At 39.5% G+C, this 144,179-nt stretch overlaps 3 protein-coding genes and 1 long non-coding RNA gene across 16 annotated transcripts; 2 read left to right on the forward strand and 2 right to left on the reverse strand.

Annotated features, from left to right (window-relative positions):
- Positions 1–12,169: 12,169 nt before the first annotated feature.
- On the reverse strand, positions 12,170–21,704 carry MAIP1 (matrix AAA peptidase interacting protein 1). Of its 5 annotated transcripts, none has more exons than XR_007920323.3 (5): positions 20,975–21,427; positions 17,194–17,265; positions 16,656–16,782; positions 14,661–14,804; positions 12,170–12,574 (listed from the first exon to the last, which is right to left on the reverse strand). XR_007920323.3 is itself a non-coding variant. In XM_089329020.1 (5 exons), exons 1-5 carry the CDS (start codon positions 21,702–21,704, stop codon positions 12,546–12,548), a joined length of 543 nt encoding a protein of 180 aa, XP_089185146.1. In that variant the 3' UTR covers positions 12,170–12,545. The 5 variants fall into 5 exon arrangements, 4 of the variants coding, with proteins under 4 accessions (XP_089185146.1, XP_089185145.1, XP_051704287.1 ...); XM_089329020.1 differs by lacking the exon at positions 20,975–21,427 and adding an exon at positions 21,492–21,704 and having other exon boundaries at positions 14,661–14,762; XM_089329019.1 differs by lacking the exon at positions 20,975–21,427 and adding an exon at positions 21,492–21,704 and having other exon boundaries at positions 14,661–14,808.
- On the forward strand, positions 21,641–47,205 carry TYW5 (tRNA-yW synthesizing protein 5). 5 transcript variants are annotated; one of them, XM_051848323.3, is made up of 8 exons: positions 21,641–21,780; positions 28,148–28,302; positions 34,241–34,310; positions 37,740–37,784; positions 41,889–42,026; positions 44,094–44,181; positions 44,568–44,684; positions 46,793–47,205. In XM_051848323.3, exons 1-8 carry the CDS (start codon positions 21,703–21,705, stop codon positions 47,047–47,049), a joined length of 948 nt encoding a protein of 315 aa, XP_051704283.3. In that variant the 5' UTR covers positions 21,641–21,702; the 3' UTR covers positions 47,050–47,205. The 5 variants fall into 5 exon arrangements, with proteins under 5 accessions (XP_051704283.3, XP_089185143.1, XP_051704285.3 ...); XM_089329017.1 differs by having other exon boundaries at positions 44,568–44,640; XM_051848325.3 differs by lacking the exon at positions 37,740–37,784.
- Positions 47,206–51,650: 4,445 nt separating this feature from the next.
- Positions 51,651–65,388, reverse strand: C3H2orf69 (chromosome 3 C2orf69 homolog). The gene is made up of 2 exons (XM_002712374.6): positions 64,905–65,388; positions 51,651–54,988 (listed from the first exon to the last, which is right to left on the reverse strand). Exons 1-2 carry the CDS (start codon positions 65,241–65,243, stop codon positions 54,167–54,169), a joined length of 1,161 nt encoding a protein of 386 aa, XP_002712420.3. The 5' UTR covers positions 65,244–65,388; the 3' UTR covers positions 51,651–54,166.
- A 106-nt stretch (positions 65,389–65,494) lies between these two features.
- Positions 65,495–112,886, forward strand: LOC103348812 (uncharacterized). Of its 5 annotated transcripts, XR_016231467.1 has the most exons (5): positions 65,524–65,701; positions 86,234–86,323; positions 91,838–91,929; positions 94,645–94,746; positions 112,521–112,879. It is a non-coding gene; the product is annotated as an uncharacterized LOC103348812 (long non-coding RNA). The 5 variants fall into 5 exon arrangements; XR_016231470.1 differs by lacking the exon at positions 91,838–91,929 and having other exon boundaries at positions 112,521–112,886; XR_016231471.1 differs by lacking the exons at positions 91,838–91,929; positions 94,645–94,746 and having other exon boundaries at positions 65,495–65,701; positions 112,521–112,876.
- Positions 112,887–144,179: the final 31,293 nt, after the last annotated feature.

A 144,179-nucleotide genomic window follows, 5' to 3' on the forward strand; every position in this document is an offset into this window, starting at 1 on the left:
GAGGGCCACCCTATTCCGGGATGATCTCTTCTTAATCCTTAAGTAACTACTTCTGCAAAGGCCCAAATCAAGTCAAAGTTTGAGGATCCAAGTAGGTGTGTGGACATTATCAACCCACAATAGCTGGTTAAGGGGGTTAAATAAGAAGGTACAGTGAGAGTGCCTCACACAGGACATGCACATTACATGTCTTAAATACAGAGGCTATTTTTTTTAAATTATTGCTGCTGCAAGGGTCAGTGTTGTTCTTCTAGAGAATGGAAGAAAAAGATTTGAGTGAGGAATGGAAGGGTAGGCCTGAGGAGTCACGGGGGAGGGTAGCACAATGACACAGCAGAGAAGGGAGGAGGTTCCAAATAGGGAAGAGAAAGAAGTGCTATGGTGACAATCTGAGCTTGCTGGGCTCCTGTGTGCTCAGATGCCAAGGCCTGGGATAAGCCGGCAGGGTGAGTGAGCAAAACTAGACACCCCAGTCTGTCCTTGTCACCCCAGGGTGGCCTCACTCCCCTGGGGCAAAGCTAGTGCCCACTTCTTCCCCTCCTTCTGTATTTCACAACTGTTCTTGCAGGGATGGCAGGAGATTGGACGTGGAGGCAGCACTCCGGCACTGCTGAGGCCTTCCTGCTGAAAAGTGAGCAAACCTCGTTGCTGAGCGTGGAGCCAAACTCCTCTGATTTCAGAAAATTCCTGAGCCCTGGAAATGAATCAAGCATAACAGAAAGGCGAAAGCAGCTGGAAAAGCAAGGCCTCCTCTTTCCCAAGGCCCGACGCCAGGCGTGCTGGAGGCTCTGAAATGTAGTCAGGCAACACAGTTGTGAATGCACCAAATTTCGTCCTGATGTAGACTGTGTACGCTCAAGCATTGTGGCTAATGGTTTTTATATAAGAGTGGCACATGTTCACATCACCAGAAAAGGAGGAAGGGCCAAGAGCTAAGCCGTGACTAAAATCACTGAGCACAAAGACTCCCTTTACTGCTCGCTGCTTCTGTCCAGAGACCATCCTGGCAGCCTTTCTGCCAGATGTTCTAAATGCTTTTTTGGTGTTGTGAACCCTTTTGACAATCTGGTGAGGGACATAGGCTCCTTCCCAGAATAACATTGTCAAGTGAAATATGGAAATTACAAAGAAAACCAATGATATCAATAGTTATTAAACATCAACAACAAAAAAATTTGGTATGTCTTTCTACATACTTCCTTATGAACATTTTAAATAACAAGATCCTGTCACAGGCCTTATAGTGCAATTTTTTTAAAAGATTTATTTATTTTAGAGGTAGAGTTATAGACAGTAAGAAGGAGAAACAGAAAGAGAGGTCTTCCTTCTGTTGGTTCACTCCCCAAATGGCTGCAATGGCCGGAGCTGCGCCGATCCGAAGCCAGGACTCCCATGCGGGTGCAGGGGCCCAAGCACTCGGGCCATCTTCTACTGCTTTCCCAGGCCATAGCAGAGAGCTGGATTTGAAGAGGGGCAGCCGGGACTAGAACCAGTGCCCATATGGGATGCTGGTGCTGCAGGCAGAGGATTAACCTATTGCACCATGGCCCGGCCCCATTATAATATAATTTTTAAAAAAGTTATTTGAGCACAGAGGGACAGAGAGCGAGCTCCCATCTACTGGTTCATTCCCCAAATGCCTACAATGACCAGGATGGGTCAGGCCTAAGCCTGGAGCCAGAAACTCAATCCAGGACTCCCATGTGGGTAGCACAAACCCAATCACTTGGGCCATCACCATCCTCCTAGGGTTTTCATTAGCCAAAAGCTGAAGTTAGGAGCCAGATCCAAGAGCTGAACCCACATCCTTGGATGTGGGACACATCTTAAGCAGTACACCAGATGCCTGTCTCAGCTACTGTAAATTCTTTCTTTCTTTTTTTTTTTTATTTGACAGATAGATAGTGAGAGAGACAGAGAGAAAGGTCTTCCTTCCGTTGGTTCACCCCCCAAATGGCCGCTATAGCCGGAGCTACGCCGATCCGAAGCCAGGAGCCAGGTGCTTCCTCCTGGTCTCCCATGCGGGTGCAAGGACCCAAGCACTTGGGCCATCTTCCACTACCCTCCGGGGCCACAGCAGAGAGCTGGACTGGAAGAGGAGCAACCGGGACTAGAACCTGGCGCCCATATGGAATGTCAGTGCCGCAGGTGGAGGATTAACTAAGTCAGCCACGGCGACGGCTCCCCAGCTACTGTAATTTCCAATTAGTGAAGGATGTGAATGATATGTCTAGATTCCTACAGCCAGTGTACTGGGATCTGCAAATACCTGCTTTTTGTTGTCTGTATTCATAGTTGAAGAAAACACAACATTTCAGTGGGAGGTAGTGAAAACGAGCACATTATTTTCTCCATCCAAGTCCACAGAATTCTATCCACGGAGATTTGTGGCCCACAGATTTAGAATCCATTTTCTAAGCAAACTTTCTGAAGGTACCCAATTTTTGGTGGGGCACTGCCAGTTACCCTGAGCACCCACTCAGTTATGTTTGCAAAGGCTGCCCCCTGCTGGTCAAAAGACTCATGCTCTTCTCCAAACTCATTTAATTGTCAGTGTTAGAAAACAATAGGTCAGGCAATTAATTCACTGACTCGCATCAAGAAATGGAGCAGGAGGCTACTTGTCAAGCCGGCCCTTTGGCACCTAATCAGTAAGATTTAAAAGGCCCTCTTGGCTTAATGGGAAAATGCTGATGGCTGGTGCTGTTGGTCATTAGCAAAGGAGGAGCAAGTGCCAGTCTGGCAGGCAGTTTCTTCTTCTTTTTAAAAAGATTTATTTATTTATTTGAAAGTCAGAGTTACATAAAGGAGAGGTCTTCCATCTGAAACTTCCCTAGTCTGAGGCTGAGAAACCCTGCCCTGAACTGAACACCCATGAAGAAGAGATTAGCTTTGCAGACATGACGAGGTGCCACAGTGAAACTCTACTGGGAGTGTAGGGCAGACAATAAACAAGAAATAGCTTGATTATAACAACAACTTGGAGACAAATGAAATCAGATGGTGGGATGCACCAGGAAGCTGGGTGGCCAGGAAAGTGTCCTTGTGGAAGTGGATCTTACACGGAAACCTGATTCACAGGAAGTGACCAGCGCTAGGGGCTTAGAGGGAAGAGCGTAGGTGGCGGAGAGAAGGGTTTCTATAAGAAGCCAAGACAGGGGCAACTTTGAAGTGATCGAGGAAGCAAACGCAATGGGAGGTGAGAGCGTAGGAGGACGGAAGGAGATGGGGAGTCAACTACAACTCCAAGGAGGCCCCCAGACGGCTTCCTCTGCACGAATGCTGCTTCTTAACAAAACCGCCTCAGAGTGCTCGACAATGAGTGAAATATGTGACTTGTGTGGGACAGTTTTAAATTGATTTTAGGGGTGTGGGTTTATTTATTTATTTATTTATTTTTTGACAGGCAGAGTTAGACAGTGAGAGAGAGAGACAGAGAGAGAGAGTTATAGACAGTGAGAGAGAGACAGAGAGAAAGGTCTTCCATTGGTTCACTCCCCAAATGGCCCACTACGACTGGTGCTTCGCCGATCCGAAGCCAGGAGCCAGGTTCTTTTTCCTGGTCTCCCATGTGGGTTGCAGGGCCCAAGCACTTGGGCCATCCTCCACTGCACTCCTGGGCCACAGCAGAGAGCTAGACTGGAAGAGGGGCAACCAGGACTAGTATCCGGCGCCCCAACCGGGACTAGAACCTGGGGTGCCGGCACCGCAGTGGAGGATTAGCCAAGTGAGCCATGGCACTGGCCTATTTATTTATTTTTAAAGATTTTTTTAAAATTTTTATTTATTTGAAAGACAGAGTTGCAGAGAGAGGTAGAGACAGAGAGAAGGGCAGGGGGGTCTTCCATCCTCTGATTCACATCCCAAATGGTTGCAATGGTTGGAGCTGGGCTGATCCGAAGCCAGGAGCCTAGCACTTCATCGGAGTCTACCACACGGGTGCAGGGGCCCAAGCACTTGGGCCATCTTCCACTGTTTTCCAAGGTGCATTGGCAGACAGCTGGATCGGAAGTAGCGCAGACGGTACTCAAACCAGCGCCTATATTGGATGTCAGTATGCCAGGACAGGGCTTTAACCCGCTGTACCACAGTGCCAGCTCCTATTTTTTTTTTTTTAAATCTTTTGTGATTTCTGCTTGTTTTCTTGAAGAAGCCACAACAAGGAGTCTCTTTCCTACCAGTGAATAGTTCACGAGGTCAATTATTGGATTTGGCTACGTGGATCTGAGATAAAACCACACTGTGACTTCCTGTGCTCTGGAGGACAGTGGGTCATTCTGATGTGGAGCTGTAAGAAGGAAGTTAAAAACAAAGGAGAGCAGAGCACACGCCGATTTTGCACTGTTGAAGCATTTTAGCTGCCCTGCGCATCATAAAACCAGGTTGCAGTGTGCTGGGGAGGGCAGGCAAGGTGTTCTCTTAAACCCACACTGCTCTGCCCGTAGCTAGCCTGCAGCCGCAAAGTCGGAGCAAAGGAACGAGTCATAAAAGAAACTGATTATCTAATTCTTTCACTGTTCCTAGTGGATTTCTCTACACTACACAAAGGTAAAAAGAATCACAGGCTACGTTGCCTACTTCTCCTGTAAGATAGCAGTCGTGAGATAGGAGGTAAACAGAGGATAACCACGCCTACATCCCACATAAAAGAGAGCTGGAGATGCAATTTATTAAGGAAGTAAATTTTTATGGAATGTCCAGTAGATTTACTGGTTTATAAAAGAGGAGGAGGTGGAGGAGGAGGCTTCTTATACACATGGCCCTCCAGGAAGGAACCTGTACATGGTATAAATAAGCCACAGGCTATGAACCTCAGGGTTCTGGACAATACCATTTAAAAAAAATCCTTAAATAGTTCTGGAGTCAAAAATTTTCTCTGGGTTCTCTATTCCACTTGAATTTTAAAAATTAGCTGTGCAGGGGCCAGCATTCTGGTGCAGCAGGTAATGCCACTGCAATGCCGGCATCCCATATGGGCACTGGTTCAAGTCTCAGCTGCTCCACTTCTGATCCAGCTCTCTGCTAATGTGCCTGGGAAAGCAGCGGAAGATGGCCCAACTGCTTGGGCCCCTGTACCCACCTGAGAGATCCAGGCTCCTGGCTTTGGATCGGCTCAGCTTCAGCCATTGCAGTCATTTGGGGAGTGAACCAATAGATAGAAGACATTTCTCTTTCTGCCTCTGCCTCTCTGTAATCTGCCTTTCAAATAAATAAACAAATCCTTTAAAAAACTAGCTGTGCAATATTGAGAACTATTGCCAGATTCCAGTTACAAACCAGCATGTGGTCTCTGAAAGTTGGTACTCAGTCCAGCGAGGAAAAGCAGGTCTGTTTATCAAGGCCACACCGGCTCAGGACTCAAGAAACCAGCCCACTGAGGGAAATTGCTGGTTTCCTGTTCACTTCTCCTTAGTTTTATATCCTCTAGTTTTATTTGAGGGCAACAGAATGTACCCAGCTATAAGAGTGACTCCAAGTCCCCCTTGCAGTTATGTGTGGTTATATGATGGATTCGAGGCCAATAAAATTAAGTGGATGTATGTTGTATGATTTCTAAGAAATCCTCTTAACAGACAGTTGATGTATACACCCTTTGCCCACCCTTCCCTTCCATCTGTTCTGATGCCTGGAGTATGGATATGATGGCTGGCATTCCGTCAACCACTTTGTACTATGAGAACAAGGGTCATACCCTAAGAAAAGCAGTTATGACTAGAAGGAGCCTGGATCCCTGGGATTCTGTAGAATGGGTATACCAGCCCAATACATTGTCTCTCTGGACTTGTGTTAGTGTAATTCAATAATCTACATTATCTAAGCCACTATTTTTTAAGGTTTCTGTTTCATGCAGTCAGAACTAATCCTACTTGATACATATTTGCATAATTAAAGTCTGATTTTATCTAAGTTTCTGAAAATTATTTTGAGGGTGCTGGTGCTGTGGCTCAGTGGGTTAAAGCTGTGGCCTGCAGTGCCAGCAACTGTTATGGGCAACCAGTTCAAATCCAGGCTCCTCCACTTTTGATCCAGCTCCCTGTTACTGGCCTAGGAAAGTAGTGGGGGATGGCCCAAATCCTTGGGCCTTTGCACCCACATGGGAGACCCAGATCAAGCTCCTGGCTCCTGGCTTCCACCTGCCCCAGCCTGGGCCTTTGCATCCATTTGGGGAGTTAACCAGCAGATGAAAGACCTCTTTCTGTTTCTTCCTCTCTCTCTTTGTGACTCTGCATTTCAAATTTAAAAAAATTATCTTAAAGATGAACAGGTTATAATAAGGCTGATATTACATAAGGTTTTAGTTAACCAATGTTGACTTTATATAGTGTCCCCATTAATCTAAGGAATGTTTTAATTCACATTGGTATATCTCATCAAATGAAGACGGTGGAACTCAAGTTTTTCATTTAAAGTGAGTTTAAGACATCTGCAATCATTGGCATACAGTAAGAATCACATCTTCAGGGTACTGTAGTAACAGAGTCAATCATTCTCAGCTGGGGCTGGCACTGTGGTATAGTGGGTAAAGCCACCGCCTGCAGTACTGGAATTCCATATGGGCACCAGTTCAAGTCCCTGCTGCTCCTCTTCTGATCTGGGTCTTTGCTATGGCCTGACAAAGCAGTAGAAGATGGCCCAAGTCCTTGGGCTCCTGTTCCCATTCGGGAGACCCACAAGATGCTCCTGGCTCCTGGCTCCTGGCTTCAGACCAGCCCAGCTCCGGCCGTTTAGGCCATTTGGGGAACGACCCACAGCATGGAAGATCTTACTCTCTGTCTTTCCCCCTTGCTCTGTAACTCTTTCAAATAAAGAAATAAATAATAATTCTTAAAAAATATTCTCAGCCAGTAAAATAGAACCAAAAAGTCTAGAAAGTTCTTCCTTCTGCCGAGTTTCCTGTAGCACATTCAGCCTGGCTCTAATGCAGCAGTTCCTAAGGTTAAAACAAGAGAAATGGTTACTCTTTATATGTGGTAATTGGTATTGCTATTAACCAAATACTTTTCACTGTGCTTTCCAGAAACATGGTAGAATCATTCTTCCTGGATTCTTGTGGTTAAGTAGGGATTCTGGCCAACAGGTTGTCTTCTAAATTCAGCAATAGTCACTCCCAGGAGACCCTTCGGAGTTGCATTTCCCATTCGCTCTAGTTTCCTGTAGTGTCTTTCCATCTCCTGTGCCTAGGGAGGAAGATGAGCCACCACTGAGCTGAGGCTTCATGCGTCCTTCATGTAGGATTAAAAAAATAAAAGCCATTTTGTTTTAATCTAGTGAAACTCAGAGGTTGTTCATTAGTGCAGCATAAACTGTATTTTTTTTTATTTGACAGGTAGAGATATAGACAGAGAGAGAGACAGAGAGAAAGGTCTTCCCTCTGCCGGTTCACTCCCCAAATGGCCGCCATGGCCAGTGCTGTACCTATCCGAAGCCAGGAGCCAGGTGCCTCCTCCTGGTCTCCATGCGAGTGCAGGAGCCCAAACACCTGGCCATCCTCCACTGCCTTCCTGGGCCACAGCAGAGAGCTGGCCTGGAAGAGGAGCACCAGGACCAGATCCCAGAGCCCACATTGGATGCCGGCACCACAGGTGGAAGATTAACCAAGTGAGCCATGGTGCTGGCCCGCAGCATAAACTGTATTAACCTGAGTAATGCGCCACACAATCCAGGAAAAAAAAAAAAAAACCTGTGAACAAAAAACCTATGGTTCCAGCAACAAAGGAGATATGGGCAAAAGTCTCTCCCAATTTGCCCTTTGCACATAAACCTTTAGTACCAGCCAATTATATTCCTAAAAACTTTTGTGGAGCAATTCCCATCAGCTACTTGCCTCTATGCAGGAAAATCTGTCAGTAAGCAAAGCCATCCTCCCATTCCTTAGTGACTTCATACCCTATCAAACTCACTGCCATGTCTGGTATTCAGATTCCACGCACAATAGCGCCACCGTGTGGTACTTAGAATAAATGACATTTATTATAGGACCAAAGAAGCATGATTACATAACCAATAACACCATACCTTGAGAGGAGGACTGTACGTGATAAAAATCACATCCAGCTTGCTAGAGTGTCAAGCCAAAAGCAAGAGAAAGAAACCTTTCTATCATGTGAACTAGAAAATTCAAGAGCAACGAGGCTCTCTGATTTATTTATACATTCAATTAATATTTACTGAGTTCCACTGTATATCAGACATTGTTTTAGACCTTGGGAATACAGCAGTGAACAAGAAAGACAAATTTCTATCTTAATTGAAAATATAGACAATGGGACAAATAAACAAAATGATATACATTAATATCAGGTGGTGGTAAGTGCTATAAAACACAATAGATGAGGACTGTGGCACACAGAGTGATGGAGGAGGGGTTATTTTAAACAGAATGGACAGAAGTAAAGGCAAAGAGCCCACACTGAACTCTCCCAAAATTCCTGTGGATAAATTTCCAAAATTCTCAAATACTCATAATCTAAAACATGAATACCCTCCTACAGACATGCAATGTGAAAACACCTCAAGATGCTCATATTGTGGTCTCTAAACTACTTTGCCCTGAGAAGAAATCAAGATGCCTTGGAGAAATGACTGATTCCAGGTGTGAGACATGAAGTGGACCAAGATCCTGGGATGAATTCTTACACTGGAAAATACAGAAGCAATCAAAGACCAACATCAGTTTGACACATGTCTGTAAGGTGTCTGGCGTGTAACAGATCTTCCCAGGCAGATGAATCAGTTAATTCACAGGCTTTTATTGGGGTTCCGCTTCCGGGCGAGGTTCCCGGGTCCCAACAGAGCAACAGAGCGGGGGCTGGGGAAGTCGCACGTCAGAGATTGGGAGAGCCCCTTTTATAGATTCAGGGCATGGGGGTTAAAGGTTGAGGCGGGTCTGATCCTCATTGGTTGACCTTTAGGCACCCGCAGGGACCTTGACAAGGACTTTTCTTCCCCGGAAGTAGGCCTCTCCATTCCCGGAAGTGTAGGTCTTCCCTCCTTGCGGATCCCAAAGCTACCAATGTCAAAGACCCTTGCTTATTGCTTCAGAATTAGTGTAGCCTCAGCTAATTTAGTTAAAAGCTCTTCAGATCGGGTACTAGGAACATCTTTAAATATGATAGTATTAGATGCAATACTGTTAAAATAGTTAATTAATTAGTTTGAGAGGCAGTAAGATAGAAAGCTCCCATTTGCTGATTCACTCTCCAAATGCCCAAGGGTTGTCGGCTGGTACTGAAGCAGGGAGCCTGGAATTTAATCCAGGTCTCTGCTGTGGGCAGCAGGAACTCAAACCCTTGAGTCATCAATACCTACTGTCTCCCAATCCCTTTCTGGATTACCAGGAAGTTGGAGTCAGGAAATGCAGTTCAATTCTTATTCTGAACTGAAAATACCCAATGTTTTTCTACCAATTAATTAATCACAACACTGTTATTTTTTCTTTATTAGTTTAAAAGAAACTCTATTACCCTTACCAGACATAAAAGAAATTCGTGATAATCATTTCTGTAGTTCAAGAAGTGCCTATACTTATAATAGATCCTTTTTCTTTTTTGAATATTTATTTTATTTGAAAAGCAGAGTTACAGAGAAAGATGGAGAGACAAGAGATCTTCCATCTGCTAGTTCACTTCTCAAATGGCTGTAGTGGCTAGGGCTGGGCCAGGCCAAAGTCAGGAGCCAGGAGCTTTCTCTGAGTCTCCCACGTGGGTGCAGGGGCTCAAGGACTTTGGGCCATCTCCTGCTGCTTCCCCAGGCACACTAGCAAGGAGCTGGATGGGAAGTGGTGCCCATAAGGGATGCCTGCCCTACAGACGGTGGCTTTACCTGCCACACCACAGCACTGGCCCCATAATAATAGGTCTTTTAAATACCCCAAACCAAAGTCAGACTTAATATAGTTTGCTGAAATGTTTTATATTAATAATGAATAGGGAAAACATAAGGCCAGCTTTGCAAGTTGCAGTTACAGAGTTCAACTTCCTCCCAGATTCCATATAACAAAATGTTCCCATTTTAAATTGTTTGATGAGTCACAACTGAATAAATCCATAAATCCATATAACCACTACTGCAATCGACACTTATACAATTTGTCACCTCCCCAAACCTCCTTCATATAGCCTTGTAGTCCATGTCCGACCCCTCAACCCACCCTCTGCCTCAACTACAGGCACTTTGCTTCCTGATAGTTTTAGATTTCTAGAATTACACAGAAATAGAATTATGGATTAAGTAAAGTAAGTGCTCTTATATCTAGCTTCCTTGTTACTTGTATATCCACTCATTGACTGAACATTTGGGTCTTCCAAGTGGGAGTTGTTAAGAAAAAAAAATTGCTAGTAGTATCCAAGAACAAGGCTTTATGTGAATGTTTTCACTTCTTTTGGGCAAATACTTCGGAACAGAACTGCTGAGTCTTCTGGTACGTTTATAACTTTATAACAAACTGCACAACCATCTCCAAATGGCTGTAGCATTTTGCATGCCTACCAGCAATGTATGAATTCCAGTTGTTCAATATCTTCATCAACAGTTGCTATTGGCAGTTCTCAGTGTTATTTAAACCATCCTAGTGGTCCTGTATCTTGTTGTTTTTGTTTTCCTAATGACTAATGGTGTTGATTGTCCTTGGTAATTCAAATGCTAAATAAAAATCTATTCAAATCTTCTGCCCGGTTGAGCTATTTGACTTCTCACTATTGAGCTGTAAGAATTATTTATATGTTCTGGATATAAGTGCTTTGCAGATACACGAATTGCCAATATTTTCTCCCAATATATAAACTGTCTTTCAATTCTCACACTGGTTTCTATGAAAGGGCAGTTTTAATAAATGCCAGTTTACAAGTTATTTCTTTCAAAGTTCACACTGTTAACATCCTAAAAAATCTTTTACTATCCCAAGCTAGCAAAGACTTTCTCTTTTAAGAATTTCTAGGTTTCACTTTTGGGTAAGTCTATGTCCCAATTCACAATCTAAATTTGTATTGACATTGTGCATGGTGTAAACAGTTGAGGTGCACTTCCCAGATTAATGAAGTTAATCCATTTGTTCAAAAGACTATCTTCCTCATCGCATTACTTTGGGACCTTTGTTAAAAATATTGTCTACATATGCACAGGCCCATTTTTAAACTCTATACTGTCCATCAGTTAAAAAGCATGTCCTTTGGTAACAAATTCTCATTTATTCCCTGTTTGAAAAAGTTTTTTCCATCTTCACACCTGAAGGGTATTTTCTATGGAATATAGAATTCTAGGTCAACAGGTCATTTTTTTTTTTTTTTTAATCTTTCAACACTCTAAAAATGCCATTCTATAGATTAAGAAAGAAAAAAAAGGTCATCCATAGCTTGGTTCCTGTATACAGAATGTCTTTTTCTTTTTCTCCAGTTGCTTTTACATCTTGCTCCGGTTTTCAACAGTTCCATTATGATGTACCTTGATGAGATTTTGAAAAAATTTATCACTTTGCTTGTTGGATTACTTGCATTTGTGGGTTTATAGTTTTCATCAATCAGGAAAAATTTCAGCCATTATTTCTTAACATATTGTTTTTGTCCCAACCCCAACTTCCAGGACTCCAAATAAAAGTATCTTAGAATAGTTGTGGTTACCCTTCAGGTGTCAAGCATTGCTATATTTTTTTCCCTCTGTGCTTAAGTTTAAGTTCACTGATCTTTAGTTCTGCAGAGACCAGTCTGCTATAACTGTCCACTCCTTCTCACCTGGGTAGAAACCAAAGAGGATCAAACAGCAGTAGTGAAATAAATCTTACATTAATGTTACAGATGCATTGAATACAAATAAAATAATTAAATATTGGTAACTCAGAAATGTGTAAGAGCTGGCATTGTGGTGTAGCAGTTAAGCTGCCACCTGCAATGCCAGCATCCGCTACGGGCGCCAGTTTGTGTCTCAGCTGCCCCATTTCCAATCCAGCTCCGTGCTAATGCACCTGGGAAAGCAGTGAAAGATGGCCCAAGTTCTTCGGCCTCTGCACCCAAGTGGGAGGCCTGGATAAAGCTCCTGGCTTTAGCCTGGATCAGCCCTGGCTGTTGTGGTCATTTGGGGAGTGAATCAGAGGATGGAAGATCTCTTTGTCTCTCTCTTTCTCTAACTCTGCCTTTCAAATAAATAAATAAATCATTTTTTTGAAGAAACGTGCAAGTAGCTTTTAAAATATCATCTTTATTATGACTATAAAAGTACAGATTGTGTGTGTTGTGTACATAATACTAGAAATGATATTAAAAATGACACCAACAATGTGTTGTTACTGTTTCTTTTACTTTGATCTCTTTTAAAGAAGGTAGTAACAGTATGTGGAAAATGCTTTACTGTATCATATCAATATACTGCAAGAAAGTATTTCACAATAATATAAAAGTAACCCACAGACTTAATTAAGTGAAGATCAAATGACCCAAATACTTTTCTTTCTCAGTTTTTCACAGCAATTGCTCAAAGTCCATTAGCTGGTTTTTCCAAGAAAGATTATTCCAATAATTTTGGGTGTTCAATCCGTGCAATGGTCCAGTTGGGCTTTACTCCTTGTGTAAATTCTCTCTGAAATCTAGGAGAAATATTATAAAGAAAACTTTACATCAGCCCAAATACTTCTTGATAACTATATAATTTGTAAGGTTAAAAGCAGCTTTTAGCAACAAACTAATGGTTAATGGCATATCAAAACAAAATAAAGTTTAACCAACCAATTCAATCACAAAAAATGTATCCACGAAATTGAAGTGCATTTTTAACTTAAATGAGTATTTTAATAAACTGATCTACATTCGATGTCTTCAAGCTTCTGGGAGAAACTTGAACATTATTTTGTTATTAAATACTGGGAATAGGGGCCGGTACTGTGGCATTGTGGCTAAATCTGCCGCCTGCGGTGCTGGCATCCTATTTGGGCACCGGTTTGATTCCTGGCTGCTCCACTTCCGAACCAGCTCTCTGCTATGGCCTGGGAAAGCAGTAGAAGATGGGTGAAGTCCCTGGGCCCCTGCACCAACATGGGGGACCCAGAAGAAGCCTCTGTCTCCTGGCTTCGGATCAACGCAGCTCTGGCCATTGCAGCCAGTTGCGGAATGAACCAGTGGATGGAAGACCTCTCTCTTTGTCTCTCTCTCTCTCGGCCTCTCCTTCTCTCTCTGTGTAACTCTTTCAAATAAATAAATACATCTTCAAAATAAATAAATAAATAAATACTGGGAATAACACATGCTTTATATGAGGAACAGTAAGTTGGACTATTGATGTAAACAGAACTTCAAATATATAATTTATAGAAGATACTGTTTTTCAAATAATACCAACTTAAGACTAAATAGTGGAATTTGATTTATATATACTTATTAATCTTGAAAAAATGTTTACGAGCTATCTATGGTCTTACTGGAAGATCAGAAGAGACTTAGTATTACTGATAGTATTCATTAATTATGAACAAAGTACTAAAAAAAGAGAATTCAGGAATTTAAATTAAGTAAGTATTTATACAGACTATTTTGAGTAATTACAAATGAGGCAAAATTTTAAAAACACCCATACTTCTTTCAAGAAAACTGAAAAAAAAATGAAGACATAATTCCCTTTTACTTTAGTGAGAATATATTTTCTTTTTTAGGTTATAAGGTTTTTTTCTTATAACCTAAGAAAGAAAATGGAATTTATTATTTTATAGAAAATCTATATAACCGGCATCATAACAATGGTATTGTCTTTTAAATAAATATTAATTACTTATCCACTGACTTTTCCAGTTGTTCACTTTTCCAAACTTTAATAGCACAAAAAATACAGCACAATGTCTTTTCTAAATAACCTGCTAACCTTCTACTAGACAGCATCTCCTCAAAGGCCATGTCCCTTCAGTTTTGTAACTGAACCTCGACTGGTATAAGGGAAATGTGTCTAAAGAATGAATGATCTACACGGTCATCACAGTAGACTGTAGTTTCCAAAGAAGGCCACGACCACATCTCCCATCCCAGGTGCTCTTAGGCAATGTGGCCTTGCCATATGTTGACCCAGAAGGTGGTGGAACCTCTCCACAGACTTTAAACTGTACAAGGCCTGTGACTACTTTGACCAATAGATCCCGGCAGAAATGAGGTTACTCTCATTCTGGGCAAAGCCCTTTACTGGTCTAGGAGCTTTCATTTTCTGCTTGTTGGAATCCAACCATGTAAAAGATGCGACTAGTCTGAAACCACCAGGAGCCAAGCCAGAGAAACCCTGGAGAATGAGAGGTTGTGCAGAACCCTGTGGGCACCAAGGTGCCACACAGGAACGCACCATCACGGAAATGAATCCTCCAGCTGATACCAGGTGGAGCAAAGCAAACCGCACAGCAGAGCCTTTCCAAAGCCCCTGAGCACTGCAACAGCAGGAAACACAATGGGTGTTTGAAGCCTCTGAGTTTTGGGGTAGCCTGTGATGGACAGCTGACAAACCATTTAAACTCAGCAATATTACCTCTTTCTAACTTCCCAATACTCCTGTTCATTTCCACTGTGTCTTTATGACCTTTTCTCTTTACAAATAATGTGTGCAGTTTCAATTCTTTTCTTCCTAAAGCTCCCTTTAATGATGAGCTCACACTATCTTCCATTTTCTAGACAGAGGAAGTAAGGAAGTATAATTACACTTACTCATAGCTTGCACTAAGAAGTTGTTTAGTTTCCACATTCTGATCCCCCAACTTAACTTGGAATACACTGGCTCCACGTATAGTTTCATTGGGGACGTTGGCACTGGTTAGATACCAAAAGCACATCAGGATGTTAACAAACTTCCTTCCTTAGAGAAAAAACACACAGACACATGTACAAAGACAAATCATATTAGTCTATCATTCATATATACAAAATGAAATTGGTAATTGGTAGTGGCTATACAGTTATTACAGATAAAATTCTGTACTTATTCTGGTGTAACTTAAGATATCTGTAAATTTTTTACTTTTAGAAAATTCTCTTAGGGTTTATGGCATCAGTAATAAAGTTACTATTTACTAAGTACAGACTTTAACAAATTTTAATTTGTGGCATTTTCTAAAGTTACAATAATATAACTGGTATCTATTGTCAAACCAAAAATGAGGAGGAAAAAAAATCTATTTTTTGCTGCTAAGTAATTAACTTAATCCAAGGGCCAGAAGGAAGAACTGCTCCTATTCTATTCTAATTCTTTTTGCTATGCCTGGTGATTCTGATGCTATCCTGTGAAAAAATCAGTTTGTGTGACCATGGTGTGGTCATGCAAATAAACATATTAGAGGAGGGGGCAGGAGGTTGGCCCACCAGGTAAGATGCCGCTTAGGAAGGCTGTCTGCGCCCTCTAATGGAAGGCCTTGGTTGAGTCCCAGCACTGGCTCCTGATATCCTGATATCAGTTGACTGCTAATCTAGACTCTGATGGCTGAGGTCCTCAGGTTCCTGCCACCCCTGTGGGGGACCTGGACTCAGTTCCTGGCTCCCAGCTTCAGCCTGGGCCAGTCGTAGATGCCATGGGCATTTTGGGAATGAACCTGTAGGTGGGGGCTTTCTAACTGTCTCTTTCTTTCTGTCTCTCTGCTTATCAAGTAAAAATAAATAAATGAAACATTAGAGGAAAAGAAACTATTTATTACTAAAAATATCTTTACAAATATTTCAAACTGATGTGTATAAATAATTTTTGGGGAGGATTTAAAAGCAGAAGTTTGATTTCTCCTGTATCTGGCACAGAAAACATTTGCAAATATGTATAGAAGGAACAAGTCAAGGAATTTTTAGGAATGCTATAGGGAAATGTATGCACTGGACAACAGAACCAATTCCTTCCAACTTTTTTCATTATCTCCAAATAAGTTCAGCTTGGGAGTTCTGCAATTAGTCTAATTTTCATACCACTCTCTAGCTGATATAATCTTATTTCCTTTTACTCCCACTCTTTCCATCTAACAGGTAGCTGGTAATTTAAAATGCTCAATTGTTTCTTTCAAGTTAGAAAATATGAAACATTAACATTTTCAGTTTAAGACATAGGAACAACTAGTCCTAAACAGACTCTATTATTATCATTTTTAAGTAATGATGTTCTCTCTTGTGAATTACATAGTAGTAGGAAAAAGTTCTCGATATCGAGGTATTAGAGGAATGGGAGTTTGACAAGCCATTACTGCATTCCTTATTGGAGTTCCTGGGTTTGAATCCCAACTCTGCTTCTGCTTCTAACTTTCTGCCAGTGTTGCCCCTGGGAGGCAGTGGATGATGGCTCAAGTACTTGGGTCCTTGCTACCCAATCAGGAAATCCAGACCAGTTCTGGGTTCCTGGTTGTAGCCTGGCCCAACTCCTGCTGTTGTAGCAATTTGGAGAGTAAACCAGTAGATGGGAGATTTTTCTCTCTCTGCCTTTCAAATAATAAATTAATTTGAAACTTAAAAAAATTTTTTTAAACAGGGAGGCATAAAAAACTATTTCCATATCTTAACTCTTTTGGACTTAGGTCTTTAAAGAATTACTATATAATTTATTCTAAATTCTCTAAGTATCAACTATATACTTGTAAGTACATACTTAGAGAACCTAACTATTTTGTGACTATCCTCTACTTTAGCTACACCAGCTAACTGTGGATCTTCTACAGAATGCTCCAGCATTACCTTTCTCATCATAGTAAATGGAGATGTCTCCTGTTGATGTATATACAATTTCATCTATGTCAGCAGCAAGGGCACTTTTATGGTTATCAGGTAGAGAAGTAACCTTTTCTTTCAATACATGTAGCACCTATATTTGGAAAAAGCAACCCATTAGTTCACCAATTCAATTCTTAAAATCTTTTCTAAAAGTGATCTTTATCATGAAATAAATTTTTCTAAGTATTTTAAAATTTACTACTGAATTTATTCATCGTCAGAAGCAAGGCTGACAGGCATCTAATCATTCAACTAGATGACTCCTAACAGAACATTCTATGTAAGAGGAACAGAAAAACATCACTTTTACTTACTTATATGCTAAGCAGCAGGAGTCATTTCACGGTTTTGTATGAACCAAGTTACCCATTGGACAGATACACTAAACAGACTACTTTGGCTGCTGGCACACAATTTTTAAGCACAAATATGGAAAATGCTTATTATTCTACTGCAAGAGTAATGCCTTTATTTTTAAAGGAAAATTAAAGTAATACTTTACCTCTTTGGCCACAAGTTCTTCCAAAAGATCAAATTTACACTGTGACAGCAACTTGGATACATAAGCAAAAGCCTTGAAAAAAAATAGTGGGAGGATGGTGGCAATTATTATTTCAAAATACCACAGGATACTCATACTTAAATGGTCAGGTTTCTCAGACTATTTTGTAGTATAGATGATAAACATCAAGTACTAGTATACCAATGTCAGGCATTCTTTCAAAATTGGCTAACTTTCCTTTTATGGCCTTCCCACATAGTAATAATTGAGCTGACTGCTAATTATTTATCTACTCTTAGAACCTGGGGAAGGGCTGGTGCTGTGGAATAGTGGGTAAAACTGCCGCCTGCAGTGCTGGCATCTTATGTGGGTGCTGGTTTGAGTCCTGGCTAATCCATTTCCAATCCAGCTCTCTGTTGATGCATCTGGAAAAGCAGTGGAAGATGGCGCAAGTGCTTGGGACCCTCACCCACATGGGAGACCCAGAATAAGCTCTTGTATCCTGGCTTCAGTCTGGCCCAGCTCTGGCCATTGCAGCCATTTGGGAGAGTGAACAAATGCATGGAGGATCTCTCTCTCTCTCTCTGTAACTCTGGCATTCAAACAAAAAGAAATAAATCTTAAAAAAAAAAAAAAAAGAAACTGAGAAACCTGGTTGTAAACATGAGATGCCTCAATAAAACCCTCCTATAAAATAATGGTAAGCAGCTGACTGTTACATAACCCATGCGTAGATCGCAGTTGGGCAGCAGGACAGTCTAGACTGTACTGGAAATCTGGAGATGTGGGTTGTAGTCTGAGACTCATTAAGAGAGATAGGAGGGGCCGGTGACGTGGCTCACTTGGTTAATTCTCCACCTGCAGTGCCGGCATCCCATGTGGGCGCTGGGTTCTAGTCCCGGTTGCTCCTCTTCCAGTCCAGCTCTTTGCTGTGGCCCAGGAGGGCAGTGGAGGATGGCCCAGGTGCTTGGGCCCCTGCACCCGCATGGGAGACCAGGAAGAAGCACCTGGCTCCTGGCTTCGGATCAGCGCAGCGCCGGCCGTGGCGGCCATTTGGGGAGTGAACCAATGGAAGAAAGACCTTACTCTCTGTCTCTATAATTCTACCTGTCAAATTAAAAAAAAAAAAAGAGAGAGAGAGATAGGGAAAGTGGGAGGCAAGAGAAAAAAGTTTTTAGTCTAAAACTCTGTGGATCCCAACTTTGAAATATCAGTCTCATCTTAAGTTGGAGGGAGGACTAAACTACAATTCTCCACATTCCTAGCAATGGGAAATGAAAGTGTGAATTAAGAGATAACTGAAGTTTAACACTTCGAATGGGGAGGAATGCGATGATTCGCAGGTACACAGAAGAAGCCTCTTCACCTGATCTGGGAGGACCACAGAGGACTTCCCAAAGGAAGGACTGGCAGGAGAAAGGAGATGCCGAGGCACAGCAGTCATGTGTGTGTAACTGTTACAAGCTGAAGTGTGCTCTCCCGTTCACACGCAGAAGCCTTAGCCCCCAGCACCTCAGACTGTATTTGGAAACAGAGCTGTCAAAGAAATGATTAAATTGAAATGAGGTGGTGGGCTTTAGTCCAATCTGACTTGTGTCCGATAAAAGGAGGAAGTTTGGGCACACAAAAATAAACCAGGGGCAAGACTGTGCAGGGACACGGCAAGATGGCATTGGCAAGACATGGAGAGAGCTTCAGGAAAAACAGCCCTCTTGGCAACCTGACATTGAAATTTCTGTTGTTCAAGCCACTGAGTCTGTAGTCCTTTAATATGGCAGCTCTAACTAATAGAATTATGGAGTTGAGTTTTAAGAAAATGCACAAATCCGAATGGATTCAAGGATCCTTTGTACAAACACTTCAGAGCATTCAGGATTCAGATATGATGTTTTGGTAAGGCTTCATATATGGAAGATGGATGAATATTTGCACAAAAGAAACAAAGACGGTTAGATTCTCCTTTGCAGGGCCAACAAAGATTAACACCAAGTAAATTAGCCTAAAAGATGATTATGAATCATGAAGGGGCTGTCCCAGTAAGGCCTTGATGACTTAGGGGTGTCCAACTTCCAAAGACTTCCAAGAAGCAGCCTTCTTTTTGGTGGAAAAGGTTAAAATGTGCAAGGAAGATAAAAGAAAACAAATAGAATATGGTTTGATGGTTACAGGGAAAATCTCACGTCATACACACCTATTACTTTCTGTAGCTAATAAACACCTGTAAACATTAAATCACCCACTCCCCTCTCACATAACGAACAGAAGCTTGCCTGGAGTGCATTTAACTGTCTCAATCTCCGGTAATCTGGAGGACCAAGACTGCTCGTGGTGTGAATCACTAAACAGATCACTTCACCTGTCTGAAACGGATTCATTTGTAATCGAGGACTAAGCTATAGGTGTCTTTTCGGTTTTCAGGTGCAATGGCTAAAAATAAAAAATCTTGATGGATATGATCTAATTGATATTCACAGTCCAAGGTAACATCTGATGGCTGAGAGTAGCCTAAGGAGAAAGGGGAAGTGGAGTCGAATGAGAATAAACTAGTTGATGTTTTTACATGAGATTATTCCCAAGTCCTAGAATTATACCCACATGGGGGAAGGTACAGTTGTATCATGACAGGGAAGTTTTTGGCTGTGTCCTTTAATAAGGACATAGGTGTTTAAGAACTGATCTGCCTGATCTGAATGGCACATTCAAGTAACCGCTGTTTTAAGGGAATTGCTCAATATTTGCCATAGCTGACGTCATACAGAAGTCAGAATAGTTAACTGACCAAAAGTTGCCTTAGACAAGCAGAAGTGCATATAGATTGGCAGATGGAATGGAGGCACTGCTTAATATCAAAGAGAGAGGCTAAAATAGGCAATAGCTGGAGAACCACTAGAATCAGAGAGTGACCTCCCAAAAGTCCCATGCTCCTCTGTTCAGAGCAAACAGGGAATGCGGTCTTCCTCCTGCTCAAGGTGTTGAGGTGATTTCCATTCCTTACTGACACAGAAATGAGCTGGTACAGTCACTTATGTGTTACGGGGTAGACAAACTCAAATGTCATCAGTGGACACTGGAGAACGGTAGGACCCCACCAATTTCCCTCCGCATGGATGAAAGATTTTGAGAACTGACATGAGTGGAAGTTTACCCCTTCGTTATGATGTTGGGTTGGACATTTTAACCAAGCTTGCCCTTTGCTTTTAAATTTTTTTGTATAAAGTCATACAGGCGTCAACAGTCAACTCAAGGAAGCAGGAAGGTAACACCGATTACATCAAGTTGAAAACATTTCATTTACAACCAATAGGTCACATAAATACTCAGGGCTGTGATTACAAAAATAACCTGAAGTAACTTAAGAGTGAAAATATCAATGCTAGCATTGTAAAACGATCCCACAGATGGCATGCTCTTAGTGTAGGTGGAGGTATGAACTGGAAAATGCACAGTGGCTTCTACTGTTTATCAATAGCTCTGCAAAGTTTGGGAATGGCAAACTCTCTTAAGAACGTCCAAAGAGATGGCCCCTCATGCTAGCCGAAATGCATGTACACGGCAAATAATATCAGGACCCACAGCGACCATTAACCTGGCACGAGGAAGACAGAGCAGCTGGCCATTCGGAAACAAGGACATAACTGGCAAAAGTCAGGGCTGCGAATTACCAAAGCCTGAGCTCTAGTTTGGTGACTCGGGGTCTCAGGAAGAAACCTCGGTGCTACACACGTCTGCACGTGAGGCTGCAAGCGCATGCGGCGGGCGGGGCAACCACGGACATACCAACCTGCTTCGCCCCCTCCGAAAACTCTGCGATGCTGAACTCCTTGTCGAAATACGCCCAGATAAGGAAGGAGTAAATTCGAGTCCGAACCCAGTTGATGGGGTTGGAAAAGCCCAGAATGATCATCTTGGTCTTCTGGCGCGGCTGCGGCTGCTGCTCGGTGCTGTAGCTTCGCCCCGCGCGGGCAGGGAAAGCAGCCAGGGCTGCAGGGAGTCCCGGGGAGCTCGGGCAGGGCCGCCGGGGGCCCCGCGCGGGCAGGGCCGAGGCCAGCGAGGCCCGGGCGCTGCGAGGAAAGCGGGCCGCTCCCGTGCCGAGGCGGCGGCAGCAGAAGCAGCAGAGTCCGGGCAACGGCCACCTCACCTCGGCAGCGCCGGGAGTCCGGGAGCCGGCGGCCGCGCCCGGGAGCGAGCGCGAGACCAGCAAGCGGGGGAGGACGAGGCGAGCGGCCAGCGCCATGTTTCCGACCTCTCACCCCTCGGCCGGCCTGTGCTGGCTGGAAAGAAGGCCGGCTAGAACCCACCTCAGCCGAAGCAGACGGAGAGCGCCTGGAGACCCACGTGAGGCTGTTGCTGCCACTCCTGGTGAGTCCGCCCCATCCCGCGCCGCGGCACACAGCCCATGCGCCGGGCCCTTTTCTCCCCGGGTCGTGTTTCCGGGCGGAGCGCGCGCCGGGGAACGCGTTGGAGCATGGGAACTTCCCAAGTTTTGAAAGAGGGCAGGCGTGAGCGACCATGGCGGGCCAGCGAGTCCCGGTACCTCGGCTCGAGGGTGTCTCCGAGGAGCAGTTCTTGCGAGATCTCTACCCACAGGTGAGGCCCTCGCGCGAGGCCCGGGGAGACCCCATCCTTCCTTTGCGGGTGGGGGTGGGGGGACTTCGAGACCTCTCAGGGTAGGGAAGAGGCGATGGGCCGCAGACGATGGATGGTTGTCGATTGAAAAATTCCAGAGGCAACATCTCCGGAGGAGAAGGAGGAGGATGGCCGTGGAGAGCTGAGTGCGCGAGGCCTTTTTGCCCAGACTCTCTGCACGCTGCGGAGAGCCGTGCTGGGGAGGCTGTGCCGTAACTGCGGCAGCGATGCCCAAGTGTCCCCTTTGGCTCGCGTCCGCAGCTTCTGCCGGGTTTCTTGACATTTCGTTCAGGATTCGCGAACGTTACCTGTCGGTTTCCGGATCTGGAGACGCAACTTTGGACTTCGCCGAGCCAGCAGGGAAGACAATGGGAATCCCGCACCACCCCCACCCCCCCCCGCCCCGGAAACTTCCACTGGTCTTGGATTTTCAGCTAACCTGGGTTCACGTGTCGGAAACTTTTATGTGCAGTTCGAGTCAGGTGGAAAAGGGAATTTTTATTTACATCGCTTTGCAAGGGAGGAAAACAGACCTGCGGAAAACAGGAGGAGGCCAGCAGGTTTAAAGCAAAAAAAACCAAAACCAAAAACAAAAAACTACAGGACTACAGTTTATGGTAGAGAAAAAACCAGCAATTTTCTTACGTGGTGTTTTTCCATCTGGGAGGGTGATCTGAGTGTTACGGAAGTCAAGGATGCAGTTTCTCTTTCTTTCAGTAATTAGCAGCCTACAGAAGATTCAGACCTTCTCTTATTTGCGGGTCTAGCGCTGAATGGGGTGTGCTTGACCGTCAGAGCCCCTGTCTCATGAGATGTTAGTCATGGGCAGTTTTGTGAAGGTGGAGTGATACATGTGAAAGTGTTCAGCAAAAATATTTTCTGATTTAATCTTCCCAAAGCATCACCAAGTTTCATAAAGTAGAGACTTACAAAACAATAGTCTTTGATCATAGTGCAATAAAATTAGAAATTAATAACAAAATGGTTTGAAAAAAAATGCCTTCTACCTGGAAACATTAAAAAGAAAAGTGTGAAGGGGATAGGCCTATCAGATTTTTTTTTAACATGTTCTAATAACATAGTTAACTCTATATGTGGTAAAGATTATGAATAGACCTAGAGAATAAAATAGAAGATCCATAAAAATGTCTCACAATTGTATATGTGTGCATATCCAGAAACACATATATATGCATATCCAGAAATAAATTTCACACTATTTCGTATATAATGAACTTGACTTCAAAAACCACTGGGTCAGATATTGACCTTTTTAAGTAGACTGCTTTCAGAGCAGTTTTAGATCCACAGCTAAATTGAGCAGAAGATATAGAGACCTCTCATATACTTCCTGCCCTCACACATGCCTCCCCTACTGTGTTCTCAGTGTCACCCACGGGAGTGCTACCTTTGTTACAGTTGAAGAACCTACGTTGACACATGATTTTCACACAAAGCCTATAATTCATGTTAGCTTTTACTCTTGGTTTTGTGCATTCTGTGGGTTCAGAGACATTTATAATGGTATGTATCCACCAGTATAGTATATAGAGTAGTTTCACATTCCTAATGGTGCTGGGGCAACTGGATAGTCATTTTTGAAAATTATAAAATTAGATTTGTATGTCACACTATACATGAGAATAAACTCCAGTGGACCAGAAGTATGATAAGAAGCTATACAAGTACTAGAAGAAAATAATGGGTAAATTCCTCAATAATCTAGGTCTAAGGAAGTCCTCTTTTTTTTAAAGATTTATTTATTTACTTGAAAGGTGGTTTTACGGGGTGGGGGAGGGGAGAAGGACAGAGATCTTCCATCCACTGGCTCACTGTCCAGATGGTCCCAACAGCTGGAGCTGGACCTGTGGGAAGCCAGGAGCCAAGAGTTTTCCAGGCCTCCCACATGGGTGGCAGGGGCCCAAACACTTGGGCCATCCTCTGTTGCTTTCCCGGGAGCATTAGCAGGGAGCTGGATTGGAAGTGGAGCAACCGGGACTTGAACCAAGCACCCATATGGGATGCCAGTGGCACAGGTGGCAGCTTTATGGGTTGCACCACGACTCTGGCCCTGGAATTTCTTTCTAATTGTGACTCAAATTCAGATATAATAGAAGATTTGCATGACAAAAACTGTCAACAAATTGGAAAGAAAAACAGAAATTGGAAAATATTCACAATATATATACAGAGAAGTAGAAATTCGCATACAAGAGTACATAGAACAAAAGGGTATCCTTTTAAGATTTTTTTAAAAGATTTTATTTATTCATTTGAGAAGTAGATTTACAGACAGTGAGAGGGAGAGACAGAGAGAAAGGTCCTCCCTTTTTGGTCACTCCCCAAATGGCCACAACAGCCGGCGCTGTGCCAATCCAAAGCCAGGAGCCCGGTGCTTCTTCCTAGTTTCCCACGTGGGTGCAGGGGCCCAAGCACTTGGGCCATCCTCTACTGCCCTCCCAGGCCACAGCAGAGGGCTGAATTGGAAGAGGAGCAGCCGGGACCAGAACCGGCATCCATATGATGCCGGCGCTGTAGGCGGAGGATTAACCTGTGCCATGGCACAGACCCCAAGATTTTTCAAAAATAAGGAAAGAAAAAAAGAACAAGCCGATTCAGGACTGTAGAGAGGGTGTTTGATGATTTCCTATTCACTAGCAAAATTGCTTTTGTTTAATGAGCAGAATGAGTAGGAATATTGCTGTAATGAATGTTTGCTGAAGCTTTCTTTGGTATTCTACTAAAATTTTAGATAACTTTCTGAAAACCTTCTCAGAAACAAGCAGATTGTTATTTTCTTTCTCTCCCCTCCTCTGCTGTGTCTTTCTTCAGTCCTCCAGAAAATCAGACAAAATAGTTTTCTCCCCCCTCCCCTGCTGTGTCTTTCTTTAGTCTTCCAGAAAATCATCCCAAAAAACTGTTGCATACCACTTCTACCTCTTGGTAGCGATAGCTTTGGTTGTGCTTTGTCATAAGGATTATAATGATAAAGCCATGTTTCATCTTCTCTTCCAGCTCTTCCAAGAAATGTTTCAGGATCTTGATCCTACTCGTTAAAGATTTCTCTGCTTTTGTCTATAGCTGATTGGGATTCAACAGTGTAGGCACCTGTCAAGAATAAAGTTGTCTGAACCTTAATTTTTCAGTCAGAATTGTGTAAACTGAACCAATGGAGATTGTTAGCAGAAAAAACAAAGGCCCAGGCTACTTGTTACTTGAAAGTCAATACTCAAGAAATAAGCGTTCATGCAAAGAAATCAGTTTTATTCAAGAGGGTAGCAGGTGGGGCAGGTGGACTTTCATTCCAAATTCTGAAATTAGTAGGAGGGCTTTTTCAAGAAAAGGGGAGTTGAAGGTTAGGGAAGACAATGGGCTTAGTAGGCTATGGGCAGATTTCAATGGTCAGTTGAGGTAATTATTCGGAATTTTGCCAGGTAGTAATCTGTTATGGGCCTGATATTTACAGCTGGTGGTCATAAATCCTTTCCATATTTAAGGTCCTGCAACTTTAGGTGACTTCCCTGACATCAGTCTCTGGAATTCTTAAGCAGTATTATTTACCTGTGAAGTTAAACATTTAAATCTGATTAAATAGCAAAGTCAACTGTTAGATTTTGTTAAGCAGAAAATGGAGTCACTGGAATTCTGGATGCATCTTGTCTGTGGTATTGACTGTTTCTAGTTTGATCACCAGTCCTTTTCATTTGTGGCATGAAGATTTTTTTTTTTCAAACAATTTGATGTAGATGGTTCGCTGCTTTGACCTTTACCTTCAAAATTATCTCATCCTTCGTCCCTTCTTGAAGTGAATTTTCCTTTTGTGAACTGCTGAGTTATTGGGGGCCTTGACCTCATAAACTTTTCATGAAGTATTAGTGATTTCACCATTCTTCCAACCAAGTTTTAATATAAAATTAATGTTTGCTCTTGCTTCAATTTTAGCAGAATTCATGGTGTTCTGAGAGGGACTATTTTCAAACTGATGTTTTATCCTTAATGCTTCAAACTATATCCTATTCAGACATGTTATTATGACTTAGTATGAATTTGTTTTGGTGCAAAAAAACCTTGACATCCATGTATAGTTTTTTTCATAATTTTCATTTTCCATTACCTTTTATAAAGACCCCCCTCATAATATAAAGATATATATATAATTTATCAATTCATATATAAATTTATAAAGGATGTGTGAGTGTGTACTCATATTTGGGGGGAGGTTGTGGACACATGCTTTCATATATTTCCCAGTTCTGCCCACGAGAAGACAGAAATAATGATGTCCCTTTAATCCTTGCGAGAAGGAGGTAGTGCTACTTGAATAAATGACTAAATGCACGGCTGGGAAAGACAAAGTATAAAATGAAAGCACTGGATTGTGTTTTTTTACCTTAAAGTAAGGAAGTACTCAGGTTACAAAGCCACAGGAACCAGGTTCTACGGGCCAAATATGGGATAATTTAAATATCAAAGTATTATTGCCTGATTATTACTCGGGGAATAAAATAAATTGTCTAGAAGTAGAGTTCACTTTGACATTATGATACCATATAGGCATCAGTTTGTGTCCTGCTGTTTCTCTTCTGATCCAGCTCTCTGCTAATGGCCTAGGAAAGCAGTAGAAGGCGGCTCAAGAACTTGGGCCCCTGAACCCGTATGGGAGACCTGAGGAAGCTCCTGGCTCCTGGCTTCAGATTGGTTTAGCTCCAGCTGTTGTGGCCATTTGGGAAATGAAGCAGCATATAGAAGACCTTTCTCTCTTGTCTTTCCCTCTCTGTTTGTAAATCTACCTCAACATTTTTTAAAGATTTACTTATTTATTTAAAAGGCAGAGATACAGAGAGGCAGAGAGAGAGAGAGATTCTTCCCATTTGCTGGTTCACTCTCCAAATTGCTGCAACAGCTGTAGTTGTGCCGATGCAAAACCAGAAGCTTCCTCCAGGTCTCCCATGTAGGTGCAGAGGCCCAGGGACTTGGGCCATCTTCCACTGGTTTCCCAGGCCACAGCAGAGAGCCAGATCAGAAGTAGAGCAACTGGGTCTTGACTGGCACCCATATGGGATGCCAGCATTGCAGGTGATGGCTTTACCCACTATGCCACAATACTGGCCCCTCAAATAAATAATTTAAAATATAAAAAAATTAATAATATGTTTCTCTATATTCACATAGTAAGAGTGACAGCAAGTGATAAAACAAATAGGCAAAATGTTAAATTAACAGTTGATGGATCAAGTTAAAGTGTATATGGGGGGCTGATGCTGTGGCATAGCAGGTAAAGCCACCACAGCAGTGCCGGCATCCCACATGGGTGCCGGTTTGAGTCCTGGCAACTCCACTTCTGATCCAGCTCTCTGCTCTGGCCTGGGAAAGCAGTAGAAGATAACCCAAGTCCTTGGGCCCCTGCGCCCATGTGGGAGACCTGGGAGAAGCTCCTGGCTTCTGGCTTTGGATCGGTGCAGCTCTGGCCATTGTAACCAACTGGGGAGTGAACCAGTGGATGGAAGACCTCTCTCTGTATCTGCCTCTCCTCCTCTCTCTGTGTAACTCTGACTTTCAAATAAATAAGTAAATCTTTTTTTTAAGGGTATATGGAAATTCTTTGTAATTTTTAAGAAACTTTTTATGAGTTTGAAATAGTATCAGAATAAAAAGTTATAAGAAGTAATTGACTATAAAATACAAATTTAAGTTGTATCTACTTTTTTGAAAAGATTTATTTATTTGAAAGGCGAAGTTACAGAGAGGCAGAGGCAGAGACAGAGAGAAAGGTCTTGCGTCTGCTGGCTCACTCCCCAAATGGCCTGAATGGCTAGAGCTAGGCCAATCTGAAGCCAGGAGCCAGAAGATTCTTCCAGGTCTCCCACGTGGGTGCAGGGGCCCAAGGACTTGGACCATCTTCTGCTGCTTTCTGAGGCACATGAGCAGGGAGCTGGTTTGGAAGTAAGACACCTGGGACTCTAACCTGCACCTATGTGGGATGCTAGTACTGCAGATGGCTGCTTTGCTCACCATGCCACAGCGCCAGCCCCAATTGTTTCCATTTTAGTCATGAAAATACTTTAGTATTCAGATTTCTCTTTTGTATTATTTATTGATGATACTGCTATTCTGTTTTATTTTCCTAACCTTAGAATTTTGTTCTCTGTATAATACGTAGGTCCTCTTCCTGTGTTAGTGACAGCATAAGCTATCAGAAGCTTTGAGTCTGATCATTTTGTAATCTAGACTCAAATCCTTTTATTTTCGTCCTTCTGTTGCAGAATGCAGCTCCTGATGTATTACTGGTTTTGATGAAATGTTTTCATTGTGTTTCCCCTACTTACAGAGAAAGCCCCTGGTGTTGGAAGGAATCGATCTGGGGCCCTGTACAAGCAAATGGACAGTGGATTACCTAAGCCAAATCGGAGGGAAAAAAGATGTAAAGGTTCACGTTGCCGCAGTTGCACAGATGGACTTCATTAGTAAGAACTTTGTGTATAGGTATTTTCTTCTGAGGTTTATTCTGGGGATACAAATATTAAAAAAATTTTTTTTTGTATTATATAAAAACCATGAGGCATTTCTTCTTTTGGCTAGCTTGTGATATAATCAAGGAATAGCTTACTGATGTTTAGAGTAGCTTTTTTTTTTTTTTTTTTTTTTTTTTTAAGGATTTATTTTATTTATTTGAAAGAGTTACAGAGAGAGGTAGAGACAGAGGGAGAGGTCTTCCATCTGCTGGTTCACTCCCCAGATGGCCGCAATGGCCGGAGCTGTGCTGATCCTAAGCCAGGAGCCAGGAGCTTCTTCTGGGTCTCCCACATGGGTATAGGGGCCCACAGACTTGGGCCATCTTCTACTGCTTTCCCAGGCCACAACAGAGAGCTGGATTGGAAGAGGAGCAGCTGGGACTAGAACCAGTGCCCATATGGGATGCCGGTGCTTCAGGCCAGGGCTTTAACCCACTGTGCCACAGCGCTGGCCCTTAGAATGGCTTTTAAAAAATAAGAATTCTAAGTTTACATAATTATGCAAATGCAAAGACATTTCCAAGGACTATTCTTATTATTTATTTTTATTTTTATTTGAAAGGCAGAGAAACAGAGACAAAGATCTTCCATCTGCTGGTTCATTCCCAAAATGCCACAGTAGCCAGGGCTGAGCTCAGCCAAAGCCAGGAGCCTGGAACTCCATCCAGTTCTTCGATATGTTGGCAGGGACCAGCATTTGAGCCAGCACTGCTGCCTTCTAGGTGTCCATTAGCAGGAAGCCGGAATTGGAAGTGATCTGGGATGCAAACTCAGGTGCTGTGATAGGAAATGCTGGTAATCCCAAGTGGAGGTCTGACCTCTTACCACACACCTGACCCTTTGGGTTTAAATTTATTTATTTATTTTTTCATTTTCACTTGAAAGCAGACAGGGAAGAAAGTTAGTACCTTCTGAATTCATGAAAAGAAGACAACTTCTGTAGTGACTTAGATTATATCTGAAGTCAGGTATTCATTCAGTGCTTGATTAATTGAACATATCACATTAGTAACTTGCCTAGTGTAGGAAATTGTAAAAATCTCATGTTTTCTTTTTCTTCCTTCAGAAATTTAGGACAGATCTGGTTTGTCAAGCTTTTATCAACTTGAATAACTTTGAAAAAGAAGACAGTTTTCTCTTGATAAAATAAACCTAAATATCTTTAATTTTTCTCATGATAATCATTTAAAAGTATTATAAGAGATAATCAAAAGCTGCTAAATGGTGAAACTTGAAAGCTTTCAATGCTGTCATCTTGCAGATTTCGTATGCTGTTTGTTCCCATGAGTTTCATTAAAAAACAAACAGCTTTCAAATTCTTAGCACTTGCAGTTCCCAGCAAATTCAGTCTATTGAAAAACCCTGTAGTTCACAAAAGACTTCAGTGTAGAAATGATTTAAACAGAGCTTGTAATGTCTGGGGCCATTCTTTTCTCATTAATTTTCCAAGCCTATACAGCATCTGCCAAAGCATTTCTTAATTTTTGATCCTTTGGATAGTCACCATTATAGTTTTTGTTTTTAATAGGTCATGAATAGAATTTAATTGCTATAATTTTTCCAGGTATAAGGACTTTTCATTTTTTATTACATCAAGAAAGTATGAGTGCTAGAATGATGAGTGTTTTTCTTCCTGCAATTAATGATGTTTATTTTCTAGAGAGTCCAGTGCCATAACAAATGGGTACTGAAACTTCATCTTGAATTGCCCTGTGATATTTTTGACACATCATCTAAAGACTTGTTTTTAGAACACATGCATTATTATGTAATAGTTCCTATCCCAGCTTCCTCCAAACCGTTCAATAGAGCTACTAAAAAACTGCAAATATTTTTAATGCAAGGAAAAATATTTTAGTTACTTTTTATGTTTACCAAGCAATAGGAAATAAGAGGTATGTTGGACAGACTAGAAACTGAGAAATCCTACATGCACATATAATTTTTTTTAAAGATTTATTTTATTTATTTGAAAGAGTTACAGAGAGAGAGAGGTCTTCCATCTGCTGGTTCACTCCCCAAATGGCCACAACAGCCGGAGCTGAGATGATCCAAATCCAGGAGCCAGGTGCTTCTTCCAGGCCTCCTATGTGGGTGCAGGAGCCCAAGGACTTGGGCCATCTTCTACTGCTTTCCCAGGCCATAGCAGAGAGCTGGATTGGAAGTGGAGCAGCCAGGACTTGAACTGGCACCCATATGGGATGCCAGCGCTGCAGGCCAGGGATTTAACCTGCTGCGCCACAGTGCCAGCCCCATACATATAATGTTTTTATCAGTCTGGTGTTGCTTTTTTGCTTTATCTCATATCTGAAAATTGATGAATAAGTATTAACTTTGCTTATTTCTTGATAGCTCTCCCTGTTGATTCCAGAGTTAAGATTTATACAGTTAAGAGAACTTGTGTGGTGAAAGGATGTTGTTGGTATTCTTCTGGTCATAGATTTAATTGTTTTAAAAAAATGACACTCTGAATCTCATAAACATTTTTTTAAAAGATGAGGAAGAGATAGAGAAAAAAATCTTCCATCATCTGATTCACTCTCTAAATGGCTGCAACAGCCAGGACTGGGCCAGACCCAAGACAGGAGCCTGGAACTCTGTTGGGGTCTTCCATGTGGGTACAGGGGCCCAAGGACTTGGGCCATGCTTTCCCTGGGCATAGCAGGGAGCTTGATCAAAAGTGCAGCAATCAGGATGTGAACTAGTGCCCAGATGGGATGCTAGTGTTGCAGGCAGTGACTTAATGTGCTACCACAACCCCAGTCCCAGAATCTCATGAGCTTTGCTGCTTCTACCTATCCTGTTGTGTAATTCGTATCATCATCTGGCTCTCATATTTTCATTAGTCTTCACCTTGATTTTGTAAAATAACCTTTCCAGAATGGAAAGGACTGTAGAGCTTTTTTCCTACTTATTTTAAACATCATTGACTACGTGCATGCTGCTAAAGAGTACATTAACATTGTTGTGATCCTCACCATTTGTCCTTTACTGAACACTTGTTGTATGTATACCAAACCCTGTGCCAAGCATTCTTGATTATATTACTCATTTAATCTTCAGTCTGCGAGGCAGATCTTGTTTATGGTCATTTCAGTTATAAGAAAGTCCTAAAAATAGTAACATTGAAGCTCACATTAGTTAAAATGATGAAACTCAGAGTGTATACTTAAATTGCCTGACTCCCCAGAGTCCATGATCTTAACCCCTCTTTGATACTATCTCCTGTCGCTCCCCCTCTTCGTGGAGGAGCGACACTAGACCCTGCCTAGGTTTCCTATCCAAGTCACGGCACCATTATGCCTCCTAGGCTTCCTATCCGAGTCACGGCACCATTATGTCACTCCCCGTCTTCGTGGAGGAACGACACAGGACCCTGCGTTGTTCTTTCGTCTGCTCGGCCCTCCCCGGGTTTGCTGCTGGTTCTTCCCGGGTTGGCTACCGACCCTTCCACCTCCGTGGAAGGGCAGTTCCCCCTGCCACTTTCCCCACTTCCGCGGGGGAGCAGCACACCGCCGGCCGGCTCTCTCGGGGGCTGCTCAGGTGTTCCTTCAGATAGATGTTCCTGGTGCATGTTGTCTCTCTCCTCCTTTATAGTCCTCTTCCACCAATCCCAACTCTGCTACCCACACGCCAAGTACGCTGCTCTCCTCCAATCAGGAGCAGGATCAGCTCCTGCAGGTCATCACTCAAGTTGGCGAGAGACAGCTGCGTAGAAGCTGTTGACTCCTCTCCCAGCGCCATATTGTGGGAGAGCAGATGCATAGAATAAGTCTTAATTCGAGTAACTTAGTCTAATCTGAGTTGCTCCCCACAATCTCCCTTACTGGTCTGAATGCCAAATGGTATTTTCATAGCAGATGTCCTACTTTTTGAAGCATGTGTAGGATATTTAAAACCTCAAGGCCAAGGAACTTCCCCTCCCCTGGGTCTAGCAGAAGCTCTGATAGGTATTAACACCTAGAGGAGAAGGTTGCTGACAGCACCCCGGTTCTGCTACTCTGGACTGTCTCTACTCTTTGGGGATCACCATTCTGCCCTTTATTTGTAAAGGCCTTGAAGCATTCCTGTGTTCTCCCTGGTAGGAAAGCTAATGTGGGCAACTATAGCAGTGACAGAGGTAGCTGTGGACCAGAGAAGCTTCCCCACTGGCCCAAATTCTACAAAGATGGCTTGGTAGGAATGAAGGTATGTGATGAGGTCTGAGATGGAAAACATTAAATATGAAGTTGCCAAGTAAATTATGTTGTATTACAGTTGTTCAGAAATGAAAGTGGTAGACTAACAGAACCCTGCATTAGTCTGCATAGTTAGCAGACTCCACCTTTCTCTCCTGCAGTGCTTACTCCACATAATTACAGCAGTGGCTCCACGTTCACGTTGACACTCAACACCCAGATTACATGCCTGTCCACAACCTGGCACAGAGTCACTTAGCTTTGCAGGATACAAAGCAGGAAATAGCATTCTAGCAGGATAGTGTCTGTGGAAATCTTTATACAAATCCAAGGCCCATTTTTTGACTCACCAAGCTGCAGCTTTATTCTAAGAGAACAAGACTATGGATGTGGTACAGAAACCCCCTAGCTAAGGTAAGCCACATGATCCACAAAAACCAGTAGCTTGAAACAGTCCATGAACTTAGCTTCTAGGTTCCTTCAAGGACCATACTGAGTTCTGAGAGTTACACTGCACACAGGAAAGCCAAATCCTCTGCTTCCTAGCAAGTATTTAATAGTGCGCTCAGAGGCCTTCTGGTGCAAACATAGTTAACCAATCCAGGGTCATTTTAGGAATAAGGTTGCCTGATACAGTTGACATTCCTCATTTATCTACTAGGTGTACTTCTAAGAAAACTGGGAAAAGCATCTAGCCCAAGGTCACCTCATGGAGAAGGAGAAGCTAATTTTGCAGAATCTTTCTAGTTCCTCAGTACAGGTTTCAAGTAGGAAGATACTCGATAGGAAGACGGAAACCATTGCAGCTGTTACTCAGATGTTCAGAGGCTGGAGTGCAGTGGGGAGTAGATAGGAGGGACCTTTGACAGAAGCTTTTGAGTACTTCATGGTCTTGTTACTGATACAGTGTCCTCTGCATGTATATAATAGTACTTTTGTGTTCAGAGCTGAAGAGAGAAGATGGTACTTGGAGAAAAGATAGCCTTCTAGGCTCAAGAGTGGGATGTAAAGGAAAAAAAAAACCTTGCTTCTACATTGTCTAACACTGTTCTTTAGAATGGAAGGACACAGCTATTTGGGCAGAAATTTTGAAGAAAAAAAATTGGTCACTTTGCTGAAATTCTTTTGGGCTATTTTTCCTCAGAACTTTAAAATGACAGGGGATAATGTGGTTAGATGCGAGCCATATTGCTGGCTTCTGGGTTCTGGTGTTGCAGAGGCATGAATTGGTATAGAAAGATGAGAATATTGGAGGAAGGGGAGGGCAAAGGACAGTATTCATAGGGCTTTATCTTCACTGGGTCTTTTGCCCACTGTCTCTTCTGAAGTAGCATTGTTTGTCTCATTTATCACAAGATATGTTTTTGCCATGACACTTAAAAATAGGGAGCAATCAGAGCCTGAGAGTCTGTGTATTTCCAATGGTAATCAGATATCATAGGGAGATTTTTCTATCAATAGCTTGGAATAGAAGCGTATTGAGTCATAAGGACCCATTTGTACCATAGATTTAAAGCTCTTTATTTCCAAAACATCAGATAACTGAGGTCAAATAAATATACTGGTAAATGAATTTTAAAAATTTAGAAATCCACATAATAGATCATAATAAAAATTAGGATACTCTGAAACAAAGGTCATTTCCCACTCAACAAGCCTATATGTATAGCAATTAGATTAATACTAGTTTACCTGTTACTAAGTCCAGGTACTCTTTTTTGTTTATTTCAGAACATTACCTTTTGATGAGTTGGTCCAAAGAGCAGCTGAAGAAAAGCATAAAGAATTCTTTATTTCAGAGGTAATTGCTTTTACCAGTTTTTAAAAAAGTTTTATTTATTTATTTGGAAAGCAGAGTGACAGAGAGAGGGGAGCGACAGATCTTCCATCTGCTGATTCACTTCTCAAATGACTGGAATAGCTGGGACTGACAAGGAGCCAGGACCTCCATCCAGGTCTCCCATGTGGGTGACAAGAACTCAAATTCTTGGGCCATCGTCTGCTGCTTTAGCGGGAAGCTTAATCCAAGCAGAGATGGGACTCAATATTAGGTACCCCAATATGGAATGCAGTATCCCATGTGGCAGCTTAACCCATTGCGCCACAGTGACCGCCCCTTAAATAATTTTTTAAAAAAAGCATTATATGTGTATACTAAATAGATTTTTGTTTAAAATAATATTTTAATTTTTTTACTTTTATTAATATAAAGAGAACAGATTTCATGTATTTCAAAGGTACAATTCTAAGAAGATAAGCATACTTCCTCTCTCCTTCCCTCAATCCCACTCCTTCCTTTTTTCTTTAATCTTTGCATATACATAATTTCAGTCCAATCTATAATCACAAGTTTAATGCATCACTACCCATAATACTCTAAAAGTAAAAAGAATAAAGACCACAGTTTCCCAGGAGTATACATAAGGGCTAAAAACAACTATCAAATCTAAAAGAAAGGCCGGTGCTGTGGCTCAATAGGCTAATGCTCCGCCTTGCGGCGCCGGCACACTGGGTTCTAGTCCTGGTTGGGCGCCGGATTCAGTCCCGGTTGCCTCTTTTCAGGCCAGCTCTCTGCTGTGGCCTGGGAGTGCAGTGGAGGATGGCCCAAGTGCTTGGGCCCTGCACCCCATGGGAGACCAGGATAAGCACCTGGCTCCTGGCTTCGGATCAGCGCGGTGCGCCTGCCGCAGCACGCCGGCCGCGGCGGCCATTGGAGGGTGAACCAACGGCAAAGGAAGACCTTTCTGTCTCTCTCTCTCTCACTGTCCACTCTGCCTGTCAAAAATTAAAAAAAAAAAAATCTAAAAGAACATTTGATTTACAAGAGCCATTGCATTCTCTGATAGCCATTCGTAAGATTTGGTTGGATGCACCATAGGTTGTAGCTCTGTTGTTCAGAATTAGCTCTCAAACCTTTGCCAAATTATTTTTATGAGCCTCAGTATCTAGAAAATGAGGGTAATAATAGTACCTGTTTCATAAGGTTTTTATGAGAATTAAATAAAATCTGTGAAGTACTGCTGTGTGATATGTAGAAAATCATTAAACATTAGCAATTAACATTACATTCTTTGAACATGCTTAGTCTGATATGGCAAATTTAAATGCTATTGGAGAACTTTATTTTTACATATATGTCTTTTACTATTGGACTGCTTTCATAATGTTAGCTGTTAATAATGATTCCTACTATGTGTGTTGCTGTAACATTTGTTCAGTATTAAGTACAAAAGAATTCTAGTTATTTTACATTATAGTCCAGCTTTAAGTAATTTGGCTTACATACCTTGAGATAGGCCTTCAATATTATAGTTAAATACATTTTTAAAAAATATACTGTTGAGGCCAGCATTGGCATAGCAGGTTAAATCTGTGCCTGTGATGTGGGCAATGGGCGCTGATTCGAGTCCCAGCTGCTCCACTTCTGATCCAGCTTCCTACTAGTGTAGCTGGGAAAGCAGCAGAGGATGGCCTAAGTGCTCGGGCTCCTGCACCCACATGGAAAACCCAGAAGAAGCTCTAGGCTCCTGGTTCCTGGTTTCAGGCCCAGCCCATTTGGGGAGTGAATAAATGGTCGAAGATCTCTCTCAGTAACTCTGACTTTCAAACAAATAAATAAATAAATCTTTTTTTTAAAGTGCACTATTTTACCTCAAATGCACATTTTAAAAATAAGCTGCTTTTTTCAGTAAAATTGTTTGCATTTGAGTCAGCTGGGCCTGAAAGTTTGGTTGTAAAAGGTGTTGCATTTTCACAGTTCTCGATAGGTAATGGTAATACTAGATTACTACCAAGATCACTATAAACTCTGTATGTCTATGATTTTGTATTACAACTAGAGTCTTTTTTTATGAAACTAATTTTAATCTGTTCCTTTTATTATGTCTTTATACAATTCCCCCTCTACTATATAATCTGATACAAAAGGAATTTAAAACCCATTCCATTTTTCCAAGTTAAAAAGACGTAGACATTTACCATCTATATTCTTTCTCTGAACTGATTCCATTAGCTGTGCTGGAGAACTGGATTTTGAACTCATAGCCATGCTTTGAACATTGTGTCTTCAGTGGCCCTTCAAGACTTTCCTAAGGGTAATGAGTGGACAGATTCCATGAAATAGGAAATGAAGCAAAAGAGACAGGTTGAAAGATTAAAGTTGAAAAAATATGGAAAGTATGTAAACAAGATGAAGATGGACCATCAGTTCAGTCCTCCAGGAAGCAGACACTGAGATGGAATTTAGAGTGCAGAACACTTCATAGAGTCATACCTGTGGAAGGAAAGGAGAAAAAGCTGCATCGGGCAGGCAGGAGCCCTCAGAAATACAGATCTGACAGTCTGCCAGGTCATTGTGGAACTCCTGAGCAAGACTGCTGGTCAGAGGAGCACTGCTTACGGTAGCAATGTCTAAGCCATTTACCATCTTACTCAGTTATTTGTTGAGGCCACCCCAAGAACATGACCTGGGTTCAAATGCTAAGATGGAACTGCAGAAGTTAACAGCTTGCAATTCTAAGTTAATCACACTCCTCTGACCAAATAGTGGGTCCTTTCTTCAAGGGGAGGCTGAGCAGTACATCTCTGTCTTTGTTTAAAAGGGGCAGAATTCATATTCTTGAATTGGATTCGCCTTTTATTGACCCAGTCTATCTGTGTTCTCTAGTTCTTGTAGAAAATGCAGGCAACAGTGAATGTATTATAATTCAGTTTCCTATTTAGCTTTGAGTAAGGTACAAAAGCAGCAGTTTAAGTTTACGATGATGAAATGATATGTTTCTGATTTATACATGAGTTGACTTTTCAGTATTGGCATGAGAATTTATATGGTCAAGGATAGACTTAGCTGGGTAAAATGTGATGTTTCAGTTTAATACTTTGAGATCATATGTGCTATGCAGTTGTGAATTATTTTATTAAATGTTAAGATACTGTTAAGAAAATCTAAGTAATTTAGAGTATAAAGTCAGTCATTGTGACTCTATATACAATTTGTGTGTGCTGCCTTTAGAATTTAATTTCCTAATGTTTTGTGGATCTGGTTATTATAAGCATCATATGAGCATTTCTTCATATGGCCACCAGAGAGCATTAGTAGAAAGGGTAAAATAATTGAACTTTTTAGGAAACTAAGTAACTGGGTCATATTTTAAGAGTTATTTCCTTCCTACTTTATCTCCTAATATTTTTAAATGAATGCTGATGTTAATTTTTCTTTGCAATGTTTAAGGATGAGAAATACTACCTACGGTCACTTGGGGAAGATCCTAGAAAAGTAAGAATTCTGGATTTTAAATAGTTGCTTAAAACCTAAATAAGTGTATACATTTTAATTTACACTGTAAGTTTTATACTTCTTGCCTGACATATAACCTGTTTTTTTTTTTTTTTTCATTCTTTTCTTGATGATTTGTACACCTGAAAAGCAGGATAATTTTTTTTAAAGATTTTAGTTATTTATGTGAGAGGTAGAGTTATACACAGTGAGAGGGAAAGGGAGAGAAAGGTCTTCCTTCCCTTGGTTCACTCCCCAAATGGCCGCAATGGCCAGAGCTGTTTCAATCTGAAGCCAGGAGCTTCTTCCAGGTCTCCCATGAAGGTGCAGGGGCCCAAGGACTTGGGCCATCTTCTACTGCTTTCCCAGGCCATAGCAGAGAGCTGAATTGGAAGAGGAGCAGCCGGGACTCGAACCGGCACCCATATGGGATGCCGGCACTGCAGGAGGAGGATTAACCTAGTGCGCCACAGTGCTGGCCCCAGAAGGATAATTTTTAAAAGTTGATTACTGGCTGGCGCTGTGGCTCACTACGCTAATCCTCTGCCTTGCGACGCTGGCACACCGGTTCTAGTCCCGGTCGGGGCGCCGGATTCTGTCCCAGTTGCCCCTCTTCCAGGCCAGCTCTCTGCTGTGGCCAGGGAGTGCATTGGAGGATGGCCCAAGTGCTTGGGCCCTGCACCCCATGGGAGACCAGGAGAAGTACCTGGCTCCTGCCATCGGATCAGCGCGGTGCACCCGCCGCAGTGTGCCAGCCGTGGCAGCTATATTGGAGGGGGAACCATCGGCAAAAAGAAGACCTTTCTCTCTGTCTCTCTCTCTCTCACTGTCCACTCGGCCTGTCAAAAAAAAAAAAAAAAAGTTGATTACTTAGTTTACAAGAAGAATCATAGAATCTTAGTGTTAAAGGTAAACTAAACTCTACACAATAAGAAATCTCTTCCATTGTGTATTTCACAGATAACCATCCAGTTAATAAAATACTGATCTAAAATAATTTTTTAAAATCCTAAATATCTCATTGTACAAATTTTGACGTCTATTCAAATTAAATGGCTGCAGTGTTCCTAAGGTGATCAAGAAAGATTGCATTTTTTTGCTGAAGTCACTATTTAGTTCTTTGCCCTCTTTTTTTTCTCCCTCAATAGAACCCATAGATTTTTACATAATTGATGAATTTCAAGGTATTGTCTCCTGAATTTTTAATACTTAGTATTAAAGTAAATAGCAGTTGTGTAATTGTTGCCTGAAGTGGAAAGAACCTTCGTATTAATGAAGCACTTTGAGGTTAACAATAGTGATATTTTTATCACAATAGTGAATTTTTTTATTTTTTTATATATTTTTAAATTTAATTATTTTATTTTATTTTATTTTTATTTAGTAAATATAAATTTCCAAAGTACAGTTTATGGATTAAAATCCCCCCCCATAATTTCCCTCCCACTCGCGCCCCTCCCGTCTCCCGCTCCCTCTCCCATTCCATTCACATCAAGATTCATTTTCAATTATCTTTATATACAGAAGATCAGTTTAGCATATATTAAGTAAAGATTTCATCAGTTTGCACCCACACAGAAACACAAAGGGTAAAATACTGTTTCAGTACTAGTTATAGCATTACTTCACATTGGATAACACATTAAGGACAGATCCCACATGAGAAGTAAGTACACAGTGACTCCTGTTGTTGACTTAACAATTTGACACTCTTGTTTATGGCGTCAGTAATCTCCCCAGGCTCTAGTCATGAGTTGCCAAGGCTATGGAAGCCTTTTGAGTTCGCTGACTTTGATCTTATTCAGACAGGGTCATAGTCAAAGTGGAAGTTCTCTCCTCCCTTCAGAGAAAGGTACCTCCTTCTTTGATGGCCCGTTCTTTCCACTGGGATCTCACTCGCAGAGAGCTTTCATTTAGGTCTTTTTTCCCAGAGTGTCTTGGCTTTCCATGCCTAAAATACTCTCAAGGGCTCTTCAGCCAGATCCGAATGCCTTAAGGGCTGATTCAGAGGCCAGAGAGCTATTCTATGAGTCTGCTGTATATCCCGCTTCTCATGTTGGATCGTTCTCTCCCTTTTTGATTCTATCAGTTAGTATTAGCAGACACTAGTCTTGTTTGTGTGATCCCTTTGACTCTTAGACCTATCAGTGTGATCAATTGTGAACTGAAATTGATCACTTGGACTAGTGAGATGGCATTGGTACATGCCACCTTGATGGGATTGAATTGGAATCCCCTGGCACGTTTCTAACTCCACCATTTGGGGCAAGTCTGATTGAGCATGTCCCAAATTGTACATCTCCTCCCTCTCTTATTCCCACTATTATATTTAACAGGGATCACTTTTCTGTTAAAATTTAAACACCTAAGAATAATTGTGTGTTAATTACAGAGTTCAACCAATAGTACTAGAACAAAACAAAAAATACTAAAATGGATAAAGTATTACATTGTACATCAGCACAAGAGCTGATCAAGTCACTGTTTCTCATAGTGTCCATTTCACTTCAACAGGTTCCCCTTTGGTGCTCAGTTAGTTGTCACCGATCAGGGAGAACATATGATATTTGTCCCTTTGGGACTGGCTTAATTCACTCAGATAATGTTTTCCAGATTCCTCCATCTTGTTGCAAATGACTGGGTTTCATTGTTTTTGACTGCTGTATAGTATTCTATAGAGTACATGTCCCATAATTTCTTTATCCAGTCTACTGTTGATGGGCATTTGGGTTGGTTCCAGGTCTTAGCTATTGTGAATTGAGCTGCAATAAACATTAAGGTGCAGACCGCTTTTTTGTTTGCCAATTTCATTTCCTTTGGGTAAATTCCAAGGAGTGGGATGACTGGGTTGAATGGTAGGGTTATATTCAGGTTTCTGAGGAATCTCCAGACTGACTTCCTTAGTGGCTTAACCAGTTTGCATTCCCACGAACAGTGGGTTAGTGTCCCCTTTTCCCCACATCCTCTCCAGCATCTATTGATGGTAGATTTCTGCATGTGAGCCATTCTAACCGGGGTGAGGTGAAACCTCATTGTGGTTTTGATTTGCATTTCCCTGATTGCTAGTGATCTTGAACACTTTTTCATGTGTCTGTTGGCCATTTGGATGTCCTGTTTTGAAAAATGTCTATTGAGGTCCTTGGCCCATCTCTTAAGTTTGTTGTTTGTTTATTGCTGAACCTGCAATCTTGTTATATAGTCTATTATTCCTTCATTATAAAGATCATGTGTTGGGGCTGGCACTGTGGCATAGTGGGTATAAAGCCACCGTCTGCAGTGCCAGCATCCCATATGGGTACGGGTTTAAGTCCTGGCTACTCCACTTCTGATCTAGGTCTCTGCTATTACCTGGGAAAGCAGTAGAAGATGGCCTACGTCCTTGGGCCCATGCACCTATGTGCAAGACCTGAAAGGAGCTCCTGACTCCTGGCTTTGGATTGGTCCAGCTCTGACTGTTGTGGCCATTTGGGGAGTGAACCAACAGATGGAAGACCTCTCTCTCTCTCTCTCTTTCTCTCTCTCTCTGCTTCTCTTTGTCTTCCAAATAAATAAATACATCTTAAAAAAAAAGATTATGTGTTGGAAGATGATCACATCATAGTTTTTCTTTTTGGTTTTTTTTGTTTTTGTTTTTTGAAAGAGTTACAGAGAGAGGTAGAGACAGAGAGAGAGGTCTACCATCTGCTGGTTCACTCTCCAGATGGCTGCAACGGCCGGAGCTGTGCCAATCAGGAGCCAGAAGCTTCTTCTAGGTCTCCCACAAGGGTGCAGGGGCCCAAGGTCTTGGGCCATCTTCTGCTGTTTTCCCAGGCTTCAACAGAGAACTGGATTGGAAGAGGAGCAGCTGGGACTAGAACCGGCACCCATATGGGATGCTGGCGCTTCAGGCCAGGGCTTTAACCTGCTATGTCACAGCGCCAGCCTCCACATTATAGTATTTTAAAGCAGTAAACAAAGTTTTTGCTTTATTTCTTCTCAATATCATGGTTTCTGTTGGCAGCCTTAGATAAAATACGTATTATGCCCATATTGTGTTTATCATCAAAATTATTTCCTGTTTTTTTTTTACTCTAACCTTTTTCTTTTCTGTTTCTGTTAATGCAGGATGTTGCAGATATCAGAAAACAATTTCCTTTATTGGAAGCAGATATTAAGTTTCCAAATTTCTTTAAAAAGGAGCAGTTCTTTTCCAGTGTTTTTCGAATTAGCTCATCAGGATTACAACTTTGGACTCACTATGACGTATGTTACACAAATGAAAAGTCTAAAGCTACGGTAGATTTTTAGCACTTATAGATTTAAAAATCATGGTTTCTGTTGGCTACCCTAAATAGATCTTTGCTGTGTAATTTGCTGAAGCATGAGTTTTAAAAATAGGTGTTCTGTAAGGCAGTGATCAAAGATGAATTATTTAGCAAAGCCTGGTTAGTTTCTCACATTTCTATTTCTGTGGTTTTATTTTTGATTCATTGCACACACACACACACGCACACATACACACACACATCAAGTTTTATGAAGTTTTTTTTTTTCCTTTTGCATGTGAGAAACAGATAATGGGGGAAATTTTTTAATTGGAGAAAGTGGTATGCTTGTGGGATGAGGACACATAAATGCTACACATGACTCTAGCCACCCAGAGTTTTGTTCTTTATGAGAAAGAAGCTTATAGAGTCATTTCCAATTGTAAGCAATTGAGGATATCAGAAGCTCTTAATATATCCATCCCTTGAGAACATCAAATGTCTGCTGTATTTATAGGGCAGTAAGATGTGTGGAATATTCATCTTGATTTATTTTATGGCATTATAATTGTTTTTGCTTAAGTATGTGAGTAGATACATAAGTATTTTTAAAATGTTTTAAAAAACTAGTATGTGATTTGGTGTTGGGAGATGGAGAAACATAGGAAGTTAAAGCAATACCTAATAGATTTCCAAAGATAATAGTATTTTTTAAAAACTTCTGAGTAAAATTATTATACTTTATACACATACTTTATAATTCAGTTGAAGACCCACTGAAGAGGAATTTTACATAGGAAATCTAATTAAATGAGATGGACTTGAAATCCTAGCATATTCTCTTTTTTAAGGATCTACATGAATGAAAATGGTGAGATACTGATATGATAATTTAAAATACATTTTTCACTAAATTCTGTGACTTTTAAATTTTCCTTGTTACAATTGAATATATAAAGCTGTTCTTAAAAAGTAAGTTAAAGAAATGCTAGTTTAATTCCATAGTTACAGTTTATACATATAAAGGAGAAATGCTTAGGTAGAAGTGATATGTAAATCATCATGAATGTGTCTTGCTTGGTGTATATCTCAATTTCTTCACTGAGAATCATGTGGCTCTACCATTTAACATTTTTCACAAACTGTACAAAGAAAGTGTATACTTGCATACATGGAAGAAGTTAAGATTGCTCCATTAATAGATATGTTAAGGAGCACGCATTGTGGGAGAGCAGGGTAAGCTGCCACTTGGTATGCCTGCATCTCCTATTGCAGTGTCAGTTTGAGTCCCAGCTACTCTGCTTATGATCCAGCTTTCTGCTGATGCCTCCTTCCTGGGAGGCAGCAGATAATGGCTTAAGTACTTGGTTCCCTACCACCCACGTGGAAGACCTGGATGAAATTCCAAGCTCCTGCCCTCAGCCTGGCCCAGCCCTGGCTGTTGTGGGATTTTTGGAGGGTGTACCAATGGATTGTAGACATTTCTGTCTTCTCTCTCAATTTCGCTATGCCTTTCAAATAAAGTCTTAAAAAGGTAAATATTTAAAAATTATATTAAGAAAAATGTCCAAGTTATATTCCTGTACAAATTATTTGAAAACCAAGTTACCTATAACCAAATTATTATTGGACGTATATTAAGCACTTTGTATTTTCCTTACACCTGATGTTTCTAAGCGCTTTGACTTTTTGTCGAACGACGGCTTTCTGTAATATTCGTTGACAGATAAACAAAATCAATATTTACCATTGGGGAGCCTCAAGGTTTAACTATCCTGTCAGTGGTGGGGAATAGGTAAATAGTTCCCTAATTTCATATTTCCTATTTTCCATATTTCATTTTTTCCACTTTATGCCAGTACTGCAGAAATATCTCCAATAGATGCACAGTTATATGTGGGATACAAATATTTTCATTATTAGATTTGGGTGATTATGATAGTTTTAAGTAATATTAAGTCCCATTAAAGGATAGGGTTTACAGTTAACTGTTTAGAATGCCATTGGTTCTGTTTATTTGAATTTTAGATACTGCTTACCCATAAATGTACTATCTGGTTTTCAGGTAATGGATAACTTCTTAATACAAGTGACAGGAAAAAAGCGTGTGGTACTGTTCAGCCCTCGAGATGCACAGTATTTGTATTTATCAGGTATGGGTTTTTTTTTAGGTCTATATTTCTAGAGTCAATCTTTTTGAGCAACCTCTATTCTCATAAAAAAAAAAACCTTTTAGGACTTCTTCCTAATTATGATGTATTGTATTTTCTATTATGTGTGTGTATACATGTAATGATATGCTATATGAAGAATAAGATTTTCAGATCCCCTTAATTATATAACATGGGTGTCAATGGTCATAATTAAAGAGTGGGTCATTGAAAATTGTCTTAGATTTCAAGAGAATGGTAATTATTCTCACAGTGTGGGTACAGGAATTCTATTGTACTAAAAAGAATAAATTTTCAAATTTATATTTGTAATTTAAAAAAAAATTCTAACAGCCCAGTCTATATAATCCCTTTTTGGAACTTTGCAGGTACTAAATCGGAAGTGCTGAATATAGATAATCCAGACTTGGCTAAATATCCACTCTTTTCCAAGGCCAGAAGGTATGAATGTTCCCTTAAAGCTGGTGATGTATTATTCATTCCTGGTAAGCTTTTTAGACTTCAGTAATGTGCTGTTTATAAAATTTATATTTTTTCATTCATTCTTTCTGTGATTTTTTAAGTACAAAAGTATATTTGTTATATGTATTCTGTCTTATATGATATTTTTATATATGTGTGTTCATGCATCTTTAAAGTATGCTTAGACAAACTCATAAATTTAACAGTCCTATTTTTAAAGGGCAACTTACAATAAATATAATATTGTACTGTAGATTATTTTAATAAATTATGTCATTAGACATTTTATATCTGGAAAAAGATTATTCCTGATTGTTTTTGCTAAAACATTTTTATTGTCACTTAAGTATTTACCAAGAAATGGTATGTTTCAAAGCCAAAATAGATTACAGAGTTTTTTTAAATATCAAAAATATAATACTCTCAATACCTATGATGTCTTTTCTGTACATTATCTTTCTATATACAGTCTTAGTTTCACTGACTTTGTTTGAAAGTTCATTAAATTTCCATATTGTTAGTATGCACTGCAGTGTGTAATTAAATTTGTTCAAATGTTTAAAAGTGAACACTTGAAAATTATAAAAGTCACAATTAAAATGAAAGTGGCACATTAAGAAATTTCATTTTTATAGTTGTATTTCTCATATCTAAATTAATATATTGATTTTCAATCAGTAATGCCTCTCTTCGGTGACAGAATTAAGAAAAATATTAATGAGTTTTAAAATATGATTATCGCATTTGGAGCTAGATTAGAAATTCCTTGAAGACAAGGAATGTCTGTTGATCTTTGTATTCGTGAAAAGGCCTGATACAATGACTTTCATATAACTGGTCATCTGTAAGAATTAGATGCATTGACTTGTTATTCTTGCATTCATTAAAAACAGCCAGCACATTAATCTTTTTTTTTTTTTTTTTTTGGACAGGCAGAGTTAGACAGTGAGAGAGAGAAAGGTCTTCCTTCCATTGGTTCACCCCCCAGTGGCTGCCAAAGCCAGGAGCACATTAATCTTCAAATCCATTGCCATTTTAAAATTTCTATTTAACTTTAAAAATATTTTTATCTTTGGACCTTAGAGAACATGGTTAAAGGCTGAGTAGTTGTCCCTTTTTCTATATACAACTTTTTGAAAAGAAAATTAGAAATTCTTAACATATGCATTTTGAAACAAAAGCAAAAGCTCCATCTTTGGCATTGAATAAAATATTCTGAAAGTAAATCATATTTGAAAACTAGATCTGCAAATCAAAATATTTTTAAGCTTGTTTTTCCTTAAGCCCTCTTAAAATGTGTTTGTTTCTAAAATTTCAATTTCCTTTTTTCCAGTATTAAACATTTTTTATGTGATTAGTATTCCATCTTTGTCGTTTAATGGTATTGCTTTACTATTCCTATAGCACCTATATTTTAATACTGTCTAGACTCAACTGAAAACAAAGAAGTGGACTTCTAGAGAAAGTAAAAAAAATCAGTTCGGTATACCGTGTGATAAAATTTACTCATCATCTCTACCACCATAATACATGCTTCCTTTCATATATTTACTATGAGGAGCTGCAAGAAATGTAATTGCATTAGAAATATGAACCTGAGGAAGCCACAATGAATGCAAACTTAAGCAAGTTAGAAAACTAAATTGCAGCTTGAACAGGAAGTCTTTAAGAACAAAAGTTCTGTACTGAATCAGAAAAGGTCAGAGTTATTCCTCAAATAATTGAAATGTTCTGTGTACAAAAAAAAAAACAAGAAACAAAAAAAAAAATACCACTTTTGATGTGGTTATATGACTCAGGAAGTGTAAACAAGTAACACGAAACACAGTCCCAAATTAGACAGCTAAAAAACAAATATAATTTTATTATGTCTTTCAAGTTAAAAGGAAAAATTGCTATTTCTAAAGGTTTTAAAAGTAAGGGTTGTGCTATTGACACTTTAAATTTGTTGGCAATTCATAAAAGTTAAAATGATTCTGTTAAAAGCTGGGAGTGTGCTAACGAAGGGATCTGGTTACAAGAATTATTTCTTACATTGGCTATATGCAATTCGTGATATTTCACTGACATTTTGGGCTTTTTTTTAAACTGTAGGTTTTATTTTTAACTTGTTTTTTAAAACTTTATCCAGCTTTATGGTTCCATAATATAATTTCTGAAGAGTTTGGAGTGGGAGTGAATGTCTTTTGGAAGCACCTTCCATCTGAATGCTATGATAAAACAGATACCTATGGAAACAAAGATCCTACAGCAGCATCAAGAGCTGCACAAATTTTGGACAGAGCCTTAAAAACACTGGCTGAATTACCAGAGGAATACAAGGATTTCTATGCACGGCGAATGGTCCTACATATTCAAGACAAAGCCTACAGCAAGAACTTTGAGTAAAGAATGAAATGAATAGAAGGAATATAAACATTTTCATAAATTTAGCACAAATATTGGGAAACTATAATATATATTTTAAATTTTAGAGATTTATGCTTTGTTAAAATAGGGAAGATAAATCAATCTCACATTTCCAGATTAAATAAGTTAAAGGGATGTTTGCATGGTCTCTACTTGATACAGATGGTTATAAAAAATTCTGTTTTGGGACTTTTCTATAGTTCTCTGGTGCAAATAATGAAAAATTCAATTGTAGAAGTACTTAATACAAAAATGTATGTTTCACTTCATAATACATGAAGTCTACTGATAGTATAGGCTGCAGTGTTTCCAATCCAGTGATTCAGTAATGTCATCAAAAAACCTCAGGATTCACCCCCCGCCCCCATCTCCCCCTCACTCCCCTTTCAACTACAACATTGGCACCAACCTAAGGCTGGCTACCCTCGTGGTCATGGGATGATTGCCAGCCGCAGTTGGGGCTTTGTGCATCTTCATTTATATGCAATGGAAGAGGCAGGCTAGATGCCAAGGGCCCTGTGTTAATATGAGAAAGCTTTCCCAGAATTCACTACCAAATCTTGGGTCACACTGCTCTAAAGTGACTCAGATTTGTCCATCACTGAGCCAGTTAGGTCTGTGGAGCTGGGAGTAGAATCCTATTCCTTTGAGGCACATGAATTGTGCAGCATACGGCTGGAGAATGGATAATTTGTTTAAATAAATGTACTGACAGGAAAAAAGGTATGCAAGCTGCAGTATATACCACATTTGCCTAGAATCAGAATCTTTTGAGGAACTTTGTTAAAAGATGCAGATGCCTAGTCTAGCCTTGTAGAGTTTGATTCAGTATGTTAGATTTGGTTTAAGTACCTAATGCACCTCACAGGGTTCTGGTGCATAATCAGCACTGAGAATCATTGGATTTGATGACAGTGATTTGGATTACTTTGTGATTTATTCTAAACATTTAATCTGATCCTGGTTTTTCTGCCACCCATTATGTCAGATGTGTCCCATTTTTTCATTTTCCAATCATAGAAAACAAATTAATACCTATATTTACACCTTAACCTAACTAAAAGCTTTTCCCCACTAAATTTTTTATATATCCCCTTTTAAAGAAAAAATTATTTTTAAGGATGAATAAATGAGTGATCCTATAATGTTGTCATTTAAGAAATGACACTGAGAAAGATTTAAAAATATAAAAACCAAAGACATTGAGTCATTGAGAAAAAAACAAATATATTTACTAAAGACAAATGTACCCAAGTAGAGCAATTTCTGACATCAATTTGGTAGATTAATTAGAGATAATAATTTTCTCTAATGAAGATAATCTTATCCTCATGTACTATGGAGCTAGATTAATTTTAGGCATAAAAAACTGTAGTAAACTACAAAGGAAAAATAAATAAAAATTCTAAATTTCCTAAGCATCTTTGGGAAGATATGTTGAAGTTACTGAGGACAACAGAGGGGAAAAAAGTCTTGCAGTAAAGAAATTGTTTTAATATATTAGCCAGAGCTAATGATCAGATTTTGATCTTTGGTAACTTTTAGCCCAAGCAAAATATTTTATTTAGTGTTGCTTTTTCCATTACGAAATGAAAAAGACAAAACCACTTTCAGGTTGCACAGTATGTATATATATATGTGTGTGTGTATTTACATATGTATATATATAAAAATATGTATTTAACTTTTAATGAGCTTTGTTTTTCTCTTAACCAGTAAGAGAATCAGGGTAAAGTTCAAATCCAGAGTCACATAAGAACAAGTATACTTGGAAGTGAAATGGATTGCAATTTGCCCATTTTATTTTCACTTAATTTAATAAGGAAGCAAACTTGGTGACCTTAAGCAAACTAAATAACCTGTTTAATAAACTGTTTTACTAATTTTTAAAATAGTTGATCTATACTGTACTTCCTAGGGTTGCTATAAAAAATGCAGCTAATTCAAGGGTAGGTAACACAGTTGATGACTGCTAGTTACTCCATTTCTAGTCCCTTCTTACTGAAAGATTTGAAGTAACTCCTGCTGCACTATTAAATTACTACATTTAGGAATAGGTGTTTGGTTGCTGGTTGAGACACTGGTGCCTGACATCAGAGTACCTAAGTTCAACAGCCTGCTCCAGCTCATGATTCCAGCTTCTTGCTAATGCAGACTGTGGAAGGTAGCAAGGATGGCTCAAGTAATTGGGTTCTTGCCACCAGTGTGGAAGACCTAGATTGAGTTCCCAGCTTCTAACTTTCCCAGCCTAGTCTCTCCATTATGGGTATTTAGAATGACCCAGCAGTTAGAGGGCTTGCTCTGTCACTTTGCCTTTCAAATAAACAAAAATGTAAAATTAAATTACATTATTTAGAAAGCTGGAACTGGGAGGTTTTAAAGTTACTTTCCTGGTCATAATTGTAATGTTAGGGTCTGTTTATTTTAAATACATACTATTAATCTTTTTTGTCTGCTGAGTGAAGACCAAATGATATGTTTGCTTGTACTGTGTAAAATAACAGATTGTTAGTTGCAGCTTCTCAATTTTATTGTTGAAAAGATTTTGGAAACCACTTCATCAACCCAGATTGAATAGGTTGGTGTCCAGGCTTGCACAACTGTGAGTGACAGAAATGGGGATTACAGTTGAAGTTATTAGATCAGAAATTCTTCAATTTTTTTTTTCCTTTATGTGCAGCACATCTCACAGATGCTTCTGAATACATAGCTCTTCTGTGGCTTAATAGTCTGGGGGCTTGACCCAACACAGAAAAGGAATTATTTCCTTCTTCCAGCAAATCACCTCACTACACTGCTTGCTATACAGACAAGGCTTCAAAGTAAAATTAATGAATACAAGTGGACATCAGTGTAATACAAAAATGGAATGTCACCCACAAAGAATGAGGCAGAGGAATATGTACTAGCATAGGATTTTCCCAATGTTATTACATGAAAAATAGGCTTGAAATTGGGCTGCCATTTGTTTAACAGGATGTGCTGTGTGTAAACATTTATATGCATATGCACAGAATTATATCTACAACAATACACGAGAAACCACTCATAGTGGTTGCCTCTAAAAGACTGAATAGCTAGGTGGGACAACTGGAATTTGCTATTTTTTTTTTATTGGAAGTTTCTTTCACATTAGTTGTTCAAAGTAATTTTCAAAATACTACGTATGGAGGGGGCCGGTGCCGTGGCTCACTTGGTTAATCTCCACCTGCGGCGCCGGCATCCTATATGGGCGCTGAGTTCTAGTCCTAGTTGCTCCTCTTCCAGTCCAGCTCTCTGCTGTGGCCTGGGAGTGCAGTGGAAGATGGCCCAAGTGCTTGGGCCCCTGCATTCGCATGGGAGACCAGGAGGAAGCACCTGGCTCCTGGCTTCAGATTGACATAGCTCTGGGTGTAGCAGCCATTTGGGGGGTGCATCAACTGAAAACCTTTCTCTCTCTCTCTCTCTCTCTCTGTAACTCTACCTGTCAAATAAATGGAAAAAAAACAACAGAAAAACCACGTGTGGAGAGTAATTATTAGCATTTCAAATGAGCAGTATTTATCTTGGTACATGAATACACTAGAATTATTTTTATTCAGGAGTCAATTTTAAACTTCTCAATTTCATGAAATATCAAAACAAGCAAAACAAAATGAATAAGGCTTGTATCCTTCATCCATTTGAACAACAGCTATATGAACATTTGGGAAGAACTTTAGTTAATAAGCCTTGCTCTCACCTATAAAAAGTTGCTAACAGACACTGAGGCTGAATTTAAAGAGTTGACCAAAAAAATACACAGGAAACTGGATGGCAGGTCTGATGGAATTGGAGCTGTGCTGTATGACTCCTTTCCCCACTGCTAAAAAGCAGAAGGAACTAACGTAGATTGGCAGTCACTTACACAGCTCCTGTGTTACCTTTCTCTTGTTTTGAGCACATAAGCTTAGGTGTCTTAAATACACCTAAGTTATATCCCGTTGTTTTTTTTTTTTTTTTTTTTTAACAAAAACCAGGTTCACTAAATGGGATACTAAAAAGACCATTTTAAGTCATTGCCTGCCTCTTCAACCAAGAGCTTGCTAGGCCTCTGCCTTTTTAGAGAAACTCGAGTTTACAGATGAGGTCAGTCAACATCACATCCTCTGTTGCATATCTTAAAGGAGCTTAAATTTATGAATACCTCTTTTTGCTTCATATTTTACTTGAACCTTTAATCCATTACATATTTCATATTAATTAACATGCTGGGACTTTGTGCTGTACTGTCATGGTCTAAACCATGACAGGTACTGAGAGGTACTGAGATGCTACATGAATGAAGTAAAGAATAGATCACAAGACATTCTCCTTAAGAGCTAAAGAAATGCAGATACCTGAGTTCTCTAAGAAATTCAGCAGAATAAAAAGGATATAATGCAAATTCTATGGAGCAATTTAAAAGAGAAAAGAAATGAATTCATTTGGGAAAAAAAAACATGTAAAGTAACAAAAACATATGGACACCCAAACTGACAACATGGACACAAATCGCTTCCTTTCAAATAATGAGCTGAACTTTTTAACACTGCTAATAATATAAAACACATCCAAACAAATGTGGATTATTACTTTTAATACAATTATACATTCATGCTTTGGGGGTAACAACTTTCACAGCATTTGTAAGACTACTTTTCTCAACTGACTCACAACAAAGGCACAATTCAAAAGGATACACTAACAATTACAGTAACAATTTTAAACAAAGGTGGAGAAAGGACCAGTTTGAAATGTTAAGACTGAAAACATCTGAGTATTGATCAACTTGATATATATATATTTTTTATTTTTTTTTCCAGAAAATAATTTTACTTTCCCTTGTTTTCTTATTTTGAGATGATGGAAGTTCTGTATTCTCAGTGAGTTATTCTTAATATCCATTCAACATACAAAAATTGTAATTAAGCATTCACAGGACTGGATAGCTGAAGCACCCAGATTTTTAAATACCTGAAAATTTTTAAATGAATGTCCTCTGAAAGTCCTGCCTTTTCATTTGTTAATCCTATGAAAATAAATGTCCTTCCTTCCCCACTCCATAGAACAGTCAGTAACTCAGCTATTTTACATTAGAAAAAAGAACTTAACCTAGGATTATTAAATTGAAAAAAAGCCATCCAATCATAGTGCTTTGAAGGTACAATATGCTAAAATCAGGCTGACTTGATAGAAATATTTGGTCTCAAAAGAAACAGCAGGTATTTAAAGAAACTGAAGTAATACAAAACTATTTTATCTTAAAAAATACACTTCTGTAGTGTATAAAATTATTAAAACACCAAAAAGATTTTTAAGCATTAGGTAAGAATCTTATGAATCTCTGAATACTTGGAATGTATGTATAGAGTCATTAAGTGTAATTCTGAGAAGAAACCAAGAAGTTAACATTTTTGTTTTATGTTGTTTTGTAAATATAGGTCCTCTGGATTAAAAGTAAGCCTCAGTGTATTTTTTCTCAGTCCTAAAGCAGCATGTTACTTCCCTGCTTAGTTACCTCATGACTTGCAAAAGCTAATTATTAATAAACAACAAAAAAGTGACTGGTCACCTTTTATTGTAAACATACTACTGTTTCAAAGTAGGCTGAAATTCATTAGATCTTGGTTTCTCAAAATGTATTTATCTAGGTCAAGAAAAACGGGCAGAAGGAAACTTCCCCCAAATTATGTAGCAGTGTTAAGCAAATTCAGTTTTTGAGCCAAAACTAAATCATTTGTGTCTTCAAACTTTCCCTTATAACTTTTCTTATAGCAATATAATTTTGCATTTTGGCCAAAGAGAGCTATTTTCTTTTGGCAGACAAAATCATGCTTCTAGAGGAACATTGATTTAGGTCTGTGGAATCTGTCTCCTTTTCAATGGAGCACTAACAAATACAGCATTATATATTTACTTTACCAAAGTTGATCTCTTTCAAAAGATTGATATAATGAAAAATCTGAAATCTGCTCTGTAGTATATTTTTATCCAATATACATAATTATGCTCAATTTAAACCAGTTTTTCCAAAACAACTGGTTTTTGGCCAAGATTCAAGAAACCCCAAACTGTCTTATCCAAAATAATAAATTAAAAATTGTCAATTAAAAATTAAGCCATGGGGTCAGCAGCTGGCCTAGAGGTTAAGTCACTGATTGAGATATCTGTATCCCACATTGGAGTACCTGGGTTCAGTGCCTGGCTCCAGCTCCCACTTCTTCTTTCTACCAATTTAAACGCTGAGAGGCAGTGGTGGTGGCCCAAAAAATTGGGTTCTTGCCACCCACATGGGACACCCAGACCGAGTTCTGGGCTCGCAGCATCAGCCTGGTCTGGTTGCAGCAGCCCCACGCTTTTGGGTAGTGAGCCAGTGATAGGAGCTCTTTCCCTGTCTCTCAAATAAATATTTAAAAAGAAAAATTAAGCCACAGTACTGAGGTGTAATATTAAAAAAAAAAAACCTTTACACTATTGCACATTCTTAGATATTTGTAATCAAATATATTTTGACTCTCAAGAAGAAAAAAACACAAAACACTTGGTGACACATTAAGACTGTGTCTTGAGTTAGGTAACGCAAGAGGCAGAATAGTTAATTCCAAAATGATGGGAAACTGTGCTTTGCTTTGTTTGAAGAGAAAGGAAATATTCTTAAGTTTCTGAGCTAATACTGTTTTAATGTCATCAAAATTAGCTGAAAGCGTTACTCAGAAAATCAACTAATTCCAACACAATGTTAGTTATCTTTTCAAGGGACTATTTAATAACTTTGTTTTATATTTCCTCAAAGGATTATCACAAACCACTTTTTTAGATTTCAAATTAACTAATTCTAACCCAATCCAAATTTAAAACTGCTCACATTCACAAGCAAAGAATACTATTGCACATAACACTCATATTTTAGGAATGTGTGCTTACCCCATCCCCAAAATGACAATGTACCTATTATCATTATCTGATTCAATGCATCTATATATTATATCTCATCTGAATCAATGCACTTATGAATTATATCTCATTATCTGAATTTTTAACACTGAAAGTGCTTATGTTCTTCCACTAAGTTGAGTACATGAGTGTACTCGAAGTCTCAAAATACTTCATGAACCCTAAAGTGATTTTCTATGGAAGGAGTTTCCTTTGCAAAATGAATTTGGCTAGTCACCTGCATACCAAAATCCTCAAGTATCTGAACAAATTTCTTGTGCTCTTTTCCAATCCAGGATCTCATGGGATCACGTACTTGGTAAGGTGTTACATGGGTGTGAACAATAATCCCTGTTTGTGCAAATTCTTTCAAGACTTCTGGATAAGTAACCCAAGTATTGCTTCCTCCAGAGTGACCACCATCCAACCAGTACATCATTCTTATGCTTCTGATGAAAGTATCTATATTCTTGTCTTTCTTGGCTTCTTTCAATTCAAAAAGCAACTGATTCAGAACAACACAACCTTTACTGAATCCAATCAAAGTAAAAGATGCACCATTTAGTGAAGGTGGATGAAAACTCATGGCAGACTCATCAAATTTTTCACAGGTCCTCTCTGTTTCTCCCTGGCAGCCATTAGTAGTAGTAGAACTGGATCTACAGTTAGATGTTTTGGAGTCCTTCTTCCAAACATTCACATTCTTCGATAATAAACTGTTATGACTTAAGTTAAAAGCATTAACTAATAAAGAATAGAGGTGTTTAAAAGCTCCAAAGTCAGTATTGTGTTCTGGAGCACCAAACATGTTGCTTTTCACAAAATTGTCATAGCAGCTGAATTTGTGCAAATGCATTCGGGAACATTTTATTACCCAAATGTAACTATTGGGGAATCGGTGGGCTAAAATGGTGGCAACATTTTCTAGACTCCAGTTTTCCCACTGGTAGTTCTCAGGATGATGAGTCATAATTTCATGATAATTCTGAAAGGCAAGAAAAATGAAACAGGCATTAAGTACACATTTACATAAAACTATTTCCACAAAATACCTTCACAATTTTATTGTAGGGAAACTTAGGGTGCTACTATGACCTATGGTTAAAGCACTAGAAATAAAAACTATAAATCTGTCATTATTTTATCAGATTTTAAAGAAATCACTTCTTTAGTTTAAGCCTCAAATCCAGCAACAGACAGGGTAAGACATCCACACAGAATAGTAAGAATTTTAAAAATAAAACAATCTGCAAAGATTATATATAGTCTTTTAAAAATGCTGTTTAGTATAAATATGATCAACTTTCCTATCAAGTGAAAATATAAATTTGGTTCATCAGACTTGTTGCCAAACAGAATTTTAAAATATTTCCCTTTTATTAAGCTGCCGTCCTGCTCTACTCCCTTTTAGATTCCTTCAGCAACCTGAACACTTTGATTTCAGTTTTAGTATTACAAACAAAAGCTACAATGAACAATATAGAAAAATCTTTGTATGCAATTGTGATTACATCTTTAAATGTAAACTCCTAGAAGTAGAATAACTAGGCCAAAGACTATTCATTATTTAATGGTAATGATATTTAATATAATACTGCCTTCAACAGAGCTATGTCTAAATTCTGTTAAATTTCATAGACAATAGGATAACATTGAAATATGGACTTACTGAAAATTAGAATAAAGTTGAAATTGTGTTCATTTATTAGCCATCTGGATTTCCACTCTCATCCAACTATATCCTTTGCCTTTTTGTATTTGGATCTTATTTATGGTAAAGAATTATATATATATATATATATACACACACACACACATACACATACATATATGTAAACTTTTTGTTTCGGTTCTAGGGCATACAAATTTTGTTGTTTTCATTTTTATCCATACTGCATTTTTTTAAAGGAACAATTCATTCAAATTTATGCTATCAAATTTACTGGATACTTCCTGATTGAGCAGGGAACAGGACAAATTAAATCTCTGCCCACATGAAGCTTACAATCTAGTGCAGAGATAAACAATAACTCTAGAAGTAAACACAGCAGCATTGTCCAACAGAAATATGAATCATACATAGAAGTTGTTAGGAGCTGCATTTAAGAAGTAAAATTTGAACAACTGAAACTATTTTAATAATATATTGAGCCCAATTGCCATTTTAATGGCTAATCAGTATAAAAAGTTACTGGGAGATTATTACATTCCTTTTTTCTTACTAAGTCTTTGAAATCCAGTGAGTGTTTTACACTTACAGCACAGCTCAATTTGGATGCTAAATCTTCATCGGAAATACTTGATCTGAATTTAGATTTCGTAAAATTTGCAGTTGAAAAAGCAGATTCGCATACCCAAGTTGTTCCAAATATACTAAGTTTTCCAGGAACTGAATTGAGTATCATTTTTAAAATTTAAATTGACTGAAATTAAATAGAATTAAAAATTGAGTTCCTCAGTTACGCTCACAACATTGCAAGTAGCCAATAGCACAAGTAGCTATTTTACTGGACAGTATAAAACATGAGATGGTTTTCAGTGCAAGCAGGGGAAGGGAGTGTAAGGTTTTGGAGAGGATGGGGAATTAGTATTTTAACATATAATGGTCAGGAAAGCCTTCTCCAATAAGGTGATAGTGAATACTGATGAAGGAATCAAGGAGTGAATCACGAATATGGAGGCAGAAGAAACTGCAACTGTAAAAGGCTCTCAGGTAGAAGCACACTAGACACCACCACAATGTAACAATGAGGCCAGTGAGGCTCTGGTGAAGTGAGCAGAAGCAAAGTGACCACCACCAGGGCAAAGAGATCACTGAGGACAGGAAGGCGCTATTAACTCTATAAGACACTATGAGGACTGCAGCTTTTGTCCTGAAAAGGGATGGAGCAGAGGGCTGACAAGATCTGTTCTGAGAGGATTACTCTGGCTCCTTGTAGGAAAGAGCAACAACAAAGGAGAGGACTGGTAAAAGGGAAGTGAAATACAATCCTGGTGATAGAAGAAGGTAGCTTAAACCAGGGTGGCAGTAAAGTGAGGTGCTAAGAAGCGGTCACATTCTGAACGTATGATGGAAGTAGATTAGCTGATGGATTGGATGCAGACTGTGAAAAAAAAGAAAAATGAATTTTCCTTGTTTCAAACAATTTACAGTATGTATCAGCTTTGCATGTATCTCTCTTTGACCTAGCAATTCCACTTCTAGGAATTTTATCTGATAGAGCTGCATATATGCATAGATAAATATGTATAAGGATATTTATTTTTGCTTCAGAAGAATGAGGCAGCTCTACAGGGATTCATATGTGTTGTAAAATAAGAACTAAAAAACTCTGTATGCTATGGTACCATATATGTATTTTTAAAAAATTGCATAAGCATAGAATGTCTAGAAATATACACACATACATATTAGTGACAATGGTAGCCTCAGGCAAGGGAAATGGGAGGGAACCTGGAGAGTATGGGGTAGATGAAAACTTACTTTTCAAAAATAGAAAAATTATCCACAAAACCACCAATTAGGAATCATCATTAGAGTGTTGGTGTCTAGCAGTACAGTTTTCTTTACATAAATATATATATATATGTAAGTATTATATAAAGAACACTGTCCAAGAGGCAACAATAAGTTTATATGTACTTTTCACTTAATGTTACAGGCATGATTCCATAGTAGTATAGATTTGCATTCATTTCAGATATCAGTAAGATTAATACCAATTTAATTCCTACAAGTATACAAGAGTGCTTATTTTTCCTCATCCTTACAAATCCTTAATGTTAATGACCATTTGCACTTTTAAAAATCTTTGCTCCTATGATAAAATGATGTCTTACTTTTAATTTACATGCTGTTTCCTAATTAGCTTGAGCATTTTTTGTTTACTGGTGATTTGCATCTTTCTTTTAATTCTCTGTTCATGTTCTTTGATAATTTCCCCACTATGAAGCCCAATTCCTTACAGGTGTATTTCATTGGCATTAGAGGCTTGTCAGATTTTTTTTGTTAAATGACTATACCCAGAAGGTCCTCATTTGACTTTATGTGGAGCTGTTGCCTCTGCACATCCAGAATTTACACAAAATTATCCTAAAATCAGAGGCTTAACTCTTGAAGGGCTCATCTAAATCTTTTTTATACTTAAGAAACCTAATGTCTTTCTTTATATTAGTTATTTAGTTAATGAGCCAAAATGAACCCAGATTTTATGACTCTTAGTTTAGTTTCTACCACAATAGAAGATGCTCTAAACTCTAAGAATTTGGTGTTACCCTTAATTAGCCCATTAAATGATGGGGGGAGGAAGTGCTTATAACCAAAAAACTGTATTCTAAATGTAAAAATGAAATTGTTACTGTTGTGTCAAAGCCCAGATCTGAGTACTTCCATATTCTAAAAAGAGGCACCAAAGAGTCTTACAGGATTAGCCAAAACTTGTTCTGCACTATTATCCATGGCCAATCTACAGAAAAAACTTGACCCACACTATGATCCATGGCCAATCTACAGAAAAAGTGCAAGACTGCCAGAGAAGACTAAAGCTGTAACACACATACTATCCCTTCAAAGGACAATGGGTGAAGGCCTTGCTTCTGCTCAGCGAGGCAGGCAACAGTGCAATCTCCTGGAGATTAAGCAGCGCTACTCCTGTGAGGTGAGATGCTTGCTTGACCTGTAAAAATTTACAGGCCCACACTGTACAAAGGATTTCTAGGGAAATGTTACATATGTCATCAAGAGTTTGGAAACATTCACAATAAAGATTTAAGCTAGGTGGTCTACTCTTAAGAGTGGAGCACTGAGAGCCATTTTGGGGTATGAAATGCATTTTCATCAAAAATGGGGCAAAAAAAGATATCTTCTCTGAGCATAAAGTAGACATCCCAAGTAAGCAGGTTAGCATGACCAGAACAGCATTTGGCCTAAAAGGAGTTGCCAGATACAGCATGCGAAGCCCTGAGATTCATGACTCGTCCAAATTATTTAGAGTATGGTACAAATAAAAGTACACACACAAACATACAAATGACATATCCATAAATATAATAGTACTTGGTAATAAAAAGGAACAAAATTAAGGATGAATTTCAAAACCATTATTCTAAGCATAAGAAGCCTAACACAAAAGTCTACAAACTATATGATTCCAAATTAATGAAATTCCAGATGAGGCAAAACTATAATGAAACAAAGCAGGTCAGCAGTTGCCTGGGAAAAAAGTTGACTGCAAAGGGGCACAGGCACAAGGGTGCTTTTTAGGTTGCTGCTCTATAACATGATTGTAGTGGTTACACTTGTCAAAATTCATCAAATTAAACCCCCACACTTGCGCCAGTGCTGTGGTGTAGCAGGTAAAGCCGCTGCCTGCAGTGCTGGCATCCCATTTGGTACTGGTTTGAGACTCGGCTGCTCCTTTTCCAGTCCTGCTCTCTGCTGTGGCCTGGGAAAACAGTAGAAGATGGCCCAAGTCCTTGGGCCCCTGCACCCCCGTGGGAGACCCAAAAGAAGCTCCTGGCTCCAGATTGGTGCAGCACTGGCCATTGCAGCCATCTGGGGAGTGAAACAGCGGATGGAGGACCTCTCTCTCTTTCTGCCTGTCTATAACTCTGCCTTTCAAATGAATAAATAAAATATTTTTTAAAAATAAATAAACTCCCACACTTTGAAAAAAGAGTTGTGTGTAATTCCATTCCCTTCAAAAAGTAAAATAACTCCAAATTAGAAAGCATCTACATAAAAATATTCCTGATCCCTCTCCGAAATCACTGATGGATAAGACAAATATGAAGTGCTACCTAAAGAAATAAGAATCTCAAGTTTTCCTGTCATTAAAATGATAAAAGTTGGGGCAGGCATTCTGCCCTAGCAGGTTAAACTGTCTGCAATGCTGGCATCCCATATGGGCGCCAGTCCCAGCTGCTCCACTTTGGATCCAGCTGCCTACTAATGTGCCTGGAAATGTGGCGGAAGATGGACCAAATTATTGGGCCCCTGCACCCACATGGGAGACCCAGAAGATGCTCCAGGCTCCTGGCTTTGGCCTGGCTCAGCCCCAGCCGTTATGACCAATTAGGGAAGTGAACCAGTGGATGAATAGAAGATATCTCTCTGTCTCTCCTCCTCTTTATTTAACTCTGCCTTTCAAAAATAAAAGATAAAGGGCAAGACAAGTATAGAGTTAAAAAGCAAAGGATAACAACAAAAGATAACTACACAAAAGGAATATTGAGAAAGTAATAGTAATTAGAGTTAAAATTATATGGACAACCATTCCACTTAATGACAAATAATGAATTAGTGTCAAGAGGAGGCAAGGCTGCTAATGTTGTTATTATTATTTTTTTTTTTTTTTGACAGATAGAGTTAGACAGTGAGAGAGAGAGAGAGACAGAGGGAAAGGTCTTTCTTCCATTGGTTCACAACCCAAATGGCCGCTAAGGCTGGCGTGCTGCGCCGATCTGAAGCCAGGAGCCAGGTGCTTCCTCCTGGTCTCCCATGCGGGTGCAGGAGCCCAAGCACTTGGGACATCCTCCACTGCCCTCCTGGGCCACAGCAGAGAGCTGGAGTGGAAGAGGAGCAGCTCGGACTAGAACCCGGCGCCCATATGGAATGCCGGTGCCACAGGCAGAGGATTAACCAAGTGAGCCACGGGTGCCGGCCTCTGCTAATGTTCTTTCAAAGTTCTGTTTGGCCCTCATCTGTCCAATATTCATTCAAATAGAAAATACAAATATTAAAAAAATTTACTTAATCTACATGGTAGAAATAACCATTCCCAAAAAATCAACATAGTAGATAAACAGGTGGCATATAATAGATAAACTTTCATAAGGGTAAGTATTAGGTTCTAAAGAATCAGGTGCAAAAATACTTATAAGGAAATCTGACTAGCATTTTATATAATGCCAGTCAACACATATTAAGTACTTCACACACTGTTCAACTATGTAAGAGGGCAGTTCAAAATGTTCAGGGAAAATGGAATTAGAAGCATTGAAATCCATGCATATATGAGTCTTCTACATTTTCCTATGGGCCCTTGAATTACCTTTGTATATGCATTCATGCAACAATTAGCATGAACACTTACTATGTGCCAATCATGAAGCTTCAGATGTATCAGTGCATGAACAGACAGGAGCTTACATTCCGACATTTTAGTGGCAGAAAACAAAGCCAAGAATGAAGCATAACTAATATAGTAAATGATATGGTTAAAAATAAAGGAAAAAAGTTGACAGGGAGCCTGTGTATGCATGTGATTATTAAGGGAGACTCTTGTGCAGACCTGAGAGAAGTAAGATAATAAAACTACAAATATCTACAGGAAGGCTGTTTGGGTAGTATGTGCAAATCTGTTTTAAAACTTTTTTTTAAATCATTTTATTTGAAAGGCAGAGAGACAGAGATCTCTCATTTGCTAGTTCATTCCACAATAGCTGGTGTGAGGCCAGGCTGAAGCCAGGAGCTGAGAACTCAACTTGAGTTTCCCACGTGGATGGCAGGGACTAAACTACTTGCACAAGCATCACCTACTGCCTCCCAGGGTGAACATTAGCAGGCAGCTGGAATTAGGAATACAGTTAGGACTTGAACCCAGGCACTTCAATATGGGACACTATATGCATCCCAACTGGTGCCTTACACCTACACCAAAAGCCTGCCTTGTATCTGCAAATCTTCTGAAGTCAAGTGTGCCTGACTTATTTGAGCAACACCAAGATGGCCAGTGAGGCTGGACCAGAGTACAACAGAAAAAAGGAGACAAAGTCAGAGAGGTAACAGGATGTGGCAAATGTAGATGGCGAATGCCTTTCAGGCCCTCTTAAGGACTCTGGCTCTGACTCTGAGTGACACAGGAAGCTACTGGAGTTTTACATGTGGTATGGCATGATTTGATTTATACTTTTAAATAATTATTCTGATCATTTTAGATTCACTGAAGCCAGTGGAGTTTTTGATGGATTAGCTGTGAAGTGTGAAGGAGTGGCCAAAGGTATGACTTGACTTGAGCAACTGAAAAGGCAGTTTCCATGAACTGACAGAAGGAAAACTGCATAGGGATAACAATCCAGAGGATTTTAGATCTACTAAATATTCTAAAGGAAATAACTGTGCATATAACTGGTGCATGTGAAGTTTGGGAATACACTTAGGATAGATAAACAAATGTTAAGGGCTGTCAGGATATGGGGTAGTAAGCAAAGTCAAGAGATTGAAACAGATCACAGAGTGAAGGTAGAGGAAAAAGTTCAAGAATGTAATGCTAGGGGAAGCCAGTAATTGAAAAAGTCACTAGAAAGACAAGACGGAATCCGAACCTTTTGAGTATTCACATATTTAATTCCCATTGATACTCTAAATAAGCTATTACTCCCATTTTATAGTTGAGGTAGCTGCAATAAAGAGAAATATAACAACTGGCCAGAGATTTCATAGCTAAAAGTACAGAATCAGGGTTCAAACTTAAGCAATCTGGCCTCAAAGCCTCCTGATGTATTTTGTTCTATTTCTTCTCTAAAAGACCTAGGGTTTTTAAGAGTACTTCATTGGGCGGTGCCACGGCTCACTAGGCTAATCCTCTGCCTGCGGCACTGGCACATTGGGTTCTAGTCCTGGCTGGGGTGCCAGTTCTGTCCCGGTTGCTCCTCTTCCAGTCCAGCTCTCTGCTGTGGCCCGGGAAGCCACTGGAGGATGGCCCAAGTGCTTGGGCCCTGCACTCCCATGGGAGACCAGGAGGAAGCACCTGGCTCCTGGCTTCGGATCGTGCGCAGCGCCGGCCTTAGCAGCCATTTGGGGGGTGAACCAACGGAAGGAAGACCTTTCTCCCTGTCTCTCTCTCACTGTCTAACTCTGTCAAAAAAATAAAAATAAAAAAGTACTTCATATTCTGCATAAATCAACAGCATATCACTGTCCCAAAATGTAATAAATTCAAGAGCTCCTTAAAGCATTAGATGATCTAGGATCAAAAGGAGGTAATACAGGCTAAGTATCCCTTATCCAAAATGCTTGGGACTAATGTGTTTTGGAGTTTGGAATATTTGCATACACATAATGAGCTATCTTAGAGATGTGACCCAAGTCTAAAATATAATTCATTTATATTTCATATATATTTTATATACACAGAATGAGAATCATTTTGATAAAACATTGTTAATAATTTTGTATATGAAACAAAGTTTCATGATGTAGAATTTTCCACTGTGGTGTTACATTGGCCCTCAAAAAGTTCTGGGTTTATAGCATTTTGGTTTCAGATGCTCAATAAATGCTCTGGAATGCTCATTCTAAGGAATGCTCATCCTGGACTCAAAAAATAGGTAGAACATTATCGACTTCATCCAGAGACTTGTATCTGGCTGACTTTAAAAACACTTAGCTGCTGCTCAACAAATGTTACCAGCAGCAGGCATTGGCCAAATGGGTATGCTGTCTGTACCTCACATCAGAGTTCATGTGTTAGATTCCCTGCTCGGGCTCTTGGTTCCAGCATCCTTCCATCTGCTGCTGATGCAGACTCTAGGAGGCCCCAAGTGATGGCTCAAGTAGTTTGTTCCCTGCCACCCAAGTGGGAGACCTGGATAGAGTTCCTGGCTCTTGGCTCGTGCCCAGTCCCAGTCCTAACTATTGTAGGCATTTAGGGGAGTGACTCAGAAGACGGGACAGCCTGGTATCTTTCTCTATCTCTCAAAAAAAAAAAAAAAAAAAGGAAAAAAGTTGTCATTACTATCATAATCGTTATTACATTATTACAGACATGCCTGTCATAGTCGATCCATAAATTCCCCAAAGTTATGGTCAGAAATTCTACACGCTGTTTTCCTAAGGTGAGCACAAGGGTACCAATGAAGTAATTAAGTTTCTTCCTTCAACCTAAGCACTATTTTTTTTTCATAGTTTTTATTAGCAGGCAACTAGGCCAGTTACTTTAAGTACAAGAAAAAACACAATATATTTATATTATTTGACCCTGTGAATTTATCATTTTAAAGCATCAACTTCAAAAACAGTAAACGAATATCGTTTCATGGGTAAGAAACACACCTAGCTACGTTCCAGTTTTAGCTTTAGTGCTAACTGAACTTCCTGTGACGACTGAAATGTTCTAAGTGCTGTCCAATACAGTACGCACAGCCATTTGCAGCTACTGAGCACTTAAAACGAAGCTAGTATGACTGAGAAACCAGGCTTTTAGTTTTATTTAGTTTTAATTCATTTAGATAGTCACATATGGTTAATGGTTACTGTATCAGACAATGCAGTCTTAGATTAAGAACCAGCTTCCGGGACAACCACTACCATGGAAATATGCCTGCAGCTATTAAATTGATAATAAAGAAAATCACACACAAAAACAAAGGTACAGAATTTGGGTGAGCATCAAAATATTGACAAGTTTAGTAATAACTGCCCCTTTTGTCCCACCTCCATTTTTTTTTTAGGGTTACAGAATAGCATACCTTTGCAATGGGTTTTTTTGTTGACTTTGCTTTTTAATCACGATCAGCATTTTCTGGACGCTACATGCTAAGTTAATTTAAAAGCCATTTCTCTATCCCCAGTCCAAAACACACACACGCAGTTCACTTAAAAGACCAAGCTACGGAACGAGTACGCATTGTATGCCTCATTCCCTGTCTCAAACCCCAGCCCCCGGAAGCCTGGACAGCTGGCCCCAAGCCGTGCCCGGACACCTTCCTCTCGGGGTTCTATGGGGAAGGGGTCAGGGCTTGGGATCTGGTGGAGGAACCGACAGGGCCACCGCCGTGAGCTGCACGGGTAGCTATGTCCAGGCGAAGCAAGGGACCGGCAGCAACCACAAGGGAAAGACCTAATGGAAGCGCACACGCACAAGTGGAGGGAACAGGTGCCCAGGCAGGCCTCGGGTTACCTGCACATCCCCGGGGAAGTAGAGGACGTGATGCTGGGGCGGCGGCTGCGGCTCCTCCTTCGCCGGGTCCCCTGGGAGGCCCCGCCGCTCCCGTCCCTCCCCCGCAGGCGCCAGCAGGAGCAGCTCATTGCTGCGCTGCGGCTCCGCTCCTGGCACCGTGGACAGCTGCAGGCACTGCCGGCGGCGCCCCTCGGCGGCCGGGGAGCATCGCGCGCCGCCGCCGCCGCTGCCGCCCGAGTTCATGGTTCCGGCCTGAGAGCAGGACGAGGCGTCTCCGATCCCGAGCTGCGGCAGCAAGAGCAGCAGCGGCGGCGACCGCAGGAGTCGTAACCCCCACATGGGTCGCCGCCGCCAGAGCGGTCCGGAGGCGGGGGTCCTGAGGGAGGGACTTCGGCGGCCCGGCCAACGGTCGGCGGGAGCGGCCCGGGCGGGAGCCGGCGCGGGGGCGACGGCGGCGTCAGAGGCCGACGTCCGCGCGCAGCGTGCGTCAAGGGAGGGCGGTGCGCGAAACTGGGCTCGGGTTCCCGGAGAGGGCGATGGGGGGGCGTGGCCCGGGGGAGGACGTTTGTGATTGGTGGGTTCTACTGCGACCGGGAAGTTCGAACGGAAGTCTGGGGAAAAGCCGGGGAAGAGCAGAGGAAGAAGAAACGGTGGAGAGCATGACTTCCAGCGCGAACTGGCGGCGGTTGTAGCGCATGCGCACCGGCGGGGGCGACGGGACGGTTGCTGCCCAGTAGTCGGCAGCTGTGTAGTTTTGAGTAGACACTGCTCCTTGTTCCGAGAGATTCACCTTTCAGGTGAGGTTTATTTATTCCGAGTCTTAAAAAAGTCCCCAAGATGTAAGAATGATTCTACCCTGAAGAGAAGGCGGTGGGAAGGCTGCATTCCTTGGTTGAGGGGACTCTGTTCTCCTGCCCTGAGTTTCCTGAGGAGAACGGGGCAGCTACAGAAGCGTCCTACTCCGGGAGGAATTTGTGGTTAGACGGGGACTCTCCTCCCTCTCAGCCTGGTAGCAGGCAGCGGGGCTCAGGGCCTGCGACCGAAAGGGAACTCGGCCTCATTAGTTGACGCATGTTCTGCGAGGGGTGGTTGCAGCCAGGGGCGTTTGTTATTTTAGGGTTTTCAAGAGCCACTTTGAGCAGTCCAGTCTTTCTGTCTCACACCTTATTCTTGCAGTCAGCCGGTTCTGTAGGAAGATGTGTCAGAATGTATCCTGGAGACAGGGAAGGGGGGAATCTAGTATTTTAAATATTATGTGAGGCAAGGGACTGGAAGAGTGTCTGGAAATTATCGAGGATTACAAAAATTACACTAAGTAAACATTTTATATACAGCTATTCTGTTTATGCATGTGTGTGTGTTTAAGCAAACATGCCATTTTCTTTGCTCCACACAGGAACACAAATGAGCAAATGATAAAATATAATTTTCTTACATATACAGTTACTGGTTTCACAGAGATAAGATGTAATGTGCTAATGTTCTCTAAATAATTGGATTCCATTTGACATCATAGTATTGTAAGTAACCAAGAATTATTCAATTACAGTTACTAAGCAGTATTAGTAATTACAAAGAAATGTAGTTTGGGGCTGGCATTGTGGCATGGTGAGTTAACCACTGCCTGCAATGCCAGCATCCCACATGGGTGCTGGTTGGAGTCCTGGCTGCTTCACTTCCTATCCAGCTCCCTGCGGATGTGCCTGGGAAACAGTGGAGGATGGCCCAAGTGCTTGGGGCCCTGCACCCACATGGGAGACCTGGAAGAAGCTTCTGGTTCCTAGCTTGGGCCTGGTCCAGTCCTGACTGTTGTGGCCAATGGGGAGCAAAGCAGTGGATGGAAGATCTCTTTCTCTGTCTCTCTCTAACTCTGACTTTCAAATAAATAAATAAATCTTTTAAAAAAATAGAATTTGATTATATAACCATAGTTAAGCAGCCAGCCTTCATTCTGTTTTGCAAATTGCATACATGTTACTTTCCCTCTTTAGAGGATTCCTGATACATAACCTAAAAATCCAGACACATGCATATATTGCAAATGCAGTTTTTGATTTTTGTAGTCTGGTTTTTTAGGTTGACTTTTAAGTAAAATCTATCTCTGTTGAAAGGAATGCAAGCTCTTGTGTCATACAAAGAAAACTATAGCAAATACTAAATACAAAGTTTTCTCAATATCTCTAAGGAAATTGAAGTCTTTCAGAAATGCCCATAAAGATTCAAAAGGGTACAGAAATAGACTAAAGAAAGCACACTTTTCTCCCCCCAATGAGGGATTTGTACAACCCTACAAAAGACACTTGGAAAGAGAGTCACAGCTCAAATCAGTTAAGGTGTTTATATCATTCATTGGAAGTCACTGACACTGTACTTCCTTTTTATAGATCTCTTGATATCATGGTGACATCTGTTTTCTTTGTCTAGCCCCTCTTCCTTACAGGAGAACAATTTTGTGAAGTACCGCTTTTCTAATAACCCTGGACACGATGACCCAGCACTTCACCTTCCACACCCCCCACCCCATCCAATTTTATTCTCTTTCAGAGCTGGACTTTGCATCCTAGCAAGAGGTCTTACATGTATAAAGTTACTGTAACTGGTGGTCTAAGTTTCCCCCTCTTTTCTGATAGTCCTGTAAGGTGATGAGAAATATTGTTATGCTGTTCAATATAATAGAATATTTTGCAAAATTAGAAGGAATCATAGAAAGGCTAATTTACATTTGGAAGAACAGCATTAAAAGACAAAAGCTCCAGAATCTACAGAGGCTTTATGTGTATCACTAAAAGTATAATTTATTATATATGTTACAATAGGGGGTAGGAAAGACTGGTGGACCATATTTATTTTCTCAATAAAAATACTCAGTTGGACAAGTCATATTTCAAAAAGGCAGTCACCGTTCACTATCAGTCAGTTGTAAAATTAATGGTAATAATCCTTCACCTAAATAAAAAACTTTTGATGTTTCAAAGGATACCAGTAAAAAGTGAAATGACAGTTCACAGGATGAGAGAAAATATTTGAAAATCACGTATCTGATAATGGACTTACAAAAAAGTATAAAGGATTATTACCATTTTATAAAAAGACAACCCAATTTTTTTAATGAACAAAGGATCTGAATAGAAAAAAAAAAGACATACAAATGTACAATAAGCTCATGAGATGATGATCATCATGATTAGCCACTAAGGAAATACAAATTAGAATCAAAAGAGGAGGCTGGTGTTTTGACACAGCAGGTTAAGCTGCTGCCTATGATGCCAGCATCCCATTTGAATGCTGATTCTAGTTCCTGCTGCTCCACTTCCTTTCCAGCTCCCTGATTATGAACCTAAGAAGGCAGTGTTTAGACCCCTGCCACCCATGTGGAAGATCAGTATCCAGTTCCAGGCTCCTGGCTTTCTCCTGGCCCAACCTTAGCCTTGCAGCCATTTGGGAAAAGGAAGTGCAGTGTCAGTGACTTCCAATAAATGATATACAACTCAACTGATTTGAGCTGTGACTCTCTCTCCAAGTATCTCTTGTAGGGTTGTACAAATCCCTCATTGTGGGGAAAAAAGTGTGTTTTCTTTAGTCTGTTTCTGTACCCTTTTGAATCTTTATGGGCAAAGGATGGGAGATTCTCTTTCTCTCTCTGCCTCCATCTCTATCTCTCTCTCCAATTGTCATTCCTTCTTTGTAACTACCTTTCATAAAAAAATGAAATCTTTTAAAAAAATCACAAGAGATACTACATCATATTTGCTAAGAGGGTTATAGTTTAAAAAAAAAAAAACAACAACAAATGTTGACAATGATGTGGAGAAGTAGGAATCCTCATGTGTTGCTAGAAAGAATGGCATACCCGCTTTACAAAACAGTTTTTCAAGATGCTAAACATGGGTTTACCACGTGATCCATCAGTTCCACTCCTACCTGTATATTCAAGAGAAATGAAAGCTTATCTACACAGCAAGCTGTTCACAAATGTTCATAGTATCATTATTCAAAGTAACCAAAAAGTGAAAACAATCTAAATTTCCATAAACTAACAAATTGATAAATGTGATGAAATTATGCAATGTAATATCATTCAGTAATATAAGAAATGAAGTACTGATACATGCTAACACATGGATGAACCTTGAAAGTACACTAAGTGAGAGAAGCTAGCCATATATTGTAGGAGAGGTCCAGAATAGCTTATCTATAGAAAAATAAAGTAGATTAATAATTGCATAAAACTGGCATTGTATGAGACTAACCATAACATTTACCCTGAAAGAATTAGGGAGCCACTTAAGAATTTTAAGTAGGAAAACTCAAGGTTAGTTTTATAGCACTATGGAGAAGAAACTGAAGGAGGGGAAAATGTGCAAGGGAACCCAGTTAGACATATTTCTGTACTACATATGTGTGTGTATGTATATATATATATTTATATATATGTATGTGTATATATATTTAATATGAAGAGGAGGGAATATATATAGAAATAATTATCTATATATGTATCATATATATCATCTATTGAAATAACATGGTACAGCAAATTAACCTACTGGCCTATAATAATAGCATTTATGTTGCTCTTGAGTCTGCTAGTTACCTGGGCTGATATGCTAATTTGAGCCAGCCTCAGCTGATGTTGATTGATGTCTGTATTCCTCTAGACTAATGGCTGGGGGATGGCTCCTCTATGATAGCTTCAATTGCATATCTGGGGACTGACTATTAACTAAGGCAACAGGGTTGACAAGGCTAAGTATCTCTTATCATCCAGGAGACTAGACTAGGCTTTTTGTCATGGTGACAGGGCCTAAGAAAGTGAGCAAAAGTAAGGCCTAGACAATGGAACTTGCACAATATTATTTCTAGCACATTCAAGTTGTCATGGGCAGGAAACAAATCCAGCCTAATTCAAGGGGTGGGGAAATAGATTCCAGCATTTAATGGAGAAAACTGCAAATTCACAAAGGACAGTGATATAGAGAGGGGTGAAATACAGCTATTTTTATAATCAACCATAGTCCACCCTCTGACCACAATTACTCATATCAAATGAATAAATAAATCTTAAAAAAAAAAAGAATAAGGAAGACACCATGAACCCTTCCACAAAGGAACACAATGAAATTTCAATATTAGAATGTGAAGATGAAGAGATGGAGAAAATGCCAGAAATAGAATTCAAAAATTTAATAATAGGATTACTCAAAAGCAATTAAAAGCAAATCCACACACTAAAGAAAACCATACATGACATGAGTGGAAATGTTTCCCCTGAAATTGAAGCTTTAAAGAGAAATCCAAATGAAATATTGAAATGGAGAATTCAATAGATCAAATAAAAAATGTGATGGAAAGCCTTAACAGCAGACTTGGCAAGGCAGAAGAAAGAATATCAAAACTAGAAGACAAATCTTTGGAAATACTAGAATCAGACCAAAAAAAAAAAAAAAAAAAAGAAGAAGAAGAAGAAGAAAATAGAAAACTTAAAAACAATGTTGGAGATTTATGGGTTACTATCAAATGAGACAATATACAAGTCTTAAGAGTTCTTGAAGGCATGGAAAGAGGAAATGGACTACAAGGCCTATTTAGTGAACTAATTACAGAAAACTGCCCCAATTTGGAGAAACAAAAGGATATCCAAGTAGAGGAAACACATAGGACTTCTAACATACATGCCCAGAGAAGATCTTCATCACAACACTTTGTAGTCAAGCTTTCCACAGTAAAACATAAGATTCTAAAATGTGCACAAGAGAAATGCCGGATTATTTTCAGAGGACCTCCAATTAGATTCAGGGCTGACTTCTCATCAGAAACCCTATAGACTAGAAGGGAATGGTAAGATATAGTCTAAGACTTCAGGAAAAAAAAAAAAAAAAACTGTCAACCCAAAATACTGTACCTTGCAAAGCTCTCATTTATGAATGAAGGTGGAATAAAGACTTTCCATAACAAACAAATTGAAAGAATTTTTCACCACTCATCTAGTCTTAAAAAAGATGCTTAAGTATGTGCTACACATAGAAACACAGAAACATGCTCATCATTATGAAAGAAGGTGAAGACAAAAAAATCTCCCAGTAGAAGTACAAGAGAAATCCAACATAAACAGGGATATTTATGAAAAAATGGCAGGGCCAAATTTTTACTTTTCAGCAGTCACCTTGAATGTAAATGGCCTCAACTCTCCAGTTAAAAGATATGGGCTGCCTGAATGGATTAAAAAATGAGACCCATCTATTTGCTGCCTACAGGAAATGCATCTCACCAACAAAGATGCATGCAGACTGAAAGTGAAAGTGAAAGGATGGAAAAAAAAAATTCCATGCTAAGGGAGACCGAAAAAGGGCAGGTGTTACCATCATAATATCAGACAAAATAGAATTTAAAATAAAAACTGTTAAAAGAGACAAGGGCACTATGTAATGATTAAGGGACCAATTTGACAGGATATTGTGACTATAGTTAATAAATATGCACCCAATCACAGGGCACCTGGCTATTTAAAAGAAATGTTAATAGATCTAAAGAGAGATGTAGACTCCAATGTAATAATAATGGGGGAGGCATTGTAGCACAGCTGGTGAAAGCCCTGGCCTGAAGTGCCAGCATCCCATATGGGCACCGGTTCTAGTCCTGGCTGTTCCTGCTTTCTATTATGGCCTGGAAAGGCAGTAGAAGATGGCCCAATTCTTTGGGCCCCTGCACCCACGTGGGAGACCCAGAAGAAGCTCCTGGTTCCTGGCTTCAGATGGGTGCCGCTGCAGCTGTAGCGGCCATCTGGGGGGTTAACCAATGGAAGGAAGACCTTTCTCTCTGTCTCTCTCTCTGTCTATAACTCTGTCAAAAAATATAGTAATGGGGGCTTCAACACCCCACTTTCATCAGTAGACAGATCTACTAGACAGAAAATCAGCAAACAACAAAGCTAATTACACTATAGACAAAATCAACTTAAGTAATATCTACAAAACTTTCACCCTACATTTAAAGAACACATGTTCTTCTCATCAGTGCATGGAACTTTCTCTCAGATAGACCATATGCTATGCCATAAAGCAAGTCTTAGCAAATTAAAAAAAAAAAAAAGACATACTGTGCATCATCTCTGACCACAATGGAATGAAGCTGGAAATCAACAACTCAAGAATCTTCAGATCATATGGAAACACATGGAGACTGAACAGCATGTTCCTGAATGAACAGTGGATTCTAGCAGAAATCAGAAATTTCTGGAAACAAATGAAAACAGCAGTACATCATATAAACACTTATAGAACACAACAAAAGCAGTGTTAAGAGGAAAGATTATAGCAATTTGGTGCCTATGTGAAAAAATTGGAAAGACACCAAATAAATGAGCTATCAATGCATCTCAAGAACCTAGAAACAACAAATCAAACTCCAAATCAGTAGGAGGAAAAATGTAAATAAATTAGAGAAGCAATAAACAAAATTTAAACAAAAAATACAAAAGATAAGTGAAATGAAGAGCTGGTTTTTTGAAAAAATAAAATTGATACAGCAATTGTCCAACTAACCAAAAACAAAAAAAAGAAAAAGAAAAAAAGAGGGAGAAGACTCAAATCATTACACTCAGAGATGAAAAAGAAATGTAACCACAGATACCATAGAAATAAAAAGAATCATCAGGAATTACTACAATGAGCTGTATGCCAACAAATTGGGAAACCTAGGAGAAATGGGCAGATTCCTAGACACATGCAATATTACCAAACTTGAGTGATGAAGACATAAAAAACCTGAACAGACCAATAACCCAAACAGAAATTCAATCACTAATAAAGACACTCCCGATAAAAGCCCAGGACCAGATGGCTTCACTATTGAATTTGACCAGACATTTAAAGAAGAATTAATTCCAAGCTATTCAAAATAATTGGAAGGGAGGGAATCCTCCCATATTCTTTCTATGAAGCCAATATCACCTTAATTCCTAAACCTGAAAAAGATACAACAGAGAAAGTGAGCTATAGACCAATATCCCTGATAAACATAGAGGTAAAAATCCTCAACAAAATATTAGCTAATCAAATCCAGCAACACATCTGAAAGATCATTCACCCTGACCAAGTGGGATTTATCCATGGTATACAGGGATGTTTCAACGTTCACAAATCTATCAGTGTGTTATATCACATTAAGAAACTGAAGAACAAAAACCATATGGTTGTCGCAATAGATGCAGAAAAAACATTTGATAAAATACAACATCCTTTCATGATGAAAACCTTAAGCAAATTGGATATAGAAGGAATATTCCTCAACAGAAGGCAATTTATGAGAAAGCCATGGCCAACATCCTATTGAATGAGGAAGAGCTGGAAGCATTCCCCCTAAGATGCAGAACCAGACAAGGGTGCACACTCTAACCACTGCTATTTAATATAGTGCTTGGGGTTTTAGCCAGAGCCATTAAGTGAGAAAAAGAAATCAAAAGGATACAAATTGAGAAGGAGGAGGTCAAACTATCCCTATTTACAGATGACATGATTCTATGTATAAGGTATCCAAAAGACTCTACCGAGAGAATATTGGAAGCTATAAAAGAGTCTGTTTAAGTGGCAGGATATAAAATCAACGTGGAAAAATCAATAGTCTTTGTTTACATAGACCAAATCATGGTTGAGAAAGAACTTTTAAGATCAGTCCCATTCAAATAGTTCCAAAAAAAAAAAAAATTTAAATAGCTTGGAATTGAAAAACAAATAATGTCAAAGACCTCAATGATGAAAATTACAAAACACTACAGAAAGATATAGAAAAAGACATTTAAAAAATGGAAAAAGCTTCCATGTTCATGGATTGGAAGAATCAGCGACATCAAAATATCCATATTACCAAAAGAAATTTGCAGGTTTATTGTGACCCCTCCAATCAAAATGCCAATGATATTCACAGATCTAGGAAAAAAAATGATTCTAAAATTCATATGGAAAAACTAGAGACCCTGAATAGCTAAAGCAGTCTAATACAACAACAACAAAGCTGGAGGCATCACAATACCAGATTTCAAGAGATGCTATGGGACAGTTATAATGAAAACTGGCACAAATACAGACTTGTAGATGAATGGAACAGAATAGAAAATCCAGAAATCAATCCATGCATTTACAACCAACTTATTTTTGACAAAGGCACTGAAATCAACCTCTGGAGCAAGGACAGTCTCTTTAACAAATGGTGCTGGGGAAACTGGATCTGCACATGCAGAAGTATGAAACTAGACCCATACCTTACCCCTTTCACACACACACACACACACACACACAAACACTCAAAATGGGTCAAAGTCCTAAATCTACAACCCATGGAATTACTAGAGAACATTGGAGAAACTCTGCAAGACCTTGGCATAGGCAAAGAGTTGTTGGAAAAGACCCCACAAGCAATCGAAGCCAAAATTGGCAAATGGGATTACATCAAACGTGCATCTGCACCACTAAAGGAACACTGAGCAAAGTGAAGCGGCATCTGACAAAATGGGAGAAAATATTTGCAAACTACACAACTAATAAAGGGTTAACATCCAGACTCTCTAAAGACCTCCAGAATTTCAACAAAACAAACTATCCAGTTAAGAAATGGGCAAAGGACTTGAACAGGTATTTTTAACAGAGGGAATTCTAATGGCCAACAGACACTTGAGAAAATGCTGAGGATCACTAGCCATCAGGGAAATGGAAATCAAAACCACAATGAGGTTTCCTCTCACTCCAGTTAGAATGGTTCTGTGGGTAAAAAGAAAGGTACCATGGTCCACTGTTGATGGGAATGTAAACTGGTGCAGCCACTGTGGAAGACAGTATGGAGATACCTTAGAAATAATTTAGATCTACCATATGATCCAGCCAACCCACTCCTGGGAATTTACCCATACCAAAAGGAATCATTATATGAGTCATCTGTACCTCCATGTTCATTGCAGCACAATTCACAATAGCAAAGATATGGAATCAACCCAGATGTCCATCAACTGTTGACTAGATAATGAAATTATGTTATATGTACACTATGGAATGCTACTCAGCTGTAAAAAAAAGAGAGAGAAAGAAAAAGAAATGAAATCCTGTCTTTTACAACAAATTGGATGCAATTGGAAACCATTATACTTAGTAAAATAAGCCAGTCCCCAAATGACAGATAACATGTTTTCACTGATCTGAGGTAACTACTAGAGTACTTGAAATGTAATTTATTGGAGGGGCCCATGCTGTGGCATAGCAGGTGGAGCCACCACCTGCAGTGCCAGCATCCCTTATTTAGGTACCAGTTCGAGTCCTGGCTGCTCTGCTTCCAATCCAGCTCTGTGCTGTGGCCTGCAAAGGCAGTAGAAGATTGCCCAAGTCCTTATGCCCTTGCACCGTTGTGGGAGACCTAAAAAAATTCCTGGCTCCTGACTTCCGATGTCCCAGCTCCAGCCATTGCAGCCATTTGGGCAGTGAACCAGCAGATGGAAGACCTTTCTCTCTCTCACTCTCTCTGCCTCTCTGTAGCTCTGTCTTTCAAATAAAAGAATAAATAAAATAAAAAAGAAATGTAATGTATTGGAGTGAAATAGACATTTTCAGATTTGATGATTGTTTACAGCCCTGTCTCTTCCATTGAGGAACAGTTTATTTTTTCTCTTCATACTATTTATTGAGCTCTTTTACTTAATGTAGGGTTAACTGTATGTCATTAAGTAAACTGAGAAGAGTTCTTTTTAAAAACTAAGAGTGGGAATGTACGAGGGAAGAGAAGGAAGAGTTGGAGCATGAGTGGGAGGGAGATTGGGGGGAAGTGTCACTATATTCCTAAATCTGTATATATGAAATACATGAAACTTGTATAACTTAAATAATATTAAAAAAAAAAACACATGGATCAAAGACCTAAATGTAAGAACTAAACTATGAAATTACTAGAAGTAAACATAGTAAAACACTTCTAAACCTTATTGTAGGTCATGATTTTTTTTTTTTTCATAAGACCTCAAAATCAGGCAGGAAAACCAAAACTAGACAAATGGGATTTTATCAAATTCAGAAGCTTCTGCCTGGAAAAGTAAGCCATCAATAGAATGAAGAGACATCTTGAGGCCAGTGCTGTGGCGCAGTGGGTAAAGCCACCACCGACAGTGCCAGCATCCCATATTGGTGCCGGTTTGTGTCCCAGCTGCTCCACTTCTGATCCAGCTCTCTGCTATGGCCTGAGAAAGCAGTGGAAGAAAGCCCAAATCCTTGGGCCCCTGCATCCACGTGGGAGACCCGGAAGAAGCTCCTGGCTTCAGATCGATGCAACTGTGGCCATTGTGGCCAAATGAGAGGTGAACCAGTGGATGGAAGACCTCTCTCTCTCTCTCTCTCTCTCTCTCTCTCTCTCTGCCTCTCCTTCTCTGTGTAACTCTGACTTTCAAATAAATAAATCAAAAAAATAATGAAGAGACATCCTACAAAATAGGAGAAAATATTTACAAGCAACTTATCTGACAGAAAATTAATATGCAGAATTTATCAGTAACCAAAAACCTCAACAACAACATAAAACCCAATCCAGGTAAGAAATGGGTGAAGGACCCGAATTGACAGTTCTCAAAAGAACAAATAAGAATGTCCAACAAATATGTCAAAAAGTGGTTAAACTGTGGGGAAAATAATCTACAAGGAGGATTTTTGTGAGTGAGATCCCAGTGGAAGGAAGTAGCCATCAAAGAAGGATGTACTTCCCCTTTGCTTACGGCCCTGTCTAAATACTGATGGAGTTTATGGATCCAGAAGGTTTCCATAGCCTAGGCAGCTTATGTCAAGAGCCTTAGGTGGTCACTGATGTTCTACATAAGTGTGTTAATTGTTTAACAATAGGAGTCACTGTGCACTAACTCCCCATGCAGGACCTCCGTCCTCAGTGAGTTGTATTATAAGAGTTAACTGTGATACTTGTTCTCAACAGTTTGTGTGTGTGTGCTTGTGTGTGCAACTTGTTGAAATCTTAGTATAGAGTTGGTCTTCTATGTACAAAGTACTAGAAAGGGGAGAGGGAGGAGTTGGAAGGGTGGGAGTATGGGTGGGAGGGCTAGTATGATGGGTAGAATAACTAGTTCTTAAAATTGTACAATGAAATTTGTATTCCTTAAAAAATAATTAATTTAAAAAATTACCTAGAGCAGTGATATTTCTTATTTAGTTTAATCCTGCTGCAGAAAGGTAGAGATAGTCTACATTTTCCACAATTTAACATCTTTTTCTCAATAGACTTTTAAATACATTTGGACCTATGGACAATTGGGATTTATTTGAGATCAGTGTGTTCAATTTTAATCTATATTAAGTAAATATATATATAAAGAAATGGTGAAAAAAAGTGGTCAGTATCACTAGCCATCAGGGAAATGCAAATAAAACAACGAGATATCACCTCAACCCTGTTAAACTGGCATTATCATAAAGATAGAGAGTAACAAATGCTGTTGAGAGCATAGTGAAAAGGGAACTCTCATACACTACTTGGTGGCAATGTAAATTAGTGCAACTGCTATGGAAAACAGATGAGTTTTGTTTTTTTAAAAAAAGCTAGACACGGAACAGCCATGTGATCCAGCAGTACAGCTACTTTATATATTATATATATACATATATATATGTGTGTGTGTGTATGTGTATCCAAGAGACGTGAATTCATTTTATTGGAGATAACCTGCTCCACTATGTTTATAGCAGCACTGTTCACAAAAGCCAAAATACAATCAACTAAGGTGTTTATCATCAGGTGAACGTATTAACAAAAATTTATATATACAAAATGGAATACTATTCAGCTACAAATATGGAAATCTTATCATTTGAAGTAAAATGGATGAGCTGGTGGACATAATGTTGACTGAAATAAGTCAGACACAGAAAGACAAATACTGCAATGTTCTCTCTGTATATGAAGGTTAAAATTAAAAAAAAAAAAATTCAACCTGAGCACATAATGTTGACTGCCAGAGGCTGAGAGGAGTAAGAGGGATAAGAAACATAAAACAAAATAGGGGAAGCTGATGTGGTTTATTAATTGTGACAAATACATTAATAGGGGAAGTTGGATGAGTAGTACATGAAAACTCTGTATTGCTACCTTACAACTTTTTGTTTTGTAAATTTAAAACTATTCTGAAATAGTGTTAAAAAAAGGAAAAAACTGCATGAATTTCAAAAATTTTTTACACCCAAAACTTAAATTTTAGATTTTTCATGAACTTTTTGAAGTCCTTTTATATATAATTAAATTTTATATATTTAAATTTGTTCTGTTTCTCTGGAGAATCCTAAACTTTTCAAGGGTTACTGTTTTCATTAATTTATTAAATAGTAGTCAATAATTTTGGTATAATATTCCATTTATAAATATCTGCTTTTTTATTTTTATTTTTTGACATGCAGAGTGGACAGTGAGAGAGAGAGACAGAGAGAAAGGTCTTCCTTTTTTCCGTTGGTTCACCCCCCCACAGTGGCCGCTCTTGCGGCGTGCTGCAGCCGGCATACTGTGCCCATCCAAAGCCAGGAGCCAGGTGCTTCTCCTGGTCTCCCATGTGGGTGCAGGGCCCAAGCACTTGGGCCATCCTTCACTGCACTCCTGGGCCACAGCAGAGAGCTGGACTGGAAGAGGAGCAACTGGGACAGAATCCGCCGCCCCAACCAGGACTAGAACCCAATGTGCCAGCGCAGCTGGCAGCGGATTAGCCTAGTGAGCCGTGGCACCGGCCCAATATCTGCTTTTATTTCAATAACTTTTTGGTTATATGCAACCTAGTTTTTCAATTGATGTAAAATTAGACTCTGCTGTATAAGTCAGTTAATCTTGCCAAACTGCAGATCTACATTTGTAGGGAAAAAGATGACAGCAGTAACATTCTTAACCTACAGTAAAACCTATAAACTTGGAAGATTATATTTAGATTAGTTTTCCTGTCTTACTGAGAAAAGTCTATAGCTAATTCTCTATTTTTCAACACTTGATTAATTAAAGAATTCAGCATATAATTTGGTGATGCTGTAAGCAATCCTTCAGACTCTCAGATTCCCTACTCCTGAAGATTCACCTAAACAGTTACTATCTCACACCATTGAAAGAGGTGTCTTTTCCTTATCCATTGCATAAAATTACTAGGACCTGTCTTCCTCCTCTATCATTGTCCACTTTGCCCAGAGTGCCTCTACTGCCAAATAAACTCTGCAGGAACTTCTGCCTCATTACCAGAGATTCTGATGCTATTAGAAGATTTGCAGAAAAAAAAATAATAAACAAGAAAAACCTGCTTACATTGCTGAAGTTAGGAGAGATGTCCTTCCAAAATAAATGTTTGAATTCATTTTTTTCATAGAAACCATGTTCAAAGATAGGTGTTTAAGTACATCATGTGGTACATGGCTTTATTATGGTGTATTATAAGAATGCAAGACTGTTTATGATACTTCAATTACAAGTTCTAAACAAGCTTTTGTTAAAAAACTTGAAAATTACATTGGAGGCTTTTCATATACATTGGTGTTCTAAAGAGTAATGAAGAATTCACGTAAGTAAGAAGCAATATTTGATCATTGATATTATTTGGAATTAATGTCACATGATGACAAACATATTTTTAGTCTCTTCTTTGTTACTGCTTTTCAGTTTGATTACAGAAAATGCCCCTCTTGTTGCCAGCTCCAGAACTAATACATTTATTGTCCTCTCACCCCACTACTTGGCACATCACTACTTATAAATAAATTAGAAATTGGGAAATAGAGTTACACTGTAAAATAAGGAAGAATTTAAAAGGAAAAATGGACATGAATTCATTTCACCAACAAAATGATCCCAGGACGATGGTCACCCCCTTGAGCCTCAGTTTTGCCATCATTAAAATAGAGCTAAAATATTTATGTTTGTGTGACTAAATAATGTAATTTAAAGACCATGGAACATAGCATATACTCAACCAAAATTAATTAGATTCTGCAGTAACTATTTTATTATTTTCTGGCAATGCATGATGTTTTAAACATCTTTGTTATGTTTAGGGAATTTCCAATGTTAAGAGCTGCTTTCCTGAGGTAAACTCTGAAAATGTTTCCAGGCCCTCAAAGCTAGGGTACAGACATGTGACCTAGGTTTTTTATATTCAGCACATCTGTAGAGGACTTTTATTTGGAAGTTAGTCATTTCAGAGAGGAAGGAGTCTTTTTGAAAACCAATTTACGGCCGGCGCCATGGCTCACTAGGCTAGTCCTCTGCCTTGCGGCGCTGGCACACCGGGTTCTAGTCCTGGTCGGGGCGCTGGATTCTGTCCTGGTTGCCCCCTTCCAGGCCAGCTCTCTGCTGTGGCCCGGGAGTGCAGTGGAGGATGGCCCAAGTGCTTGGGCCCTGCACCCCATGGGAGACCAGGATAAGTCAGGATAAGTACCTGGCTCCTGCCATTGGATCAGCGCAGTGCGCTGGTTGTAGTGCGCCGGTCGCAGCGTGCCGGCCGCGGTGGCCATTGGAGGGTGAACCAACGACAAAAGGAAGACCTTTCTCTCTGTCTCTCTCTCTCACTGTCCACTCTGCCTGTCAAAAAATAAAAAAATAAAAAAAAATAAGAAAACCAATTTACTAGTAAAGGCATCTGCCATTTGGAGTGGCCGTGTTTGTGAGATTGAACCCCTAGTTTAGTGAAGGCCTTTGAGGGCAGAGGTAGTTGCAGCAGTGACATTCAGTATTGAGTAGGATAGTAGTAAGTTGTGTCAGTGGCTTACTCACTGGGCCAGTTCTCCCTTCTCCTTTTTACAAATTTCTGAACTCATTCAGCCAGAATCAGCTTCTGTTACTTTCAGCAATGAGCCCTGACTGGTACACATTTCTTCATTTGAGGCATTATCACTTGTGAATAACTGGCTAAGAAAATACTGAGGTAATCTTCAGTCATCTGAAACAAAGGTATATAATACTGGGAAGTAAACCCTAGGAAAGTAAAGCAGCTATTATTGAGTGGAGGTTGAGAAATATAGCTTTTAAGGAAATCACATATAATATTGAAATACTTAATGAGTTTCTCTTTCTCTATTACTATACAAATAGTTAAAAGATGTTAGACGTTCATGTTTCCCAAAAGAAATTATTTCAAAAGCAATTTATAAAAAATTTTGAATTCTGTATATTGATTCTGTGCAGTAGTCTCTAGTAAGTTTATCAATTCAAATCAAAGCTAGCATCAAAATAAATCAGGCATTATATGGCATATTAAATTTTTGGATCTTAACTTGGCTTCTCTAATCTAGGCAGCAGCAACATAGTGGCAGCTCTTACTCATTGCAGTGGGGAAATAATAAAGCAAGAGTAAAATTGCCACTGCAAAATGAAGCACTTCACCACATTTCCATCTAATGCATTATACTTCATGAGTCTCCTAGGAGCCAGAAAAATATAGCAAAGTCTTTAAAAGTGAATCCAGATGTCAACCATCACCATAACAGTGCTTTAATTATCAAAAAAAACAAAGAAATGACTCCTTAGGTATATTCTAAGCAGGTGTTCTTTCACAAAAAACAGAATAGCTGAAGAAACAGCTGTGGCATTATATCTGCTTCAAGACTAAGGAAGAAATAACAAAGACTACACAGAGGGAGCATAGAAAATACACAGTTCTTAAATTTTCCAAGTATTACTCTATACAGCATAATGACGATTAATATTAATTACTCCATTTTACAGATGGGAAAACTGAGCAATTTGTGTTACTTTTGTTTTTTTGTTTTTGGTTTTCTTTTTTCTAATTTGAAAGGCAGAAAGAGAGGGGAGATAGAGAAAGAAACAGACAAATTTCTCCCATCCATTGCTTCACTTCTCAGATGCACAGTGTCAGGGCTGGGCTGTGGCCAGAGCCAAAAACTGAGAATAGGTCTCCCATGAGAGTTAACTAGAACCCAATTAGTTGAATTATCATCTCTGCCTTCTGGCATTTTGAACCCAGGCACTCTAATGTGGGTTGGGGTTGTCTTAACTGCTAGGCTAAATGTCTCCTTCCTACAGTAATCTCTAATCTAATATCTGTCGATCTTTGACAACTTTACTACCTAATGAATTTACTGTGTAAGATCCTTTAAGCATAGCACATAGCATGGATATTTTCAACACAATTCATTTTCATTTCAGAGAAATTATAAAATAACACAGACTAGCAAAAACAGAACTGCTAATCAGGGAATTTTAAATTTGGATCTCTGAATTTCTGAAATAAAACAAAAATTGAAAGTATAGTTTTTCTAGGAGTAAAGACCACACACTTTTCATAAGGTTCTAAAGGGTATATCATTCAAAGAGCTATCTGTATTCTCTGAACTTTACATATGTAACTAAAAGAACAGACTCAAACAGCCTGAGAAGACATTTGTCTAAAATATGCAATGAGCCCAAATCAGTAGTAATTTCTAAGATTTGATTTGGCTGTTTTATAATGATCTTGAAAATTATGGAATATTAGAAAAATATTTCCTTCATTAAAAGTTTTGGTTTGGTTTTTGTTTTTATGCATGTGCAATCTGACAGTAACCTGCTGGACAAGAGACTGAATGAGAAGATTTGGCAATTCAAATTGATGGGAAGAGCTGGTACAAATAATGAAATATCTGCAAGAAGCAACAGAAGCATGATAGTGATATTGTGGGTGAATCATTAAAATCTGAGTACTTGACAACAGAGAAAGTAAGCTAGCTGAAACAGTGTGAGGAGGTAAATAAGGAAATCAGCAAACTGATGATGTCCCTTGGATACATAAAATATGCAAGAATAAGGATGTGGTAATGGAACATGTGAGGGAATTAGGGGACCAGCTTCCTTTGATGTTAATGAGAAAAGAGGAAAAAATTTCAGATACACCTTTGGTGAAAAACCATATATGGATGTGTCATTTGATACATTACATCATTCATTGAACAAACTCTCAGTAATAACTATATATAAAGCACTGTGGCTATAAACGTACAAGAAATAACTCTTGTATCAAGGAATTCACAGCATTTTGGGGAGATAAATAGAAACAATTTCTGCAAACTAGCAGAATCGCAGACAAGGAATTGTAATGCTTATGAGATGAAAGTGGTGGGAGTGATCAGAATAGGCATTAAAGGATAGCACTTGAAATGAATCTTCCAAATTGAAGATTGTTACCTTACAAACAAGGAGAGAAAGGATAATTCAGGAGAAGAGAGCAAGTACAAAGGCATGCTGGGGTGAGAAAGCATATCATGGATAGAAAGAGTGATGCAAATTGACATGGTGGGAAAACAAAGGACTTAGTTGATGTGGCCATGGCTAATAATGATGCTGGTTTCTGAAAACGCCCAAGGAAAAGAAAATGAGATCCCTAAGTAGGCAGCAACAGTGGGGAGAGGGTAGAGAGCTTTAAATAGAAATAGTGGGAAACTAAAATTTCGTTATTTAATCCATCTCAGGAAAACCAGTGTGAACCCTTGCCTCATTTCTGCATTTTTAGCAAACTAACATATTGATGCCTTAAAGTTAGAACTAAAGTCTCACCTTCCTTTCAAAGACTATTAGAAACAGTTCTATCATATTTCACATCTCTGTTTATCTCTATTTGGGATAAGCTTCCTCAAAATACCCATTCTCATATTACTCCAATGATTGTCTCTAGTGTCTCATGTTGCAGTATTTAGGTATTGGTCCTTTGGGGACTGACTTATTTCACTAAGTTTTCCAGTTGCATCCATTTTGTTGCAAATGACAGGATTTCATTTGTTTTACTGCTGTGTAATATTCCATGATGTACATATCTCATAATTTCTTTTTCCAGTATTCAGTTGAATGACGTTTGGGTTCATTTCCTTATCTTAGCTATTGTGAATTGAGTTGCATCTTCCCTCTTCTAAGAATGGAGATGTTCTGCCTCTTCCCATTTGTGTTCCTGATTCTTCCTATCTCCACTCTCCTCCAGGGCTTCATCCTTTCAATTACCCCTTCTCTCTCCTATCCACATAAATATGTACAGATGTACATATGTATTATTATGGGTTGAGTAGGACTTCTATCTCCCAAACTCATCAGATATTTAAACTCATTTTAATGTTAATGATGAATGAATTAAGGGTGGAGACTTGATCTAAGTGTGGCAGCTATGAAGTAGGGCTGGTAGGAGGTCTTTAGGTCATTGAGGGCATGCCCTTGGAGCATCCTCCCTCATCAAAGGTTCTCATCAGAAGTTTTATTATTTCAATTAAAATTCTGCATAGCTGCTTGCTCTCTCTGCTTCTTGGTACACCATGTAATTGTTCCTCTGCACCTGCCATGATGAGCTATTACCAGACACTAAGCCATGGAGCCACCCAGTCCTAAAGTGTAGCCTCCAAACTGTAGGCTAAAATAAACCTTTTCTGTCCCAAGAAGCTCTTCTCAGGTAAAAGTAACAGAAAGTAGAAATACATGCCTTCAGCATGTCATCCTGTAGCTACCATCATTTTGACTCCCTTCACAGTAAAACTTTTTTTTAAAGATTTATTTACTTATTTGAAATTCAGAGTTACACAGTGAGAAGAGGCAGAGAGAGAGAGAGAGAGAGAGAGAGAGAGAGTCTTCCATCTGCTCTGGTTCATTCCCGGTTGGTCGCCAGAGTTGCAGCAATCTGAAGCCAGGAGCCAGGAGCCTCTTCTGGGTCTCTCACATGGGTGCAGGAGCCCAAGGATTTGAACCATCTTCTACTGCTTTCCCAGGACATAGCAGAGAGCTGGATCGGAAGTGGAGCAGCCAGGACTCAAACCGGCACCCATATGGGATGCTGGCATTGCAGGCAGCAGCTTTACCAACTATGCCACAGTACTGGCTCCCACGGTAAAACTTTTTAAAAATTATCTTTATTTTTCACTTATTGATTCTTCAACTCAGTGCACTCTGGTTTCTACATTCATCAGTTTTTGGCACTGTTCTTGTCAGAGGCACCAAAGATGCCAGTGCTGCCAGAGTTAAAAGATACTTCTCTGTCTTCATCAAGTTCAGGTTCTTTCCAACTTTTTTTTTTTTTTTAAGATTTATTTCATTTATTTGAAAGACAAGTTACAGAGAAAAGTAGAGACAGAGAGAAAGGTATTCCATCCGCTGGTTCACACCCCAAATGGCCACCGCAATGGCCAGAGCTGCACCGATTTGAAGCCAGGAGCCTGGAGCTTCTTCTGGGTCTCCCATGTGGGTGCAGAGGCCCAAGGACTTGGACCATCTTCCGATGCTTTCCCAGGCCATAGCACAGAGCTGGTTCAGAAGAGGAGTAGCCGGGACTGGGTCCAGCGACCATACGGGATACTGGTACTTCAGGCCAGGGCTTAAACCTGCTGCACCACAGCAGGTTTTTTTTTTAAGATTTATTTATTTATTTGAGTCAGAGTCACACAGAGAGAGAAGAGGAGTCAGAGAGAGAGAAAGGTCTTTCATCTGCTGGTTTACTCCCAAATTGGTTACAACGACTGGAGCTGCTCCATTCCATAGCCAGGAGCCAGGAGATTTTCCAGGTCTCCCATGCACGTGCAGGAGCCCAAGGACTTGGGCTGTCTTCCACTGCTTTCTAGGCCATAGCAGAGAGCTGGATTGGAAGTGGAGCAGCCGGGGCTTTAACCAGTGTTTATATGGGATGCCGGCACAGGAGATGGCGACTTTACCCACTTTGCTACCTTTTGAAATACTTAAAATACCCTCTCCTTGAATATACTCCTCAGTCATCATAAATAATACCATGATCTCTTGATTTCTCAGCTTCATCACTAGCTATTTTGTCTCAGTATGTTTGCTGGTTTATCCTCCTTTACCTTCTCTCTAAATATTGAAGACTTATAGTACAGTGCTTGGCCCATTCTTATTTATACATTTTCTTCCTTAATAACTTCATCAATTTCCAGTGTTTTCACCTTTCATTCTCATTTGTAGATGATTTTGAAGCTTACATCTCCAATTCAGAATTTTTCTTAGGCATTGCACTATTTAAGTGGCGATATCATATGACCATTTAATTTGTGTTCTGACCATGAACTTTTTCCCTAACATATAATTTCACTTTGCTTTACCTGCTATATCCATGGCCTAAAGCATTATATAACCTGTGTGATGTCTGTATTTCCAGTGTCAACCTTTTCCATTTTCCCTTTGGCCCATGGTGTTCCAACCATACTGGCCTCTAATATTCTAGGACAACTCAACTCTGCAAATTCAGGCTTTTACTTTTCTCTGTCTGATTCACTCTTTCTTCTGTTCTTTTTCTGGCTAACTCATTTTGTCAGGTCTCAACTGGCACCTTACTCAAGTTTTCCCTTACTTTTCTATTTAAGGTGGGTCACTCTCCTGAATCATTTTTATCTCAGCTGCTTGTGGAATCCAACTTTGAATTGAATATGTTGACCTGGAACTCAAAAGGGAAGGTATGTACTAATTAGGGAAGAATGCATATGGGCATGTGGACATGGGTAAATTTGGGGAACAGATGCACAGGAAATTGAGAGTTATCTGTGAAAGAAACAGGGCATTCAATTGAGAATGAGAAAGTAGAGGCCCTGAGGAGAATAGTAGTTGTTGTAATCACTTCTTGGGTGGGAAGCAGCACAAGACAGGGTGTTTTCACATGTGACAGTGAAAGAGGATTCTTGAAAAGTATAAAGGCTCCAGCTAAGACCAATATGAATCTGTCCACAAGCTTAGGTCAGCCAGAAATACCATATTATTATTATTTTTAAAGCCAGCTGCAATTCAATTCTGAACCTCAGGTTAATGAGGCGGGGATTCATTCATTATCAGTCATTATTGGAACTCACTAAGCTCCCAGAGTCCCTCTAGACACCCAGATTTAAGTTACTGGCTCATTCTGCTAGGTATTGGAAACCACTATTCCCAACCCTTGAACAGTTCTTTAAGTCAAGTAATTCTGCTGCCTGCCTGGAAAATAGAAATCCTTTGCTAGGTCGTATCTCTTCTTCCAGTCCTACATGTCTCTAATGTTTTACTACATCCTGATGCTAACACTGTAGGATCTGGAAAACTAAACTTTCCCCCAAAAATAAAAGTATAATGATAAAAATCTTCACTGGGGAGTCAGATAAAAGGCAAAATTTAAATTGTGTTATAACCCATATCACAGGTAGTAGTGGAGAGTATTAAATGAATATTTGCTAAGTATTAGCTGTAACCTTGGTGGGAAGTACTGAATCTTATTTCCTCAAATGTCCTTAAGACATTTACAGTAAAAATTACTGATACATTTGAAAGGTGCTAGGAACGTATGATTTCCTGGGGAGCTAAATTTTAGAGGGTCAGCGTGAGTATAGTGTTGTCAGTTAACTTAACAAACAAAACTCAACTGCAGTGGATGAAAGATGGCTGCAATAGATTGACATCCCTGTCATATATGGAGAGATATAAATTCCTCAATCCTTGAATCTATATTGGATTTAGTGATTTGTTTGAATAGTGGACTAAGGTGGAAATATCTTGGAATTTATGACACTGTCATAAAAGCCTAGGGACTTTTGTTAAGGCCTCTTGAAACATTTCCTTTTTGAGCTCTGGATAGCCATGTAAGAGGTTTGGTTACTCTTCAGGAGAGTTTATAAGAAGAGATAACTACCTAAGCCCAACCTTTTAACAGTTCATATGAATACCCCAGAAAAGTGAGTTACACTGTTTTGAACCTTCCAGACCAGCCCCCAGTCATTAACTGAATACCACCAAACATCATTGTCAGAGCCATATGGAATGGAAGAATTATCTAGAAAATCTCTGCTTGAATTTCTAACAAAAAAATCATTAGGTATGATAAAATGATTATTGTTTTATGCCCAATTTAAGTTTTGGGGCAATTTATTATGCAGCAGAAACCTTGCACATTAATAGGGCCAGCAGAAGGCCCAATAAAGACTACATGGATTGGTTTAAATTTTTTTTTTAATTTTTTTTTTTTTTGACAGGCAGAGTGGACAGTGAAGAGAGAGACAGAGAGAAAGGTCTTCCTTTTGCCGTTGGTTCACCCTCCAATGGCCGCCGCGGCCAGCGCGCTGCGGCAGGTGCACCGCACTGATCCGATGGCAGGAGCCAGGAGCCAGGTGCTTTTCCTGGTCTCCCATGGGGTGCAGGGCCCAAGCACCTGGGCCATCCTCCACTGCACTCCCGGGCCACAGCAGAGAGCTGGCCTGGAAGGGGGGCAGCCGGGACAGAATCCGGCGCCCCAACCGGGACTAGAACCCGGTGTGCCGGCGCCGCAAGGTGGGGGATTAGCCTAGTGAGCCGCGGCGCCGGCCCATGGATTGGTTTAGAACTTTGGCTAGAATGATCCTAGTGGTAAAATCCAGGATTGATTATGGACTCAAATCTCTTACCCATGAACTATAAAGCAGTTTAACATCTCTGAATTAGCTTGGCTGTGAATATATATACTGCAAGTTAGACAAGTCAATTTTTTTTTTAAATTTTTTTATTTTTTTTGACAGGCAGAGTGGACAGTGAAGAGAGAGACAGAGAGAAAGGTCTTCCTTTGCCGTTGGTTCACCCTCCAATGGCCGCCGCGGCCAGCGTGCTGCGGCTGGCGCACTGTGCTGATCCGATGGCAGGAGCCAGGTACTTATCCTGGTCTCCCATGGGGTGCAGGGCCCAAGCACTTAGACCATCCTCCACTGCACTCCCTGGCCACAGCAGAGAGCTGGCCTGGAAGAGGGGCAACCGGGACAGAATCCAGCGCCCTGACCGGGACTAGAACCCGGTGTGCCGGCGCCGCAAGGCGGAGGATTAGCCTAGTGAGCCGCGGTGCCGGCGACAAGTCAATTTGTAATGATGAAGTAAATCAAACTCAAAATAATGGTGGATTAAGTTTGATATGAACTTTGTAAATGTTGCTATTATTTTGGTTATTTTCTGTATTTGAAAATTTAGAGAATTTTATCTGTTAGCCTTGATTTATATTTAAAAGCTTACAAGATACTTAAAATTCTTAACTTAAAATTCTTAACTGTCATAGAAAAATTATACATATTTTTGGCTACCATGTGATATCTCAATATGCTCATACAATCAGGGTAAACACACCTACTACTCAAAAATTAACATTTCCTTATGGCAGAAAAGTTTAAGGTAATTTTCGTTAGACTTAAGGTTTTAATTTGAGAAGTGTAGGAGAATTACTTAAATTTGTATAGTGCTGGAATATTTAAGAGAACCTTGATTTGATAAATGTATGCGTTTGACTCATTAGATTTATAATTGTTATAAAAACTAGATTTTGCTTGTTACATTGCGAGTCTGCCTTGTCAGTGGTTTGAAGTGCCCCAGATAATCATATATCTTAAATTTGTCAATATAGTTATAATACTCAAATTTATTTGTAAATGGGAGGTTAACTGTTTAAGGAATTTTAATGTGTTGAGTATATTAATTAATTGAACATTCATTAAAGAATTAATGAGATTTATAAAGCATATTTATCACCCAGTTGGTTGGTAATGATGAAAAGTCTAACTATACTGAGTGTTGAGGAGGATAATGACCACACTGCTTAAAGGAATATAAAATGATAGAATCCTTTGGAACATAATTAGGAATAGCTTACAACTCAATTCATAGGTATTTACCCTAAAAATATTATTACATGTATATACTAAGAGGTATGTTCAAGAATGTTTATAAAAGCCTTCTTTTGTAATAGCAAAAAAAGACAAAAAGTGTTTATTTATTTATTTGAAAGTCAGAGTTACACAGAAAGAGAAGGAACGGCAGAGAGAGAGAGAGAGAAGTCCTTCATCTGCTGATTCACTCTCCAATTGGCTGCAATGGCTGGAGCTATGCCAGTCTGAAGACAGGAGCCAGGAGCTTCCTCCGGGTCTTCCCACGAGGGTGCAGGGGCCTAAGGACTTGGGCCATCTTCTACTGCTTTCCCAGGCCACAGCAGAGAGCTCGTTCGGAAGTGGAACAGGCAGGGCTCAAACTGGTGGCCACATCGGTGCCTGCACTGCAGGTAGTGGCCTTACCTGCTGTGCCATAGCTCTGGCTCCCCTAAATGTCCATTGTCAGAAGATGGACATATATATTGTTAGTTATCCAAGTTGTAGAATATTATACAGCATTGCAAAATGGGTGAACTACAACCAGGCACAGTAACTTAGAAGAATCTTAAAAATACAATGTTGGATTTTTAAAAAAGGTAATTATGGACAAACATAAATTTTAATACCATTCAAGTTCAAAAACATGAAAAACTAAATAGTGTGGTTTAGGAATATATAAACACATATGTAGACAAAACTGTTGTGGAAAGCAAGGGTAATGCAAGCACAAATATAAAATAGGTTAGTTATTTCTGGAAGAGAAGTGGCAGAGAAAGGGTGTGATCAGGAATGGGCCTAGGGGTTTCAAAATTAACATTCCTATTCTTAAGCGGGTGGCTACCTGAGTATTTATTATCATTTCAACCCTATTTTATTTGTATTTTATGTATTACTATATATGTCCATATACACACGTAGGATGGTGCTTCAGAAAGTTCATAGAAATGGAATTAAAAGATAAGTTTATTTGGGTGCTAAAATGTTGGAAATCCATGTGTAATTTTTTAATAATATGCATTTTTCAAAAAATGTTTGAAGACTCTTGTATATATACATTTATTTTGTAAATGTGAACTATCTCATAACTTAGAAAATCTCAATAAAGTAAATTTCTTAGATTTCCAAGTTGTGTTTAATGAATTAAGAAAAGCTAGCTTTACATTCACTTGAATGAACTGGATGTTACTAAAGGCACAACTGTTGTTAAGTACTTGCAGTTCTGCAGTCCTTTCTGCCTAGAAAAGCCCTTTAGAACATTTGAAAACCAACAGACATAGTTGGTGGCTCTCTTTCTGGCTTCCATTTCTCCCTTCTCAGTTGTGGACTCCTGCCATAGTATCTTTGAATAAATTTGGCTTTTACAAAAGATAAAAAGAGTATGTTGAGTATAAGCAGCTTTCACTTTTAAACTAAGCCAGCTACACAACTCTTCTGAAAATGGACATTTGAAAGCATGACTGCCTGTTTGGACCAGAGCAAGAAAAAAATTCAAGGAGGACAAATACAACCTATCTTTTTTTTTTTTTTTTTTTGACAGGCAGAGTGGACAGTGAGAGAGAGAGACAGAGAAAGGTCTTCCTTTGCCGTTGGTTCACCCTCCAATGGCCGCCGCGGCCGGCGCGCTGCGGCCTGCGCACCGCACTGATCCGATGGCAGGAGCCAGGTACTTATCCTGGTCTCCCATGGGGTGCAGGGCCCAAGCACTTGGGCCATCCTCCACTGCACTCCCTGGCCACAGCAGAGAGCTGGCCTGGAAGAGGGGCAGCCGGGACAGAATCCGGTGCCCCGACCGGGACTAGAACCCGGTGTGCCGGCGCCGCAAGGCGGAGGATTAGCCTAGTGAGCCGCGGAGCCGGCCACAACCTATCTTAAATTAGCTTGCAAGAGATGTTTTGTACTTTAAAAAATTTTTTCACATTCATTTTTTTCCAGATTTTTATATGTTATATTATTTTCCTATCAGTTTATTATAAATGTGAAGAGTTTCAAAAACTTCATGAAAAATACAGATTATGAAAAAACTGTGCATGTATGGGTTTTAATTTTTTGCACTTATTGTTTAATTCCATTCTTCCATGAACTTTTTGAAGTACCTTCATAATATGTTCATTTAAAAACTCCATATTTTATTTTAATAACAGTAATAGTTTTTATTTCTTCACAAATGTTTTTTCCAAGTTTGTTTAAAATTGATTTATTCCTGAAAGCTGACCTTTCATTCTGGCATCTGAGTCAATGAAAAACCTAAAATCATCCCTAGTGACTTTATAATCAAATTTCCTTCAACAAAACTCCTTGTGTGCATAGTTACTGACTTAAAAAATCTCCCCCCTACAATTTGCCCTTTAGGTTCTGGATTCTGCGCTCTTCCCTTCAGAGATTCTGCTTAGTTTTTGTTCAGCAGAATTTTATTTTCTCATAGATCTTGAGGGAATAATTAGGTAAGATACAAATTCCAGAACCCCTTTGCCTTCCTTTTCCTGCATTTGACATTCAGTTTTCTACTCTTGTGTATTCATTCCTATTTTATTTTTGACTTTTGATACTTTTAACTCCTTCTCTTTTTTTGAGTATGTTCCTTCCCTACTTCCCAAAATAGGCACATGACATTGAGTATTCAGCAGCTTTTCTGCCCATATTTTTGCTGCATGTCTGTTTTGCTTGACTCTTGCCTTTTTCAGTTTGTTTGTACATACCTCACCTCATTTCAAACAGAATTTCATGATTTCATGCTTTTTACCAAACATATTTGCTCTTTGTTTTACTCCTTTTCAAATTTTGACTCTCTTGCTCTTTTTTCCCTTCCTTCCTTCCTTCCTTCCTTCCTTCCTTCCTTCCTTCCTTCCTTCCTTCCTTCCTTCGTTCTTTCTTGTAGGTCATGACTTCAAAAGTCTCACCTGGGACAAAAGCAATAGATTTGGTCACTGAATTTTCACTTAGTATTTTATAGCAAGGAAGAATTACTTACTATCTACATTTTACAAGTAGTTGAAGAAGGTATAGAAAAGAAAGTATCTTGCTTAGGATGATTTGTTAAATCTGTGAGAAAAGTAAACTAGAACGGAGAACTCCTGTCCCTACATCCACTACAACCAGGATGAGTTTTTCCTTAAAGAGGTACCCAGGGACAATGTGCATCAAGTCTTCCTGGGTACTTCCTTACTTTAGACACACAGATTTACAGATTCAGGAAATGGGCCAGAAGAATCTCCAACTTAAAACAATTCCTAAGGCTACTCATAAACATACTTTTTTTCTTTTTTAAAATTTTATTATTTATTTACTGTATTTGAAAGGCAGAGAAAGACACAAAGAGAGAGGGAGAGGGGGAGAGAAGGCAAGAGAGAGACAGAAAGGCAGAGAAAAAGAGATCTTCTATACACTGGTTCATCTGTAAATTCCCACAAAAGCCATGACTGGGCGAGCCAAAGCCAGAATGCTGTAGCTCATTCCTGATCTCCTATGTAGGTTGCAGGGCCCCAAATACCTGAGTCATCACCTGACTGCCTTCCAGGGTGTGAGGGAGCTGAATCAGAATTGGAGCTGGGACTCATGCCCAGGGATTCCAGTATGCCCTGTGGGTATCCCAAGCTGTGGACATAGTTGTTGTTTTTTGTTTTTCCAATTTAAAATTTAATTTCTCTTTAAAATATTTAGTAAGATTGAACATGGCCTTCCTTACATAGGAGTTCTACCATTTGTGTCCTTTGCCAATTTTTTTAAAAGCTTTTATTTAATGAATGCATATTTCATAGGTACAACTTGAGGAATATAGTGGTTCTTCCTCCAATACCCACCCTCCTACTCCCACTCTTGTCCCACCTACTCCCTCTCCCATCCTGTTCTTCATTAAGGTTCATTTTTAGTTTTACTTTTTATACAGAAGACCAACTCTATACTACATAGATTTCAACAGTTTGCACCCACACCCACATACACAATGTATAAAGTACTGTTTGAAAAGAAGTTTTGCAGTTAATTCTCATAGCAAAATTCATTAAGGACAGAGTTCCTACATGGGGAGTAAGTGCACAGTGACTTCTGTTGTTAATTTAATAATTAACACTCTTATCTATGATGTCAGTGATCAACTGTAGATACACTTTAAAAAAAAATAGTAAGCCACCAATCTAGCTCTGCTTTTTAAGATAATGAAGGTGTTCATCTTTGTGTTACACACACTAACACACTTTCTAATATTACAGTGTGTTACACACTATGGACAGCTACACACTAATATTGTACTTTATTTTATTCCTGCATATACATATATTAGTTGAATTAATCCTGTAAATATCCATCATAATGACTATTAATATATCCAAGTTCTATAACAAGAACTTGAGGTTTGAGTTAGAAAACTGCCCAAGGCTGGGCTGAGATTGTGTAGTGAGTTAAGCAGCTACTTGCATCACTGGCGTCCCATTTTGGAGCAGTTTGGAGTCCAGACTGCTCCACTTCCAATCTAGCTCCCTGCTAATGCACCTGAAAAGGCAGCAGAAGATGGTTCAATTACCTGGTCCCCTTACTGGGAAATCCAAATGGAGTTTTGTGCTCCTGGCTTTGGCCTGGCCTGACTCTGGCCATTGGGGAGTGATCCAGCAGATGAGAGATATCTTTCTCTCTCTCTCTCTCACACTGTGCCTTTTAAAATAAGTAAGCAAATCTTCATAAAGAAAACTTCTTTAGGTCATTCATATAGTATCTAGGAGAGGCATCTAGAAGCCAGGAGCCTGGAATTCTGTCAGGGTCTCCCACGTTGGTGCAGAGGTCCAAACACTTGGGCCATCCCCCATTGCTTTCCCAGGCTTATTAGCAGGGAGCTGGATTGGAAGGGGAGCAGCCAGGACTTGAACAGGGCACCCATATGGGATGCTGCCACTGCACGCAGCAGCTTACACCACAGTGCCACTCCCTGATAGTGATTTAACTGATTTTTCTCCCCACCTCCCCATGAAGAGAAACTCCAGTTTATCCCTATTTGTAATTCATTTCAACATTTGTTTACTTCTTATGAACTGATTATAACATCTGCCTATTCGCTCATGAGAATGGAGTAAAATAAAATCCTTAATGTGTGTGTTTTTATATCTGCATGAGAGTGGTTTCTTTTTTTTTTATCTTTTCATGAAAATTATCTTTTAACATTTTTGGAGGTTCCACCAAGATGAATTCACCTACTAGAGCCAAGTACATTTTGTCACCAAGGAAGTGCACCTCAAGGGCCAATTAGGCCCATATTTTCCTGGCTCCCAGAGGTAAATCCAAACCTGCAAGGGAACTTTATTACTTTCTGTTTTTCTTATTTGAATTTTGACTAGGTTGACTTTGGTTTGAGCTTGTTTATAACCATTAAGTTATTCCCCATTGGGAATTTGGTTTTATACTCAGATTATTTGTTGAGTTTTGTGAACAAATTTAAAGTTTATAGAGATCTCATCTCTATTGGCAAAGGATGACAGAACATCTGGTTTGTTAGTCTTTCCAACTATCTATTTTAAACTCAAATCAACAAATTATACCCATTGGGAAAAGAATAGCATTTTGATACAAATTAGCGAGTTTTATAATTCTATGTTCACTCTTAACCATTACTGAAATTTTAGAATGGAAGTTATAAGCTCTATTTGCATCTATTTGCTGTATTTGCATCTATATCAGAAGGGCTTTTATTTCTTTTTGTATTAAAATATAATAATATAGCTTATAAATTTTGAATAAAAGAACTCTTTTGATTGGATTGTACAGATAAATTCTTATATAAATTGGCTATTCCTAAAATCCCAGAAAATAATAAAATTGGACCTCTAATATTTCAATATGCTAGATTTGAAAAGTATTCTCAATGGAAACGAACTGTGAATTTTTTTTAAGAATTCAAGTTCACAAAATTTGTATAAATCTTCAATAAGCAAAACATTTAATTTTTTAATAAAAAACAACTGCTTATTCTATGACTTATGAGTGTTAAATACAAGCAGTTTTTTACTTGGGTATATTCTCTAAACTTAAATTTACTGATCAAAGAAGCTAGCATTATTTAATGCTTAAGGTTATGAAAAATGTAAATTTTTATTTAACTAAATTGATTCATTATCCTAACTAAATTTTATTTCAAAAGTAATTATGTTTCTTAGTATGTCAACTTTGAGATAATTTCCTTGAACTGATGTTAAATTGAGTTTATTAATGGGTATTTATTGGATGTCCAGGTCATTTCTAAGTAAGACTGAATAGTGAAACATTGATTATTAAGCATGTTTTAAAATTTCCCATTTGCTTCTTATTTTTATATGCTATAGGGAAACAATATGTTGGAACCTGTTAACATTTATTTTTGCCACCTTGCACAGTTGTATAAAGTATGGCTATAGAAAAAATTTTTTTATGTTCATGACCTCTAAAGGACTGCAAGATTGCTGATGTCTAGTCCTTCATGGTTGACCATCTCTCTCACTGTCTCCCTCCTCCCAGTTATCTTTGTGAAATAGAAGTTACTTCAGTTAAAATTTATAACTAACATATGTAAATGACACTACTTAGGGGCTGTAATTTCAGAGAAATACAACTTGTCCTGCTGTTTTTCAAGGAAAAAGAGAACAGTTTTGTTCTAAAGGAATAGGGTGGGTTCTCTCCCCCCCCAACTTCATTTCCCAGACTCATTTTCTATTTTCAAGCTTATGTATGTTGATTTTATTATGTTTTATATTACTTAAGAAAATAAGGGTTTCTCACTGTGTAAAGAGTTAAGGTTATTTTTTATAATCATCTTACTGTTTATTTTTTTAACTTTTATTTCGTAAATATAAATTTCCGAAATACAGTTTATGGATTACAATGGCTCCCCCCCCCATAATTTCCCTCCCACTCGCACCCCTCCCATCTCCTGCTCCCTCTCCCACTCCATTCACATCAAGATTCATTTTCAATTATCTTTATATACAGAAGATCGATTCAGTATATATTAAGTAAAGATTTCATCATTTGCACCCACACAGAAACACAAAGGGTAAAATACTGTTTCAGTACTAGTTATAGCATTACTTCACATTGGACAATACATTAAGGACAGATCCCACATGAGAAGTAAGTACACAGTGACTCCTGTTGTTGACTTAACAATTTGACACTCTTGTTTATGGCATCAGTAATCTTCCTAGGCTCTAGTCATGAGTTGCCAAGGCTATGGAAGCCTTTTGAGTTCGCTGACTTTGATCTTATTCCGACAGAGTCATAGTCAAAGTGGAAGTTCTCTCCTCCCTTCAGAGAAAGGTACCTCCTTCTTCGATGGCCCGTTCTTTCCACTGGAATCTCACTCGCAGAGATCTTTCATTTAGGTCTTCTTTTTCCCAGAGTGTCTTGGCTTTCCATGCCTAAAATACTCTCAAGGGCTCTTCAGCCAGATCCGAATGCCTTAAGGGCTGATTCTGAGGCCAGAGTGCTATTTAGGACATCTGCCATTCTATGAGTCTGCTGTATATCCCGCTTCCCATGTTGGATCGTTCTCTCCCTTTTTGATTTTATCAGTTAGTATTCGCAGACACTAGTCTTGTTTGTGCGATCCCTTTGATTCTTAGACCTATCAGTGTGATCAATTGTGAACTGAAATTGATCACTTGGACTAGCGAGATGGCATTGGTACATGCCACCTTGATGGGATTGTGTTGGAATCCGCTGGCACGTTTCTAACTCCACCATTTGGGGCAAGTCCAATTGAGCATGTCGCAAATTGTACATCTCCTCCCTCTCTTATTCCCACTGTTATATTTAACAGGGATCACTTTTCTGTTAAAATTTAAACACCTAAGAATAATTGTGTGTTAATTACAGAGTTCAACCAATAGTACTAGAACAAAACAAAAAATACTAAAATGGATAAAATATTACATTGTACATCAACCGTCAGGACAAGAGCTGATCAAGTCACTGTTTCTCATAGTGTCCATTTCACTTCAACAGGTTCCCCTTTGGTGCTCAGTTAGTTGTCACTGATCAGGTAGAACATATAATATTTGTCCCTTTGGGACTGGCTTAATTCACTCAGCATTATATTTTCCAGATTCCTCCATCTTGTTGCAAATGACTGGGTTTCATTGTTTTTGACTGCTGTATAGTATTCTATAGAGTACATGTCCCATAATTTCTTTATCCAATCTACTGTTGATGGGCATTTGGGTTGGTTCCAGTCTTAGCTATTGTGAATTGAGCTGCAATAAACATTAATGTGCAGACAGCTTTTTTTGTTTGCTAATTTAATTTCCTTTGGGTAAATTCCAAGGAGTGGTATGGCTGGGTTGTATGGTAGGGTTATATTCAGGTTTCTGAGGAATCTCCAGACTGACTTCCATAGTGGCTTAACCAGTTTGCATTCCCACCAACAGTGGGTTAGTGTCCCCTTTTCCCCACATCCTCTCCAGCATCTATTGTTGGTAGATTTCTGCATGTGAGCCATTCTAACCGGGGTGAGGTGAAACCTCATTGTGGTTTTGATTTGCATTTCCCTGATTGCTAGTGATCTTGATTTTTCATGTGTCTGTTGGACATTTAGATTTCCTCTTTTGAAAAATGTCTATTGAGGTCCTTGGCCCATCTCTTAAGTGGGTTGTTTGTTTTGATGTTGTGGAGTTTCTTGATTTCTTTGTAGATTCTGGTTATCAACCCTTTATCTGTTGCATAGTTTGCAAATATTTTTTCCCATTCTGTCGGTTGCCTCTTCACTTTCCTGACTGTATCTTTTGCAGTACAGAAACTTCTTAATTTGATGCAATCCCAAATGTTAATTTTGGCTTTGACTGCCTGTGCTTCTGGGGTCTTTTCCAAGAAGTCTTTGTCGGTACCTATATCTTGCAGGGTTTCTCCAATGCTCTCTAATAATTTGATGGTGTCTGGTCATAGATTGAAGTCTTTAATCCATGTTGAGTGTATTTTTGTGTAAGGTGAAAGGTAGGGGTCTTGCTTCATGATTCTGCACGTGGAAATCCAGTTTTCCCAGCACCATTTGTTGAATAGACTGTCCTTACTCCAGGGATTGGTTTTGGATCCTTGATCAAATATAAGTTGGCTGTAGATGTTTGGATTGATTTCTGGTGTTTCTGTTTTGTTCCATTGGTCTATCCATCTGTTTCTGTACCAGTACCATGCTTTTTTGATAACAACTGCGCTGCAGCATGTCCTGAAATCTGGTATTGTGATGCCTCCAGCTTTGTTTTTGTTGTACAAGATTGCTTTAGCTATTCGAGGTCTCCTGTGTTTCCATATGAATTTAAGCATTATTTTTTCCAGATCTGAGAAGAAGGTCTTTGGTATCTTGATTGGTATTGCATTGAATCTATAAATTGCTTTTGGGAGAATGGACATTTTGATGATATTGATTCTTCCAATCCATGAGCATGGAAGATTTTTCCATTTTTTGGTATCCTCTTCTATTTCTTTCTTTAAGGTTTTGTAATTTTCATCGTAGAGATCTTTAACATCGTTGGTTAAGTTTATTCCAAGGTATTTGATTGTTTTTGTAGCTATTGTGAATGGGATTGATCTTAGAAGTTCTTCCTCAGCCGTGGCATTGCCTGTGTATACAAAGGCTGTTGATTTTTGTGCATTGATTTTATACCCTGCTACTTTGCCAAACTCTTCTATGAGTTCCAATAGTCTCTTAGTAGAGTTCTTTGGATCCCCTAAAAAGAATAATATCATCTGCAAAGAGGGATAGTTTAACTTCTTCCTTCCCAATTCGTATCCCTTTAATTTCTTTTTCTTGTCTAATAGCTCTGGCTAAAACTTTGAGAACTATATTGAATAGCAGTGTTGAGAGTGGGCATCCCTGTCTGGTACCAGATCTCAGTGGAAATGCTTCCAACTTTTCCCCATTCAATAGGATGTTGGCCATAGTTTTTCATAAATTGGTTTGATTATATCGAGGAATGTTCCTTCCATTCCCAGTTTCCTAAGAGTTTTCATCATGAAAGGGTGTTGTATTTTATCAAATGCTTTCTCAGCATCTATTGAGATAATCATATGGTTTTTCTTCTGCAGTCTGTTAATGTGGTGTATCACATTGATTGTTTTGCGCACATTGAACCATCCCTGCATGCCAGAGATAAATCCCATTTGGTCTGGATGGATGATCTCTCTGATGTGTTGTTGCATTCTATTGGCCAGAATTTTATTGAGGATTTTTGCATCTATGTTCATCAGGGATATTGGTCTATAATTCTCTTTCTCTGCTGCATCTTTTTCCAGCTTAGGAATTAAGGTGATGCTGGCTTCATAGAAAGAATTTGGGAGGATTCCCTCTTTTTCGATTGTTCTGAATAGTTTGAGAAGAATTGGAGTTAGTTCTTCTTTAAATGTCTGGTAGAATTCAGCAGTGAATCCATCTGGTCCTGGGCTTTTCTTTGTTGGGAGGGCCTTTATTACTGTTTCTATTTCTGTCTCAGTTATGGGTCTGTTTAGGTTTTCTATGTCTTCCTGGTTCAATTTAGGTAGGTTGCACATGTCCAGGAATCTATCCATTTCTGATAGGTTTCCCTGTTTGCTGGCATACAAGTCCTTGTAGTAATTTCTGATGATTCTTTTTATTTCTGTGGTGTCTGTTGTTATGTTTCCTTTTTCATCTCTGATTTTATTGATTTGGGTCTTTTCTCTTCTTTTTTTAGTTAGTTGGGCCAATGGGGTGTCAATTTTGTTTATTTTTTCAAAAAACCAGCTCCTCGTTTGGCTGATTTTTTGTAATGTTTTTCTTGATTCAATCCTGTTGATTTCTTCTCTGATTTTAATTATTTCTCTTCTCCTACTAGATTTGGGTCTGGTTTGCTGCAGATTTTCTAGATCCTTGAGATGCATCGAAAGCGCATCTATTTGGTGCCTTTCCAATTTCTTGATGTAGGCACCTATTGATATAAACTTTCCTCTTAACACTGCTTTTGCTGTATCCCACAAGTTTTGGTATGTTGTGTTGTTATCCTCATTTACTTCTGGAAAATTTTTGATTTCTCTTTTGATTTCTTCTATGACCCATTGTTCATTCAGGAGCATGTTGTTCAATCTCCATGTGTTTGCATATGCTCTAGGGATTCCTGAGTTGGTAATTTCCAACTTAATTCCTTTATGGTCTGAGAAGCTGCATGGTATGATTCTAATTCTTTTGAATTTGCTGAGACTTGCTTTATGGCCTAGTATGTGGTCAGTCCTAGAGAAGGTTCCATGTACTGCTGAGAAGAATGTAAATACTTTCTGTGTAGGATGAAAAGTTCTGTAGATATCTGTTAGATCCATTTGGGCTATAGTGTTGTTTAAATCTACTGTCTCCTTGTTGATCTTCTGTCCTGTTGATCTGTCTATTTCTGAGAGTGGAGTATTGAAGTCCCCCAGTACTATTGTATTGGGGTCTAAGTCTCCCTTTAAGTCCGTTAACAAATTTTTTGATAAGCTGGTGCCCTGTAGTTAGGTGCATATACATTGATAATCGTTATATCTTCCTGTTGAATTGATCCCTTAATCATTATATAGTGCCCCTCTTTGTCTCTCCTAACAGTTTTTGTGGTAAAGTTTATGTTGTTCGATATTAAGATGGCTACGCCCGCTCTTTTTTCATTTCTGTTGGCATGGTATATCTTTTTCCAGCCTTTCACTTTCAGTCTGTATGGATCTTTGTTGGAAAGATGTGTTTCTTGTAAGCAGCAAATAGATGGGTTTTGTTCCTCAACCCAGTCAGCCAATCGGTGTCTTTTAACTGGACAGTTCAGGCCATTAACGTTCAATGTGACTATTGATAAGTAGTAACTTTGCCCTGCCATTTGCCAAAGATATTTTCTAATATATGCTTTGAACTTCCTGTGATCTTTTGCTGTGAGCTTTCCTTCCTTTACCTTCTTTCATATTGATGACCGTGTTTCTGTGTTTCTTTGTGTAACACATCTTTAAGCATGTTTTGCAGGGCTGGATGAGTGGTGACAAATTCTTTCAATTTCTGTTTGCTATGAAAGGTCTTTATTTCACCTTCATTCATAAATGAGAGCTTTGCAGGATATAATATTCTGGGCTGGCCTTTTTCTCTCTTAGTACCTGGGCTATGTCTTGCCATTCCCTCCTAGCTTGTAGAGTTTCTGATGAGAAGTCAGCTGTGAGTCTGATTGGAGATCCTCTGAGAGTAATCTGACGTTTCTCTCTTGCACATTTTAAGATCTTTTCTTTATGTTTCACTGTGGTGAGTTTATTTACAACGTGTTAGGGTGAGGATCTCTTTAGGTCATGTTTGTTAGGGGTTCTATGAGCTTCCTGTACTCGGATGTCTCTGTCCTTCTTCAAACCTGGGAAATTTTCTGCTAATATCTCACTAAAAAAGCCTTCTAATCCTTTCTCCCTCTCCACGCCTTCAGGAACTCCTAGAACCTGAATGTTGGGTTTTTAAATAGTATCCTGTAGATTCGCGACAATATTTTTTAGATTTCTAATTTCCTCTTCTTTTCTTTGGTTTGACTGTATACTTTCCTGTTCTCTGTCTTCTAAGTCTGATATTCTCTCTTCTGCTTCACCCATTCTGTTTTTAAGGCTCTCTAATGTGTTTGTCATTTGATCTATTGAATTCTTCATTTCATTATGATTTCTCATCACTATCACAGTTTCATGTTCTACTAGTTGTTTCATTTCATTTTGATTCCTCCTTAATATTTCATTTTTGCGAGAGAGATTTTCTCTTGTCCATTAAGGATTTCTGTAGTTCAAGAATTTGTTTTTGAGAACTTCTTAATGTTCTTATCAATTTTTTGAGATCTGCTTCTTGCATTTCTCCTATCTCATCATCTTCATAATCTTGAATTGTGGTGTCTTTTTCATTTGGGGGCGTCATAGTGTCTTCCTTGTTACCTCGGTTTTTGTGTTTGTTGTTTGGCATATTGGAGATATTCTTTGGTTTCTTTGCTGTGGTGTTTTTTCTTGTTATACTATGACTCTAGATTAAGTGGACTGTCTGCTTTTGATGGATCCTTAGAGGCTGTGATGGGTGTGGCCAGAGAGCTCTGGTTCTTCAGGGTTAAGGGTGTGTCAAAGGTGACTCACCCAGGTTGTTCTCTCTCTAGCTCTCTCTCTCTCTCTCTCTCTTTTTTTTTTTTTTTTGACTCAGAAGGGAATTAATTCTGCACAGCTGAGTGGAATTGAGGGTAGTTGATGTATGAAATCTGGCCCCTGTGGGTATTCGACTGCTCTCTCTACCCCAGGGACCACACAAAGGGTTTATGCAGCCCTCTGTCTGATCTCAAATTTCATGGCAGTCTCTCACCCTGTTGCCAAGGTTACCGAGTTTGTGTACTCGGTGAGTTCTCTCACCCCCCCTCAGATTTTCACAGTCTCAGTTCATTAGCTCCACACTTTCACTAGGTCCTAACCTCCTGTTATTTCTCCCCACAAGAGTCAGGTTTTTCTGCTTGGCTGATGGCGGGCACCGCTTTATGTATGTTCAAAATGGCGCGGGCTCTTTGTCTTGCTTGGCTTGTAAGGTGAGTGGAGAGAGAGGCTAGTGTCTGTGCCGGTTCCCCTTATTTATTCGTTTTTTTCTCTCCTTCAGTCAGCGTGGTGAGCTTTCCCCAGTGGGGCTTTCGTTCCCTCTAGGCTCTTTCTGCCTTTCCCCGCCAATGTCTCGGGTTACTGAGGTTTTTGTCTCACCTCCCCTTCCAGCGCTAGCGCGCAGACTCCACGGCTGTCCTCCGCACCATGGATGTCCTTGCTCTCCCCGTAGGTCCTCCGTGTCACATCCACTAGATCCGGGAGAGTTTCCTCTGCAATTTTTTCCCAAGCCTTTTCCTGAGACTACAGTAACTCCACTGTTATTAAACTATCTTTTCCTGGACTATCAGTGTGCGTCCTCACTATTCCGCCATCTTGGCTCCGCCCCAATATGTTTGGTTTTAAACTTGATTTTTAGTTAGACAATGATAGTTCTTTGTTCCTACAAATAGAAAATACTCAAAGTCTCATTACTTCTCTTTTCTCTTCTAATTTTCTGTAAAAATGATTTCACTACTTACTGTTTATTTTTCTAATGATTTACTGTCACTTTGAAAATGAGGAGCCAAGTAGTTCTCAAGTACCCATGATCTGATTAGAATCTTGTGATGTTCTTTTATTTTGACATTCCCAAAGTTGAATCGTACAGGTAAAATGAAATGAAATAAAACTTTCATGATTTATTTTACATCTGAAACTACCTTTGAAATTTTCCAGAAAGACTCCTGGAAAAAAAAATATGAAGGATTGTTCTTTCATCTTGTAAAGAGAAGTGCTAGAAATAATTAAATTTATTTGACATGTTATTGTTGATGAGCTATGTGTAAAAAGTTGTCATCACAGAAGAGTTACTTAGTATCCCTGGGTTAGATTTGTATGGATTAAATGACATTAATATAAACATTTCATAATAGCTTCATATAAGGTTTTTAGGGATTTGTTAATGTCCCCACTGTGTTTTTATCTTCAGTTTCCTCATGCTGCTTTGCCTGGTATTAGATAGCATGGGCTATCAACCATATTTTCAATTGTGTTTAAATGTTTAACCTTTAATTTCAATCCAGTATTTTCTAGGCCAGTAGTTTTCAATTAAGAATCCAGATAACTTGTCTATAGATAGTATTAATATACAGATGTCTGGGAACTACTCCAGATTTACTGAATCTTTTTACTTTATATTATTATATATTATTCTATGCTCTTGACAAATTAATGATGTTTTAGGTGCCAGAATTTTTCTCTGTTAAGATTATGCTCATCCATTTTTATAAATTAAATGTAATGGTTACTGTTTTCTTTAAAAATAGTCCTAATTATTATGCTTATAAATTTTTTGGCTAAAACTTTTTTTGGATTGACTGATTTTGCATGCTATAGAAATAATCAAATTACTTGGTTGTATTATTCTTGTAATAAACTCTCATCAGACTTTTTACTTTTGAAAATTATAAGCATGTTAAATCTTTTATTGTCTGTGTTTCTGTTGTGTGTTGCTTTGTTTTTTGCTTGTATGTTTTTTTTTTCTCTTATACTTCCCTGAAAGCTCTTGTAGTCAATTTCAGTCCACAGTACTTCATCTTCGATAAAAGATCTCAGAGTCCTATGTAAAAAGACTGCCAGGTACTTTGGGGCACAGGCTTCTGGTGGCATTTTTTAAAATTTATTTTTATTTTAATTTATTTATTTACTTGAAAGGTAGAGTTACAGAGAGGCAGAGGCAGAGAGAGAGAGAGAGAGGTTTTCCATCTGCTGGTTCACTCTCCAGATGGCTGCAGTGGCCAGAACTGCGCCGTTCTGAAGCCAGGAGACAGGAGCTTCCTCCAAGTCTCCCATGTGGGTGCAGGGATCCGGTGACGGGGCATCTTCCACTGCTTTCCCAGGCCTTAGCAGAGAGCTGGATTGAAGTGGAGCAGCCGGGACTCTAACCAGTGCCCATATGGGATGCCGGCACTGCAGTTGGCGGCTTTACCTGCTCACCACCTTGCCAGCCCCTTCATTGTTTAAGTAAATTTGAAACCATCCCAGTGAACTACATCATGATTTACAAGGCTTTGGTCAAGAAGGTGATGGGTTCATGGGACTGCTAACTGAAGATCCAATGGAACAAGAATTAATTACGTAAGACTGAGTGAACTGATGAGGGAAGATGACAGCTTTATTCTGGAATATTGCTGATGTTGTCTTCATGTTCTACGAGGGTATTTCAAAACACTTCTGAAAAATGAAATTAAAGGATAAGTTTATTTTGGCAAAAGTTTTTTGAATACATGCACAGTATGTATTTTTATAAGATGTATTTTCCATAACTTTTTTTGGAAGAATCCTCATTTGCATGCATACACAAGAGGGAACTCAATAATTAGTAACTCAAAGAGGGGTGATTAGAGCTTAGGATTTATATAGTATTTCAATAAAGAATAAGTTGTTAGAGAAGTGACAAGAGGGGCCAGCGCTGTGGCACAGCAGGTTAACACCCTGGCCTGAAACGCCGGCATCCCATATGGGCGCCGGTTCTAGTCCTGGCCGCTTCTCTTCCGATCCAGCTCCCTGCTATGGTCTGGGAAAGCAGTAGAAAATGGCCCAAGTCCTTGGGCCCCTACACCCATGTGGGAGACCCAAAAGAAGCTCCTGGCTCCTTGCTTTGGATTGGCGCAGTTCCGGTTGTTGTGGCCATCTGGGGAGTGAACCAGCAGATGGAAGACCTCTCTCTCTGTCTCTACCTCTCTCTGTAACTCTGTCTTTCAAATAAATAAAATCTTTTTTAAAAAAGAGAAGTGACAAGAAAAAAAAAAAGAAAAGAACTTTGAGCTTCCAGGGGCAGCAGATTATGGGAAGGCAAATATTTGGGAAATTACGGATAAGGCTTCCTTGAATGACTCTTACTCAGTGCACTTTTGTCACTTCCTGGTCCAGGAAGTAGAATTTATCTTCTGCTTCAGGCAGATGAGAAAGCAGAATGCTCATCCTGTGTCTACTTTTTCTCAGTTGCCTTTATCTCAAAATGGTCTTTATTTCATGAGTGGCGTATTTGGGGGCAGCCTATGCTGAATGCTTTCATTCTTCTATTTGAAAATTAAAGAAGTCTCATATATTAAAGTTGAGTTAGTAGCTGCAGATAGAAATTTGAGTAAAAATATACCCCTGTCATTCTGTTAATTTTTTTTCTGGTTGTTTTGTATATATTCTCTTCTTTCCTCTCTTGTTCATCTTTGTGATTTGGTGGTGTTCTGTACTGCAGTGATTTGATTGTCTTCTCTTTTGTGTATCTGTTCTACTGTTGAGATTTGTACTTTTTGTACTTCTGTATGTTTTGATGACAGTAGTTATCAACCTTCTAATGTAGAACTCCATTACGTATTTCTTACAGGACAGACCTAGTGGTGATGAATTCACTTTTTATTTTGTCATGAAAAGTCTTTTTTTGTTCATTTCTAGAGGATAGCTGTGCTGGATATATAATATTCTTGGCTGGCAATTTTTGTCCAGAACTTTGATATTTCATCCAAATCTCCCCAAGGGCAATATTGATTCTGCCAAGTCTGCCTTAATCTAATGGGAATTTCCTTATAAATGACATGATGCTTTTCTCTTGCTCTTGTAGGGGTTCTTTTTGTCTGGTATTTTTGAAGTTTGAGCATAATTTTCCTCAGAATCTTTTTTGGTCAGATATAATGGTCCTTTGAGCTTTCTGGATCTGGAAGCATGTATCTTTCCCAATGTTTAGAAAGTTTTCAGCAATTATTGCATTGAGTAGGTATTTCATGCCTTTCTCCTTTTCTTCTCCTTCTGGAAAACTCATAGTGCAATTGTTTACTTGCTTAATGGTGTCTTGTAAGTCTTGAAGGCTTGCTTTATTGTTTTAAAAATTTTTTTTTTGTCTAACTGAGTTATCTCAAGGGATAATCTTCAAAATTCATTCTTCTAGAAATTTATTCTCACTCAATTTTGCTCCAAGCCTGTCAACTCTATTTTTAATTTCATTTAGTGAGTTCATTAGCTCCAAAGTTTTTAACTGGTTCTATTGCTTTTTGTTGGTGATATCTCTTTGCCAAATTTCTCTTTCATATCATGAATTAGCTTTCTAACATTGAATTGTCTTTCTGTTTCCTCTTATCTCATTAAGTTTCCTTAAAAATCATTCTTTTGAATTTTTTGTCAATTAACTTCTATTTTGTATTTTTTTTTTTGCCAAAGAGTTATTGTGTTCTTTTGGAGGTATTCTGTATAATTTTTTTCATGCTTTTTGTGCCCCTTTGTGCATCTACCAAATTTTTAGGCTACCTTTCATAATAAAAGACTTTTTGCTGTTGGTCAGATATGATGCCCTGGTTTTGGTTCTAGATGGGGACTTTAGTGTACCATTCTTGTAGTTTCTTCAACTGTAATCAACATTAGGTATGTCTTTGGTGTCTCAGTGGCCTAGGCGGCAAGAGTTCTGTGATTGTGCCACCACCAGTTGAGATATAGCTCCCTTACGCACGGCAGGTTGGCTGGTAGCTCTGAGAGTAGTGCACCTGGTTACACATATCAGGTACTTGCTGGTTTCTGTGAGTTGTGTGAGCTTAGGATCACCCCTTTGGGGCCCAGGTGAGTGTGGTACAGATGTCAGTAGTGAGGAATACTGTCTGTCAATGACTGAGGGCTGCAAGGGGGGCTCGTCTATCCCCCTGTGTCTAGAACACCTGTAATTCTCTGATAGATGCCTGAGTAACTTCATGGAACTTCCAGGAACTGACCTGCTTAGGCAGGTCTGGCTGTCTGTTTCCTAGGGCTGAGAGTGGGTGGGCATGACTGAGCATCTACTTCTCAGGGCCTCCTTGGGCCAAGCTAAACTTGTCTTGGGGCCATGTGAGGGTGGGAAGACCTGCCCTGTTGCTTCTTAGGGGCTTCAGGAGGCCAAGTCAATCAAGAAAGTCTGCTTGGCTGCTTCCCCAGGCCATGAGGCAGTGGACGAGGCTGCTTGTCTGCTTCCCAGGCTTCTGTGGGCTGAAGCATTAGCCCAGTTGTCTCCCAGGGCAGGGTCACCTTGCGGTTTTAGAGCAGGCACATGAACAGCAATACCTTGTTGATTCCTGGAGAAAAGAGTAGGTGGTTGAGGCTTGCCTAGGTGTTTCCAGTGTAGGATGACGGTGGGCAGGATTGTGTGACTATTTTCTGGGGGCATGTATGCTGAGCTGCTCAGGGTGTGGTGCCTGAGTTCTTCCTGGGGCCATGAGTGGGTGGGGCCTCTTGGGTATTTCACAAAGCTGAGTCAACAGTGCTGCTGCTAACAGCTGTCAAGTTGCTTCATATGACCCCAGGTAGGCATGATCTCAAGATGACTCCATGCAGCAAAAGCCTAAATAGAGGAGGGCACAACATGGGCTGGGCTGTTTCTTCAGGGCAGTGTAATGGTGTGGTAACCCAAGTGGGCTCAGAGCCTGAAAAGGCCATAGAATTCTTAGTTTCCTTCTTTATAAGGTTATCAAGTATTTCTGTTCTGCAGTTTCTAATCCTCACTTTCCTGTTCAACTCCACAGTGGACAGACTCTTTCTCTTCATCGCTTTGATATTGGAGGAGGCAGTCTTTTGGCTGGCTAGCAAACATGCTTCCAGAAGCTCAGTCTGTGGATTCTGGCTGGGAATAGGAGCTGTGTGGGGCACTCAGTTAATTCCCTCTTGCCACCTCAAGCAGGAGGCATTTCTCTCCACACTGTGTTGCTTGAAGTTGGGATGTAACATGGACAATTCTCCCAACATCTTCAGTGGGTATTTTTATAGCTATACTAAAACAGGTACTGTGGGCTCTCACCTGGCTACCTTACTCTTGTAAAGGTTGACTGGTGCATGAGTAGTTATTCAAATTGGTGTCTCTGTGGGGAGATAATCGGTGAAAGATCTCACTTCTCTGGATTCTGTATGAGAAAAAAAAAACATGTATAAATTAAACCCTATAATTTGGGGTTTTCTGTCCCTTACAAGTTGACCTAATCCTAAACAATAATTACTTCTAATGTTCTAGTGATAAATAATAATGATTTTCAAATTATTTATTTATTTATTTGAGGGACAGAGAGATGGAGATGGATGGATGGATAGATAGACCTACAGAGGGAACTCCAACAGGCTAGTTAACTTCCCAAATGCCCACATTTGGGACCAGGCTGAAGCTGGAAGCTGGGAACTTAATCCACGTCTCCCATATGGGTGCCGTGAACCCAATTACTTGAGCCATCAAAACTGCCTCCCAGGACTTAAAGCACGAAGCTAGAGTCAGGTACCAGAGCTGGGTATCAAACCTGAGTAATGATTGTGAAAGCTCATAAAACTATCTGGCATCATTTCAGAAACCTAAGTAAGCAATAAGGATGTAGAATTTTAATGACAGTTAATAAATATGTTGCTATTTTTGTTTGTACTCTATTACAATTATTAAAAGTATATTTTTATGGTTAGTCATCCTACATAAAAATTTCTCAAATGTAAAATAAAAAATACCAACTTAAACTAAATGAAAATAACCTGGGTCCATTACTAAAATAATTATTTCTGACTCTTTGGTAATCTTTTAAAGACAGCTTCTCTGTGTCAAAAATAAAATAAAAATGTTAAGAATGAGTAATACTTTGAGACATTAAGGGACTCTGTCTTTTCCTGAAGTTTCCAACCTGGACTTTATTGCACCAAGACAAATGTCCACATCCTTATAAAGTATTCTGGCGGTTTAAAGTTGGAATGCAAAAATTATGTTGTAATATGCATAAAACTGGGGCTAATGGGAAGAAATGACCTTTTGGAGAAAGTTCAAGCATCAACTAAAAGTGTCATCGGATTAGTTTATCATATCTATTAGTTTATCTAGTATCATTATAATGGACACTTAGAAGTCTGTCTTCTGAAGAATGAAGGTAAAAATTCTGCATTTTCTGTTTTAGAACTTGACATTTTGACCTAGTTTTAAAAAGTTTTTCACATGTATTTAACATGAACTTTTTTTGTGAAAAAACTATGCATGGATTTCAAAAAAATGTCTAGCAAAATAAACTACCTTTAATTCAGTTTTCCCACAAACACTTTGAAGTACTCTTTTCTGTTTAAGGAGTAGGGAAGTAAAAGAGAGTTGTATTAGGGAACCAATAAAGAACCAAAGAGAATTTGGTTTTTAAAAGGAAAATTTAATGTGGTAAAGCTAAGATAACAAATTTTAAGGAACTCCTTTCCTCCTTGCTATTATTTTTGAATGTGAGATGCATTGAAGAGGCCCAGGTAAGAAATTGACAACTGGACATCAGTGGAGTAAATGCAAGATTACATTTTTGTTATTTAGGATAGACACTACCTATATTTTCCTAAATATATATGTATTTTAAAAATATAAATATAAGTTTAGTTTTATGAACTTAATAAGTATATTTCCTGCCCTTATTTAGCATAAATTCACCTGGGAATCTTGAGGTACTCTCTAAAGCCATTAGAGCTACTGCAAACAATCACACAAGGATTTCATTTTAAGATCTTCCCGAGGGGACAAATTTAGTGAAAGCACAATTTCTAATTTTCCTTCTGTATAATGCCAGAAGACCAAACTGACCCTGTCGAGATTTGATCCTTTACTCAGTGATTTTTCACCTGAGATTTGGACCATTTAATGGTGCTTTAAGTACTTTAGCAAGGACATTCTTACACTGCATTTCTAATCAAGGAAACATAAAACAAGATCTGTCCTTAAGCTGTTTTACTTTGCCTCATAACGGTCTCCATTTCCTTTCATGCAGCATTATCTTGATAAATTGCTGTTTTTAAAGATCACTCTTTTGCTCGGAAGGAATGCAATAAAACAGACACTAAGGGTTATTGTAGAGGTTGAGAATTTGGCTAAATTTTGTATAAACCCATTGTATGCTATATTAATATTTTACACTATTCCTGATTTTACCCTTTCTAATTTTTGTACTAGGTAATTTAGCATATTAAGACTGGTTGGATTCTCCTAAAACTAAAACATACACTTCAGCTAAACTAGGACTAAAAAGCATGCAAGAATATTAACATGCTCAGAAAAGAGCATAAAACTGAAACTGAGGAGAGAGAGAGAGAAGGAAAGGAAGGAAGAGAGAATGGGAAGGAAGGGAAGAACCCTTTAAGTCAGATCACAGAACTTGAATTCACGTGTTAATTATTCCCAGTGAAAATTATCGTGGTAACTGATTTATATCAGTATGTTAGAATTTGAATCACTTACCTACATTCATCTCTAGAAATCTAGCAGTAGTTTAAAGAAAACTTACATGGTAATTTGTCTCTACTTAATACACTTGGAGGAACACTTCAAAAACACTACATATAAACAAAATACAAAGGCGCATCCCTGAAGAATGCAAGTTTCTTAGAGTGGCAATAACAATTAGTATAAAAAGAGCAGCTTTGGATCCAGTGGGTACTACCGTTTCCTCAAAAGCAAAGGAGCAATTTGAAGGAAAGCTATCGAAATTATTCACCTTATCAATGAGTTGGTAGTTAAATAATACCCCACACTGATTTTGAAATAACAGCGGGTATAGCAATGCTACTACATAGGGCAAGTATAAAACATTTCTGACTTCATTTATATTTACCTAATCTTTTCTTCTTGTCAAGTTTTTTTTTTTTACCATCAAGAAGAACACACCTGTCCCTTTGTTAGTTCATTTTTACAGCATTAGATTTGTATTTCTACTAGAGGATTTTAAAACTGCTTTGTAATTACAAAGAGAAAAATGATGAATTCTTATTTAAAAATAAAGTTAATGTCATTCCCAAAATCATGGAGAAATTTAGAAGTGGTGTTTAAAATAGAAATTTAGACTACTGACTTGAAATCCCATGCTCTGACCACTAGACCACACGCCTGCCCAAGGATACTTAAAATTTTTACTGAGTTATTCTTCCTTGTAATTAGATGCAGTGATTAGAGTGTCTTTTGCATTACTCTGCATTTTTCTTTTAAGTCAGGGTTGTAAGCCACATAGGGCACTGTCCCTTACAAAACTAAACAAGGGATTTTCAGTTTTGTAATACAATCTCCTGATATTTGTTTATAGGTTTCACACATCAAAAAACAATGAAATCTGTAATTTTTCAAATTACAATATTCTCATTTTCTAAGTTATGTGCCCAGGAGAATTTGCAGATCTTTTGAAGAGAATGTAATCATTATGCTTGCAAAATGTAGGCTTTCATATTTGGGTACAATTACAAATCAAGGCCTTTCCCCTCATAATAATAAGTTTCTCAAAATTGTGGGTTTTCCTCATTTGAAAATAAATTAATGGGAATTTTAAAATATAATTCATCTAGCTATTAAATCTTTTGAATATTTAAAATTAGAAAGCACTTCTATTCTCAGTCTCCAAAGAAGCAATGACAAAAAATGCTTTATATTATGTCATATCATAATTGAATTTTTTGATTGGGGGATAAAAATAAAAAGCTAAAATGAGTTGAATTTAAATTGAAAGAAACCTTTTATGTTTTACACAAAATATTTTAATTATTTTCTTTCTTTTCATTACAGATACATAGTGTGTGACTCAAATGTTGAATTTATTTCTATCAAGTACCTGTCAGGAAAGAGAATCAATTTTGAAGCAACAAATTTCAAAGAGCTGCAGATGGCTTTCAAAAGGAATTTGAATTAAATAGCATTCAATGTTTCAAAAGCAGTGATACCTTTTATAGCTATAAACATCAGTTCTTAAATTAGAGATTGATCTATGTGGGAGATAATTTTGCACTATCATTATTCATTTTCAGATAATACATGATAGTTATTAAATTATATAGTGGTTTTCTGCAGAGATTTATGCATTTTTTAGTGCTGTCATCCAATTAGAAATTTCATTCTTAAAACCATGGGTTATGGACATGTTTTTTTTTTCCCTCTATTAATACCATATTTTGAGATGAAAATTTGGTTATTCACATTTTCTCATACCTACTTGCAGTAATCTGCAGGGTGGGGAAGTGGGATGTAAGGGAGTGAGGGTGGCAATAGGTACATATAAAACTTATTAACTCCCATATAAAGTGTGGGCTTTTATAATTTTTTGATTTTTTTAAAACCATTCATCATTGCTTCACATATTTACTTAGTCACTAATACAGTTTTTTTTTGTGTGTGTGTGTGAGCATATAAAATGTTTCCCAGGCAGAAAATAAAGTGAAATCAGGAACAACAATGCCCATTCAAAGAGGTGGTCTTCCAAGTAATGTCACACTGCCTCCTCGTCACAACTCCAGTAAATAAGCTGAAGTCAGGCAGGGTCATATCTAATTTCCTCAGTACTGTTCCATACTAGGGCAACAAATGAAGGAGGGAATGAATAGAATAATGGTCACTTTTTAAGCCAATTTGCCAAACTCATAGTCACAGGTACAGTGAAGGTAACACCACTGATTAGTGAGTGATGCAGGAAGTACATACATGAACCTATTTGGGAAAATGGAGCCTTGCTGGGATCAGGGAATCCTGAGGCCAAATTCTTTAATAGTAAAGAGTTGGGTAAGCCAACCTATTCCTAAACAGGCTTAAGTCATGGAAAGACCAGTGACCTATTCATAAAATATCCACTTTAATTCATGATTAAATGTCATTAATATGATAGCTGGGCTTCCATTTTAAAAATCATAGTCTGAAGGGCAGGTGGAGGAGATAGGAAAAATAGAGTACAGATGAAATAAAAGTGGGTACATGTTAATTGATGAAGTTCATTATACTCATCTCTACTTTTATGTATGAAATTTTCAGTAATAAGTCAACAAGCATAAACCACTGGAGTGACAATAAACATGTATATACTTGGTATGTAGATATAGTCTGCTCTTAGAAAGCCCTTCTTATGATATGAATATCAAGAAAATTAATTTTAAAAGTTTGTCTTCATGGGAAAAATCACTTAGTTCTAGTAAAACAAATTATGATGGAAATTCATACTTTATCAGTGATGGCATACTTTTAATGATATTGGGGAAAAACTACGGAGCTTACATATTACTTAGCATTGTGAAAAGCTTAAATGGTCCTCAGCACATCTTTATACTCACTTGGACAAGGGCCAAGGAGGCCAAGGAGAGTTACTGGAAAGTGACCAAATAGCCAGTGTATACATCAATTACCCACCTGTTGCTGACCATCTGCCAAAAGGACGTCTGTGCAGCTCTCTCATCAAGTGGTAGAATTTATCAGTTTATAATGTTCTTATGTGATTCTCATTGCTTGACCATGAGTCAGATTTACTTATCAAGTAGTTAATATTAGATTCTGGATAACAACCTTTTAATGATTTTCTAATTCTTGTAATGTATAATTCCTTAATATTGGATACTTTCCTACTGTCTTAAGAGGACTTTTTCAGCTCAGTGATTTGTGACTTCATAAATAGACATTAGATTAATGTACTTTAAGTAATCAATGTGAAATGAGTTTGAATTCGCAGTTTATCTTTAGACACCATCATAAGCAAAGTGACACATTCAAGTAAGAGTTGATTACACAGAGTAAAAGGAGATGATTTTTCTAGCCCAGCCCCTCAAAGTATAACTTAAGACTGATTTGTGACTATTTGACATGGAAGCTTTAAAAAACAGATATATATTATATGGTCCTAAAGGCCAGGAATTCTCCCTTTATGAATACATTTTTTTTTTTTTTGACAGGCAGAGTGGACAGTGAGAGAGACAGACAGAGAGAAAGGTCTTCCTTTGCCGTTGGTTCACCCTCCAATGGCCGCCACGGCCGGCGCACCGTGCTGATCCGATGGCAGGAGCCAGGTACTTCTCCTGGTCTCCCATGGGGTGCAGGGCCCAAGTACTTGGGCCGTCCTCCACTGCACTCCCTGGCCACAGCAAAGAGCTGGCCTGGAAGAAGGGCAACCGGGACAGAATCCGGCGCCCTGACCAGGACTAGAACCCAGTGTGCCGGTGCCACAAGGTGGAGGATTAGCCTAGTGAGCCGCGGCGCCAGCCTTGAATACATTTTCATTTTCTCTTAGCACCTAGTAATTAATTCTGCCACATAGTAGACCCCAACTTTTAAAAATTAATTTACTTGAAAGGTAGAGTTACAAAGAGAGAGAAGCAGAGACAGAGAAGTGATCTTCCAACCACTGGTTCATTCCCCAAATGGCCACAACAGTTCTAAGATGGGGCCAGGATGAAGCCAAAAGCCAGAAGCTTCTTCTGGGTCTCCCATGTGAGTACAGGAACACACGCACCTGGGCTGTCCTCCACTGCATTCCCAGGTGCATTAGTGGGGAGCTAGGTCAGAAGTGGAGCAGCCAGGATCCTTACTGGTGCCCATATGGGATGCTGGTGCTGCAGGCCACAGCTTTAACCAGCTGAGCCACAGTGCCCTGCCCGACCCCAACATCCTTCTTTGCAATTATTATCTCTACCACACACAACTGATGTTAAAAGTAAGCAGTCCCAACCTTTAAGGTGTTAATCTGAAAATGTTAAGACCAATATTTTTATTGAATTAAGAAAATATAAAATAACATCAGTGCTAAGACCAAGAAAAAAATCAAAACAAAACAAAAAATCCTTTATTGTATCAGAATAAGGTCAAAATTAAGGTCCAATTTACTTAAAAGTATACTTTAGTATTCACACAGTATATTTTATAGTTTATAGCTGATGTCCATCCCACTCTAGCTACTCACAGAAAGAGAAGTTTCTAATTTAAATGTTATAGGAAGAGGAAATCTAATTTTGACCTTGAGTCAAATTGATGCCAAAGGGGAGTTTATGGTTTTTACTTTATAAGCTATAATTGCAAATACAGTTTCCTTCATCTAAAAAAAACCATTCCACCCTGAAATTTTCAAACAAAAATAGTTTACAGAACCGTTGGCAAAAGACATCTTCAAAGGAAACTAGCTTGAATTAAAAGGAAAAGGAGGAGAACAATGGTGGATACTTTTATATTTTTCAATATAATATTTTGTGTAGAAGGTATCTTGTTCCTACATTTTAAAAACACTTTTCACTCAAAAATTTAAAAGTAGAATAGCTATTTGATTATAAACAGATTAAAAGCAAGAATTGCATAGGTCACTTAGAAAAAAATGTGAAAATCCTGTCTTTAAATAATTTGTAGAAATATTTATTTGAAAGGAGAGAGAGAGAGAGAAACATGATCCCATTTATTGGTTCACTCCCCAAATGCCTGCAATCACCAGTGATGGGCAGAGGAGGAAACTGGGAAATCAGTCTAGGTTTCCTATGTGGATGGCAGAAATTCAATAACTGGAGCTATCACTGCTGCCTTCCATGATCTGCATTAGCAAGAAACTGGGGTCAGGATCCAGAGTCAGGTATGGAACTCCGGTACTCTGGGCACTCTGATGTGGTACACAGGCATCATAACTGGTGTCTTAAGCACTAGGCTAAATTTAAATAGTAAAGAGAAACAAAGTTATCATCAGTTAATGCCAAGAAATACTAAAATATATGGGTCCATATTAAGGAAGTAATAAATATATACTAATGGTATGAAATCCAGTTACTGAAAGTATTTTGGCTGATTGTTTTCATGAGAATATTTGATGATAGATCTTCCTGTTTGATTCCAATAAATTATGTTGTCTGCCTCCAAAACTGTTTATTACACTACATTCCATAGGTTAAATGTAATCTCATGGTTAACTTTGAGATTAACTGTCTTTGCCACAAATATTGGCAAATGTTCAATACAGACACATCAGTATTCCAGTTATACTAAATTAGTATACCAGAAGGTGAGAGGTTAGGGTACAGCAAGAGGTCAGCATTCAGTGGAGATGCCATCCTTTCCCATTCCATTTACAACAGGTGCTAATCTTTGCAGTGATTAGTGCTAATCTTTACAGTGATCAGCTTACACTCAACCACTTTTGATTCCAGTGATTATTGATTCTAGGCTTTCATTACTAAAACCTTGTCTGAGCAAGGTAGCACAGGGATCCCATTAAATTTGTCTCAAAATGTCTTTACTTTTGAATTAAATGTATTAAATATTGAAAATGATAACTGCAATAATGAAAACAGGAGATGCTTGAATCTTTGAGAGCACTTAATTATTGGACTTAAGTAGTTCATTTACTTGTTAAATGGGTGTCCTAATGTTCAAGGTTTTTTTACTTGTTTCTAGGAGAAAGTAATTAAATACAATAAAAACACAATACCTGAGGAAGCATAAAAGCCTTCCAGGAAAAGCTTCTATGTCAGGACCATCTAAAACAGTAGGTCTAGAAAAGTAAAGCTATTTCCTGAAGGAGTAGTCCTGCTAAATCCTGCCAAAAAGAAATTGACTAATCAAACTAAACAAAAACCAAAAACAATCAAAAAATAAAGGTAAAAATGGCTTTCAGAATTGTTAAAATTGTAATAGTTACTGTGGACAGCCCAGAAAACAATATACCATGTAGCAAGACCCAAAGTTATTTTGATTTGTGGAACAACACTAAAGGGATAAATGTTCTACAGGCCATTTTTTGGGAAAGAATTATTAAAGGATATATGATTACAGTCTGTATTATATGAAAATTTCAGAGAATTAGAACCGCGATTTTGGAACAGTAAATTTGGAGATATCCTCTGAAATTCTGAAAGAATTATTTGCAAGTAAAATGAAATATTTCTGAGTTGATATATATGGAAAATAAATGGTATCAAGAAAAGTTTAAAAACTTAACAGACGGTACTTTTAACCATCATTGGAGGGGGAGGTTGGAAGTGGTCTTGTCAGATCCATAAACTGTGAAGAACAGCACCATTCAAACCACCCACTGGTGCCACTCTTTGAAAGGGAATATTAAAGTTGAGCTCTGCTCCTACCCAACAGAACAGTTCATAGACTCTTACCCAGTAAGCTTGAAAGGACACCTAGTCCAGCTCCCTCCTTTTATATATGGTAATTGAAGCACACAGACGTTGAGTCCTATGCACTTGGTGACAATCTAGAGTAGAAATCCGGCATTTTGATTTCTGCTCCAGAGTTCTTCCACTACTCAATAGTGACTACTCAGGGGCATCTTTTGTTCACTCAAATCTGAAAAAAGTTATACATAGTGTTGATTGCCTTCTTACAGAGTCAGTGTAGATTAAATGCCATTACAACTAGTGTTGTGGTTATTGATCTTGCTGACTTGACCCATTTGCTGGGGATCTATTTTCAACCACATAGGCAGGCAAAGTAGTCTGCTGTGCTGTAACATGAAGTAGCTACTTTGAGGGCAAAACAATCAGGAGAAAGTTTCTGCAATAAAAGTTTTTTTTTTTTTTAACTTTTGTTCTAACTTCCCGAAGTCATTGTATCTTATCTTACAGATAGGACTTAGATACCCAAATGCCCTAGGCTGAACCCACTGGCAATTCTTGATGTTTCCTGTGAAGAAAGGGACTCATTAAGGAACCAATTCTTAGAGCAGGACTTTGCCACATTTAACTCATGAAGAAAAGGAGATTGTCTATTGAGAAAATCAAGAATTTCAATCCATTAAACATTTTGCCTATACAATTAGATTTTAATTACATCTGTTAATAAGAAATTGTTCTTCCACGTCAGTAATCCTATGCAGGTTTCCTGTACTACCGTTGGCCTTTGATTTTCCCGTTATATTACACTAAATATTTTCCCTCAAGTCTGAAAGGAAAAATTCTGGCTGAATACCAAAACTGAAGTCAAAATTCACTATGTCCCTCATTTAGAGTTTGATAGAACATTTCAATAAGCAGATTTTTAAAAAGACTATTCCCTTTTCTTCTTCTGTAGAAATTACTAGACATTTTAAAGTAAAATCAGCAAGTCCCACTAAGATCCACAAGATGGTGCTATGAAGCGACATTTAGAAAATTCAAACAGACTTCCAGGAGCAAATTTTTAGGCAGAATTGACTAAGTATTGTTTAATAATAGCAACTACAGATAAACACTGTTCTGAAAAGATCATGCTAAGTGATACCAGAAAGGCTTACCTTGACACTCTAATGTTGCATTTAAATACTATGTCCTATAAATTATACTTCTGTTAACTGTGTTTGGATCTCAGAATTCAATTTGGATTTCAGCAGGGCTAAGTCATAAAAATACTGGACTGAAACAGAAACCAGATTTTTAACCCCTGCCTTCCACATGAATTGCTGTACACAGTCTTTCCATCTATTCCAGTGGTTCTCAATCAAGAGCAGTTTTGCCTCTGAGGGCTGTTTGGCAATGTATGGAGACATTCCTGGTGTGGGGTGAAGCTATTGTTAGTGGGTAGAGGTCAGGGATGCTGCTAACATCTTACAATGCACAGGACAGCCCTCCACAGAAGAATTACCCTGCCCAAGTTCTCAATAGTGTTAAGTAGGACTGAGAAATTTGACCTATTCACTTCCTTGTTGGTTTGTTGGTTCATTAATTTATCACACATTCATTCATGTTTACAAGTACTTTTCCACTCATCAGTCCTCTAATTTGTTTCTTCAGTGGATTTTTACAAAGTATGTGCCGGGTTTCAAAACTAGACTAAGCTCTAGCGATAAAAAGAAAAGAATTATCCTAGTCCTATTCATTCTCACAGGAGACAGAGGTGCTTCTGACATAATATAACAATAATATGATTTGATCAAGGTTTCATTCCTAAGTGTAAAAGGTTCTGGAAATTATATAATATCCTAAGAAAGAGGGTATAATTCAGGGAGTCTTTATAGAGGCGGGGACTGTTTATTGGGTGGGTGGGTGAGGTCATAGAAAGAAATTTTAAGCAAAGCACAAAGCCAGAGACATGCAATAGTCAAAAATATGTTGGTGGACATGTACTGTTAGAGTATGAAATTAGCATGAGGAAGGGTGTTAGGAAAATAAATGGAGAAAATAAAAAAAATAAAAAAAAAAGAAAAGATCCCTTCAGAGTAGGGCCTCGGACTTCATCTTCCAGGCATTTAGAATTTAGAAGCGTGATTTTGGACATGTAGCAATCACTAAACATTGTTAGGCCTGGGTTGCACATCTAGAAAGTATCTGATGAGATACATATGAGATTCCTCTTTAGATTTAAAACTTCTTTGTAATTATAATGCCAATACACTAGACATATTAAGTACTGTGTATCATTAGACTTATATTACAACTATCAGTAAAGATCACATCTATAAAAAAATTAACTTTTTGTAAAAAATTGTGTTGCCATTTACTTATTTCCATGAAAAAGAACAAAAGCTATCTTCCTATTAATATATTTTGTGTTTGTTTTAGAGCTGGCTCTTATTAGTTTAAAATGTTTTTAGAATTTGAATAATTCAAAAGTGTTAGAGAAAAAAACTGGGAGTTCTTTATGGCTTATATTGATAAATAAAGGAAACATAAAGACTAACAGTTGTGAATTTAGAGTGAAATTAGCAGCAGTAAAATGAACATCCATTATAATTTTATTCTGATTAACAAAATGTATTTTCATTACATATTTTTGGCACATAATTTTCTATTTGCACTTTAAATTTGGCTTTAAAGTATGGGTGGCTGAACTGCTATTGCAGACAGTTTGGTAATCCTTGAGAATGTAAGATTCTAGATCAAATGGCAAAACATAATATGTAGGTAAAAAACAAAAATCAGATAGAGATGCTGAAAAGAAGAATGGGCCTCATATCTAAAAGAAATACAGAAACCTTGAAATCTCCTACAAGGAATACTTGTCATACTTCGCCTAAAATAGAGAAATGAAAATCCTGATGTTAGAAGTGCTGGAGGCACTGGGAGGGGCAGTGCTGTATTGCAGTCTTCTGAGCTGGTTAGTGACACAGTAACTAAGCCACTTTCATCCTTGCCTGTTGTCTGAACTATAATTGTCTATTTGATTGCATCCTTTTGAATTCTTCCTCCATCCTCAAAATCTTTATCCTTCTGGGTTCTGTGCTACATTTCCTAGAGTATTAATTAAAGACTTTGGTGGATCATTTCATATTTGAATAACTATTCATATTCATTTTCTTCCCCAGAAATTATTATTAAAACCCGTCCAATAATTTACAAGGTAATGTGGATTTTCTGCAGCATTTTCATTTTGGAGCCACATTGTGAACCTTATTTCAAGATAGAGGGTTAATTTTTAAAGGCTGAGAACTTCCTATGAAGTGATAAAAAAAGGTATCACACCTAAGAAAAAAGGGTTTGACAAGTCCATGTTTGTCTTTTCTTCCTTCCCGCCCTTCTTTTTCTTTTCTTTTCTTTTCTTTTCTTTTCTTTTTTTTTTTTTTTTTTGAGTCTATAGCTTTCAAAGGTACCTTAGGGCTCAAGGAGAGGTCCTGGAAACAGTGGGGACTGGGGATCAAAGTGTAGGACTACATGGGCTGTCCATTGTGCCCCCTAGTTCCATCAGATGCTCTGCTTCCATCTCTGTTGCCTTGTTCCATGTTAGACATCTTTTGAAGAAAAAATTATGAGAAGGCACCAGACTACCTCCAAGGTCCCCTCTGCCCTGAGGGCTTATGAATTTCATTTTTAAATCTTTTCCACTAGCATAGCCCTTCAAGCTAAAAGAGTAGCATAATAACTAAAAGGCACAAGGAAAGATAAAGAAATTAAAAACAACACCAAAAAACTCAAGTTATCTACTTTTCCCAGAGACATTAGACATTTTCAAACTTTAATGAAAAGGTAAAGGTTGGATTCCTTTTGATACTGAGATATTTGGTAAAAGACAAACAAACCAGCAGGAAAGCCTTAATTCAACCTTTAGTTTGAATGTCCTGCAGAGACAGGGCTTGGCAATCTTCCCAAGAGCAGGAGAATTGGTCTCTCCAGAATGGGTCCTTTTCAAATAAGGGATGTCTCTGAACCCTTGAATTAAGGCATGGCAAATACCACATGCATACTTCTGTCCAGGGACTCTGGTTCCTGTGCATACTGGAGTTGGCCCTTCTTGGTATCTGAACAGTTGACATTCATTTGTATATACACAGGGACATTAAACCACAACAGATTGACAGTAATCCAGAAGTGGCTCCAAGTGCACCTGCTGGACTTCCACTGCTATATCGTCTAAAGAAGTGTCATCTTGGGGGCTGGAGCTGTGGTGTGGAAGGGTAAGCCTCCGCCTGCATCGCTAGCATCCCATATGGGTGCTGGTTCATATCTAGTCTGCTCCTCTTTTGATCCAGCTCACTGCTTGTAGCCTGAGGAAGCACTGGAAGGTGACCCAAGTGCTTGGGCCTCTGCACCACATGAGAGACCTGGAGGAAGCTCCTGGCTCCTGGCTTCGGATCGGCCCAATTCTGGCTGTCGCGGCCATTTAGGGAGTGAACCAATGGATGCAAGACCTTTCTGTCTGTCTCTCCCCCTCTCTGTAACTCTACTTCTCAAAATAAAATCTTTTTTTTTAAAAAAAAGTGTTATCTTTCTTAATGAGTGTTGACAGTCACCACCCAGTGGTTGGAATTTTTAAGTATATATTTATTGATAAAATCTGGTAACAGCAAAAATTTCTGTAATGTAAAGGAAAATGTCTTTAAACATTGGAGCATTTTTCTGACTAGACATTCTGTGAATTATAATAGCTCTAGAAATGATGTAGTCCCATAAGTTAAAATAAGTTTTCAGTAAAAATTCAAACTCTACTGTAGGGATGGTTTTTCAACTGAAATACAACAAATAGCTATGAAAAAACAGCTTTGGAGAGAAGCTCCAAGAACACTTCACTTCATCCTATGCTTGGGTTCCATAATAAAGGAGAGCACAACTAATACTGAGGGTAAACAAAGGCAAAGGATTAAGGAGCCAGCAGTGAGCGAGGGACCACAGACTTCTGACTTTTGGCAATTACACGAGATATTCCGGCTGGGAATGAACAGGATTCACAATAACTGATTCCAATTTCAGCTAATAACAATGCTTACATTCGAGTCTACTGGTTTTTCATGCTAAAGAGAGCAGCAGGATAAAGAGCAAGAACATAATCCGTAACGTGTAAAGGGAAAGATACTTCTAAAGTATTAAGGTGAAAAAATTGTTTTAGAAATTTTGTGGGATGTTTGCTTTCCTCCGTGCTTAAGATAAAAGTGGTTAGAGATCATTTAATATAACTAAGGCACAGATACATGGAAGTGCTTCTGCCACTTGCTGTGGCTGTTTTCTGGATATCAAGTTCCTTTTCTTTATTTAAAATAAGTTAATAGCATAGCTTCCACCACTCTAAACATGGCAGCAGAGAAACCTGTTGGTATTTTAGAAAATGACTAACAGAACACATATTTCATAATATCACATGAAACAATTTAAAATTCAGAAGTCATTAAAACATTTCTTCACTCATCCTGAAATGACAATGAAGCTCACTTTTTAAAGCCCTCACTTATCAATCCCCATTTATAGGAAAGAAGAAAAAAATCTTTTGCATGTTCTACAAGGAGGAAAGAAGGCAGAATGAAATCTGACCTAGTGCAAAAATGTGGTGAAAGTGAAATCTTCAAAGAAAAAATGCTGCATTAGGAATTAGACTTCCATCCTTCTCAGGGTAATTCTCTATTCACTTCTTCCCTGAATACAGATTAATGCTAGAATATGAAAATAAAAAATATAGTATTGATTAAAATATTGTTTAAGACATTTCCAAATGTCACAGCACAACAGGAAACCTAACTAGCATAATTCTGAAAAATATCAGGTAAGTAGAGTTGATATTTTTATTATTGTTCTAATAAGGGTTTGCCTTCTTTTGAAATATAGTCAGCCAAATTTCCCATATAAGGAAGTCTAGAAACTCTTGAATAGACTATAAATTACATGTCTTTGCTGGCCTGGAAATTTCTACCCTTGACATTCCTGGTTTTGTTGCCCAGCTCCAGGGCCAGCAGAGAGGATGCAGGCAGAGTGCAGTGGCACAGTTTCCTGTCAGCCCTGCAATCAGGACCAGGCTGTCACAAAGGGAAGGGGAACCACAGCGCTGGGACCAGGGTGAGGCTTAATCAAGGGGCAAGTGCAGGCTGGGATCCTGTCTTCATGTAAAAGCCGGGGATTTCGTTTGCCACACATTTCTTATTTCACATTAATTACAATTTTTAAAAAGACTGCATCCCGGAATTTTTTGGCACCCAAATAAATTTTATCTATGGGGCAAATGCCTCCATTGCTGCACCCTAGCCCTGGTCCTGCTCAACCAGCACCCAGGCTGCAGGCACACATCTGTGGAGCATTAGTAGTAGAGCCCAACCTTCCCCCTTTTACCTCCCTCAGCTCAGATGGGCCAGGAGAGGCTCCTAGAAGAACTAAGTTCTCCCTGTTTGCAAAAATGAAAACGAAAGGCAAAGAAAAGTTTCCCCCATCCACTAGGGAAACCAATGAGAGTACTAGCAAACAGCAGGTGTCACAGACAGAACTGACACTCGGGGGTTTTAGCTGTTCTCTATTCCAATGCTTAACTATTTCTGGACAGGAACCCTAAGAACAGGAGGATCCATGCCCAGAAGGTGAACTTAGCAGGAAAAACAAGGAGGCTAAATACTACATTAATTCACAAAGTAGGAAAATTCCTTTCAAAGAATGCGGTCAAATAAAAATTAGATCCTTGATATGCTCGCAGCATAAATATGACACGAAGCTCTCTGACATAATGAAAGGGGCAGGATTGCATGTGGTTGGGTCAAACTAACCAGTGGTACCTTTTCCCCGTTGAAGAGAACAAACTAATACTTCAGTCTTACTGCTAAACTTCTCATGGGACCTGTTGGATCTGACGTCCTCGTATTTTCCAAAACACACATGCTTACAGCCCGCCGGCAGGGGTGGAGCTGCCCTCCACAAAAAACACTGGCACGCTGTTTTCTCTCCTTCCGTTGGAAGTGAGTAGGGTGGAGAAAAGGACCCTTGCAGAAATGTTATCTTAACACCCTGGTAGCCCTGTCAGAGGGAGACTCTCACAGAGAAGACTGGGAGAAGGTCAAGGTTTCCTTCCGACAGCTTCTACAGCTGGAGTCATTCCGAAGGCCTGGGAGTCACACCGTCTCCTCTGCAGGGCCGTGCTAAGGCTGGTTGTAATGTTACCACGCTGTCTCATTTTCCAGAGTCGCGTCATTGTTTGGAAAGCTGAAACACGGGCTTCAATTCTGTGTCCCACCATGGAAGAACCTTTGGACTTCGCAGTCCTTTTGGAAGCTAACGCTAAAGGCAGTAAAAACTCCTAAGCAAAGAGGGAGAAAGGTGAATCTGGTTAAAAAGCTCTGAAGATGATCTGGTGAATGCTGACATTGGAAGGGTTTGGGACTTTAGGCAGCAACATGGGTATTTATCTATTTGATGCATTTCTATGTGGATTTAGCATTAAAAAATGCCTAAATATATTCTTTATTGCACAGGATCCCAAAGCACTTTGAGGATTTAAACTGATAAGCCAACCTCAAAGGGACTGATTCTTGCAACTAAAACACAGACACCTCTGGGGTGAAATGTGGCAACAGTTTGACAGGCATAGCAGTAGCTAAGGCCAGAAAGGATTTATCCAATTAAAATTATGGGATGAATTTTGGCTGGCAGAATGTAATTACCAGCCTTGGAACGGATCCAGGATCCTGAGGTTAACACCCCTCCTCTTGCCAACAACCCTCCTACCTGCCAACACTCGGAGATGGAGAAGGCTGGATCTGACATAATCGCACATAATACTGTTGTGACATCTAAGTACAATGATGATGATGTGAGAAGCATCATGAACCTGATTTTTTTTAACACTCATTATGTTACTTATTTTTATGCCACATTAGGCTAGAAACCAAATGTCCACATAAATGTTAATTTCCTCAAAGCTGTGTTTAAAAATTATAATTAGAAAATTAAAAAAAAAGATTTAAAAATTAATTTATTCTGTCAAAGTAGTTATTTAGTGATTATTTCACTTTTGGATCAGAATGGATGACATTTAATCCTTGCTACATTAAAAAAAAAAGAAGAAAAACAAAAACAAAAACGCCAAGAAAAACAGGCATTGCTTTTTGGAAGAGAAACGCACTCTGAAGGTTGACCGGCCTAGAAAGAAAGGAAGTGCGTGGGCCTGGCTCACACCCTCATAAGTGCTCTCAGCCGCTCTGCCCGAACCCTGCTTTTGTCCTGGGGTAGGTCCACATCCTAGTCTCAGCACCGGCGAGCTGCGTTTCAGCAGGGAATTTACTGGAAAGGGGTGTGCGCGCGCGTCCCTCCCAGCGGCACCGGCGAAGAGCCCCCTGCTGGTTGGTGTACGATCAATGGGTAGAAGCCCTATCATTAGATCCTGGTGCTTTTTTTAAAAGCCAGTCATTTACGATAGAATTGCCCCGAGTTCCAGGCTCGAGAAGAACATGCAAAAGGCGACTGTGCCAACCAGGCAGCGCCCGGGGCGCCGGGTCAGGAGCCCAGGCCGCGGGGCTGGACGCGCCCCAGCGCGCCCGGGAGGCGGAGTCTGCCGTGGGCTGCGTGCGGGGGCTGCGCGCCGCTCCCGCGCGGCGACTCCGGCTCGGCGGCCTCGCGCTCCGTCCCGCTTCCCCTCGGCGCGCGCGCGGGTCGGTGTCTTTTCCAAAGTGCGGGCCAGCAGGCGCTGCCTTTGGCTCGAAAGCCCGACGGGGGACAGCGCTGCCGGCGGCCGCTCCTCGCTCGCAGGCCGCGGAGCCCGTACCTCTGGCGCTCGCCCCGCACGCCCGCCACCCGCCGCCGCTCGCCCCCGCGGGCCTCGGGGGTTAGCCGTGGGTCCACGTGGCCCTGGGATACTTCGCACCACGAGGGAGACGCGAGTGGCCGAGGGTTCGGGCGGCGGACGCTGGTGGCGAGCACGCATCCCCGCCTCCCGCGAGCCTGTGCTCCCGGGGTGCGTGCGCCCGAGGCAGGGAGGCAGGTGATGTGGCCCAGCCGTGGCGAGCCGCCTTGCTGCGCACTGGCCCTGCGCGTTCCTCCTGGGCTGTGATTTGCTAGAGAGCACCGGAAGTCTTCAGAAGGTGGTAGCAGGGATAGGCGGACTGGGCTCCCTGTCCGAAACCAGTGTTACGGGGCTGGGGCTTGCGTTTGGTCACTTTCTCAGATGGTACTCCCGTGCATTTCAGCATTTGCTGTGAAGGTAGATTTTCCTAACACCATCTTTGCGTGATTTAGCTGTCCACAGGGAATCAGAATGTGGAACGAGAGGATGAAACTAATCCTTTCTTTTGCACTGTTAGGGGTTGCCATAAACACCATTTGTTAAAAAGCATAATTATGTTGGGAAAGTGCCTGATGAGACAATTAAGCTACATAAACACACTGAAAACAAATGAAAACCAGAAGACGCCCACACCCCTTGTGTAAAGCAATTTTTTGTTTACATAGAAACGAGAGCGGTCTGAGCTGCTTTATTACAACAGCGTTATTAATGTCTAGAAGAACCTAATGGTTGCGTTGATATGGCTTCTCAATGATGACATGATGGCCACAATGTGCAAACTTGCCTGAATGTGCAAACCGAAACCGGCCAGAAGGCCCTGCACTCGCTGTAGGTTCAGATGATTGGGCCGGCAGAGAGGCCCAGGGAACAGAAGCCAGTGGCTCAGTTCACCAACAGCATCATTGTTTGCACCAGAGCTCTCTCTGCTTAAAGTCTTTAAGTCTAAAGACTCTCCTATTTGGACACCTTTCTCTGCAGTATCCCCCACATGGAGAACGTTTGCCAACACAGAATTATCCCTCCTCAAATGCTTGTTGAGTGAACCCATGAAGGCCACACTCAGTTTTAGTTATGCGATTTTAAAGAGTCCAAAATTATGATGACCCGATCTTAGAAAGGAATCATTGTCGTAGTATTTTGAGGTGTTTCCGTTCCTTAGGTCGCGCTGTCCTTGGAGGTACAGACAGATGGATGAGTCGACAAATGCTGTTTGAGAGTTCGAAAAGGAGGCAAAAACAACCTCCAAAACGTGTTTAATGAATTCATTTTGAACAAAAGAATCAGTCATGTTTTGGGCCATACTGAGAACCATACCATAGTGTGTGCCATCTTTCAATTCGAGGCACAGAGGCCTGTGCAAAGTATAGAAGGTTAAAGTACAGAGGGGGAACTTAGCCAAACCATAGTCATTTAAACACCCACATGGGGCTCTTTTATTTGTGCCTGTGATTTCCTTGGCATGGCCTGGCCTCTGGAGATAATAAGATATTTTCCCTAAGAATATTTTTAATATTAAGTAATCATCGTCATCCCCCTTGTTTTCCTTTCCTCATTAAGTGTGGTTTAAAGTTTAACACCTGGAAACGGGGAGAAACTGAGGAAGAACATGCTTAAAATGGAACAGCGTACTTGAATGAAGATGGTTCACTTAGGTGATGGGGTACAGGCGGTAACTTGCCAGGGATTTTCCAGTGCTTACTATGTTCACATGTTCACGTGTGCGTGGCCACATATACTTGGTTTCCAGATTGAGTCTGTCTGAGGATTTTATTCTGTAGGTGTTTCCTGTGATTGAAATAGCGATCTCTTCATATGACTGCCTGGGTTCCAGTTATGATGCTTATGGCTAATGAACATGAAAGCATGAATGAAATACAGAGACAATTAATGATTTTTTTCTCTTGCATTCTAGAAAAGTCATGTCATTCTATAGACTGGGACTCTGGCTGCATGTTTACTAAATGTTTCAGAAGCCGGAAGAAGACATTGGTGAGAACAGAGCAAAAACAGCTCCTCTTGGAAGCGGTGGTAGGAACAACTGACAACCAAAGTGGAGGCTGCAGAGTGTGGCTGAGACAGTGCTTCTGGAACTCTGCAAGGCCAGGTCTGTGGAACACTTTGCTTCTTCCAGGTTCCCCCTTGCTCTTGGGCTGCCGTAGCTGCTGTGCACAATTCCAGGATACCGCCATGGATCCGTTACTCAGATGTGCACATTTGCTCTTTCCGAAATGCCTGCATGCACTCAGCAACGCAGATCTTCACATGGGCATGTGAGTCGCCCAGAGCACATTGCTCAAGATACTGACAGGCTCCTGAGGAGGCTACACTTACGTAGTTTAAAATTTCCCTCATGGGCCATTTATTTGATCATTAATAGAATGAGCATAATCATACATTATGCTGCTTATTCAGCAGGTTACATGAAAAATAGACTTGCCAAACACCAACCACTTTTCAAAGCACTCCTGCCAGCAAACCCATCCCATCATTAAAGTATTGTTATTTCTACTCTATTTTCTCTGTGTAGGCTCTTAAGCAGTTGCGTTTAAGTGATGTGTGTAAGATCACTCGGCAATTCAGTAAGAGAACACTGGAACTCAAGCCTCCTTACTGCTTGGCAGGATCCCTGTGAGAGATCTCACTGCTCTTGTTTTCACCCTGCTTAGAATGTCCATGTGATGCCATGTGATGTAGATGCCATTTGTTTTCACTTGCAAACACATACACATGCACACACACACACCACAGTGTGTTTTCAGGCTTGTAATCATTTCGATAGAAACATTTTGTTATTAAGTCAATGGCCTTTTTGGCAACAGGTGGGCATTAGGATCACAGCTCTAAAACATTTGAGACAGATTTTGATGTCATTTTTGCTGTGGTTATTAGTTTTTGTGAGAAAGAAGTGTAGCTGTGAGTACATTTAAGTTCCAGTCTTGCAGCTTTGCGGGAACTGGCAATGTCTATGGAAATTCCTGATAGTTGCTGATAAGAAAAGTCCTTTGGAATCAGAATGCAGCTGTGTTTTTGCCTGCTCGTAGTGGGAAGAGCCAGCTTGGGCTCCTCATTGTCAGAAACAGGATATCTAATGGGATTGGGTTACCTGTGTCTGTGATGAAGTGACTGTGCAGAGACATTTGTGGGAGACACACACTGATGGATGCCTGGGTCTCAGCTCTCCGTTTTTATCAGCTTATTAGTGGCAGCAGCTCAAATGGAATTACAGCTATTATACTCCATTACAAATACCAAACAATTTACTTCCGCTGAGATTCACTCTAACAGCTCCTCCTGCCAGCAGTAATTTTTTGCTATATGCATGCTTAAGAAATTGCAGGAGAGAGTGTTTTATTCTTTCAGCATTTGATTCAATTGAATCATATGAAACTGAGAATAAAAGCTTTTCAGAACCAGATTTAGGATGAAAAAAAAAAGAATAAATCATATCTTTTTTTTTTTTCTACCAGGAGCTAGAGTGTGTTGAAGTACCACATAAAATAAGAGGTTACGTGATCTGGTTTTTGCTTCATTTTTTCATAGTTTTAAAAATGTAAAGGAGATAGCACTAGTTAAGAAAATGAACCTGTTGTTTTACAAATAATTTGAAGGAGTTTATTTTTAAGTGAGTGGAATAAGACTATATAAGCTATATATTTTTTCTAATTAAGCAATGTGAACAGGTTTAAATGGCCTTAAAAGATCTTAGGCAAAGGAACCCGAGTTATAAATGTTAGACCTACAACAGGCCAGGGTTCCATAGAGGCTCTTTTGAATATGAGTGAGTGACATATGTTTATCTTCTCACATGATTAAAATTAATAGCATAGAGTGGCTGTAAGCTCTGCAGTTCCTGGGTGTAACTCATTTTTTCTTTCCACTGAAAAGATTAATTGTTAAGCTGCCAGGGGACAGTGGGACAAGGTATAATAGCATAGCTAAGGGTTTAATTACTGCCTGAAAACTTTAGTCCTTCACTTTGAATTTGCTTTTGTAAGCTTAAGGGGGACTTTTAAGGAGTCTGGGCCAGGCTTGTAAACTTCAAAAATAACTTTGGGGTTATTATGGCTGCCATTCAAGAGTATGACAGCTTTCTCCTCCAGGTCACACATTCGAGTAAGTCACAAACCGCCCAAAGCTGGAAGTCGTTAACATCTGAAGGTTGTTTGTTGGTGGCCTCCAAAAAAGAGATGGAGGAGTCAGAAATTTCTAATGGACAGGTGCAGGAGCCCTGGAAACCTCTGCTCAAGCACTAATTGGCCTATCCTAGTTTTTCCAGATGTCAGATCTTGAATCAGTTTTATTTCTGGGTTTTGGAGGGAAATATTGACAAGGCCTAGGAAATGAGATTGATGAAGAAGATAATGTGGAATGACATAATTTGGACATTTAAAAAGGGAGCTACATACTATCTTAGGCTGAGTTGAGATAACCTTGGCCAATCTGGTAGCAGGTCTACCAGAAGGTCCCTCCTGGCCATCACATCAAGGTTGCATGCCTGAGCTGAGCTACCTGGCTGTGTGGCAACAATTCTATAGGAGGTGGAAATTGCCACTCACACACTTCGTACTGAGCCAATACCACTCCCAAAGGGTACATCCCAGAATTTCTCCTTCAAAACTCTAATTCTGTCAGAAGAAATAAAGTATTAAATTTTCATTGCAAGAAAAAGAAAACTTGCCTTTTTGTCTTACCTTCTCTTCACAAAAGAAACAGGCTGACTTGTCAATGTTTAATATGTTTTCTAATCAAGACTGCAACAGATCAGTCATTGCCATTAGCAGCTTCTATGGATCAGTTGGGTAAGATTCCAGCTCTTTTTTTTTTTTTTAATGAAAGGTCAACTTTGAGAGAGACCTGAATATTCTTTGCTCTGTTTCCCATGTAAAGCTGAATACTCCTCTCCTTTCAGTAAAGGACCCCCCACAAAACTGCATTTCCTCACTTTTCTGAACATGAAAATCTCCAATAGTACCCATTTCCTCTTTCCTTTGAAGAATTTATTTTATTTATTCAAAAAGCAGAGTTAGGGAGAAACAGAGAGATATCCCATCTGCTGATTCACTCCCCAAATGGCCACAATGGCCAGGGATGGGCCAGGCCAAAGCCAGGAGCCAGGAGCTTCATCCAGGTCCCCCATATAGGTACAGGGGTCCAAGGACTTGGGCATCTTCTACTGCTTTCCCAGGTGCATTAAAGGGAGCTGGACTGGAAGTGGAGCAGCTGGGACTCCAGCCATGCCCATTTGGGATGCAGACACCACAGACAGTAGCTTTACCCACCATGCCACAATGCCAGCCCCCCACTCCCATTTGCTCTTTATTAAAGTTAACCCTAGGGTTAAGATTTAGTAACAGTCTCTTGCTAAAAATAATTATATATCCTTTGTGGCTAAGAAAAGCATCTTCAGGTTTTAACCTGTAAGGTAATAGTGTTACCATCAGCCTTGGCTTCACTGATAACCTGGCATGGTATGAAACATGCTAAGTGGTTTTGTTTAGAATTGGAGCCATGGATGGAAATGCACTGGATTCCATGGGTGCCCACTGTTTGGTTGTCAGGAGGTCCAGTAGGATAACTTGAATTTGAAAAATTGGAATTGTTTAAACAAAAACTTGTATTATTTTTTAATGCTTAATAAAGGATTCAACATCTTTTCCAATAAACTTGTTTTCAACCTGCCAGATTGTCATTTTTTTCAAAGATAGGTTTGCTTGGAAAGCAAAGAGCTATTTTCACTGTCAGCAAGCACAGGACAGGTCATCTAGACTTTCAGTCGTGAAGTATAAAGTCTGATCTGATGTTTATTGCTTCATGGTCATCCTGTGCTGCTAATGAAAACTCAAGAGTAATTGCATAAAACTTTAGGTGTCTGTAGCATGGATTTAATTGTAATAACTCAATGAAAAACTTAATTGCTGGATAAGAGCAAAACTTCTGGGTATGCTTTTATTTCTTTATTTTTCACCTTATTTGAAAGGCAGAGAGACACACAGAAAGAAACAGACACACAGAGCAAGGTCTCCCATCGGCTGGTTCACTCCCTAAATGCCCACAACAGCTAGGTCTGGGCCAAGCTGAAGCTTTCAGCCAGGAACTCAATGTAGGTCTCCCACGTGACAGGTACTTGAGCCATCATCTACCGCTTCCCTTGCTGCACATTAGCAGGAAGCTGGAATCAGAAATGGAGTGGGGTCCAAATACAGATACTTGGATATGGGATGGGGGCACCCCACTCAGCATCTTAACTACTGTGCCAATTGCCTGCCCCTTTGAATGCTTTTAAAAATTTGTGTTTGTATGAATATTTAAATACAGTTAATTATCAAGCATTCTGAAAAAATAACAGAGTACTATGAGATAAATTGGAGAATACTGAAAAAATTTCAATCAGTCAACTATAAAACAATAAGATTAAAACCAAGGAACATTGCATAATTCCTCTTCTTTGGGATGGAAGATGCTGGAAGAAATGTGCAGTTTTATGATTGTTGGGAAGTATTTTATTTGATGTTATTTTACATGAAAAAACAATTTATACAGATTACTACAGAAAGAAATACCAACAGAAGATGGCCCACGCCACTATATGAAGACCCAGATGGAGTTCCAGGCTCTTGGCTTAGACCTGGCCTAGCCCTGGCTGTTGCAACCATCTGGAGAGTGAACTGGTGGATGAAACATATTATTTTCTCTCTCCCTCTCTCTCTCTCTCTCACTCTGTCTCTCCCCCTCTCTCTGCAACTCTACCTTTAATATAAGTAAATTTTTGAAAAGAAAAAAACTATAGCTGCTTCTTTGGAGAAAATGGAAAGTTTAAAAGCTGTGTTTCATGATTTTACATGGTTAGGCAGTTCAGTTCTGGCTGTCTACTCAGAGGCAGTAGTTTCTGATGAATTCCTTGGATCCTTGGGACAGCGCGATGGTCTCTTTTGCCCATCTGTGCCCTATTTTCTTGAACAGGGGGATTGATGAGGTTGCAAAAACCACTTACACGTTAATGCTTATGCTTTTTCCCTCTGATTTTTTTTTCCTTTTTCCCTGTGCACAACTCTTTCTAAGATTTTGCTTAGCGCTGATCTGTCACATGCATGATTTCAACTCCAGGGGTAAGTCTAATATGGAAAATTTGAGCTATGCCACTTGAGGTGTTTTTGAATTAGGCCAATAGGGAGAAAAAGACATTTTGCCTGGAATTCTGAGATGCAGAGGCTCATGACCTTAGGGGAAGTCTGCCATGGGATACTTGCATTCTTCTCCATCTGACCTCAGAAATCCCTCCATGACGTTGCTTCATTTTTATTTAATAGTGAATTGTCTAACATTTGCGATGTAGATTTGGACTTTAGCTGAACTACATCAAGCACTAGAAATAGGAAATGAGACTTGTTTCCAAAGTGCACTTGGAAAAGTATTGCATTTTAATGTGACCTGACAGTTGAGGGGTTATTTCCCAAGGCAATCTTGGCCCAGTGTGCTTTACTTTTTGTAATCCAAGAAAGAGTTAAAATTCAGCATGGGGGAAAATATGTTTCACACACAAAAAATGAAGAGTTCAGAATTGTCCAGATCAGAATAATGATTTTAATTGTCTTCAAAACAATTATGGACAATTACATTAAATCTCAAATTAGCTAGTACACAAAGTTCCTCATTACATCAGGACAAGTCCACCCCAGATGTTCGTCCTGGGTAGGAGACAGTGGAGAGTCAGGGGGTCTGGACACGGCATTTGTCCCCTCCCCCATACTTTTGCTTCATTGGCAGCTACTGTACCTCATGATTTAAACATGGACATTTCTAATTAAATGAGAGCTCAGCTGCATTCTTGAACGAATTTATAACATTTGATTTGAAATGTAATAGCTTCAATCTTCATCTGATTAAAAACAGTCATATACTGTACATGGTTACTATTTTGATGCTCCAACATGCAGTTTTTATTTTTACATTCCCCTTTCTACACAGCTGTTCATCTAATATCATCCAAATTTTTTTTAAGATTTTTTTTTTCAGTGACAGCATGCTCAGACATTCTTATGAGGCAGAAGTATTCACATTCTAGGATCCTGCTGTTCTTAGAACAGTGAAGGGATGTTTTGCACTGGAGTAACCCCTTATCAGCAAAATCAATATTGAGGTAGTAATTAACTGTCTTTGGGATGAAGGGTGAAGTGGAACGTCCTGGTGACATAAGATATAGTTAGTACTGGTATGTGTCATTCACATGCGCTTTATGTGAAAAAAATGTGCAACTTTTTGATGCTAGCTATAAACTTGCTTATAGCTTAAGGAAAGGGTTCTTCAAGCAGGTCATCCACACTGGGTTACAAGCAAGTAGTAAATATTACCAGCAATATGTGTAATTTTTGATGCCTATGCATTTAAGTATCACAGAATTTTGTGTATAACTTCAGTCTGGAATAAAGGGAATAGCAATGCTGAGTGCAGGGGTGAGAGCAGCCTGAACTTGAGGCCTGAAAAGGACTTCAGTGTGGTTGGCCAGAACTTAGGGGTGGGCTAAGATGGGAAAGGCACTCCTGGGGATATTAAGAAATGAGGCTCAGGCTGGTGCTGTGGTGTAGTGGGTAAAGCCTCTGCCTGTGGTGCCAGCATCCAACATGGGCGCTGGTTTGAGTCCCAGCTTCTCCATTTCCAATCCAATTCCCTGCTAATGTGCCTGGAAAAGCAGCAGAGGATGGCCAAAGTGATTGGGCCCCTGCACTCACATGGGAGACCTGGAAGAAGCTCCTGGCTCCTGGCTTTGGATCAGTCCAGCTCCAGCGGTTGCAACCCTTTGGGAGTGAACCAGCGGATGGAAGATCTCACTCTCTTTCTATCTCTGCCTCCCTCTCTCTCTGTAATTCTGCCTTTCAAATAAATAAGTAAATCTTTTTTTTTTTTTTTGACAGGCAGAGTGGACAGTGAGAGAGAGAGACAGGTCTTCCTTTGCCGTTGGGTCACTCTCCAATGGCCGCCGCGGCTGGCGCACTGCAGCCGGCGCACTGCGCTGATCTGATGGCAGGAGCCAGGAGCCAAGTGCTTTTCCTGGTCTCCCATGGGGTGCAGGGCCCAAGCACCTGGGCCATCCTCCACTGCACTCCTGGGCCACAGCAGAGAGCTGGCTTGGAAGAGGGGCAACCGGGACAGAATCCGGCGCCCTGACCAGGACTAGAACCCGGTGTGCCGGCGCCGCTAGGCGGAGGATTAGCCTAGTGAGCTGCGGCACCGGCCTTAAATCTTAAAAATAAATAAATAAATAAATAAATAAATAAATAAATAAATAAAAAGAAACAAGCCTCAAGAGTTCCTCAGAGATCAGATTTTGAAGTTCTAGATGCCAGTTTGAGGAGTTCAAGCCTAGTCCTAAAGGTGATGGGGGAACCATTGAACATGTCAAACAAGAAAATGGTATGATAGACTTGGAAGTTCAGAAAGATCACTCTGCCTGCATGATAGAGTTTCGGAAGATGATAGTGGCCAAAGGTAACAGTGAATGGCAGACTCCATGATATTGTGGTGGGGGAACAAAGGAGTGGGATGATACTATCATCAGTCAAATAGTTATATTTAGTGGTTATGTTATTGCAACTATGTATGCTTCTTCACAATGAATCATTTAGAATGTTACTACTTTACAATTTCTGCATAAATTTTTTTCCTGAAGTTGAATATTTATTTATTTATTTGACAGGCAGAGAGACAAGAGAGAGAGATCTTCTGGTCCACTGGTTAACTCCCCAAATGCCCATGATAGCTAGTGCTGGGCCAGATAGAAGTCAGGAGTCAGAAACCCAATCTGGTATCCCACATGGGTGTCGGGGACCCATGAAGTTGAACCATCACCTGCTGCCTCCCAAGATGTGCATTTGCAGGAAACTGGAATTGGGAACAGATCCAGGTCTTGAACCCAGGCACTCTGATATGGGGTGCGAGTGCCCAAGTGGTGACTTAACTGTTGCACCAACCACCTGACCCAAGATCTTTTCTTTTTTGTGATTATTTGTTTGCTTAGTATTTTATTTGCAGTAATGTACTGCATAATGATGTTTCATTACACAATGAGCTACACATATGGTGGCGTATACCATGTAGCCTAGCTGTGTGGTTAACTTACTATCTAGGTATCCATAATTACACTCTCTGATATTCACACTGTGATGACCATACAATGATGGCATCACCCTTCTAAGAATGTATCTCCAATGTTAAGCGATATATGCATTTTCACTTTTTAAACCCCAAATTCTCTGTCAATAACTGCATCTCTCCATGTATTCTGATAGACTACTCCATGCATTGAGAGTTCTATCAATTTCTCCTTATTAAAAAAAACCCTCCTAGAACTTTGTGACCTGTTCTGATTAAGACTGATTGTCACCAGTGTTTTGGGGATAACTGTCACCCTTTGCTGTCTTGAGTGTTCTCTTCCTCTTTCTCCATGTTGGATCCAAAGGTTCCTGAACCTGAAAATCCCATTTCTACTCTCTCTCTGTTTCTTTGTTTATGTCCTTGTAGTAGTGGAACATAACCTTGAATTGCTTTCTGGAAAAGAAATGAAGTACATTTTTGAAATCTTGCATGTCTGAAGATGCCATGATTCTACCTCCACACTTAATTGTTACTTTGGCTTGGTATAGAATTCTAGGTTATAAATATTTTTTTTTCATTTTAAAGAGACTGTGCCATGGGACTCCTTTTTTTTAAGTGTCAGAAATGATCATTTAATTATTTGTGTGTTTTAAACTTCTAAATTTCAGAATAGTTTTTAATTTATAAAACCAAAATTGTAAAGTTGATAAAGAGTTCCCATATACTCCAGACACAGCTTGCCTTATTATTGACATTTTGTATTAGTATAATGTAATTGTCATAATTTATAAACCATAACCAGATTGCCCTATTATTAAAATCTCATGTCAGTATAACATGTTTATCAAGAATACTTAATCATACACAGCTTCTTGGTTTTTCTGTCCGAATTCCCTTTCCTTCAATTCCTCCTTTTCCTCTCAGTCTATCATAGTAATCAACATTCTGTGTTCTGATTTTTTTCTTTTAGCTTTGACATAAGAGATAGGTCATGTAGTATTTTTTATATGTCTGACTTACTTAACATGATGTCCTCCAGTTATATCCATTTTGCTGCAAATGATAGGATTTCATTCTTTTTTTTAGCTGTGTAATATTCCATTGTATATGTACCACATTTTCTTTATCCATTCATTTGATGATGTACACCTTGGTTGATTCCATATCTTGGCTATTGTGAATAATGATGAAATAAAACATGGTGAAATCATTGATAGAATGATTTCATGACTTGTTGATACATACCCAGTAGTGGAATTGCTGGATCGTATGTTGTTGTTTTTTTTTCTATTAATTTTTCCCCCAGTAATCTCTGTACCATTTTCCGTAGTGGCTGTATGAATATACAGTCCTACAAACAGTGTGTATAACTTCCCCTTTCTGCACATGCTCACAAGCACTTACTGCTTTCAATCTTTTTGATAATAGCCATCTTAACAGGGCTAAGGCTATGTTTTCAACTTGTGTTTCTGTGATGGCTAGTGATACCAAGCGTTTTTTTCATCTATTTGTTGGTCAGTTGTATTTTCTTCTTTTGAGAGCAGTCTTATTCAGGTCTTTTTCCCATTTCTTAAGTGGATTGGTTGTTTTATATTATTGAGTTTTTTGAGTTTCAGACATATTCTGGATATTAATCCTTTGTCTTTTAAGTAGCTTGCAAATATATTCTCCCATTCTATCACATTTCTTCACTCTATTGTTTCCTTTTGCTGTTCAGAAGCTTCTGAGTTTCACAAAACTCTGTTCAGTTTTGAATTTGTTGCTTGTGCTTTGGTGGTCTTATCCAAGAAATCATTGCCTATGCAAACATCTTGAATTGTTTCTCCTCTGTTTTCTTGTAACAATTTATAATTACAAGTGTTAGATTTAGGCCTCTTTTTAAAAGAGAGTTATTTATTTGAAAGTTAAGAGTTACAGAGAGAGGTAGAGACAGACAGACAGACAGACAGAACTTACGTCTATTGGTTCATTCCCCAGCTGGCCACAGTGGCTTGGGCTGAGCCAGGCCAAATCCAGGAGCCAGGAGCTTTATCCAGATCTCGCACATGTGCAGTAAGGCCCAAACACTTGGACCATCCTCTGCTGCTTTTCACAGGCAACTAGCAGGGAGTAGGATGGATATGACCTGCCACCCACATGGGATGCCATCATCACAGGTGGCAACTTTACCTGCTATGCCACAATGCCAGCTTCCTACATTTACGTTTTTGATCCATCTTGAATTCATTTTTATGTGTGGTGATGGACAGAGATCCAATTTCACTCTTGTAGATATAAGTGTCCGGTTTTCCCCGCACCATTTACTGGAAAGATTATCCCTTCTCCAATATATGTTTATGACACTTTTGCTAAACATCAGTTGGCTGTATTTATGTGGGTTAATTTCTCTGTTTCTGTTATGTCCCATTGAACTACATGCCAGTTTTTATGCCAATATTATACCATTTTAATTATTATGGCTTTGGTTTTTTTCACCAGGATTGCTTTGGCTGGAAGCTTGTGAATTTGTCACTGTGTTACCAATGTTCTGAAATTTCTGTGACATGCCTTTGTATAGGTCTGTTTTCACCCATGTTCTGGATACTTGGTGGGTTCTTTTAATCCTTGGAATGGTTGTTCTCTAGTGCTGGGCAGTTCTCGTGCATTACTTCATTGATGATTTCTTCCATTTTCTCCTTTTTTATGCAAGCCTTATTGTTTGGATATTATGACTCTTCTGCTGATTTCCTACATATATTTTATTTTTTCTCTTATTTTTATCCATTTCTATTTATATACCATTTCTGGAAAATTTCCTCTACTTTATATTTCAAGCCTTCTATACATTTTTTATTTCTTCTATATTAGTTTCCAATTAGTTTTTAATAATCTGAGTGTTCCCTTTTCTTTGCTAAAATACAATCCTGTTTTTTAAACTTTATTTATTTATTTATTTATTTATTAAAGATTTATTTATTTGAAAGTCAGAGTTACACAGAGAAAAGCAGGAGAGGCAGAGAGAGAGCGAGAGAGAGAGAGAGAGAGAGAAAGAGAGAGGTCTTTCATCTGCTGGTTCACTCTCCAGTTGGCTGCAATGGCCAGAGCCGCACCGATCCGAAGTCAGGAGCCAGAAGCTTCCTCCAGGTCTCCCATGTGGGTGCAGGGCCCCAAGGACTTGGGCCCTCTTCTGTTGCTTTCCCAGACCACACCAGAGAGCTGGATCAGAAGTGGAGCAGCCAGGACTTGAAACGGTGCCCATATGGGATGCTGGCACTGCAGGCGGTGGCTTTACCTGCTATGCCACAGTGCTGGCCCAAAAATCCTGGTATTACATCACACGGTATCAAGTGATGATTCTGGCACTTTTTTCTTCCAACACAGTGTCTACCCACTCCCCAGACCTCCCCACAGTGGGTTTTTTCCCATTTATTTTAAAGTCTTTCCTTGGATGTCTGATGTTTCCTGGCATGCTGCTTATTCTGAGTAAACAGTAAGTGGCTGAATGGATACTCTGAGTATGTAAACAGGATTTACAAGAGATAGGGTGACTTGGCTGCGGTTGGTTCTTTAGGAAACCCCTGTGTCAGTATTTTTTTAATCTTTCCTCTGGACTCTTCAAGTCCCCAAAGAAGGATCTTCCAGTCTTCAGCCTGGAGTGTAGAGGCAGTTGCCAGTGTTTTAGGGGCTGAGTCCCAGAAGAGGGCTGAAACATTCTCAGCATTGTCTGTAAATGTTCTTTCTTTTCATTAACCAGCCCTGCCTTCAGCTCTGCCTGTCCCCAAGTGCAGACACTTTGTGTTTTACAAACCCTTCTGTCTTTGCCAGGCAAAGGGCAGGGAAGTTCACTGTCTTCATGCAGGCAGTTAGGGAGGAATCCGATGTTTTTTTTTTTTTTTAAAGATTTATTTATTTATTCGAGAGGCAGAGTCACAGAGAGGAGAGAGAGAGAGAGAGAGAGAGAGAGAGCACCTCAGCCTCCATCTGCTGGTCCACTTCCCAGATGAGTGCAGTGACCATGGTTGGGCCAAGCTGAAGCCAGAAGCCAGGATCCAGGAGCTTCATCTGGGTCTTCCATGTGGATGCAGGAGCCCAAGGACTAGGGGCATCCTCTACTGCTTTCACAGGTGCATTAGCAGGGAGCTGGATCATAAGTGGAGTAGCTGGGACTTGAATGCCTAGGCACCCATGTGGGATGGCAGCACTGCTATGTTACAATGTCAGCCCCTTGACTGCCTTTTTTTTTTTTTTTTGACAGATAGAGTTAGACAGTGAGAGAGAAAGGTCTTCCTTCCATTGGTTCACTCCCCAAATGCCGCTACGGCTGGAGCTATGCTGATCCAAAGCCAGGAGACAGGTGCTTCCTGTTGGTCTCCCATGTGGGTGCAGGGGCCCAGCACTTGGGCCATCCTCCACTGTCTCCCTGGGCCACAGCAGAGAGCTGGACTGGAAGAGGAGCAGCTGGGACTAGAACCCAGCACCCATATTGGATGCCGGCGCTGCAGGCGGAGGATTAACCAAGTGAGCCATGGCACTGGTCCCCCTGACTGCTCTTAAAGAGACTTTCCCCAGGAGTCTTGTTTGGGTCTTGCCCTTTTCCTTCCCTCCCTGAGTGAGGCCATTTCTGGTGTCTGCCATATAGATCAGGTTGCTTCTCTGTTGTCCCTCTTCCACCTTGGCCTGCTAAATTGCCTACACTGATATGCAACTTCCAGTGTTATTGCCCTCTCTTTCATTTATGTTTGAGTTTATGCTTTAAAAAAAACCTTATCTTTTTCTTGGAGTTTTGGGAAGAAGGAAAAGTCAGCATACAGATCCACATTCCCATCTTTTCCCGAAAGGCCCTACTTCCCTAATTCTCCTTGACAACTTTTAATTATTCTGGATCCTTCAAGAATAGGAAATTCACTTCATGGGAATCAGAGGTGAATTTTATGGGGGACATTCTTCTTTTGTCTGACTTCTAACTCAAGATGGAAGATTTTTAGTCTGAGTTTCTGGACTTCTATGATTTTTTATAGACAGTTCCTCTGCAGGATTCCTGTGGACCATAGTGTTTCTTGTGCGTCTTCCACATCTCCCTTACTCACTGTTTTCATAGTCCAATGTTACAATGTTTGTAACGTTACCCTGTGGTCCACACAAAAACTTGTATGAGAATGATTGAGTGGAGATGGAGGAAGGGGATCAGGGCAGCAGCGCTTAGACAAATTCTCCCAATGATTTGCCAGTGAAACTGGACTTACCTAGTGTTCATCTTTAAAAGTTTGGAACATAGCTGTGAATTTTTAAATGATATGAAACCTTGTGTTTTATTTTATGTCATTGCTCAGATGGAATAATTTGTGGTTATTACTTAGAGATAAGAAACAAAGTGAAGTAAGTTATATGAATAAAGAAATGGCTCTTGCATGATTGATTTTTTAATTTTTCTAAAAATATATAAAACATTAATGAATTTGATTAGGATTATCAGTCTTGTAGATGTTTTTCAAGTATTTTTATGACTTGGAGAATGTGCCATGATAAATTCACACAGCGTCAACACTTATGTGGTAGTCTTGAGACCCTATGATTACCTTATTACACATTGTCAAAACATGGGCTGATCTGGCAAATCAGGAACAACTTTTCACTTTAAGAATTTTCTACTCTGATTTTTCAGTTGCTATGGAGATTGTCTCATAAAACAGTGTTGGATTTGGTTGAGATTAATCAGTTTAGATGTTGGGTCCTGATACAGTTCTCACCACTATCGGTATCACTCTCATTGTCACAGCATAAAAACAGTAGTTGATTTTATAAGCGTATGTAAGCATATTTAGAATATAGCATTTAGTTTGAGAATTAGAGGATACTGCCACCATATAGAAAGCTGAAAAAAAATGGATTCTGCATTGGAAAAGTACTTGAAATATTAAGATTGACCTACAGTGAATTTAATAATTTTAACTGCAAAGGAGAGTTACCAGGTTGTTAATAAATGCACATTGCTGCAGGCTTACTAATTACAAGAGGATTGTCTCTTCTGCTGTAAAACAGGTACTTTGAGAAAGGAGAGGCCAAGTGGGAGACCTGGGATAAAATAGCCTAACTTTCCATGACTAGCGAGTGTGGATGAAGCCAACCATACATTAAAAAACTGCCTTCTTTTCTCTCACTTTGGCTGTGCTACAGCCTGAAGTGCCACCGAGTTAACAACATCCCAGGCAACCTTGGGCCAGTGGGGAGACTGCAGCTAGGAGACAGATGCTCTCCCCTTGTGTTCCTGAGATGGACGATTCTGAGGCCCAGCCCAGAAGGACCAGAGCCCAGGTGCTTGTAGCCATGACCACTTGAAAAGGTGCTCTTGGACTGGCCTTCCTTCCTTCCCTGGCCACTCTTGATTTACGTTGAATAGAGTTTACAGGAATCTTGCCGAGAATAAATGTCCTGTAAGAATCTCCTAATTGGGATGAATAGGTGGAGTACATGAAATCTTTGCTGCCTAAATGTATACTTTGTGTAAATGTTTCCTGGTCGTGAAGTCACATGTAAGGTTATATTTAAAAACTGGAGCTCTCTCTATCCCCACCTGAGACAAGGGTCTCTTGAGGGGGGGATGCTATGGCAGATAAAGCTGCTGCCTGCAGTGCCGGCATACCATATGGGCGCCGGTTCAAGTCCCAGCTACTCCACTTCAGCTCTCTGCTATGGCCTGGGGAAGCAGTAGAAGATGGCCTGAGTCCTTGGGCCCCTGCACCCACATGGGAGACCTGGAAGAAACTCCTGGCTCCTGGCTTCGGATTGGTGCAGCTCCGGTTGTTGTGGCCAATTGGGGAGTGAACCAGTGGATAAAAGACCTCTCTCTCTGCCTCTACTTCTCTCTCTCTCTGTAACTCTGATTTTCAAATAAATTTTTTTTAAAATGAAAAGGGTCTCTTGGACTACTCAGGCTTGAGCCATGGGTCAGCATGTAAACATTTACTCCCTACTAGCAAAGAAGTCCTGGGAAACTACGAAGTTTAGGGGAGGGGCTTTGGGTTTTCTGTTTTCAGTAGATAGCTATAGCTGTCAATGACTGCTGATGGTGTTTGAGAGAAGGTACATCTATAACAGGTGACTGAATACCAAGATTACTCTTTGGGCCCAGGTATGCTAGCTTTGGAGGTGGTTTTCCTGAATTCCTGTTCCTTTTTATCCCCACTTCCTAGCATCTAGAGTGATCTCCAGTGTTGGCCACTGGGATTAAGACAGTCTAAAGGAATGACCTAGTTATGTCAGTGGTATTGATGGGTTTGTAAGATTAAATGCATAAACCTAGGTCTCTCCAAAACCTCTGTGCCCACAACTTGTCCACCTCGTCTCTTTTTATGAAGTGAGGGTATAGTTCTCAGAAGACTCAGAACACATGATAACAATGACAGCATATGTCTGTAATATTATAATTATAACATCATTATTAAGACAAGACATGATTATCACGTATCTACCAAAAGCGTATGTTAAATA

Source organism: Oryctolagus cuniculus, chromosome 3, assembly GCF_051225735.1.
Source record: "Oryctolagus cuniculus isolate XC-2025 breed Fujian yellow rabbit chromosome 3, ASM5122573v1, whole genome shotgun sequence".
Classification (NCBI taxonomy): Eukaryota; Metazoa; Chordata; class Mammalia; order Lagomorpha; family Leporidae; genus Oryctolagus; species Oryctolagus cuniculus.

Excerpts from the sequence above, each read along its gene's own strand:
- MAIP1 (XM_002712376.6), bottom strand. The coding sequence starts at position 21,427 with ATGGCGCTGGCCGCTCGCCTCGTCCTCCCCCGCTTGCTGGTCTCGCGC. Across the intron at positions 17,266-20,974 it reads TTTCGGAGGGGGCGAAGCAG|GCTTTTGCTTATGTATCCAA; the intron begins GTTGGTATGTCC and ends TTTTTTTTCAAG. Across the intron at positions 14,809-16,655 it reads CATTTACTATGATGAGAAAG|GAAGGAAGTTTGTTAACATC; the intron begins GTAATGCTGGAG and ends TTTTTCTCTAAG.
- TYW5 (XM_051848323.3), top strand. The coding sequence starts at position 21,703 with ATGGCGGGCCAGCGAGTCCCGGTACCTCGGCTCGAGGGTGTCTCCGAG. Across the intron at positions 21,781-28,147 it reads TGCGAGATCTCTACCCACAG|AGAAAGCCCCTGGTGTTGGA; the intron begins GTGAGGCCCTCG and ends CCCTACTTACAG. Across the intron at positions 34,311-37,739 it reads AAGAATTCTTTATTTCAGAG|GATGAGAAATACTACCTACG; the intron begins GTAATTGCTTTT and ends GCAATGTTTAAG.
- C3H2orf69 (XM_002712374.6), bottom strand. The coding sequence starts at position 65,243 with ATGTGGGGGTTACGACTCCTGCGGTCGCCGCCGCTGCTGCTCTTGCTG. Across the intron at positions 54,989-64,904 it reads ACTTCCCCGGGGATGTGCAG|AATTATCATGAAATTATGAC; the intron begins GTAACCCGAGGC and ends CTTGCCTTTCAG.